We start from the raw sequence: 137472 nt of genomic DNA on the forward strand, positions 1-137472 counted from the left end.
CCAAGATGACGATTTGGAGACTGGAGGGCGGACCAATTGCTGACCAGTTGCTGGGTGGTTCCAACCAGCACCCTGACCCCTACCTTGGCCTCCCGTGGGAGAGGCTGTGAATAATTAGAAAGAAGAGAAAAATAGAGGTAGAGCTGCCCCAGGCGTGGGAAGACAGAAGCGTAGGCGTGGAGAAAGTGGCACAGACCAGAGAGAGCCCTGGAGATAAATCTGAAGCCCAGAAGAAGGCTGTGTTGGAAAGCTGGCCAACAGCGGTGGTCTAGGGAGCGGCGGGAGGGCAGGCTGGTGGGGGGCGGGCAGTGTGTCGTCAGGAGCTGGGCGGCCCTGCGGCGGCCGCAGCTGCCTAGCCCGGGACTCCAGCCCCGCTCGGGCTCCTTCGCCCCAGCTCCTCCGACGACGGTGAGCTCTCCCGGGGCAAGGTGGAAGCCCCGCCAGCCCCGCCAGCCCCGCCCCACTCGCACACTATCGCACCAGGGCAGAAGGGCCGCGGAAGGGGCCGCCCCACCGGCTGGGTGAGGGCTGCCGCGTCCGGAGGAGGGAGGAAGCGCTGACAGCTGGAACCCGCTGCTGGAAGCGTTCGCGCTGGGACGCGGGGAGCTGCCGAGGGGCTGGCTGCTGCAAGACCCGGGTAAGCCGCGTTTCCCGAGACCTTACCCCACCCACCCCCATCCCGCTCGGTCACTAGGACAGCTGGGGAGGCTCAACTCCTGGGGACCTCGGAAGAAAGGTCCCTTTTGGGAACCCACAGTGCCACACGGGTGAAGGAGGGTTCCTCTGTGGCCTCCCTTCCTTTCCACACCTGTCGCGGGGAAGTTTCTCTGAAAAGACCGGGTGGGAATCCTTCTCAGCTTTAAACTCGATCACTAAACCTGATCAGCGAGGAAGAAAAGCAAATGTTATTGGTCATCTCCGCACACCCTCAGAAAATACAAGCCCACATCCCCCAGCCACGCCAACGTCGTAACTTCCTCCTGCACTCGGAGCTACGACACCCTCCGCACAGGATCATAACGTGCCACCCCTTCATCCAGGCAACACAATTATCCCTGATGTTTGTGGCGATTTAATGAGTTCTGATGCTTCAACAGCGAAAAAAATTCCCCCTGACTAGTTAGTAGCATGGATGGGGAAGAGAGAATGGACTCTCAACCCTGGGCTCAAAAGGAGGCACCATCCCTGATATGGTGAAGTCCAGCTCATCAGGCCTGGCTCTAAAATTGAGAGTGCCTGAGCTGTGAGGTTTCTTGCTGGGACATCCTGAATGTCCTAGAGACAGCTGGTTCTTGAATAATGGTGAACTTGGAAGTGAGCAATGAGGCGAAAAGGAAACTTGAAATGTTGGTGCCAGTCGTGGAAACCTTAGCTATTTGATAACTGCAGTTCTAGTATTCGATGTTTAAACTCAGATCTAGAGAATGAGAGGCACCAAGACTTGGTGGATTATACTATGGACAGAAGTCTTGACTGCAATCCTGAGTCTGTCTTACTGTCTTTCTGAGCCCAGGATGTTGTAAGATTCTTTCCCTCCCTCCAAGTCAATTTCTTCCGGTCTCACCCTAGGTTGGTAGAGGTGAGTCGGGAAACCAGGGGAAGGAAGAGACGGGTGAGTCACAAATAGCTGGGGTAGGGCCATGGACCCCACCCTTCCAGCCCTTCATTTGTCTGGACTAGCCCAGGTTATAGCCTCAGGGTCGGATTGGAGCTGAAAGAACTTGTTTCCGGCCTTTAAGGGCCCAGGATCCTGCAGTTTGCTCCCCTTCAGGTCCAGGAGCGTTCATACTCTGGGTGACAGAAGTCAGGGCAACTGAATAGATCCCCAGGAGCCCCCATGTCCAGGGTCCCAACCCACAGATGTCCCTGACTCTATAGTTTCTGGCCACCTGCTCATTGCTCACAGGCAAATTCATGATCTTGATGCTACTGCATGTCTGTACCTGACATAAGTATTTTTACTTTGGGGTGGAAGGAACATAACTGGGCTTTACTACTTGTGGAAGTCACTAGAATTTGTGAGTTCTTGGCTTAAAAGTATCATTTTTTCCTAATACCCAAATGTGTTTCTTTTCTTTGTTCCACGTTTTTTTGGGGAGTGGAGGACAAGGTCTCAACAAAATTGCCCGTGTTATCCTTGAACTCACTCTGTAGCCCAGGCAGGCCTTTCATCCTCCTGTCTCCTGAGTAGCTGGAATTGCCTATACCACCACAACAAACCAGACATAAAATTATTTTCTGTGCATTACTTTATATAATATTGGCTGATGTTTACTGAGTTCTTACTCTGTATCATGCAGTTTGCTATGTACACTTTCTAATATAAACTTACTTAAAAACCACTCTGTGACTGATTAGGTACCTCTTTACTCTGTTCCACTCTCCCTGCCGTTTTTATTTTATTGATAAATTGAGATAGTGTGTATAGCTCAGTAGAAGGATTACCTGACATGCTTGAGATCTTAAGGCCTTGGGTTCGATCCCAGCTTTAAAAAATTAACTTGGTTCAGTGAGTAAAATGACTCATCCAAGAGCTAGCGTTCTAACTTGTACCTAATTCAAAAGTCCATTCTCGAGCAGGTGTGGTGGCAGATGCCTGTAATCCCAGCACTTAGGAGGCTGTGACAAGAGCTATATAGTGAGACCCTGGCTCAAACACAAACAATAAAAGGAAACACATTCTCAGTTTCCATTATTTCCTCTCCAGGTGTAAGACCTGGGGAGCCAAGGAAGGGATTGGAAAGAAGTGTCTTGGCCTCGTCTCCTTCTCACTGTCCCCTGTTTCTTCTCCCTCAGATTCCATCTCCCATAGTCCATCCTCAGCAGTAATCAGAGATGCTGATTAAGCTATTCGAGCTCCATTGATCATAAGACTCATATATCCATTAGCTCTGTTGGCAGCCGAGGATGGATTATTACAGCCATTGGTGAGAGCCAGCAAGGCAAAGTCCTTTCCTTGGGTGTCACTGTCCCAGCAGACCCTTTTCAAGTGTCCTCAGAGAGTCCTTGGAACATGGATGTTGTGCTGCGTATGTCATGGGGCAAAGGTTTCAGAGGACATCTGATGCCATCAGAAAGGAAACGGCTGGGCTGTTCTTGTAGCCCCAGCTGCCTCCCTGTACCCAGGCCCATGTTCCCTAGATCAGAGTGTTTTGGAGTCAAAGCCATCTGGCCTTGAAATTCTGATCTGTTTCCATCCACTTCCCAAATGCTGGGACTACAGGCATGTATCATCGTGCTTGGGTTGTGTGGTGTTGGGGATTGAATTCGTGCATGCTAAGCCGGTACTCTACCAACTGAGCTACACCTCCAGCAAGGCCAGAGTGTTTGATGGAATACCTCAATGGGTGCCTTTTAGCATCAGTCACAAATTTGATAGTTATGTATTTAGTACCTACTATCTACCTTCCAAATTATCTCATACTTCCCCGACTGCCAAGTGGACACTCGGTGGCATTCCCTTTATCCAAACTTGGATTAATAGTCCCCAAAAAATGACTACTCAGGTCTACACAACCATTTGTACAACCAATATTGAAAGACTGAGTCCACGCCGAGTCCCGTTCTAGGTACTGAGAATAGAGTAGGAAAGAAGACTGACAAGTTTCCGCTTCTGTGAAACCAACGTTTTGGTAGAATATGAACACTTAAAGAAGGGGTTAAATTTTTCTGCTTGTAATTTGAAGGGGAGCCACACTTGCGATAGAACAAATGAAAATAAATAATAAAGAGGCTGAGGCAGGAGGTTTGCATGACTTTCAGGCCAGCATGGGCTAGTGAGATCCTGTCTCAAAAACAAAAACAAACTGGATGGAATATCCAGGAGTTTTTGTGGACAAGCTGGTGTTTTAGGTGAGATGGCTCTGCCAGGAATAGGGAAAAGTATCCTAATCAGGCAGGACTGCAGGATGTCATGGTGATAATCAGGTAAAAACTTGGCATGCGATGGAGTCAGAAAGCAGTATGTGGCAGGGAGAGTGGAACAGAGTAAAGGCAGAAAGGCCTTCCTGTGTCCTCTGCTTATCAGTTGTCTTGGGCTGTTCCAGCCTGTGACTTCCTTGAGCTTCAGCTGTATCTTCCTTCTCCTCTCTTCTTCTTCCTTTTTTTCTTCTTTTTTTTATAAAGTTTTTAGTGTACGTGTGTGTGTGTGTCTGTGTGTCTGTGTGTCTGTGTGTATGTGTCTGTGTGTGCCAATGTGGCATAAGTGTGCAGGTCAGAAAACAACTTTATGGAGATTTTTCATTCTTCTTTTGCCTTTGTATGGGTTATGGGAATGCAGCTCAGCTCTCCAGGATTGTTCAGGCAAGCTCCTTTAGCTCCTGGACCTTCTTAACAGCCCCTCTTTGGCTTTTCAGGGTTTTTGTTTTTATGTTTTGAGACAGAGCATAATTGGACTTTTTTGTAGGGACAATCAATTCCCCAATAATGACATGGAGACTTATTATTAATTATGAAAGCTCAGCTGATAGCTTAGGCTTGTTTCTAACTAGCTCTTATAACTTAAATAAACCCATTTCTATTAATTTACATGCTGCTGTATGACTCGTGGCTTTTACTTGTCCACCTGCATGTCTTGCTCCTCTCCACCTGGCTGTCAACTCCACTTTCTTCTTCCAGAAGTCTTTCTGCCCTGAAAATCCTGCCTAGCTATTGGCTGTTTAACATTTTATTAAACCAATCACAGTGACTTGTTCTTTATACAGTGTAAAGGAATACTCCACAACATTTCCCCCCTTTTTGTCTAAATAAAAAGGAAAGGTTTTAACTTTAACATAATAGAAATATAAACAATAAGAATAATTATCAGTTCGAGGCCATCCTGGTCTGCAGAGTGAGATCCAGGACTGGCACCAAAACTACGCAGAAAAACCGTGTCTCAAAAACCAAAAAAAAAAAAAAAAGAATAATTAATCAAGTAAGAATTATATTCACAATGTCCAGTCCATTTGTATTTGACATATTTGGAGAAAATACTCCATTATTTATTCTATCTTGATGAGTCCAAAGCTCTATACCTAATTTACCTCCTATCATAAATAAGGAAAACTGCAACCATAACTATCTAGTCTTCAACTCCATCAAAGACCCCTGAAGGATGTAATATTGCCTGAGTGAACAGGAAGTGCAGAGCAAAGCAGTTTCCAAAACTATAGAAATGACAGAAACAGCTGGCTGCCTGGACAGTCATCCAAGGTTCCTTTGCAACATTGGGGCACCCATCTTTGAACTACAGGCCTAGAATGTCTGACAGACCTTTCTATGAAGCAGGAATTTTGAAGGACTGACCTACTTTGTCTTGACAAAGTTGGCAGTCACTTTCTCTTGTGTCCTGCTTGTCTAATTTGGACAGCATACTGTCAGCAGTTGAGGCAGGGGCAGTTTCTTTGTCCAGTGGCTAGTTTTTGCCATAAAGAAGCAAACTCTATATGGAGTTTCTTCAATGCACATCATCCCTTTTTGAAGTAAAATGGTGATACCAAAAGCAGATGTGTCTCATTGTCATGAAAAGCCTTACAATTATTAAAGCATTTTAAATGCCATATTCTGTAGATTTCTGAAGTGTTTGAAGACCACCTGTCTATCTAAAATATATCTATTTGACCTTGAAAATATACTTAACATGACTACAAATTTGATTGTTATAGGTGACTAACTACTAACCTGAATTTATTATCCTAAATAGTTAGTAATAATAAATTTCAAGGACTAGAAATTTATATTACATTGTTAAATGAGCTGCGTATGTACAATACCTTAAATAAGAGTAGAAATATATATACAGTATGTTCCAACAAAATAACTTTAAATTTATATCAATACACAAAAATACCTTAAACAAGAGTAGAAAATATATATATATATATATGGTATAGCAAAAATAATATCAATATACAAAATTCCATGCCAATGTAAAATATTTGAGACAAATGGTTGTTCAAAAGTAGACTCAACAACCCATCCTTCTATCCCATCATTTCTATACTATATTTCCCTTTTTTCTCTTCAGAAAGAGATCCTTGAATCTAATCTCCTCTGTTCATTCTTTTCTGACCAGACCAGTAACAACTTCTACCCAACCCCCCTAAATGATGACAAATATCTATAACCCATTGAATAACCAAAAAACCACCAACCCCATCTTCTTGGGAATGTGGGCATTGTATTCTCTAGACTGCTTCCTGTTATCTGGGGGCACTGGCATTTTTTTAGGGGACTCTGATTGGGGTAATGTTCAAATCCTAGGAGAGCTAGCTGTGTCTAGTCTCAGTGTGATGGGAAAATGTAGGGATTATCTGAAGTCTGGCTGGAGCGGTCTGTGAGGCTGGACCACCTGGGTCACCCGTTTTCATTGGTGTTTGGTCCTCTTGCTCTGAAAACACACACATTTTCAAAAGTAGCGTACATATCTGTATTAACACAAGTATGGACTGTGTATTGTATACAAGCCAGCCAAAGATGATTTTTTGTTTTATTGTCTGAGCAGGTAAAATGTATGTCACCTGTCTTGTAGTTATTTTGGATTTCTTTATGTCTGTAGCCAGGATTTTCAGGGGGTCTCCCCCCCATCAGTTCTGATCTCTATCAACCTTGAACGAACCCACAGCTTTTTGTTTCCTGTGTAAACAAAAGCATAACCTCTTTCCCAACGTAACATATTTTTTGGCTTCTACTTCTATTTTGAAGTTAAGACTTTTTTTAAATATATAGGTTGGTTTAATTTAGTAGTTTTTATAATCCAACGTCTCTCAGCAGCTGTTGTTTGCTCATCAGCAATCAAAAATTTAGTCAGTTCAGCATCATACAGGTTCTAGACTCCCTGTGTATAGACCATCTCTACATGGCTTATTCTTCTTATAATATTTTATTTTCTCTTTAAAGACTTTGTCTTATTATTTATAAACTTTTTTATATGACTATTTATACTTGTTTTCTTTTTTAAGCCTATGCACATTTTTAAACACCTTGTAAATTGTTTAGAGTTTTTTTTCCATCTGAACCTGTTTTACTGTGTATCTGTAACCTTTTCTGTCTGCATGAGCAAAATCATTATTTTTTTTTTTACATTTTATAAAACCTTTATTGACAGATAATTCACATAGTATACAATTTGCCTGTTTGCACAATTTGATAGACTTTAGTCCAGCATCCTCACAGGCCCATGACACCAGCACCACTTTCTATTTTAGAATATCTCTGTCTTCAATTTCATACACACATATAATGTATGATGATTACATTCCACCTTTTTTTTTGTTTGTTTTGTTTTGTTTTTTTGTTTTGTTTTTCGAGACAGGGTTTCTCTGTGTAGCTTTGCGCCTTTCCTGGATCTCGCTCTGTAGACCAGGCTGGCCTCAAACTCACAAAGATCCACCTAGCTCTGCCTCCCAAGTGCTGGGATTAAAGGTGTGTGCCACCACCACCCGGCCCACCTTATTTTTTTATTTTATTTTATTTTATTTTATTTTATTTTTGGTTTTTCGAGACAGGATTTCTTTGTGTAGCTTTGCGCCTTTTCCTGGAACTCACTTGGTAGCCCAGGCTGGCCTCGAACTCACAGAGATCCACCTGGCTCTGCCTCCCGAGTGCTGGGATTAAAGGCGTGTGCCGGGGCTGGAGAGATGGCTCAGAGGTTAAGAGCACTGCTTGTTCTTCCAGAGGTCCTGAGTTCAATTCCCAGCAACCACATGGTGGCTCACAACCATCTGCAATGAGATCTGGTGCCCTCTTCTGGCCTGCAGGGATGTGTGCAGACAGAACATTGTATACATAATAAATAAATAAATCTTTAAAAAAAAAAAAATAAAAAAAATAAAAAAAAAAAAATAAAGGCGTGTGCCACCACCACCCGGCCCACCTTATTTTTTTAAATGAACATAATATTTGCAATTGTAACCATTTTTAAGTTCACAATTCAGTGGCATGAATTACATTCAAGATATTAATTACACTCATGATATTCATTATTTACTCTCATGATCTTAATTACATTTGTGGTGTTCATTGGTTACATTCACAGTATTCATTTAATAACTATATTTATGATATTCATTAATTACATTAATTGTATTGATTTATTACATTCATGATATTATGTCCTGACACTACTGTCTGTCTGTGGGGCTTTTCCTTCACACAAAACAGAAACTCTGTACTTAGGAAATCATTGCTCTATATTCCTTTCTTCTCCATTTTGGGATAATATTTAACCTTTCCGTCTCTATGAATTTGTATATTCTATATATTTCATGTAATACAATTCTATAGTATTTGTCCTTTTTTTAAATGAAAAACATTTTACATACAACTGCAGGAGAAATAATATACACATAGCTTGAACATAAAAACAGGTTATAATTCAAGAGTCCAGGGTTATTTGAAACTGGAAAATATTTTCTCTGTAGAAAATAGTAAAAATGATAACATTTCCCAATAAGCCCTTTTAAGCCAAATGATTGATAGCTGAATTATACATACAAATATTGATTAGATTCTGATATACAGAAGAAATCTATCTTCATCTGTTCAGAGAGCTATGTTTTACTTAAGTTGTATAAGTGAGATTCCTATTCATCTTCCCCTTCGCTGTTTGATTTACAGCAGACATTTTTCTATAGGCTAATCCATAATCTAAAAAGATTTTAGCCTCCTCTCCTGAAAGTACAGCCAGCATTTTCTTTCATCAGCTTGATATGGTACAAATTCTTATCCTAATAGTGAAATGTTTCACTAAAGCTTGCCCAGTGATTGGGCGAAACCAAAACTTATTATAGCCACAGTCATCCTGGGGTCCCCCCTGCTAGATAGCCTCCCTGGATCTGTGGGTTGCAGTCTGATTGTCCTTTGCTTTACATGTAGTATCCACTTATGAGTGAGTACATACCATGTTTGTCCTTCTGAGTCTGGGTTACCTCACTCAGGATGATATTTTCTAGTTCCATCCATTTGCCTGCAAATTTCATGATGTCATTATTTTTTTCTGCTGAGTAGTACTCCATTTTGTATATATACCACATTTTCTTAATTCATTCTTTGGTTGACGGGCATCTAGGTTGTTTCCAGGTTCTGGCTATTACGAATAGTGCTGCTATGAACATAGTTGAGCATGTGTCCTTGTGGTATGATTGAGCATTCCTTGGGTATATACCCAAGAGTGGTATGGCTGGGTCTTGAGGTAGATCCATTCCCAGTTTTCTGAGATACCACCATCCTGATTTCCACAGTGGTTGTACAAGTTGAGCAAAAATCTTTTTTTTTTTTTTGGTTTTTCGAGACAGGGTTTCTCTGTGTAGCTTTGCGCCTTTCCTGGGACTCACTTGGTAGCCCAGGCTGGCCTCGAACTCACAGAGATCCGCCTGCCTCTGCCTCGCGAGTGCTGGGATTAAAGGCGTGCGCCACCACCGCCCGGCTGAGCAAAAATCTTAAACAGCTGTGCAGCTTAGTTCATGGCACTGGCAGCTAAAGCCCACAGGCAGTAGCCAAGAGATGCATCTCTGCTTCGGCCGCATGAGAGACCGCAGGACTAGGAAGCCATGTTTGGCTCCATTTTTTGTGTGTTTAAAATCATTTTTTTAAGCTTTCTCGGGCCTTATATGGAAATACTGGAAATACGTGCCCCACGTTGGGCACCATTTGTAATCGGACCTTTTCGTCAGGACTGTTGACTCCCCGACACTGACACAGAGACTCATTAATTATGAAAGCTCAGCCGATAGCTTAGGCAAGTTTCTAACTAGTTCTTTTTTTTTTTTTTTTTTTTTTAATTTTTCGAGACAGGGTTTCTCTGTGTAGTTTTGGTGCCTGTCCTGGAACTCACTCTGTAGATCAGGCTGGCCTCAAACTCACAGAAATCCTCCTGCCTCTGCCTCCCGAGTGCTGAGATTAAAGGTGTGTGCCACCACCATCTGGCTCTAACTAGCTCTTATAACTTAAATAAACCCTTTTCTATTAATTTACATGCTGCCATGTGACTCACTATGTACCTCTGGCTAAAGGTATGTATCCTGGAACTCAATACTAGAGCAGTTTGTTCTCTTATTCAGAGATCCACCTGCCCCTGCCCCTGCTAGGATTAAAGGCATAGGTCACCAAGATTGATGGATATATATATATATTTTTTAATTTATGTGTATATATTTGATGTGTGTGCAGTGCCTCCAGAGGCCAGAAAAGGGGCATCAAGTTCCTTAAAGGTGGAATTAATAGGCTATTGTAGGCCAACAGTTGTGTGTGTACTGGGAATCAAATCGGGTTCTCCCAAAGTGCAGCAAGTAGGTTTTTGTTATTGTCATTTGTTGGTTTGTTGGTTTGTTTTGAGACGGTCTCAAAAAGCTCTGGCTGTCCAGGAATTCACTATAGACCAGGCTGGCCTTGAACTTACAGAGATCCTCCTGCCTCTGCTTCCAGAGTGCTTCAATTAAAGGTATATGCCACCATTCGAAGCTCAGTTGTAATTTTTGACATAAGGTCTCACTACATAGTCCAAGCTGTCTTCAAACTCACCACCCTCCTGCTTCTACCTCCCGGGTGCTTCGGGATTACAAGCATCCCCCACTACACCTGTCTGACACTGGGTTTTAAAATTTTTTTTGTTTGTTATTTATAGTCTGTTGTTTTGTTTGAGACGGGATCTTAATGTATCCTACATTGATCTTGAACGTGTAAAGTAACCATGAAATGGCCTTGAAATCCTTATCTTTCTGCCTGCTGCACCTTTTCAATGCTGGGGTTACGGTTGTGGGCCACCAAAACCTCCCCCCCCCCCCATGTAGCCCAGTCTTACCTTGAACTCTCAATGATCCTGCCTCATCTTCCTGAGTTCTTGGATTACAGGTGGTGAGACACCACACTGGTTGTTTTGTTTTGTTTTTTTAACTTTTAATTCTTTTTGTGTTATTTCTTTAAAAAAAATTTCATTTGAAATTTTAGCTGTGTTAATACAGTAGTAGTTGACACTTCTTGTAGGCTTCCTTTATGCCAGCCATTATTTGAGCTATTTTTAACATATTATTTTATTTAACTGTGAACCACAGATACCATTCTCTCTGTTTCACAAGTATAATTACTCCAAGCCACAGGCCCATCACAGCTAAGAGTGGAATCCAGTTAGATTTGAGTAGCTCTGACCCCTCAACATCCCTGTACTGTTTACTTCTGTAAAATGTATAATTACTGTTGTTGCTGTTATTGAACAATTAAGGCGGGTGTAGCTCAATTGTGGAACATTTGCCTCCGAGACCCAGGGCCCTGGATACAGTAGCTTATCAGGGCCAGTGGCTCGGGCAGGCCCATTGCAGAACCAGTTTGATGCAGCCTAGGCCACACAACCAGTTCTAGTTCAGCCAGGGCACCTGGTAGCGAGACACTAGCACAGGAACACAATAAAATCGTCAAGAAATGTCACCCTCTACTACTCAGTTCCTTAAGCGGGAATTAGGCAGGACCACGTGATCATCCCTGCTTGTATCCTGGGTCCTGTACCAAAAGGTGGGGTCCTGTAAAAACGCTGGTAACCCATCAGGGTGGACCACGTGATCATCCCTGCTTGTATCCTGGGTCCCATACGGGGTCCTGTAAACGCTGGTAACCCAGCGGGGTGGAAGATCTGGCGTCACAGCCCAGCCTGCAGCTCCACCGTCGGGCACCCAGGAAACTGGAGCCTTCCTCTCCAACCTCCTCCAGTCCCACGAGCCAGGTTCCCGCCAGTCCCTAGTAGAGCCCCATGGGACCTGAACAGGGCTAGGTAGGATCCCAGCCACCGCTAGTTCTGCTAGTTCTGAGTCTCGTGTCAGAAGCGCTAGAGGTCGTTGCGGTGGGGGGGCACCGGGTACGTGGCTGGAGGGAGAGAGAGCCAGATGGGGTGCTGCAACATGAGGGTTGCTGAGGTAAGAACCTTGGAAGGGTGGGAGGAGACGACAGAGGCCGCTGAGCCAGAAGTGGGTGGGGGTGTGGACTGAAAAAGGCCAGGCGCATTGGGAGTGTGTGTGTGTGTGTGTGTGTGTGTGTGTGTGTGTGTGTGTGTGTTGATAGTGGCCAGATTAATCAAGACAGAAATGAAAGAAAATGTCAGGGATGAGTCAGAGAAAGGAAGACAGAGAACAGGCCTTGTCGGGGAGAGCTAGAGACGGGCACAGGGAAAGGAAGCACTCTATGCAGGCAACTAGCTGGTCTCCATGAGAGCTCTGTTCTTTCCCCCAGGCTTACCCTCTGAAAAAGAAACCCCAGAAGCTGTATTACCGGGCTCTCTTTGTGCTACTCCTTGAAAAGAAAAAGAGGATGGCCAAAGAGAAGGGCCTCATCAGCCCAGAAGACTTTGCCCAGCTGCAAAAATACATGGAATGTGAGTCTTTGTCCTGGCCCTTCAGTTCTGGAGGCGTCCTTCTCAGCAGACTCCACCCCAGTGTCCAGCCACCTGGAGCTGATCCCCCTTCTCACACAGCCCATGCCTGATGCTTCAGCTCTCCACCCACATACCCTCTACCTGACTCGAAGGAGAAAACAAGGGCATTCCTGCGGAGGAGCTGAAATGTTCTTCCCTTCTTGCAATTTCTTCTCTCTTTCAAACCTTTTTTCCCCCTGTAGATGTCCAAGTGGGCTGTGGCGGAAGGCCAGGAGAACCAAGCTATGCTCTTATTCCTATCTTACTCTCTTCTCGCCCAGACTCCACCAAAAAGGTCAGCGATGTTCTGAAGCTCTTCGAGGACGGCGAGATGAGCAGATATCGCCAAGGAGACGTGAGTGGCGTGGGGCACCCTCTCCTTGACTACTTCTCATCTTTGTTTTTGTGTCTCCACTGAGATCCCCAACTCCCGGGAATTGTCGTGGGCCCACTTCCTTCTTTCCCACCTCTAAATACCCCCTTGTTGGTTGGTTACTGCCGCCATTGCTTTTAGAACAAGACCAGAGATCCTAGTAACTCAGGAGGTGGCCCAGGGAACCATATTTGTTCCCAGTGCCTCTCAGCACTGCGTTTGATGTCTGTCTCCAAGACGCCCCATCCCTTAGCCCTCAGGTTCTCTATCCTGCAGACTCCCCAGGGTAATACTCACTCTTATCACAGGCCATTGGATACATGGGATTTGAGCAGTTCCTGAAGATCTATCTGGAAGTGGATGAAATTCCCTATCACCTCTGCTGGTCTCTGTTTTGGTCATTTCACACTAGTAGTAGTGATCAATGCTTACAGGCGACGGAGGCTAACGGTATGATGGCGCAGACAGGGCTGGGCTGGGCCTATGGGAAGAAAGGTTAAAGCATTTTGAATTGGGAGATGGGAGTTGAAGCAGTCACTCACTGTGGGCAGGTCGAGAGAGCAAGAGCTAGGAGCTAGTGAAAAGGAAGAGAAAGGGGAGCCCTGACCTTGGGTCTGCCATGTTTTGTTTTGTAGCCAGTATGGTTTGTCTCAGTGATGTCTCCTGCTACTTCTCCCTCCTGGAGGGTGGCCGGCCAGAAGACAAGCTAGAATGTGAGTTTGCCATTCTGAGCAGGGAAAAAGAGTGGAAAGGTAGAGGGAGAAGGGAAGTATTCCCCAGACCCCCTTTCCTCATTCCTTTGGGGTTTCTAAAGGCCAACAAGGGTGCACCAGAGAACAGGCCTATTTCCTCTGTTCTCCTGGACTGCCTACACATGCTTACCACCCCATTCCACCCCTCCCGGTGACTCCAGTTCCCGCTTCTTACATCCCCACGTAGGTGGCCTCGGATGTTCATGGTGCATAGAAGTGTGTGCCGTCTCTATTCTGTTTACCAAGGCTGGCATGCATTGCGTTTTCCTCCCTTTTTGTTTTATTTGTATGTGACAGGGTCTCACAACGTGTAAGCCATCCTGGTCTCAAACTCTCTACCCTCCTGCCTCAGCCTCCTGAGTCCTGGAATGGCAGGTTACAACCTGGGCCTCCAGCTGTCCAGCTGCCCTTCTGCTCATCTGCTCTATCAGTCTTATTCTTTTGTTTGTTTGTTTTGTTTTTTCGAGATAAAGTTTCTCTGTTTAACAGTCCTGGAACTCGCTCTGTAGCCCAGGCTGGCCTCAAACTCACAGAGATCCGCCTGACTCTGCCTCCCGAGTGCTGGGATTAAAGGTGTGCACCACCATTGCCCAGCTATCAGTCCTATTCTTTTTTTAAAAAAAAATATTTATTTATTATGTACACAATGTTCCGCCTGCATGCAAGAAGAGGGCACCAGACCTCATTACAGATGGTTGTGAGCCACTTTGTGGGTGCCGGGAATTGAACTCAGGACCTCTGGAGGAGCAGCCAGTGCCGTGTCTCCAGCCCCTCTGTCCTATTCTTAACTTCAAGTTCCTTCCATATCTCTTTATTTCTCCTGTTTTCTGAATACTCAGGGGCTTTTGTCTTAGTTTGGTTTCTGTTGTGTTTTTTGGTTTTTTGGAGACCGGGTCTCACTATGTATCCCAGGCTGGCCTGGAACTCACTAGAGAGCTGCCTGCTTGTACCTTCCAAGTGCTGGGATTACAGGCCCTTCCATGCCTGGCCTTGGAATGAATTCTTTAGCTCTCTCTCACAAATTGACTGGGTTCCTCCAAAACTTCACAGTCACCTTCAAGCTGTACGACAGGGACAGAAACGGGATCCTGGACAGCTCGGTGAGTTGTGGGACCCATGTGCTGGGTAAGGGGATCTGTCCGTCTGCCTGTGCTTTTACACCTGGACTTTCCCAGGGTCTCCAGAAACAGAGAAAAGGTTGAGGGTGTAGCTCAGTGGCACAGTGCATGATCGCTTAGCATACACACGACCTTAGATTCATCTCCAACACTACCCTCTCCCCAGTAACAACAACAAAGAGGAGACAAAGAAAGAGGTGTCTAGATTCTTAGTCTGCTAGGGCTAACTATGAAAGTAGTTCCCAAGAGCTTGAACTCTAAAAAGACTGGAGATGTGAAGCATTCGAATATTTATTATTTACTTGTCAGAGAACAAGAGGTGAATTTGGAAGTGGAATCCAGGAGCCACCGGTTTCTAGAGATTTGAGTAGTGGTGATAGGAAGTTGCTAGCTCTGGCTTTTACCCTCTTTGCCCCAGGAAGTAGAAAAAATCATCCTTCAGATGATTCGCGTGGCTGAATATCTGGACTGGGATGTGTCTGAGCTGCAACCGGTAAGGTAGTTTGTTCCTTTCATTGTTACACTCTCTTCCCCATGGTCCTACATCTGCCTCATCCCATCTCTGATGGGCACCTAGTTCCCTCTGCCAGAATGACGGTGCTGGGTGTCCTAAGAGACAGCGGAGAGGTGTCTGGGGGCCCCTCAACAAAAGCCTTCTCCTGGTTTCCATCCAGATCCTTCAGGAGATGATGAAAGAGATTGACTACGATGGCAATGGCTCTGTCTCCCTGGCCGAGTGGGTCCAGGCTGGGGTCACCACGGTGCCGCTGCTTGTGCTTCTAGGGGTGGATATGGTGAGTAGAAAAGGTTTGCAAGGAGGGGTCAAGAGCTGTCTTGGGTTATGCTCACCAGAGAACCAGAGATTAGCTGTCTAAGAAGTTGGCCTCCTCTGTGACCTCCTAGACTATGAGGGATAATGGGGAGCATATGTGGAGACCCAAGAGATTCTCCAGACCAGTCTACTGCAACCTGTGCGAGCTGAACATTGGCCTCGGCAAACAGGGACTGAGCTGTAACTGTGAGTGATGATACTCGGGGAGTATGGGAAAAGGGAACCCCAGTAATTAGTGGGGACGTGATGTTATGAACTCAGAGAAACAAGGATTTGAATTTTAGGCTCTGACATTCAATCTATATGATCCTGCAAAAGCCACATAACTTTTATTTATTATTTATTTATTTATTTGGTTGTTTTGAGACAGGGTTTCTCTGTGTAGCCTTGGCTGTCCTGCAGCTCACTCTGTAGACCAGACTGGCTTCAAACTCACAGAGATCCACCTGTCTGCCTCCAAGTGCTGGGATTAAAGGCGTGTGCCACCAATGCCCAGCCGCAAAGTAACTTTTATTATTAATTATTATTATTTGTGTGCTGTGCTCTGATTCAAACCCAAGTCTATATGCCTTTTTCCTTTTTTAAAATAATCTTTATTCTGTTTTAAAAATTGCAGTAATAGCATTCCTCAGCTGTAGGGAGGAGGATCAGGAGTTTGGGGCTAGCCTCAGCTACAGAGGAAGCTTAAGGCCAGCCTAAAGTACACCCTGTCTCAAAACAAACGGGTTGGTGAGATCATCCAGTAGGTAAAGATACTGTTGCCAAACCTGTTGTCCTGAGTTCAATCCCTAGATCCTATAATGGAAGGAGAGAACTGACTAGAGAGTTGTCCTCTGAGCTCTACATGTACGTTGTGGCACATGCATACCCACACACATAAATAAATATAATTAACACGTTAAAGGGAGGCATTATTGTTTTGCAGTACATCAAAGACTCAATTATTTTATGGAGACAAGGTTTCACTCTGTAGCTTGGCTGGCCTGGACTCTCTGTGTCAGTTCCAGCCTAGCATGGGGACAATGTAGAGACAGAGAGGAGGCGGCATGTGCATTTTTAGGAGAGAGACAAGGCTTGCCCTTGCAGACTTTAATTCTCTACCACAACCTGGCAGCAAGGGTTGCATGTTTTGTTCCAGTAAGCGATCCTTCCTTACTCCCAAGAAAGGAGAAGAGGGAAAAGGCCACGGCTAAGGCTCTGGTCTTCTTCCCTCTTCCCAGTCTGTAAGTACACTGTTCATGACCACTGTGCCATGAAGGCCCTGCCTTGTGAAGTCAGCACCTATGCCAAGTCTCGGAAAGACATTGGTGTGAGTGACCCCGTGCCCGATTCATCCCCACACTGCCAACCCCATCCTGGCCCGGTCCCTAGCCTCTTTGCTCCCCTTCCCCCCACCCAAGACCCTCCCAGACAAGGGCCTGCCTTTCCCCCCCAAGGTCCAGTCACACGTGTGGGTTCGAGGAGGCTGTGATTCTGGGCGTTGTGACCGCTGCCAGAAAAAGATCCGAATCTACCACAGCCTGACAGGACTGCATTGTGTGTGGTGCCACCTGGAGGTCAGTTCAGGGGCTATCCCTCCAGGCTGAGACCCAGAGCACTCCTCCTCTCTTACTGCCATGGTTATTCTTGCTCCCGAGGGCTCGCTTTCCTGTCTGGACTTTCAAGCTGAGAACTGATAAAAGTCTCCCGCATGATTTGTTCTACTTTTGTGCTCCCAGATCCATGATGAATGTCTGCAGGCTGTGGGTCCTGAGTGCGACTGTGGACTGCTCCGTGATCATATACTGCCTCCATCTTCCATCTACCCCAGGGTCCTGGTAAGACCGTCAAGCCGCAGCTGGGAGCGACAGGAGCATATCCCCGCTTTCCCATGCACACACCTCTACAGAGAGAACACCTTTGGCTTGATGTGTGGTTTCGTTATTGTTTCTCACTATGTATGTGTGAGCCACCATACTCAGCCAGAGTGACATGTAGAACAGAGAGCCAAGACCGTTAGGATTCGAGTGAGACCCGCTCATTCGATGCCTGGATAACCCACCTTTCCGTTCCCTTCATTGTTCCCCCCCCCCCAGGCATCTGGACAAGATCGCAAACTGAAGACCACAGATGATACAACCCTCTGCAACATTAAGGCTCTTCAGGTACAGGGCTGAGGGTCTTGGGCCTAGAGGTCATGCCAGCGTTTGATCGGAGCCTTCTTGGGAGGGGCTGAAGTAGAAAGTAGGGGATACCTGCTCTCTAATAAAAGGTCCACCTTGGTAGAGGAGGAGAGGGGAGAGGAAACAGGAGGAGAGGGGAAGCATCTTGGGGAATGCCAGTCCCATGGCTCTGAAGGACCCACCTTTATCTTTGACAAAATCCTGCTTTCTTTATTTTCTTCCCCCGCAGATTGACCCTGTTCCCAACACCCACCCACTCCTAGTCTTTGTCAATCTGAAGAGTGGAGGGAAGCAGGGGCAGAGGTGAGGAGACAGGGAGAGGGAGAGTCCGTGTGGAGGGAGGGAGGAAGTGTGTATGGAGGGGTCCTCTGGGGTAGGACGTTCAGGCAGAGTTTGTGAAAATGGAGTACAGAGTATCATTCCTGTCACCCACGCCACATCCCCTTTCCTTTCACACAGGGTGCTTTGGAAGTTCCAGTACATGCTAAACCCTCGGCAGGTGTTCAACCTGAAGGATGGTCCAGAGCAAGGGTGAGTATAGGCGTATGGGAGGTGAGACGCTGTATCACAAAGTGTGAGGGCTCGTGTGTGTGTGTGTGTGTGTGTGTGTGTGTGTGTGTGTGTGTGTGGTATGTGTGTGTGGTATGTGTGTGAGGTATGTGTGTGTGGTATGTGTGTGAGGTATGTGTGTCGTGTGGTGTGTGTATGTGGTGTATGTGTGTATGTGTGTGTGAAGGATGTGTGGTGTGTGTGTGTGTGTGTGTGTGTGGTATGTGTGTGGTGTGGTGTGTGTGTGTGTATGTGGTGTATGTGGTGTATGTGTGTGTGAAGGATGTGTGTGTGTGTGTGTGTGTGTGGTGTGGTGTGTGTATGTGGTGTGTGTGTGTATGTGTGTGTGAAGGATGTGTGGTGTGTGTGTGTGTGTGTGTGTGTGTGTGTGTGTGTGTGTGTGAAGGATGAGTTGTAGGGGAGGGTGTTTGGGCAAATCAAAGCCAAGGAACGGTTTCAGGTATCACCCTTAAGGAAGTCATCTCTGAGCTCACTAATTAGGCTGGCCTGGTTGACCAGTGAGCCCAGAGGTCCTCTGACTCACTTCCCCAGCAACTCTGTAAGGACAACACTCACCACCATGTCTGGCAGTTTTTGTTGGTTCTGGGGATCAAATTCAGGTCCTGGAGCTTGCAAAGCCAATGCTTTACCAGCTGAGCCAGCCTCTCAGCCCTAAAGTCTTTGGACAAGGGGAAACTGTAACAGGCTTTCTTTTGGGCCACCGACCAGCTCCCAAACCATGACAGAGACTTGTTATTAGTTACGAGTGCTCGGCCTTATGTTTGTCCCGCTAGCTCTTATAACTTAAATTAACCTGTTTCTCTTCATCTACCTTTTGCCTCGGGGCTTTTTGTCTTTCTTTCCTTCTGTATATCTGACTGTCACTGCTTGCTCTGTGTGTGGCTGGCTGGCTCTGGGCATCTCTCTCTTTCTCCCTCATTCTCTGCTCTCTCTTCTCTCTTGTTGTTCGAGCCTCCTACTTATTCTCTCTGCCTGCTAGCCTGACCTATCCCTCTCCTGCCTAGCTTTTGGCTGTTCAGCTCTTTATTAGACCAGTCAGGTGCCTTAGGTACGCAAGGTGAAACAGCAACACATCTTTACATAATTAAGCAAATGCAGCATAAACAGATGTAACACACCTTTACATAAAGTGATATTCCACCACAGGAAACAGGGTCATAGGAATGAGAGACAAGATGTGACTTATCTGTCCAGGACCTGGGTAAATTCCAGTTATCCTTCTTCATTTTCTCTCCTTCCCTTTTATCTCAGGCTCACATTTTTCAAAGATGTTCCTCAATTCCGGGTATTGGTGTGTGGCGGAGATGGCACAGTAGGCTGGATTCTAGAGTCCATTGGTCAGTGCAGGGACAGGTTCCCTCTGGGCAGGGGATGGGGGAAGTGGTGTTCCAGGGCCAGCTCCCTCCATCCTTCTCTTCACCTGCCTCCTCAGACAAAGCCAACTTGCCCGTTGTGCCTCCGGTCGCTGTATTACCCTTGGGCACTGGGAACGATCTGGCTCGTTGCCTAAGATGGGGAAGAGGTAAGTGGTCAAGGGGAGTTTTGCTGGAGCATGGGGGAGCTTTAAAAGAAAGACACAGGGCTGGAGAAATGGCTCAGCGGTTAAAAGCACTGACTGTTCTTCCAAAGGATCTGGGCAAAGTTCCCAACACCCACACCACGGCTCACAACCTTTTGCAACTCCAGTCCTAGAAGATCTGACTGCGTCCTCTGTGGGTACTACATGCACGTGGTGCACAGTCTTACAGGCAGGCAAAACATCCTAAGGATCTGATATAAGGACAAAGTAGGAGAAGAAGAGGGCCACACACAGATGGGAACCAAAGTAGAGTGGCCACAAAGAAGCATGACACTGTGAACCAAAGAGAGTTGAGGGTGACAGTCCCCTTCCCTAATAACCCCAAGACCCACATCTCTTTCTTTTTTTTTGGTTTTTGGAAACAGGGTTTCTCTGTGCAACAATGCTCCTGGATGTCCTGGAACTCGCTCTGTAGACCAGGCTGGCCTTGAACTCACAGAGATCCACTTACCTCTGTCTCCCCAGTGCTGGGATTAAAGGCGTGGGCCACCACCACCTGGCTCTTTGTTGTATTTTTTTGTTGTTGTATTTTTTTCATTTTATTTATTTATTTTCCTATTATCAGCTTGATACAGTATAAATCCTTATCCTAATAGTGAAATGTTGCACTGAGGCTTACCCAGTAATTGAGTAAACCAAAACTTATTGTAAGCCACAGTCATCCTAGGGTTCCCCCTGCTGTGTAGCCTCCCTGGTTCTGTGGGTTGCAGTCTGATTATTCTTTGCTTTACATCTAGTATCCACTTATGAGTGAGTACATACCATGTTTGTCCTTCTGGGTTTGGGTTACCTCACCCATGATGATATTTTCTAGTTCCATCCATTTGCCTGCAATTTTTGTTGTTGTATTTTAAAAAAATTATTACTCTATGTGTTTCACCTACATGTATGCCTGTGCACCATGTGCATGCCTGGCACCCATGGGGGTCAGATATTTTCTAATTATATTCTCCAGTTCACCTCAGTCTGTCTGGCTTCCTGCTCGTTAGCCATCCACTCGTCCTTTGAAGCCATTGAAACATTTGAACATGTAAACCTTGAACACAGTCATTCCTCAAGGAAATTAAGAAAAAAAATTGAAAGCTTTCTGACTTTATTTTATAATGTAAGATTTTTTTTAGTTGTTTTATTATGTTTTGTTTATTTGGTTGTGTGTGTGTGTGTGTGTGTGTGTGTGTGTGTGTTGTGTATGTATGACTAGTTTTCATTTGACTTCTCCATTATTGTGTTAGGCACTTTGAAATTACATATTGAGTCTTCACTGTGTTCTGTCAGTGAGATGTAGCTTGAGTTTTCCTGCCTGGCCCACAGTCAGGACAAATCTCTCTCACCTGCCAGTCCCACAGCCGCTCAAACCCGACCAAGTAAACACAGAGACTTATATTGGTTACAAACTGTATGGCCGTGGCAGGCTTCTTGCTAACTGTTCTTACAGCTTAAATTAATCCATTTCTATTAATCTATACCTTGCCACATGGCTCGTGGCTTACCGGCATCTTCACATGCTGTTTCTCATCGTGGCGGCTGGCAGTGTCTCTCTGACTCAGCCTTCCACTTCCCAGCTTTATTCTCCTCCTTGTCCCACCTACACTTCCTGCCTAGCCAATGGCCAATCAGTGTTTTATTTATTGACTAATTAGCAACACATTTGCCATACAGAACATCCCACAGCAGTGAGACTCTCACAGGGTTCTCTTTAGTCAACCTGAATCACGACCACTAGAATATACAGAACTAATGTAAATTTACATAGACACTAAAAAATATCATAAGCTTTGAGGAATGGGAAGTAAAAGGAATATCACCACGGGAGCTCTGAAAAGGACGGTTTGCCTGAGGGAGACAGGGAAGGATAAGGTAGAAGCTTGGTAACTGATGGAGCAGAGAGAAAGTAGGTCGAGATAGGTTTGGATATTTTCCTGGTTTTGTGACTGAATTAGATGGGAATGCCTGTTACTGTGATGGGACTGTAGAAGGAAGGCTATTTCCAGAAATAGTGATTCAGTGTGGTGCATGTTAAGCTAGGGCATCAGTGGAGTAGCCAGATGAAGATGCCGTGGTGGGTAATTAGAAATATATGTCACAGTGGCTCACACCAATAATCTCAGAGGCTGAGGCAAAAGGATTGCCTTGAGTTCCAGGCCACCCTGAACTACATGGAGAGTTCCAGGTCAGCCTGGGCTAGAGTGAGGTCCTGTAACAACAAAAATGTTGCCAGTTTAGTGTGATTTCGGCACTTAGGAGACAGGAACAGAGATCTCTGTGAATTTGAAACCAGCCTGATCTATCAATTTAGCAAGTTCCAGACCAGCCAGGATTACATAGTAAGATCCCGTCGTGCACACACAGTGTGTGTTTGTGTGTGCACACTGCTGAGATTCCTCCTCAGGTAAAAGCATGGTGACTTGATTTCATTTCCCAGAAGGGCAGAAGGAGAGAACCAGGTACACAAAGTTGTCCTCTGATGTCCAGATGCACACCATGACACGTATGCATGCACATGCATACACACACACACATACGCATGCATGCACGCGCGCACACACACATACATGCACGCAAGTGCACATACAGGAGTACAATGTATTTTTTTTAAGTGGAAGAAAAAGAGAAATGTCAAGGATTTAGAAGAGAAGTCGAGGCTGAACATTCATTTTGGAGAGTCACTCCAGTTCCAGGTGACCCAGTGCCCTCTTCTGACCTCTGTAGGCACTAGGCACACATGTGGTATGCAGACACATATGCAGGCAAATCACCTATACACATAAAATAAAGATTAATAATAATAAAACAAAATAGCTAACTAAATTTAATGCCACAAATTTACCTTTTAATTTGTGTTAGTTTGGGGCCAGGAAGGATTAGCTATTGTATTTACTGCAAACGATTTACGCTTAACTTTGTCTGTGTAGTCTGAAGTACCAAGTTACTGGTCTGTTTTGGGGTGAGGAAGGGGTTGTTTTTGTGTTTCAATTTTGAGAAGGTCCCACTGTGTCGTATTGGCTTGATATGTCGACTAGGCTGGCCTCAAACTCTTAGAGATCCAACAGCCTCTACCTCCCAAATGTTTAGATTAAACACATGCACCACCATGCCCCGCCTCTGGTGGTTTTTGGCTCTGCAGTGATAAGAAATTTAACGAGTGCCAATTAGTATTTGGAAATTTTAAGCTGCCTCTTTGAAAGTCTACCTCCTCCCCAGTTCTGTTCACTCCTTGTCCACTACAACATTTTGGTTAAAAAATTGCCGAATTACCTTCTAAAACATGAGTGATCTACTTACACTAACAGCAAATGAGAGTGCCAGTTTATTAATAAACCCATTAATCGTTACTTTAATCCGATAAGCAACACAAAGCTAATGGTTTTAAATTTCTTCTGATTATAGTAGCATTGAACATCTTTAATAGGATATTATTGGTATTTCTTCTTCTGTGTTACTTTTTTGTTATGGGTTTCAATGCACTGATCTGTAAATTTGTTTTGGCTTTGATTTTTGTTTTGTTTTTGGATTAAACCTCGGACCGTGCACAATGCTAGGCAAGCACTACAACGGAGCTATGCCCCAGGCTTTTTAAGCATTTTTCTTTAATGCTGGGCAATGTAATCTGTTACAGGTGATTTTTTTTTCCAGTTTTGAATTGTTGTTTTTTGTAGTTTTTTGTTTTACAATGCTGGGGATGGAATGTAGTTCTTGCACATGGTAGACCCATGTTCTACTACCAAGGCATATCTTCGTCATTCTCCTTTTAAGCTTGTGTGTATTTAACCTAATTTTAAGTTATTGTAGGGCGGTGGTGGTGCACACCTTTATTCCAGCACTGGGGAGGCAGAGACAGTGAGATTTCTGAGTTCAAGGCCAGCCTGGTCTACAGTGCAAGTTCCAGGACAGCTAAGGCTACACAGAGAAACCCTGTCCCAAAATCCAAAAATAACAAACTTATTTTTATTTATTTGTTGGCATATTTTTATGGAGTTGTTGTTGTTGTTGTTGTTGTTTGCTAGAGACAGGGTTTCTCTGTGTAGCTTTGTGCCTTTCCTGGAACTCACTCCGTAGACCAGGCTGGCCCCGAACTCAGAGATCCGCTTGCCTCTGCCTCCCGAGTGCTGGGATTAAGGGTGTGCACCACCACTGCATAGCTATGTTTTTGTGTCTTGAGGCTGGCCTTGAACTCCTATGTAGTCTGGGATGGTCTTAAATTGTCAGTGGTCCTCCTTTGGCCTGCCACATGCTGGGATTGACATGAGCCACCACAACCTGCTGTCACTCATCTTTTCCAGCATTTTCCTGGTTTGTCCTTCACTATTCAGGGTGTATTTGGAGTAATGTCTGTCTATGCACACACACTGGGAACGTTAATTTTCCACAACAGGGTGGAAGAGATAGCGAGATGCTGACTTTACCATTGGCTCATGGAGCTTGGGCGTCTTGCCCTTTCACTGGCAGAAGCCTGGGGGCGAGGGTCCTCGGGAATCTGTGCAGATGGCCTCAGAGTAGGCTCTCTGAGGTTCGGGGACCCGTACAAGCCTGTCTTCTCCACCCCTAGGTTACGAAGGTGAGAATTTGGGGAAGATTCTCAAGGACATAGAGATAAGTAAGGTGGTGTATCTCGATCGATGGTTACTGGAAGTGATACCTCAAGGAAGTAATGAGAAGAGTGATCCAGTCCCCTCTCAAATCATCAATAACTACTTCTCCATTGGTGTGGTCAGTGGAGTAGGGTGGGGGAGAAGGGAGAAGTGTGGGCAAAGCTGGAGGAGATCAGAAAGGAAGAGACACAGGGAAATTGGGAGTTAGGTACATAGTGGTGTGGGTTGCGGGAGGCACTTGAGACATGCTCTACTCCAGAACGGGGAGGCATGCTCTACTCCAGAACGGGGAGGCATGCTCTACTCCAGAACGGGGAGGCAAAAAGAAGAGGGGAAGGGTGGGGCGGGAGAGGAAAGGGAAGAGAACTTAGTAGAGAAAGACCTCTGAACAGGGAGGAGTCTGGTGCCTAAAATATGCTTGTAACTCTCCAGGATGCTTCAATTGCTCACCAATTCCACCTCATGCGAGAGAAATATCCTGAGAGGTTCAACAGCAGGTGAGGGAAAAAAAAAAAAAAAAAGAGGGGAGAAGGGTGGCCTGGTGGTTATCTCCACCTAAGCCCGATGGCCTGAGTTTGATCCTTGGAACCCACATGGTAGAAAGGGGGAATCTAACTCATCGTCTGACATCAGTATGCATGAGTGACCACACCAAATGAATAAGATGTTAAAAAAAGAGACGGAATGGACACTCGGTGTCAAGACTGGATTTGTGTCGGGCGTGGTGGTGGTGGTGGTGGTGGGGTGGCGCACGCCTTTAATTCAGTACTTGGGAGGCAGAGACAGGAGGATCTCTGAGTTCCTGGGCAGCAAGGCCTACACAGAAGAATCCTGTCTCCAAAGACTGGATTTGTGACCAAATTTGACACCAAAGGCTGTTAGATGTAGGCAGAAGCACTCGAGCCAAAGCTACTGCCATCCCCCCTGGAGTTGGGAAGCTGGCCCCTTTTCTTGTCACTGTGTAACGGTCTCTTCTCTTCTGGGCTTTTTGTTGGGGCTGATGCAGAATGAAAAACAAGCTGTGGTACTTGGAATTTGCCACATCTGAATCCATCTTCTCAACATGCAAAAAGCTGGAAGAGTTTTTGACAGTTGAGGTGCGTATGATAACACCCACTGAACCCACAGCTCTTCAACTTTTTTCCCACTTTTTTGTTTTTTTTCCCCCCGAGACAGGGTTTCTCTGTGTAGCTTTGGAGCCTGTCTGGAGTTGTTCTGTAGACCAGGCTGGTCTCAAACTCAGAGAGACCCGCCTGTCTCTGCCTCCCGAGTGCTAGGATTAAAGGCGTGTACCACCACCACCCGGCTTCAACGGGGTATCACATTGTAGCCAAGGCTGGCCTGGAACTTGTAGCAATCCTCCTGCCTCAAAGCCCTAAGTGCTGAGATTACAAGATTTTCATTTTCTTGTATTCCAGTTTCATCCTACTCAGGAGCCCCTGGGAAAGTCACACATGTGTGGACCTATATTTATTTGATTACCCAGCTCTCCAACCCTGACTTGCCAAGTCCTTAAGATATACTAGTCCCTGGGCTGGTGAGATGGTTCAACAGGTAACCAACTGATGACCAGAGCTCAGTCCCCATGACCCACACAGTGTAAGGAAAGAACTAACTCCTGCAAATTGTCCTCTTTACTACAGAAGTGCACATATACGTCCCCCCATCCCCTCACATACAGACAAATAATAAATACATTTTTGATTTTTTTTTATACAGGGTCTCTTATGTAGATCTGACTGTCCTGGAGCTCAATACGTAGACTAGGCTGGCCTCAAACTCACAGAGATCCATCTGCCTGTCTCCCAATTTGCTGGGATTAAAGGTATGGGCCACCATCCTGGGCTAATAAATACATATCTTAGGTGGCACAAGTCTTTAATCTCAGGACTCAGGAGGCAGAGGCAGGTGGGTCTCTGATTTTTCAGGCCAACCTGTTTTACAGAGCGAGTCTAGAACAGCCAAGTGCTATGCAGAAAAAAAACTACTATCTCAAAAGACAATATATATATATATATATATATATATATATATATATATATATATATATGTATGTATGTTAGGTCTTTTTTTTGCTTTCTTCTGTTGCACACCTTAATCCCAGCAGGAGCAGCCATATTTCATGGCAGTGTTATAAGGTGAGAATCTACGCCCTCACCAGCTGTAGTTCTGTCCCCTCTCCCCTCAGATCTGTGGGAAGCCGCTGGATCTCAGTGAAGTATCCCTGGAAGGCATTGCAGTACTGAATATCACCAGCATGCACGGCGGCTCCAACCTCTGGGGTGATACCCGGAAACTTCATGGGGATACCAGTTCAATCAACCAGGCATTAGGGAACGTGGCCAAAATCATTACAGACCCCGATATCCTGAAAACCTGTGTGCCAGGTGAGACAAGTGTCCTCGGAGCTAAAGTGGTCGGAGCTGGGGGAAGGTGTGACGTCTTACAGGAGAACCTCTCCTTTCTACCTTGAACCCCCAGACATGAGTGACAAGCGGTTGGAAGTAGTAGGAATAGAGGGTGTCATTGAGATGGGCCAGATCTATACCAAGCTCAAGAATTGTGGACATCGCCTGGCCAAATGCTCCGAGATCACATTCCGGTAAGGAGGACTCCAGCCAGGGCTCCTGAGGGAAGGACAGTGGTGGTGTATGGGAATGGTGGGAATCACTTTCTTAGCTCTTCCTCCATGACAGAAGTTTCAAAGCCAACCTGAGAAAGCCAGAGTTTTAATGTTTTGGTTGGTAAGAAAAATCTCAAACCATCTTCCTTGACCTCCCACAGGACCACAAAAACCCTCCCCATGCAAGTTGATGGGGAACCCTGGATGCAGGCTCCTTGCACGGTGAGTATTGCCTATGCCTGCGGAAGCTGGACCCTTGGGCTCCATAGAACCTGTCTCCATTCCGCAGCTTCTTTACTTCTTCCTGGTGCCCTTGGTCCCCTGGGCACCATTCTTCCCAAACTCTGGCTCTTCAGTACCCCAGAACCCTAATGTCTCAGCCATAAGGCACCAGGACAAGCTTCCAAATATGTTTCCTTCCCTTTCAGATCAAGATCACCCATAAGAACCAGATGCCTATGCTTATGGGCCCAGCCTCCAGCTCCTACAATTTATTTGGCTTTTGGAGTTGAGGATACCCTCTGCCCTGCGCCCACCTCCCTGTTCCTGGAGATTTCCCTCTATGCTCTGTACATTGCTGCCACATGCTCCTGTCAGCCCAGAAGGATGTTTCTCTCCTTCACAGTATTTATTACCCTGCACCACCTCACTGTTCCCACAGACACATTCATACCAAAAACACATAACATTGAAAGTGCCTCATCTAATAAAGTGTCTTTTTCCATCACTGGGATATCTGCTAAATGAGTGATACATCTCTTTTTATTACCTTCACCCCTTTAGAGACAGATTGAAGAGCAAACAAAACAAACAAACAAACAAACAAAAAACCCTAGCGCAAGGTTCTGAGAATTTATTTCCGGTATTGGTCGTCTCCAAGGGAAGACCGCAGGAAATGCGGGCATTGCCGTCAACCCCAGGAAACGCATAGCATCGTGAGGGTACTCAGACCTGCTGCCCGCTGAGGAGCGGACTGTTTTCACTGATGTAGCGAGTGCGGAAGACTGGGGGCAGGCGCAGCCAGTGGGTGCTACCGTGTGGCATTTGGGAAGCAGGACAAACTGAGCCCTGCTTCCTAAGTCTGCGCCTGGTATGGAGAGAAGGGAAAGTGGTCAGCAGTGGCATCCTGCCTGTGCAAATCCTACAACCCAGGGCTATGGCTGTGACTGTAGCTCTTTCCACTCTTCCTTACCCTACCTAGTGCTCATCTATTCTTGTCTCTCTAGCCCCTGCCACCCATCCCCCCTTACCCCTATAAATGTCTCCACTTTGAGGCCCTTAGCACCTCTAGCTAGCTGGGGAGTCTCTATCTCCCCCCCCCACACACACACACCCCGCTTCTTGAGACAGGGTCTTACCATGTAGCTTTGGTTGTCCTGGAACTCCCTCTGTAGACCAGACTAGCCTCAAACTCACAGAGATCCACCTGCCTCTGCCTCCTAAATGCTGAAACTAAAGGCATGTGCCACCACGTCCTGCTGAATCTACCTTTCTCATTGGTGAATAACTTGCTTCACCCCAACTGCCCTGTTTTTTTTTTTTTTTTTACTTTTATTTACTTGGGGGGCGGAGGCAGCACGTACCACGGTACACACGTGGAGGCCAGAGGGAAATTTTGGGGAATTTGTTCTCTCCTGTCCTATGGGCACCGGGGATTGATTTCAGGTGGTCAGCCTTGTGGCAGGTGCCTCCCCACCAAGCCAAATCGCTGACCTCTGACCCACTCTTAATAGTAACCACAGCTTCACATCATCAGTTGTTTCACACCCCAAGAGGCTTGCCCACATAGCTTCTAATACCATTAATCCTCAGACATTTAAAGCTACTTCAAAGGTACCACAAGAAGACTGCAGGCCAGGCCTGTCTGACTTCCCCCGCCTGGGCTCTCCTGGACACCATGCTGTCACCCCTGAAGGAAGAGTGGGTGGTGGTGACAGTGGATGAGGACCAGGATGGCAGAGCTCTTACCTATAAATCAGAGATGCAAGGATCACAGCCACCAACACCAGTAAGACACCTACAACCAAGGGAGCCTGCCCAAGGCCGCCTTCTTGACCTGTAAGCAGAACCCCAGATGCTGCCTCAGTGTCTGTCCCCGCCCAGCTGTCCTCTGTCCACTCCCATTCTCCTAGTTCTTGTCTAAGTACCTACCAGGAACAACAATTTGGGTGCTGGCCACTGCCAGGCTGTTGGCGTCAGCCAAAGACACATTGAGGCAATAGGTCCCTGAGCCACCTTTCAGCACCTGGTGTAGGACCAGCTGGCAGTCTGGGCTTGGCGGCACAGGCTGGCATAGCCTCTGGGCAGGGGGCTGGCACCCTGGTGATGAAATGTCCATACAAGCTTCCTTGGGTAGCCTGAAAGAGTATGAGTTTCCATCAAGAGATCTTAGAAGGGTCAGAACAACAGAAAGAATGACAGTCATTCCAAAGAGTTCACAGGGCGACCAGCAGGACACTCACCCGCCCTGACAGGACACAGTCAGCTCAAACGCATCACCCTTGCCGGATGGTACGGCCTGCAGGATCTCAGCGTTTTCAATACCCTCTGCAAGGTTGCAACTTTTTAAGTTAGTATTCCTCTATCAAGACCATACACAAGAAAGCCCAAGGGATGCTCTTCCAATACTATCTCTGTATTCTCAAGTAATTTCTCCCATGGTATGCTACTCCTACTGCACAGCCCAGGCAGCTTATACCTCCCTTCCTCAGTCCTCAACATAGGCAAGACTCACGGACAATGTCCAGGGTGAGGGAAAAAGAACCATATCGATATAGAACACAATCCAAGGGAACTTGTCTCTTCACAAGCATTAAGGTGTCTGTGCCATCCAGAAGAGGGGTAATGGATCCTGGCAGGAAAAGATTTAAGGGGGCAAAGTCAAGAGATATTACTCTCTTGGAGACAGAGACCAAGCAGGCTTTGCCCCAAGTACAGCCAAGGCTACATGCTCCTAGAGTATGTAGGCTTTGAATCAGCAAAGATCTGGTAGGTCTTGTTTTATATATAAGGAAGCTATACTAGAAAGGAAAAAAAATGCTGTTTTTGTTTGTTTGTTTGTTTTGCCCACATAGTCAGGGAAAGAGAACACACACACATATACTCCAGGGCTAGAAAGATGTTTTAGTGGTTTAAAGTACTGGTTACTCTTGTAGACAAACACACACACACACACACACACACACACACACACACACACACACACACACACAACTCCAGGGCTGGAGAGATGCCTCAGTGGTTTAAAGTACTGGTTACTCTTGTAGAGAAACTGGGTTTGATTCCCAGAACCTACATAGTGGCTTACATCCATCTGTACCTCCACATCCAGGGGAAGGGACCTGATGCCCTTTCTGGTCTCCATGAGCACCAGGCACACAAGCGGTACATATAAATGCAGGCAAAACACTATACACATTAATTTTTTTTAATGAAGAAAAAAAGTCTCCAGATACTTATCACGTTCCCACACTGGCCTAGGTCTTGGACTAAACAGTTGGCCTGTGTCAACCCATTCAGCATCAGCTCTCATTTATTTTGCTTTGCAGTGGGAATCCAGGAGTGGAGAATGGAGAATCACTCTGTCAGAACCTGAAGCCTCTCTGCATTTATGCTTGAACAGGACACATGATAGAGCTTCGTGAATGACCATAGGCTGTCCCCTTGGCTTCCTAGCTGTTATCCTTGGAAGGGGGGAAAATCCAGCTCACTCTTCCCTTGTGACTGGGGGAAAAAAATCTCATTTCCTGACCGCTACATCTCCTTGCATGTGGTTGAGACAATCTGGAGGCTTTAGAGCTAGTGAGAATTCCGAGGCGGCCACAATGCTACAGAAAGGACTGGTGAGTGTCTGGATCTTGGGTTAAAAGACTTCAGAGCACAGAACTGACAGACAGCCCACCTCCAAGAACCTCGTTCCCATGTTCTTACCTGTAGAACTTTCTGTAGGCAGAAATGGGCTAGCATCTGGACCCTCAGGTTCAGGGGTGGGTGACTCTTCAGTGGTAGTTGCCACCAACTCTGTGGTCATTGCTTGTACAACTGTGGCGCCAGAGGGCCTTGTGGGTGTGGTACCTACACCCCCTACAGTTGACGTCTCTGCCACTGTGGTATTGAGGACCGCTGAGGTCAGGCGCTGCTCAGAGGTAGTAGTAGCTGCGCCCTCTGTGGTTGGCATTTGTACAGCTGTGGTCCCAGAGGGCTCTGTAGTTGGCATCTGGCCAGTTGTAGTACCCCCAACTTTTGCAGTGGTCCCTTGTCCAGATGTGGTTCCAGGTGTCTCCGCAGTTGGCATGTAGCCGTCTGTGGTACCTGGGACTGGGGAGGAGCCACAGGAAACAAGAGGGATGGCGGCCTGCAGTACCACCTGGGCAGTGACGGAGCCGGACTCCAGATATGTGTGAGTGACCTCAGCTGCCCGAGAGATCAGGGTCCCAGAGTTGTCTCCAAAGTCCCAGGTGTAGGAGAGGTCAGCCTCAACCAAATAGCCGCTGGGATCGTGAAGGTGAAGGGCAAAGATGAGAGGCTGGTTTCTCAGGAAGCGCTTGTTTCCTCCATCCAAGGCCTGCAGCTGGGACACGCTCACAGAGAAGGGGACCTGGTCTGGGGTTGGAGCCAGAAAAATTAGAGCCGAGCCTGAGTCACATCTTTTTCACAGGCACGTTCTCCACACACAAGCTGGCTAGCCAGGTCTCTGTCTCTGAGCCCCACGTTTCTCTGCCCAGGTCTTTGTGCCCCAACCCTTCAAAGGTTGGATATTAACTTCCTCTTTCTTGTCCAAGCCAGCCTCCTTACCTCATGCCCTCTGCCAGCCTGGCCTTGTTCCTCTCTATGCTCTTACCGGTAATGGTGAAAGCCGAACTGGAGTGTGCAAGGGGCACGTAGCTCTGGGACCCCCGTCGGTGGTACACAGTCACTTCCATGGTGTGTGTGCCCAGCCTCGCGTGGCCTGTTGCAATGCTCAGGCTGGACACTGGGCCCCCCAGCACTTGCCAGTATTCTCCTGAGTTTCCGAGACAAAAGCGGAGAAGGGGGGGGGGGGGAGGCAACTGGTTAAAGAGAACGGAGAGGTACAGTTTGAAAAAGTCTTCAGAGAAGGGAGGCTGAGGATTTCCTCCAGATGTTTGGAAGAGTGGGTTCCTTGGGTAGGATTATATTGGGAAGGGATGGCTAGGAGACCTCACCCCAGGTCTTCCAAACATAGACAAAGCTTCTTCTTGGAGGCTGAGGACCAGACGGGCAGGGCCCACCATCAGGGAAGATGCAGGCATTGTCAGGTTCCTGTGGATACACTGGCTGTCCTCCCCACACCTGGCTCCCTGGAAGGTAGATAGAGTCAACCTCAAGCTCCGGCATTCTTTTGTACGCACTCAAACTCCTAAAATAGTTCCTAGTGGAATAGTACTGTAGAAGTACTCCTTAGCTGGAACTACAATCTCCATACTGTAACCCACATGGGATCGTAGGTGGAGAGTGGGGATGTATGGAAACCACAACTTGAGATTCATATGCATATCGAACATAAATAAAAGACTGGCTAGCCATAGAATAAAATGTTTACAACGGCTCTCTTGAGATTAAGAGCAGCAGCAGCTAACATTAAATGTTTACTGTGGGTCTGTGCAACCCTGCAGAGCGCTTTATATAGATGAGCCTGTTTTCATCTGGATAATAATCTGTCAAGGTACCACACCCACTTTATAGGCAGGAAAACAAACTCACAGCACCTTACCCATCCAGGGTCACATCCAGTGATGGATTAACATGTAAGCCCATGCAGCTTCAGGAATCTGCTGTTCTCTAATTTGGAAACTATGATTTTATCTGCATTTTCTAATTTTAGTGCAATAAGTATATATTACATTTTATATATTTACAGTATATATTGACTGTATTAAATATAAACATAATTTTTTTAAAGAGTCTATGGGGGATAACGGTAAATGGAATAGCACTTGACAAGTATGTGTGAGGGCCTAGGTTTGAACCCAGTACTGTTAAAAAATAGAAGAGGAACCGAGTGGTGGTGGTACATGCCTTTAATCCCAGCACTTGGGAGGATCTCTGAGGCCTGGTGTACAGAGCGAGTTCAGGACAACCAGGACTACCACAGAGAAACCTACCTCGAAACAACAAAAAGAAGAGGAGGAGGAGGAGGAGGAGGAGGAGGAGGAGGAGGAGGAGGATGAAGGAGGTTTTCCCTGGGTTTACTGGAGATACCTGGGAATCTGAGCCCCCGGAATAAGGTTCAGGAGGTACTGAGAGAGGTACTAACCATTGATGATGGTGTTGTTGGCCCAGATAATCTGCCCATCTGGCAGTACCTTTTGACTTTCAGGGAAGTGTAGGGTAATGGAAAAGGAGGCATTTGCACCAACCAGCGTAGGTCCATCATTTCTGACCTTCAGAGACACCTGGCCACCTGGGAAGGAAAGCTGCATTAGCTGAGAGGCTGGCTTCTCCTCTCCAAATCTCTCTGCCAACCTGCTTCAGTTTAATCTAGTTCTTACTCTCTTCCTATCCAGTTCCCACCATGCCTATCCCCAGAATATTCAAATCCTACCTCTCCAGCAGTCAGGCCCCTGCACCTCTGTCCACTCGGGGTACAGCTGCCTGTTCCAGGCGTGAGTTCCAAGTTGCCGTGGGACACCAAGCCAGTCCTGGTTCCTGGATGCTGAAAGGAATGTGCCATAAGATCCTAGAATCTACCACTGAGCTGTATTCTCAACCCTCTTCTTACTTTTCTTTAAATGCTTTTATTAGAAATTTTTAGCTGCGGAACTTCTGCCCTCCGGGGTTCTCCCATTGTGCTATAAGCCTGTATTTAAGACCTCCTCCCTCCTTCAATAAATGGCATTCGGCATTAAAAAAAAAAAAAATGCGGTAGGGATGCTGAAATGTGGCTCTTCACAGTTGATGGATTCTGGTGGGGCGGGGAGGGCTGGTTTTCTTTAAGGGGCTGCCCACTGGGAGTTTGACCATGCTCCAGTGAGTATATGGGCAACACAAATTGGACTTGGTATTTTGTTTTTTTTCTTTTGTTTTGGGGGAGGCCACAAGGGTGGGGAGTGGACCTGGGAGAACTGGGAAGAAAATGTGATCAGGGTGCATGATGTGAAATTTCCAAATAATCAATAAAATATGTTATTAAAGAAAAAAATTTTTTAGCTGCATGTAGTGGTGCATACATTTAATTCCAGCACTCGGACGGGCAGAGGCAGGAGGATCTGTGAGTTTGAGGCCAGCCGGGCTTACAGAGTGAGTTCCAGGACAGTCAGGGCTACACAGAGAGACCCACTCTCAAAAAATTACAGAAACAAAAAAATTTTTTTTTTGGTTTTGTGGTTTTTTTTGTTTTTTTGTTTTTTTGTTTTTTTTTGTTTTTTTTTTTTGTTTTTTTTTTTGTTTTTTTTTTTTTTTTGAGACAGGGTTTCTCTGTGTAGCTCTGGCTGTCCTGAAACTTGCTCTGTAGACCAGGCTGGCCTCAAACTCACAGAGATCCTCCTGCCTCTGCCTCCCAAGTGCTGGGATTAAAGGCACACATCACATCCGAAATGCTTTTTTAAATTTTTATTTATTTATTTAAATTATTTATTTCTGTGTGTGTATGCTCACGTACACACATGTACACACATGCACACACACACTAGACCAAGGGGCATATGTGGAAGTTAGGTAAATTTAATTGAAGTTTGAAAAGCTTATAGTACTAAAGATTGAGCCCAGGGTTAAAAGCACATTGGGAAACACTTAATTTTTTGTTGTTCCTTTTTTAAATAAGGTATCGTGTAACCCAGGTTGACCTCAAATTCCCTATGAAGCCAGAATGGCCTTGATCCTTTTGCTGGCACTTCCAAATGCTGGCATTACAAGCCTGTACCACCACACCCAGATTATGCAGTACTGGGAAGGGACCTATCGCCTACTGCATGCTTTGCAAGCACTCAGCTGAGCTACAGCCCCCAGGACGGTACTTTCCCAGCCCCACCCCCAACACACACATATTTCTAGACAAGACTTTAGATTATAGAAGTCCAGGCTGGCCTTCACCTCATGATTACCCTGTCTCAGCCTCCTAAATGCTGGGAATACAGGTAAGGCACCATGAACCTCTTTATTTACTTAAATGTCTATGTGAGTGCCACAGTGCATGTATGGAGGGCAAAGCACAGTCCACAGGACTCAGTTCTCTCCCTCCACCGTGTGGGTCTACGGGACTGAACTTCGTCAGGCTTAGCAGCAAGCACCTACCTTAACTTGCTGAGCGTCTCACCAACCCTGCTTATCTTCTTCTGAGAGGGAAGGTTTCACTAGACAGCTCAGTCTGTCTTTAATAATTCTCGTACATCAGTTTCCCAAGTACTAAGATTACAAGTGTGTAGCACCAAGCCTGGCTTTCAAAGTGCACATCCATCTATCTACCTACCTACCTACCTATCCATCCATCCATCCATCCATCCATCCATCCATCCATCCATCCATCTATCTACCTACCTACCTACCTATCTACCTATCTATTTGTCTGTCTGTCTATCTATCTATCTATCTATCTATCTATCTATCTATCTATCTATCTATCTATCTAATCAGGTCCCCCGGAGCTAGTTACAGGCAGTTTTGAGCTACCTGATGTGGTTGTTAGAAACTGAACTTGGGTTCTCTGGAAGAGCAGCAAGAGCTCTTTACCAGCCCCTCAGAATACATTTTAATTGACTGAACACTCATTATATATTATGCATTATTATAAGCACACAGGACTTAAGAAGTAAATAAGGTGCTCGCTTCCGTAGCACATATACTAAAATTGGAACAATACAGAGAAGATTAGCATGGTCCCGAGCAAGGATGACATGCAAATTTGTGAAGCGTTCCATACTAAAAAAAAAAAAAAAAAAAAAAAAAAAAAAAAAAAAAAGTAAATAAGATAAGGCTTTGAAATAAAATAAAACACAAGAAATGAACATGCACACAGATTGTCACATACCACTGCTTAACATGTGCCATAAGAGACTACATCATCGTACAGCAAAATGACAGAAGAGCAGGTTAATTCCCCTCTAATGGAGTGTGGAAGACGTCAGTGAGGAACTGAGCTAGGGCTAGCCTGAGCAAACACGTGGAGGCCGATAGTCACGTGGCAAATTAGGGACTGCTAGCCTCTGGCTGACAGACACTGTGAGAAATGAGGCTGAGAAGATGAGTTAGAGCAGTGGTTCTCAACCTCCCTCACACTGAGACCCTTTAATACGCGCTTCATGTTGTGGTGACCCCAACCACAAAATTACTTCTGTTGCTGCTACTTCATAACTGTAATTCTGCTACTGTTATGAATCGCAATGTAAATATCTGTTTTCCGATGGTCTCAGGCGACCCCCGTGAAGGGGTCATTCAGCCCCCAAAGGGGTCAAGACCCACAGATTGAGAACTGCTGAGTTAGGGACTTCAGTTCCAGGCCGAGGTGTATGACCTTTCTTCTTTGTAGGTAGTTGGTTTTCAGTTAGTGGTGGTAGTTTTGTTTGAGACAAGTCTTCTGTGTAGCTTAGGCTAGCCTAGAATTTGCCATTCTCCTGCCTCTGCCTCCTGAGTGCAATCACAGATACTACACACCTGGTGCTTTTCTGTTCAGATTTGTTTTGTTTTGTTATTTTGAGACAGGGTTTCTCTGTGTAGCTTTGGAGCCCTTCCTGGAACTCACTCTGTAGCCCAGGCTGGCCTCGAACTCACAGAGAACCACCTGGTTCTGCCTCCAGAGTGCTGGGATTAAAGGCACACGACACCATCACCCTGCCTGTTCACATTTTGTTGTTGTTTGTTGTTTTTTGTTTTTCGAGACAGGGTTTCTCTGTGTAGCTTTGCGCCTTTCCTGGGACTCACTTGGTAGTCCAGGCTGGCCTCGAACTCTCAGAGATCCACCTGGCTCTGCCTCCCAAGTGCTGGGATTAAAGGCGTGCACCACCACTGCCCGGCTCACATTTTTTTTTAAAGAATATTCATTTTTTTTTTTTTGGTTTTTTTTCTGAGACAGGGTTTCTCTGTGTATTTTTGCACTTTCCTGAAACTCACTTGGTAGCCCAGGCTGGCCTCGAACTCACAGAGATCCGCCTGGCTCTGCCTCCCAAGTGCTGGGATTAGAGGCGTGCGCCACCACCGCCCGGCTAGAATATTCATTTTTGCTAGGCAGTGGTGGCACATGCCATCTTTAATCCAAGCACTCGGGAGTCAGAAGCAGGCAGATCTCTGTGAGTTCAAGGCTAGCCTGGTCTGCAGGGCGAGTTCTAGGACAGCCAAGGCTATACAGAGAAACCCTATCTCGAAACTCCAAATATATATATTATTGTTTTCTTATGTGATTGTTTTGCCTGCATATATGTCTGTGCACCAAGTGCATGCCTGGTGACCCCTGAGATCAGAAGAGAGCATCTGATGCCCTGGGTCTGGCGTTACAAACAGTTGTGAGCTGTCATAAGGATGCTGGGGATTGAACCTGAGTCCTCTACAAGAACAGCCATTGAGCTAACTCTTCAGCCCTTCAGAGTTTTTTGTTTTGTTTTTTCTTTTTCTTTTTTTCTTTTTCTTTTTCTTTTCTTTTCTTTTTTTTTTTTTAAGACAGGGTTTCTCTGTGTAACAGCTCTAGCTGTCCTGGAACTCACTTTGTAGACCAGGCTGGCCTTGAACTCACAGAGATCCACCTGCCTCTGCCTTCCAAGTGCTGGGATCAAAGGCGTGTGCCACCACTCTCTGGCTAGAAGTTTTTTTTTTTAACATGGTGGTATTTGTATTTTAAAAAGGCCACTGTGGCATCACGACATGGTGGTTCACAAAAGTAATCTCAGTCAGTACTCAGGAGTCTTTGGCAAAAGACTCACCATGAGGTTAAGCCAGCGTGAACTACATAATAAGTTCAAGACTAGCCTGGTCTACACAACTTTGTCTCAAAAGAAAAGAAGAAGAGGAGAAGGAGGAAGAGGAGGTGGAGAAAGAGAAGAAGGAGGAGGAGGAAGAGAAGGAGGAGGAGGAGAAGAAAAGAAGAAGAAGAAGAAGAAGAAGAAGAAGAAGAAGAAGAAGAAGAAGAAGAAGAAACTGGAAAAAAGGAGGGAGAAATGAGTAGACCCAGGTTGGTGATGGGGACAAAGCAGACATGATTATTATAATTAAATTGGGTATAGTGTCTCATGTCTGTAATCTTAACACTCAGAAGACAGAGGCAGGAAGATCACTGCAAAGTTGGAGGCCAGCCTGGTCTACATAGTAAGTGCCAGGACAACTGGGGTTACACTGGGAGACCAGAGCTAAACGTATATCTGACAAGAGAAGAACTGTAATGGGCTTGCTTCCACATCCCTTCACCCAAATCCAACAACTACCCACATTTTGATACATTTGCTTTATTTTCTTATTAGTTGCTGTTTTTGTCTATATATTCAGAAGAAAATCTCAGGCAAGTGAGATGGCTCATTGGGTAAAGATACTTTCTGCCTAGCCTGACAACCTGAGTTTGATTCCCTCAGACTCACGTGGTAGAAAAAAATAATAATTAAAGTTAGTGTTCAAAATGTAAGCACAGTATCTTAAGAGCTTCAGAGGTGTGGGTATAAACAGGACATTTCCAAAATACATCAAGGAACTTAGCAAAAGGTAAAAACAAAACAAAAACAAAACAAAAAAACCAAAAACTGGCAGCACATACCTGTCTGTGATTCTGGCACCCAGGAGGGAGAATCAAAAGGATCTACTACAAAGTGAGTTCAAGGCCAGTCTGGGATACAAGGAACCCAAGGGATGAAAAAACAAACAAACAAAAACCCTGGAAATGGCAGTACAAATGAAAAAGCCAGAGTAGGGAACTTTCTAGAAGTTTGTGAGACCAGGTCTCCAGAGAGAGAAAAGGGGGCTGTGATATGATGTAATATATATATGATATATGATATATACGCTATAGTATATATATTGTAGTATAGCAGAAACTGTCCTTATCCCGATTCTAATGTCCACGGGGAAGCCAGAGATGCTGCTGGGGTTTGGTCTGTGGTCATCTCAGAGAGTGTTGACCACTGAAGCAAGAGCAGTCATAAGACACACCATTCTCTTTTGACTGCCCACCCTCCCTCCTCAGCAGCACGGGACATTCCAGACCCTCTGGCCACCCTTAACTCCCTCCCCTTTGCTCCCATCACGAGGCCTCAATCCCCCAGAGTCCTTTCATGTGATGCTCAGCTGAGACCCTTCTGCTCGTCTCTCCCAGCCCTGGAATGTAAGGCCTGGGCTATAGTCACCCATACCCACCCCAAGTGCAGAAGGCGGCATCAGCTAGGTCTTATTGGACAGCACACTCTCTTTCTTTCCACCTTAAATCTCCTACCACAAGCACTGAAGATATTACGTAAAGGATCTCCCATTCATTTTACCTCCTTGGAGGCCCCGTTTCAGCTGCCTGTCTTAGGAGGCCTCAGAATTACTGCTGTGCCTTCTTGTCCCTTGAGTCATATGGGAATACTTCTACGCTCAGTCCTAAATTTCACATATAAAGCTGGGCACCATGGTTTATATCAGGAATCCCAGTACTTAGGAGGTAGAAGCATGGGGATCAGGAGTTCAAGGCTATCCTTGTCTTGAACAAATGAAGCAAACAAAACTATATCCTCACTAAATCAAATAGGACAAACCTGAAATATTTTGACATGTCTTGTTAGAAGGGGCAAACCCCGATCAGGTGTTCAACATGGCACTTGCCCCTGACCACACATGCACACACTCACCTTCTACGGCCCCCACAGCCAGCAGAGCACCCAGCAGGAACAGAGGGAGAGAGCGTCTTCTTGGTACACCCATCCTGTTCTTCCTTTCAGCAGCCAAAGGTGGCAGGGGGGTGGGAATGAACCCCTATATAGAAAGGAGTTCATTTGCATAGCCCTTCCTCCTATCGCTCTAGGGGAGGGGAAACCTGGAAAGCAGGAGAGGGCCAGAACTGATTTCAGTCCGTGGATGCTCCATTCTCATCCCACTGCTCAGTGACAGTTTCCGGCTTCACTAGGGTCGCATTCATCCTGACACACACGATCGTTCTGGAAACAGTTGACGGATGGGCAGCCACAATTCACATACTTCACAGTCACGATTCAGCAAGAGAGCGAAGCCATGAATTGAGTCAAACCACGCAGCTCCTTAAGACAGAAACAGCAACTTTATTCAAAAGCAGTCCGAAGGGGCTGGGAGTGTAGATCCCCAGCCATAAATCAACAAAACCAACCAACGAACCACGGACCACTAAAACAGTGAGACAGGATTAAGCTAGGCTGAGAAACGACTTTGCTATCTAGCCTAAGAATCCTTTACAATAAGAGCCCTAGCACACAGGAGGCAATGCCAGACGGACCTCTGCTAGTTCGAAGCCAACCTGATTTTTTTTTTTTTTTTTTTTTTTTGAAACGCATTCCAGCCGGCCGGGGCTGCATTATGAAAGATAGTCTCAAAAAAGGGGGTAGGAGTGCTGGAGAGACGGCTCAGCAGTTAAGAGCATATGCTGTTCTTGCAGAAGATCAGAGTTCGGCTCCAGCGCCCAAGCCTGTCGTGGCGGTTCACAACCTCCTCTAACTTCGGCTCCAGACAATCTGCGGCTGCGGTGAAAACCTAAACACAGACCCGCAAGCATGCACATAATTGAAAATTATATATATATATATATATATATATATATATATATATATATATATATATACATTTAAAGATGCCTAGGTTTCTGCTTTTTAAAGGAGGCTCTCTTGGCTAGGTAGGATTTAATCTCACTTAAGGGGTGGTGAAAATTGTGAGCGAAAGGTAAGGAAATCCGCAGACCAGGGACGACACCAGTTCCGGCCGGCGGAGCCCACACCAGGAACCCGGGGAAAGTTGCGGTGCAGCCCGCTCAGTTCGCCCGCCCAGGGCGGGGCATCGGCGGCGGGAGCGCTGGGGTCCGGCCCGCCCTCGTGACGTCGACCAATAGGAAGCGTGGAAGGCGGAGCCAGGGAAACGCGGGAAGGAGGGGCGGGGCCTCGGCGGGCCGTCTGGAGCCGTGGGGGAGGCGGCAACATTGTTTCAAGTTGGACAAATTGTCAAGGGCTGAGCTCGGCTTGCGTTCCATACCGAGCTGGGGCTGCCGTGCTCACCGGGGCCCCCCGGTCCTCCGCCCCGAGTGTTGGGCCCGTTTCCTTCAGGGTTCCCGGGCCCCGCTCCCGGGGGCCTGAGCCGCCTCACTAGCGCTCCATGGAGAACTTCCAAAAGGTGGAGAAGATCGGAGAGGGCACGTACGGGGTGGTGTACAAAGCCAAAAACAAGTTGACGGGGGAAGTGGTGGCGCTTAAGAAAATCCGGCTCGACACGTGAGTGGCCTCCGGAGCCGGAACTCCTTTCCCGGGACCTCCTGACTGTCCTCCCCCCCCCCCCCCCCCCCGCCAACCCCAGCCCCAACCCCCTACCCCAACAGGCGGGTAGCCGTCCGGGACCGGAAGGTAGCGGGGAGGGACTCCGAAGTGAAGGGTGTGTTGGCGGACGGTAGACGCTCAGGAGACGGTCCCGGGGCTAGAATCCAGAGAAAACTTTCCTCTCGTGCTCCACCCGGTGTGCTCCCCAATCTGCAAGCCGAGAGGCTTGGGAAGAGAAGGTGGGGGCTAAGGGCCGAGGTAGGGTCGGGGAGTGTTCATAGAGCTGGGTTATGTAGGAACAAGAGGATAATAGTTCCTCTCTGAATGGAGAGCTTCCCTCACTGCTCCAGCCCCATGCTTAGAACCCTCATCCTCTTTCAAAAGAGAATGGCAGTTGAGACTCACTGGCCCTCTGGGGAGGCTGGGAGCTATTTCACCCCCCTCCCCTTATTACCTTTCCTCTGCTTCACATTCACCTGGAGGCTCTACCTACCTTCCACTGGAAAAAGAGGAAATAATTGACCTTAAATATGTCTAAAAGCCACACCCTGACTACCCAGGAATTGACTCCTGACAGTACCTCCCTTTCTGACTTCCTAAGGGGTTTTGGGGGATGGTGTCTCTGTGAGAGAGCAATGTTTGTCACCATATTCTCACCTCTGTTTTCCCAACCTCTCCAAGTGAGACTGAAGGTGTACCCAGCACTGCCATCCGAGAGATCTCTCTGCTTAAGGAACTTAATCACCCTAATATTGTCAAGTAAGTGTAGTCTTGAGAGATGGTCACCGAGATGAATTCTGTTTGTTTAGCCTCACAATTTCTCTCCCTCAACTCCATTTCCTGGACCTTCTCTTGCAGGCTGCTGGATGTCATCCACACAGAAAATAAGCTTTATCTGGTTTTTGAGTTTCTGCACCAGGACCTCAAGAAGTTTATGGATGCCTCTGCCCTCACTGGCATCCCTCTTCCCCTCATCAAGGTAACCCTCTTCAATTCCAGCCCACATATTTTGGGGAAACTAGAGGCAGGTAATTCAGACTGGTAATGATTTATTTTTTTATTATTTTTTTTTTTTTTCAGACTTCAACACTTCCCACCCCGCCCCTATTTATTTATTTATGGGTGGTTTTTTTGTTTTTTGTTTTCCGAAACAGGGTTTCTCTGTGTTGTTTTGGTGCCTGTCCTGGATCTCGCTCTGTAGACCAGGCTGGCCTCAAACTCACAGAGATCCACCTGGCTCTGTCTCCAGAGTGGTGGGATTAAAGGCGTGTGCCACCACCGCCCGGCTCCACTCCCCTTTATTTGTGTTGCTTTTCCTGCTCATTATAGTCATTAACCATAGGATGAACAGAAGAATCAAAATTGAGCTCCTGTGAGCCAACCGAGGTAGATCAGATAACACTCAGATAATGGCGTTGAGGGCGATTGGTGGGTTCCTCCAAAAAAATTTCCCACCTGTGATGTGGGAGAATAACCAGAGCTGGAGCTAATGAGTGTATCCGCAGATGTATATTCAGCACACAGTTATTTAACACCTTAAAAAGTTGCAAGAGTTGAGTAATATCTGGTCTTTATCCTTGACAGGCTGAAAATCCAATGAAAGAAATAGCTATTAAAGGTGTGGTTATGTTGTAGCTATGAGTGTTAGCTCATGCTTGTAATCCTAACACTCAGGAGGCGGAGGCAAGAGGATGTCTGTAAGTACAAGGACAGCCTAGGCTACAAAGTTCCAGGCCAGGAAGACACTATCTTAAAAACAAACAGGGCTGACAAGATAGCTCAGCAGGTAAAGGTCCCTGTCTCCAAGTCTGATGACCTGATGACCTGAACTCCCCAGGTCCCACACAGTACAAGAAAACTAACTCCTGCAAGTTGCTGTCTGCTTTCCTCATATGCACTGTGGCATGCCCCCCCCAACAAATAAAAATGTAATCTAAAGAATGAAACAAAACCCCCCAAAGTATGTAGTGAGTTGTCATCTAACATAGTTAAGGCTTTATTTCATTTTGAGGGCAAAGAACAAGTTGTGTCTGTTCACTGTGGTGATTGAACAAACCTCCCTCTCTCCTGCATCAGAGCTATCTGTTCCAGCTGCTCCAGGGCCTAGCATTCTGCCATTCTCACCGAGTCCTACACCGAGACCTGAAGCCCCAGAATCTGCTTATCAACACAGAGGGGTCCATCAAGTTGGCAGACTTTGGACTAGCAAGAGCCTTTGGAGTCCCTGTTCGTACCTATACTCATGAGGTAGGTCCCTCTGTGATTTTCTTCTTTAAGAATCTTGGGAGATGTTCATAACAGTATTCACAAATTACCAAAATACCAGGGCAGGAGTTCCTTGGTAAATGGAATCTCTGAGCACCCAAGGGTCTTTTTTTTTCTTCTTGATTTTTCAAGACAGGGTTTCTCTGTTAACAGTCCTAGCTGTCCTGGAACTCGCTTTGTAAAGGGCCAGGCTGGCCTCAGGAGATCTGCCTTCCTCTGCCTCTGCCTCCCAAGTGCTGGGATTAAAGGTGTGCGCCACAACTGCCTGGCTAACCCAAGGGTCTTTACTTATTTATGTAAAGTGTATGAGTGTCTTGCTGGCATGTATGTCTGTACCAGCGTCCTGCCTGGTGCTCATAGAAGTCAGAAGAAAGTGTCTGATCCCCTGGAACTGTAGTTACAGATTGTTGTGAGCTGCCATATGGGTTTTGGGAATTTAACCTGGGTCCTCTGCAAAAACAAGCCCTCTTAACCACTGAGCCTCTCTCTAGCCCTTAACCAAAGGGTCTTAGGATATGCACTGAATTCATACTATAAGGTTACCTGGACTTAGATACTAAGCCAGGAAAGCTGGTTGGCATACTATTTAAATGTCTCAGATTTTTTTCCAGGAACATCCCAAATCTGGGGTTTCAGAATACATGACTGGGGATAGAGAGATGGTTCAATAGTTAAGAACATATGATGCTCTTGCAGGTGAACTGTGTTCAGTTCCCAGAGCCCATGTCAGGCAGTTTACAGTAATCACCCTTAACTCCAGCTCCTAAGTTTCAGACACTTCCTTCTGGCCTCGGAGGGCACTGCACAGTTGTGTAAACCTACACAGACAATGCGTGTATACACATTATTAAAGTAAAAAATAATAATAAAATCCCTTGTTAAAAGAGAGACTGGGAGGTAGAGCTGGGTTTTGCTGAACTGAGGTATGTGACCTTGTTGTCCTCTTGCTCCCCAGGTGGTGACCCTGTGGTACCGAGCACCTGAAATCCTTCTAGGCTGCAAGTACTACTCCACAGCTGTGGATATCTGGAGCCTGGGCTGCATCTTTGCTGAAATGGTATGGAGGCTTGCCAGGGTCTATCTAGCCCACTCTTGCCCACATCCAAGAGCAAAACTCATTTCTTGATCTGGCACCATGGCCCTTTATCACAGTGTTCTCTCAAGTATCACCACTATAGAGGTAGTTGCCCTGATACCAACTACAGTTTTAGAATATCCCTAAATAGATTTAGTTACCTAGTATATATCTCTTATCCCCCAAATGGAGCTAAATCCATTCTGTACCCATCAGCTGTTTGGTTTTATTTTTTTGTTTTTGTTGTTTCGTTTTGAGACGGTCTCACTGTGTAGCCCAGGCTGGCTTTGTGGTCTTCATCTTCTGCTTCAGCCCCACTCCCCCCACTACCATCTAGCCCGTGGGACTGAGTTGACAGGCATGAGCCACCCTCAGGCTCCACTGGTGCAGCTGTTTTGGCTTTAATCCTCAAATATTTGGAAGAATGAATTCCATTTAGTACAACAGGTGGCCCACAGGCCGCATGCTTCCAACAATAGCTACGAATGTGGCCTCAACACAGAATCAAATACTTACTTAAAACAGAGTGGGTTTTTATTTTGGTGGTGGTGGGGCATTTTTGTTAGGTTTTGTTTGTTTGTTTTTTGGCAGGGGCGGGGGCTTTTTGTTTTGTTGCTTTTTTGTTTTTGTTTTTTTTTGTTGTTGTTGTTGTTTTTTACATTGCAACCAAAGTTTTCCTCCTCCCAATTCCTCCTTTTTTTTTTTAAACTTGGTTTCATGGTATTTGAGCTTAACTTTTGTGGATGACAACATCATGTCACAGTGTCAAAAGTTTGGACAGGTCTGATTTTTGTCTTCTTCATTTAACCTATAGACCTGTTCTTGGAAATTTTAGTAAAGCTCAATGCGTTCAGCTGATCCACATCTATCATTTTTGTAGACTTGGTCATGCCTTGCCCCCTCAATCTCTGGCTTTTCAGATCGAAGGATCCTTGAAGCCTAGTTTCATTTGGGAGCTCTCATCCCATTGAATGCAACAGTGGAGAGACAGATCAGTAATATTTTTTTGATCTTTTATCTGGGTTGAAACTGGGGGCTTGGAGACCATTAGCCTAGATATAGATATACATATAGAATGTGAATTTATCCACCAGTACCTTACAATTGCCCATATTCCTCTCTCAATTCATCAAAAAATATTTGTTAAGCACCTAGTGTGTGCCCAGCACCATGCTAAGTGCTGTGGGGAGCACAGAAGAAATGGAAGACACAGTCTCTGCCCGCTGTGCTCCTATCTAGAAGTGGCGGCACCACAAGGAGGGGGGATGACCGCAGTGTCTACCCCATACCCCGTGAGTGGCTTGGGATCCCTTTGCTACTTGTCAGTGGCACCCCAGACATTCACCCCCTCCCAGCCCCACCCAGCCTTGGGGATCTACGAAGCCACGGTTGGGGGAAGGAAGGAGGGGCGAGGAGACAGATGAAGGGACTTCATTGTCTCAAGCTCTGTATGACCGACCCCATGAAAAGCCCTGGGGAGGGGAGTCATGGGGCCCTGCTGACCTTCCACTGCCTATGGGAACCTCCTCTGTACAAGGAGCAGTGTTGACTGACGTCAATGTGGGTCTTGGCCTTTCCTCTTTCCCCATTTCAGGTGACCCGACGGGCCCTGTTTCCTGGAGATTCTGAGATTGATCAACTCTTCCGGATCTTTCGGACTCTGGGGACCCCAGATGAGGTGGTTTGGCCAGGAGTTACTTCTATGCCTGATTATAAGCCGAGTTTCCCCAAGTGGGCTCGGCAAGATTTTAGTAAAGTTGTGCCTCCCCTGGACGAAGATGGACGGAGCTTGTTATCGGTAAGAGGCCGGAGTGGGTGCCTATATAACCCTCTCCCATTCCCCAGAGAAGAGAAGCTGAGCCCCTGGACTCCCTTAGGATTACCCTCATCTTTGATGCCTCTCCCAGGCTGGTTCAGATAGGGGAGGAGGGAAATGAGAACCGGGTAAACAACACCGGTTTCTGGGTTTTTGAGTACACCTGCTCTGCCTCTGGTCCACTGTTACATCACTGAAGTCAGAATATATTTCTCCCTCCAGCAAATGCTTCACTATGACCCCAACAAGAGGATTTCAGCCAAAGCGGCCCTAGCCCACCCTTTCTTCCAGGATGTGACTAAGCCAGTACCCCACCTCCGACTGTGATGTCCTTCCCAAAGCCCTCCTCACCCTTGGTCTGACTTGACTCTGGGCCTTTAGGACACACACAGGTCAGCCTGCTCTTCTCTGGCTGTCTTAGCACTCACTTTTTCTCTTGGCCAGCCAGTTCTGGGGATTCAGAGGTGCAGGGAAAGATGAGACGAAAGGAAAAAGTCCTGGTATTAGATGCACTTAACCCGGCTTCTACCACCTCTCCCTGTAGTCATTACCGAGGAGGATTGGTACTCAAAAGAAAACAAAACCGACCATTCTCTGCCCCGCCTCCATGTCAAGTTTTACCATCCCAGTCTTAGACTGTCATAATTATTGTGTCCCATGTTTAGGAAAACACACCCCGGAGTTCCTGCTGCCACTGTTTTGTAAAGGCCAACCGATAAGCAGAAATCTCAGTTGGGACATTTCAGAACCAAGCATCAGGGGTCTGTTTTAATGAGTTAGATTAAAAAAAAAAAATAGATCCAAACAGTTTATACCTTAGTTTTAGTGTTTGGCCTCACCTGACAATCAAGGAGGCCCACCTGGAGAAGCAGAAGAAATGCTTCCCTTCAGTGTTCTGTCTACCTTCTGCAGGGAACAAGAGTCAGGAGGGGGCGGGGATTGGTCTGTTCACCGTGGTCTCACAAGGCGAGGTGAAAGACACTGGAGTTTTTCTTTTAGCAATTTTATTGTTTTCTGGTGCTGACAGCTGAACCCAGGACCTGGCCCTCACTAAGCAAATGCACCACCAATGAGCCAGATTTCTAGCCCTTTTTGAGTTCCTCAGTTGTCAGAGGTCCCAGTGGCCATCTTCCTCTGTCACTCCGTAGGAGTGGAAGTGAGGCTTCAGAAGTCATTTTGAGAATGCTGGTACTTCTTAAAGGCTTTGACCTGGGTAGGTCACTGGGGGAAATTTTCTATAAGAGAGTGGACAATTATATTTATATTTCAAGTTATAGTAGTTTGGATATTTTAGTGTTTTGTTTTTCTCTTTTTTTGTTTTTTTCTTGTCAGTGTGGATGGATTTGTTACCATGTGCACTTTGGAATTTTGTAATTCAATTGTTCAAAGAAAATATTTCTTTTATGATTTTCTTCTCCCTCCACCCCTTGTCCCCCGGTTAATATTATTTGTAATTTAGTTTGTAATTCATTAAAAGAAATATTCTCGGTTGTAGAGCGAATCTCTTTCATATTTTATCATTTTATTTATTTACTGAAAGAATGGTGTGGGCGACAACCTGAATATGAGCCAGTGAGTAAGTGATCTCTTCCAGAGCCCTCTTCCTAAGTCCGCCTATGCGGGACGTCCCCCCACGCCTTTGCGGTGGGGTGGTTGTAAGGGCGAGCAAACTGGGTGTTGTCCCCACTCGCGGTAGGGAAATTAGCTCCTTTCCTACTTTTCCCTACCTACCAGCTAGCCCCTGCTTTTCCCGCTCACACGTGCACATGAATGGAGAACACTGTCTCAGTGTTCCTGTTAGCAGCAACTTGACTGAGCGGGCTTCAGGGGGAGTCACCCCAACACCCCATTTCCCAGGAAGGAAGCTTTTACCATTTGTGCGTGTGTGTGTTTGGGTTTTGAAATTATGTGTACATGTTTGAGTATGTGAGCGGGAGTGTCGGGTGTCCGCAGAGGCCAGGAGAGGGCCCCGGAGCTCCTCCAGGCAGCTTGAGCCCTGTCTCCAGCCTGGCCTGCCCGAGGCCCTAGTCTCCATCCTCACTACTACAGAAAATCCTCAGCAAAGTTGTCTAAATGTTTCATTCACATTTACCCACAATTCAGGAAATATCAATTATATGAAAATTTAGGAGGTTCAAGTGTCTTCAGACTACCCAAAAACTCCTGTTCCCTAATGCTCCACTAAAAAGACCTTATGCGGGGAGGTTCCTGGCTTCAGGTCCTTGGGAGGTCTCCAGCCTCACTTCTTAATTTGACCCGGAAGGCGGGGCACTGGGGTAAGCCCCGCTTGAGCTGGAGACGGCTGGGATTAAAGATGTGGGCCACCAACCCCAGCTTGTTTTCTTTTTCTTTTTCCTTCTCACACTGAGACCTTGTCTCAAGGAGCCCAGGTTAGCCTCACTAGGTGAGGAAGGATGACCTAGAACTCCTAATCCTGCCGTCACCTCCCAGTGCTGGGATTAGACAGGCATGCGACACCACGCCCGACCCAAAGCCTTTCTAGGGCTGCTTTCGCGCTCGCCTTGCCTGCCACTCAAGTTCGGAGACTTCCCAGTACTGGTTAGGATTTCCTTTTCACCCGCCTCCTTCACTCACCTGATTAGATGTTTACGAGTCAAGAGGCGGGGGAGGGGTGCCACGGGTGTCGAGGTTTTATTGGCCGACACAGGTGCCTGTCAGTGCTGCACCGCCCTCTTCCTCAGGCTCTCTCTCTCTAGTGGCTCCTCACTCCGTCAATCCTCAAGGCCTCGCGCCTAGGTATTGGCTTGCGACCTCGCCAATCAAATCTCTCACTGTAGTGATTGGTGAGAGCCCCCAAAGCCCGCCTTTCTCCCGAAGATTGGCGGCTGAGCGCGCATATGGCCCACCCTCCACGGGAGGCGGGTGATCTTGCGATTGGCTGGAGCCCTCGCCCCGGCCGGCAGGAGGAGGAGGAGGAGGAGCAGGGGGCAGGAGGTTTGGTTGAGCAGCAGCTGTTTGTCTGTTCCACACAGGCTTGGGCCCGACGGGGGAGACGGAGCCCCAGGTACCGAGCTGATGGAGCCCGCAAGGGCAGAGGCGGAGGAGGTCCGGAGAGGAGCGCAGCCTGGCCTGCAGCACGGGCGGGTCGGGCCTGAGCCGGGGCTGGAGAGGGCAGACGGGGCCGCCCCGGCAGGCCTAGTGGGGGCGCTGAGGAGGTGATCGGCAGGGCTGGCAGCCCAGCCTCCTGGTCTGGGAGGCGGCCGGGTTCTGGCTGCGGCCGCTCGGGGGGCCGGGCGCGGGCACCCGGAGCCGGTGAGGACCCGGGCCGGCCTTGCTGGCACCCGGAGCACCGCGGTGCGGAGGGAGGAGCTGGGGGGCCGGGGACCTGCCGGCGAGGGCGGGCAAGCCCGTTTGGCAGGAGGTGTGGAGGGGTCAGCGCGACGCCCAGCCCCGAGGGTAGCCGAGGCGGGGTCTCTGGGGACGGCCAGGGTCGGTCGGGGCGTCCGAGCTGGAGAGCGGCTGTTGGGAAGGGAACCGGGGGCGCTCCGGTGTGGCCGAGAGGGGTTTGGTCTCGGTGGAGGGAGAGCCTCTGTAAATGAAGAATGCATTACTGAGCTAGATCGAAGTAGAAGGAAGTAGAGGCAGGGCCTGGTATCGGTTATGGGAACTTCTGGAACGATGGTGAGGCATGGCTCTGCGTCTTGGAGTTCCTTACTCTTTTGTTCCTTGAGTGTTTAGATGGGGTGGTTTGAAGTTTTGGGGTACTCGAGGGGTAGGAATGAAGACAGAGGTAAAACCATGTTTTCCGTGGCTCCTGGTGGCTCCAGGTTCAGCCACCTCCAGCCCCCCAACAACAACAACTTTAGTTGGCCCTGGCCTCATAGCTGGTCTTGACTGCAGCTTGCTTTTTTGTTTGTTTGGTGGGTTTTTTTTTTTTTTTTCTATTGCATGTACTGAGAAAGAACTAAGAATTTGGGGGTGCTTTGCCCAGTCTTTCCCACTCCATAATGTGGTCTGGGTTGACTATTCTTAACTCTTCCGTAAAATTGGGGGACTCTGTCATCTGCATGGAAAGAGGTTTAGCGATCCCCAGCCACCGAAAAAATGGACCATGTTTGTTGAAACTTCTCTGAAGTTTCTGTGAAATGCTTGGGCATTTCCTAGACAGTTAATGGAGGTCTCCATGCCTGGAACTGTGAGGTGATATCCCTACGGGGATTTGGGGAAGAGTTGAGAAGTTCCCTCCCAGAAAGTTGGCATCGTTCCTTTTCCCTTGTCCACTTCTTCAGGAGGCACTTTTGTGTGATTGGCTAGTTAGGTCAAACCCTGAGGTATTTAGGAAAGAAGCATTATAGAGAACGGAGATGGCTTTAAAATGTATTACATTTGTCTGTGTGTGTGTGTGTGCGCGTGTGCCTACGCACCTGTATTACCTATGTGAGCCACAGTACATGTGTGGAGGTCGGAGGACAACTTGTGGGTGTTCAGTTCTCAGACTTAGCAGCCTAGATGATGGATTATGAATGGCAGACAAATGGTAGTCCCCTCCTCCCGTGTGTGTGTGTGTGTGTGTGTGTGTGTGTGTGTGTGTGTGTATCTATACATACATACATATATGTGAATATATATATATATATATATATATATATATATATATGAGAAGGGGGAGGTTTACTGGACCTGTCAGTTTAACATATTATCATCAGACCCTGTTGGTTTCTCCCTTAGGGGCCTACCTCCTCTTTTCTTTCTATACTAATGCTATTTATCACTGTATTTTTTAATGTATTTATATATAAAATACATTTTACATATTTATATTTAATATAAAATTATATTTAATTTTATGTGTATGTGTGTATGTGCCAGAGTGTATGTATGTGTATGTATATGTATGTATGTGCACCATATGGATGCAGGAGCCCTCAGAGGTCAGAAAAGGTATTGGATCCCCTGGAACTGGAGTTACAGACAATTGTGAGCTGCCATGTGAGTGCTGGGAACCTACAACACAGGTCCTCTGCAAGAGCAGTAAGTGCCCTTAACCACTGAGCCGTCTCTCCAGCTTGTATCACTACATTTCTTAATTACCAAAGTAATATATACATATTGTAAAATGTTTAAGCTATACAGAAATAAAATCCGAGTCTTTCCACACATAGCTTATTTCATTTAGGATGGTTAGAGGTATTAAATAGGACTAACCTTTCTGTTGAGGGATGTGCCAGCATTTTTTCCTGTTCTCGCTAAATTCTGTTGTCATTCTTTCCACAGTATTCTCCTCTTTATGATACTCTTTTATTTATTGTTTCTTTTGTCGTTCATTTTGTCTTCTGTCAAATTCAGAACAAGCATAGACCTGTCCCCGAGTTATCATTTGCCTTCTTTAGTACACACTCACACAGTTGTGCACTGGGTAGCCTACAAACTGCCCGAATACACGAACACAACTTTTTTTTTTGGTTTTTCGAGACAGGGTTTCTCTGTGTAGCTTTGCGTCTTTCCTGGGACTCACTTGGTAGCCCAGGCTGGCCTCAAACTCACAGAGATCCACCTGGCTCTGCCTCCCGAGTGCTGGGATTAAAGGCGTGTGCCACCACCGCCCGGCTGAACACAACTTTTTAATGGGCAGAAGGAAACATTAAAGAAAATCATTTTGTTTGGGACAGTTACTAACATGTCTACTAGAGTGAAGAATCTGAAACCCCCAAATTTTCACAGTATGTGACTGTTTCTTCCTCATCTCAGAGAGTGATGGTCTTGGAAGAGGGTCTTGTACCCGGCTTGTTATAGTGACCCAAGAAATTCCCATATGTCTCTGAATTTTAAATTGGGTTTCCTCCAAATTTAGAAGTATCGAGACTTTTCATACTACTACCTTATTAATTCCAGTTGACTCTTTTGACCCTCTGAAGCCCTCTAATGTGTTAATTGTACAGTGTCCAGCAAAAACCTCAGTCCAACACCTCCCCCCAACTTTTCTCACCTACACAGCCAGTCCTGGAGAAAACTGCTGGGTTGTGTGTCTGTGTATTCATCCTGTAATCTTTACTGTCTTTAAACCCTGATCATATCCTGACCTATTCTGTGTGTCCCTCTGTGGGATTGTCGTCGTCCCCCCCACCAGCTTCCCCTTAAAAACTTCTTTCAGGAAAGGATCTGAAAGCTGGGCATGGTGGTACTTGCCTTTGATTCCAGCATTCAAGAGGCTAAAGCAGGGTCCTGAGTTCAAGGCCAGGCTAAGCTACACAGCACCTACTGTCCCAAGCACTGTCACTACCCTTTTTTTAAAAAAAAAATGTGGGTTCTAGGATTATAGCCTAGTGGTAGAATGTGTGATTAACGTTTACCAGATCCTGGATACAGAGAATGAGAATAAAGGTGGTATCAGGAATCGCTCAAACTTAAGATGTAAATAATTCATAATGACTTAAAATAATTATTTTCCAAAGGCTTCTGCATATTTAGGGAGCTAAAGAGTGGACTCAGCAATGCAGAAATTCAGACACAGACCTCGAGTTAGAATGTGTGTGGAGATGAGGGCTTTTTCTCGTTGCCCTTGACATCCCCCATATCTTCTCTAACTTTGCTGTGGCACAGGGATTACTCCTTTGTGGTGTGCTTGTTTGTATGTGTTGTTATAAATTTGCCTTCTGAGAAGGAAGCGTAGACGGGTAGGAGAGGCATCAGACACCTACTTCCTAATGCTAGGCGTTTCGGGTGGGAGCGGATCAGTGGTATAGCTTGCCCAGCACGTGTGAAGCCAAGTGTAACTGACGTGTGAAACAGTGAACTAAAGTAAGGAAATGCAGTGGCCGTCTGGGAGGAAGGATGCTCTAGGGCCACACATCATAATCTCCTGCTTCCCAAGAGTATTTCAGGGAAGATTTAGTCATTTACTGAACAGTTACTGAAAAAGGAGCCACCCAGATGAGTAAAGTAGATTTCTGGGCTAGAATGTAGCTTTGGTTTAGGGGTTGTGGGTACCTGGCTGTATGGTGGTATGACTTTCGTTTCTAAACTTGTTTCTCAGGGATAGGGATAAACACAGGTATAATGACCCAAAGCTTTTTTAAAAACCTCAAGGAGCTTTGTTTTTAGGCCCTAGGAGTTGCCTTGGTGTTACAGAGTCACATTGGGTGTGATTAGGCCTTGTGAGACATAGTAACAAGTGACAGGAAAAGCAGTTAGCCCATGAGAATTACAACAGTATCTTGCTGGCAGGGTCCCTCTATCCAAGGGTAGTCACAAAGCGCCTAAGAAGAGGACTGTTTCTGAAGCCTGTCAAAAACTCCCTAAACTGAACTAAAATCTACCCAGTGGCACTGAAGGGGAGGAGTTGGTTGGGAAGGGTTACTTTGGCCTTAATTTCAAGAGCACTTAATGAACAACTACTACTGCTCTGAAGATTTATGATTACATAATTAAAAAAAAAATCCCACTTTTTGAGAAATTAATGGTTTAGCAGAGCAAATAGATATAACTCAGTGTAACAGAAGTACAGTATTGCTGGGCTCAGCAGGTAAAGGTGTTTGTCACTAAGCTTAATGAGGCATGTTTGAGTCCCAGAACCCACATTGTAGAAGGAGAAAAATAACTCCCAGAAGTTGTCCTCTGACCTCCACAAATTTACTGTGGCATTCAAGCACACACACATGTGTGCACACATGCACAACAAATGTTTAAAAGATTTTTAAAGAAATACAATTTTGATCTTCCATTTTAAAAAATATGTGTGAATATATACATACTTATGTGTATGTTGTATATATTATTACCATGTATATACATGTATTTGTGTATGTGTATATACAGTAAAGAATTAACACAGTAAAATACAGCATGCTGACCAAGCTCTCTACCACTGAGCTATATTTCCAGCTCTTGTTTTACTTTTTATTTTAATTTTTTTTTTTAACTTTTTACTTTGAGACATGGTCTCACTAGGTTGCCCACACTGGTTTTAAATTTACTGCCTAGGCAGGCCTAACTTTTTTAGAAATTCATTTATTTTTATTTTATGTGAATGGGTGTTTTACCTACATGTATATATGTATACTACAAGCCTACCTGGTACCTGGTACCTCTGGAGGTCAAAATAGGGTGTCCACTCCCTTACAACTGGAGTTATACTTGTAAGAACCCGGGTCCTCAGCAAGAAGTCTAGTGCTCAGCCATCTCTCTGGCCTCTCAGTCTTGGTCTTAATTAGCTTTTCTTTGGGACTGAAGAGCAATAATGAGTTTTGCTGTAGTAAGAAGATAATTATGCAGTTTCACAGGTGATGTTTATACTCAACCCTATAAGTTTGGGTTTTGCTAGGCAGACAAACAAAGGAATGGCATTCTAATCTTTCCCTGGTCAATAATAGGGTGTTAGCACTACCATGCTGATAGGTGATAAGCATGCTCTTTGCCTTTTGGAGGAGTACAGGGGGGACATGGAGGAGGCAGAGCTCTTGAGCCAGTGACTCACAGGGTAATACTAACCAGCAGAATTAAAGAGCTGAGCTAAGTAGTGTAAATCTCAGTTCAAGATTTTGGTGATTTGGGTCTAAACCAGGTTGGAAAAGAAATGAAGGTGTCTGTTGGCTTCTGTCCCATCTTCCTTTGGAAAAGCTCACCAGGTCCCACAGATTGCCAGTGTCCCTTTTGCCAACTATCCAGGCTGATACAAAGGAGTAGTGGTCATCCTGTGGGAACAGTGTGAGACGAGATCTTGGGAAAGCCTGCCTTCCTGACGTGTTTCAGTTCCAGAGCCAGTACTTCCTGAAGCTGAAACGAGGCAGAAGTTCTATCCAGTGTACACTCATATTTGTATTTGGTACCCTCTTGAAGCTAAGCATTTCCTGATCCCTTGAGAAGTACAGTGGAGGGGCTGGGGCTTTCGAAGACTTAATTTTGATCCCTAAAACTCATGTTAAAAAAAAAGAAAGAAAAACTGGCACACACTTGTGATCCCAGCACTGGAGAGGTATAGACATAGGCAGGTCCTGAGGCTCACTGGTCATCTGTCCAACCTATCCTAACTGGTAAGCCAGCGAGAGACCCTGTTTCAAAAAACCAGATGGACAGTGCAGGAGGAGGGTCTCAGGTTACCCTCTGGTCACCATGTGCATGCTTGTGTACAGGTTCAGTAGAGCTGGTGTGGGGGTGACTTTAATCCCAGCACTTGGGAGGCAGAGGCAGGCAGATCTGAATTTGAAGCCAGCCTGGTCTACAAAGTGATTTCCTTCCCTTTTTTTTTTTTTTTTTAAATCTTGGCATGATCAGACACCAGATGGCCTGGGAATTGAACCCAGGTCCTCTAGAACATCAATCAGTCACTGCTCTTAACCACTGAGCCACCTCTACAACTACAAAGTGATTTCCATGCCAGCCTGTCTTCAGCAACGACAGAAAGTACAGCAGAGCTGGGTGTAGTGGTTTACATCATAATCCCAGTATCTGGGCAGCTGAGACCAGAGCATCACCACAAGTATTGAGACTGTCTTGTCTCCAAAAATGTTTAAAACAAAATACAGTGAAGGAAGGCCAAGTCGAGCGGTACATGTCTGTAATCCCAGCACATAGAAGGCAAAAGCAGGTGGATTTTTTTGCTGTTGTTTTATTCTTTGAGACAGGGTCTCTCTGTGTAGCCCTAGCTGTCCTAGAACTCACTCTGTAGACTGGGCTGGCTTCAAACTCACAGAGATGTGTTCTGCCTGCCTCTGCCTCCTGAGTGCTGGGATTAATGGCCACTGCCCAGCTAACAGATGGATTTTGAGTTAAAGACCAACCTAGGGTACACAGCCACAACCAATCATTGTCTCTCAAATGAATAGATAGATAGATAGATAGATAGATAGATAGATAGATAGATAGATAGATAGATAGATAAAGGGGGATGGAAAGGAAGGAAAAAGTATAGTGGTATAAGGGGGGAGAAGTACTGTTTAGCTGGCTATACTTAAATTTCTTTAGAGATGGTTTCTTTTTATAACAGTTCTGGCTGCCCTGGAACTCACAGAGATCTGCCTGCTTCTGCCTTCTGAGTGTTAGGGTTGAAGATGTGAACCACCACTCCCCAGCCTAGCTGGCTATACTTATGCCTGACAGGTTGACTTCCTTTACGAGCCTCGATTTCCTTACTTCTAAAGTAGAGGCAGACTGTCTGAAGTATGGATTGGCTCTTATCTGGGTGACTGGCCTTACAGGGCTGTCATTCGGACTGAGCAGAGTCTGGTGGCCATGTACTGGGAACTCTTGTTTACTGAGAGATAATAGACCTCTAGACGTTTTACATAGACATAGTGTAATTACGCTAAGTTGAAACAAGTCCAAGGGGGCCTGAGGAATGCAGTCTTGCTCTAGTTGGGACTGGCAGGCTAAGAAACTTTTCCTGTTACATCATCGTGTCACTGCCCGGTGGCTGGCCTGTGGACAGACCCCGGTCCTCCCAAGTTGAGGGATGTTTCATCTGCCCTTGCTGTCTGTGGAGCTGCCTGTTCTTTTGGTCTTTCTGTGTAACCCTGGCTGGGCTAGAACTCAGGAGACCGGGTAGGCTGTCAATTTGTATTTTTTAATTTTTCAGACAAGATCTCACTATGTAGCCTTGGCTGGCCTGGAATTCACAAAGATCCACCTGTCTCTGACTCACCTGTGCTGGAATTAAAGATGGATGCCACCACACCCTGCCTGACTTTGAGTTTATGATCCTCTTGCCTCTGCCTCCTGCGCATTGGGATTACAGATAGACACTGCTGTACTCGGCTTTGTTGTTTGTTTGTTTTGTTTTTAGACAGATTCTCACCATTATGTAGCCCTGATTGGCCCTGAACTCTCAGCATCCTCCTGTCACTGTCCTGAGTGCTGGGGTCATCTGCTTGACCCAGTAGGCCCTCTCAGCTGCACTTCTGAGGAAGTTAAACTTGGCTGCTTCTGTTCTGCATGGAAAGTGGCCTCAGGTTTGAAGGTGGTGAAGGTGAGGGCACCTGCTGCTTTGCTGTGGGTGACTTTGTCTACCCTTGGACGTGTTTGTAGATCTTAGCAGGCAGCATGTGATACCCTTGACTGGAGAACAGCCCTCTCTCCAGGACCTTGTTCTAACTGTGAAGGAGGAAGGTGACACCCACCTCGCCAGCCACAGCCAATCAACCCTGGAGGTTGATGGGTGATTCCTTACAGCCAGATCACTGTTACTTCTTTTTTCTTTGCCTTTAAGTGGATCATTTGCCCATTGTCGACTCTTAGTCCCCCATACCCCCCCAAAAAACCCCACACACAACTGAGAATGATGTCACAGGCCTGTGATCTCTGAGCTCAGGAGTCAGGCAGCTTGGGCTGCATAATAAGATCCCCACTCAAAATAAATAGGGAGGAGATAGCTCAGCGGTTCTGAGCAGAGGACCCAGGTTCAGTCCAAACTCTCAGTCATCCATAACTCCAGTTCTGGAGGATCTGATGCCTATTTCTGGCTTCCAAAGGTACCAGGAATACATATGGTGTACATACATACATACGTACAGGCAAAACACTGAACACAAGATAAAAATAAATAAATTTAAAAAAAAAGCCAGACGTGGTGGTGCATACCTTCCAGCACTGGAGTGTGGGAGAGGCAGTTGCATACCAGTGTCCGTGGAGGCCAGGGACATTGGATCACCTGAAACTGGAGTTACCGGTAATTGTGAGCCACCCAGCGTGGGTGCTAAGAACTGAACTTGGATCCTCTTGAAGATGAGTACATGCTCTTAACTGCTGGGCCACCTCTGCAGCCCCGAAAGTTTGGTGGTTTTAGGTTTTAATTAAAAAATTTTAACCTTTATTTTTATTTTATGTGTGTGGGTAATCTGTCTGCATGTATGTCTTTGTACTCCATGTATACAGTGCCCTCAGAGGCCAGAGGAGGGTGTTGGGTTCCCTAGGACTAGAGTTACAGAGCCACAGTGTAGGTGCTGGGAATCAAACCTGGGTCCTCAGGAAGAGCAACCAGTGTTAACTGCTAAGTCGTCTCCAACACACGGTCTCACAATGTACTCTAGGCTAGCCTCGGTCTCATTCTCTTGCCTCAGACTCCCAAATCCTAGGATTACAGGCATGTGTGATCATGCTGAGCTTCTGATCTTTGAGACTAGTTATTGCATTTAAAAATGATGTTTTTATAATCATGATGAGATTAATGATGGTTTATAGATTGGGTTGCCCATCAGTTACAGATTGCTGAGGTCACATATTGAAGTGAGAGGTAGTCTTTTCTAAACCAATAGTTATTAATCTCTAATCACCCAAGGTTGCTTAGAGGCAAGAAAGTTTGGTGACCTGTGAGCTATTGCTTGACTTGAGTCTCTGGGATAACAAGGACTCTGTGACCCAAGTGTTCTCAGGACTCTGCTCACTCTCCTCGTGCGCCTGCTGTAAGAGGTCACTCTATCTTAGTGCCGTGCTTTCATAGTTTACAAAAGAGACATTGAGGCTTAATGTTCTTCCCCTTGGATCATATACTTTGAAATTGATAAAGTATGAGGGAATGACTAGAAACTTTCCGTGTGTGTGTGTGTGTGTGTGTGTGTGTGTGTGTGTGTGTGTATGTACATACAAGTGCATGTAGGTCACGGCAACTTGTGGGAGTTGGTTCTCTCCTGCCACATGGGTCACAGGGATCAAGCTTTCATTTGTCAGGCTTATGGGCAAGGGCCCACTGAGCCATCCCACCAGTACAATTTCATTTTTATTTATTACTGTGTGAGGGTGTGCATGTGTATGATGTGTGTGTGAGAGAGTGCCATGGCTCACAAATAGAGATCAGAGACAACTTTTGGGTCCATTCTCTCCTTCTACTGTGGGTTCCGAGGATTGGACTCAGGTCACGAGGCTTGTATGACAGCGCTTTTACCCACTGAGCCATATCTCTGGCTCTTGCCATCTGTTTTGAAATTTAGACGTACAGTTCCTTCTCTCTTCCTAGAAGGTATTGAATATGTACCACAGAAAGATGGTTTTAGAAAGAATTCATTCTCAGATACCTTTTTAAAAAAATATTTTTATTTTATCTTTTTGAGGCAGGATCACTTGTTGCCAAAGCAGGCCTCAAACTCAAATTCCTTATGTAGCTGACAGTGATCTTGAATCCTCTTGCCTTCACCTCCCAAATTCTGGGATTACAGCCATTTGCTACCTCACCCAACACAGATTTCTTAAATGTATGTAGAACTTCGGAAATTAATGCATATTTCATTCTTGGTTATCTTCACCGGTCTTCACCTCCCCAAACACACTTATTAGATAAACTGAGGTGCAGAAGCCTAGGTGAGAAACTAAAGTCACAGTGGCTTAAGTCACAGCAGAACAAACGGCTCGGCCTCACTCGTGACAACGGCCTGACATTACATGCTGTGCTGGGTTGGTTTTTACCTTAATGATTGCTCTATTACAGAAGCAAAGCTGAGGAATCTCCTGACCCCTGGGAGCCTCTGTATTCAGTTCTCATCTAAATGGCATCTAAAATTGCTTCAGTAGCAATGATAGCTATAGGCTGGCCAGAGAGAACTCCGTTCCACCCCTCAGATTTCAAGATCACTATTGGTGTACAGCCCACAGTTCGAGAGAGACTGCACAGTTGGTTAAGAAGCAAACTAATTCTGATTTGCAGTAATAGTTTTCAGATTTCTTGGGATAATTAATTGTGTGTGTCCATGTGTGTAGGTACGCACACACAATCACGTGGAAGCCAGATTAATCTGGAACTTGCTGTGTAGACTAGGCTGGCCTCAAACTCAAAGAGCCACCTGCCTCTGCCTCCCAGATGTGCAACACCACACCCAGCCAGAGTATGAGTCTCTAGAAGAGTGGGGGATAAGGAGGGCAGCAAGATGGCTTAGCAGGTAAAGACTCTTGTTAAAGCCAGGCAACCTGAGTTCAATCCCTGGAACCCATGTGGTAGAAGGAGAGAACAAACTCATGCAAATTGTCTTCTGACCGCCACACACACAAAATGAGTGATTTAAACGCTTTTGTTGTTGTTGTTGCTGTTGCTATTGTTTGGTTTTTCGAGACAGGGTTTCTCTGTGTAACAGCTCTGGCTGTCCTGGAACTCTTATTTGTAGCCCAGGCTGGCCTCTGCCTCCTGAGTGCTGGGATTAAAAGTGTATACCACCTCGCTGTCGATTTAGAAATCTTTTAATGATACTCTGTATCAGAATTACTAGGACTGGTGGTGTAGAGTAGTCTACACAGGGTCACAGTAATTTGTCATTCATCCTCTGCTAACTTCCTTTTTACCCTTCCCCCTTTATTTCTATGTATCTTTTTCATATCTTGGATGCTTTGCAGGAATATACTAATAATTAGTATATGTGTAAATGTTAAAAACATATATATATATATATATATATATATATATATATATATATATATAGGCATAGAGTCAAGAAAACAGAAAAAAATCAAGGTATGGTGGTCCACACCTGAATTCCCGTAGATGGAGGCCAGCCTGGGCTACATAATAAGCACCACACTAACTATATAGTGGGATCCTAGCTAAGAAAACTAAAGTGGGGATGTAGCTCAGCAGTAAAATACTTGTCTAGCTTGTGAAAGTCCCCAGAACCAACAAAAAAAGAAGAGGAAAAGAAAAAGACACCCATACCATACTGGGTGACTGGTGTACCTGTGGTTGGACAGGCGACTAAAGTCTGAATTTGCTGTGACTCAGAAAAAAATCTGAAGATGCTGGGCGGTGGTGGCGCACGCCTTTAATCCCAGCACTCGGGAGGCAGAGGCAGGCAGAACTCTGTGAGTTCGAGGCCAGCCTGGTCTACAGAGTGAGTTCCAGGAAAGGCGGAAAGCTACATAGAGAAACCCTGTCTTGAAAAACCAAAAAAAAAAGAAAAAAGAAATCTGAAGATATGGTGGGGAATTAAAACCTTTTCAGTTGCCGCATCAGCTCCCTTGCCTGTTACACTCTGGTAGCAGTCTTTATTGTAGACGCAGTTCGTTGTGTGTTTTGTGATCCTCCTGCCTCTGCCTCCCGAGTGCTGGGATTACAGATAGACATCACCACACTTGCCCAGAGCAGTTCTTGTTTTGCTGTCTACCACCCTACCACTGAATGTCAGCTGTCTAGGACCTCATCAGAAGTGTGAGTGATCTTTTGGTGTTGGATAATTGCCAGACCAAGCTCTAGGAACAAGGAAATGAAGAGATTCTGTTCTTATTCTGAAAAGAGACTTGGCACACCTGTGGTCACAACACTGCAAAGAAGAGCAGGGAGATCACAGTAATTTCAAGGGCAGCCTGGTCTACAGAACAGTGAGTTCCAGGCCAGCCAGTACTATGCAGTGAGATCCAAAACAAGCTGGGCATAGGGTGCATGTGGGCCTGCAATTGTAGCACTTAAGGGGAGGTGAAGGCAGAAGGATCAGGAGTTCAGGTCACCCAGAGCTGTCTAGAAACCCTGTTGAGTACAGTGGGTCATGCCTCTATTTATAGAATTTGAGAGGCTGAGGCAGGAAAATTGTTCCAAAGCCAACCTGGGCTATAGACCAAAGTTTTTAGACCATTTCATAAAACAAAACAAAAAAGCTGGGCCGTAGTGGTGCATATCTTTAATCCCAGCACTCAGTAGGCAGAGGCCAGCCTGGTCTACAAATAGAGTTCCAGGACAGCCAGAGCTGTTACACAGAGAAACCCTGTCTTGAAAAACAAAAATTGCTAAAGGGGAAAAAATGGCTGCAGACTCAGTGGTCCTGTGTCTAATTTTATCCACTTCTTCCCTACAGGACTGTTGGAGTCTGGAAGCCCCCCCCCTTCCCCTTTCCCCTTTGCCGCTTTGTGGCATCCCCTCCCTCCACCCTGTCCTACTGATAACCTGGCTATGACTAGCAGAAGTACAGCCAGGCCCAATGGGCAGCCCCAGGCCAGCAAAATATGCCAGTTCAAATTGGTCCTGCTGGGAGAGTCCGCAGTGGGGAAATCTAGCCTGGTGTTACGTTTTGTCAAAGGGCAGTTCCACGAGTACCAGGAAAGCACCATTGGAGGTGAGTGTCCTTAGTGGGGTGAAAGGAACATCCAGAACTTGATTGTGGAGTTGGCTGTCAGTACCATTTGTTATCCCAGAAATGGAAACCCTGCAGGGAGATCAGGTGTTCAGGACCATCCTTAACGATACAGAGTTTGAGGCCAGCCTGGCCTACATGAGGCCCTGTCACAATTAAAAAAAAAAAAAAAAAAAAAAATCAGGTCAAGCATGGTGGCGAACGCCTTTAATCCCAGCACTCAGGAGGCAGAAGTAAACAGATCTCTGTGTGTTTAAGGCCAGCCTGGACTATATAGTAAGTTCCAGGATAGTCAGGGCTATGTAGAGAGACCCTGCCTCAAAATAAATAAATAAATCAAAATAAATTACAAATAAAAGCTGGGCCTGGTAGCTAGTGCCTCTAATCATAGTTCTCAAGAGACCAACAGGGAGGTTGCTGCCAGGGGGTAAAGGCCTTTTCTCTTTTTTCCCAGTGTAGTCTTGACTATCCTGGAACTCTCTTTGTAGCCCAGGCTGGCCTTGAACTCACAGAGATGCACCTGCTCTGCCTCCCGAGTGCTGGGACTAAAGGTGTGCACCACCACTGCCCGACTCTTCCCTATCATCTTAATGCCAATGAAGTTCCATTGAGTGACATCATGAGAGATAAAATTAGATCAGGGTGACATGGGAACACTCTGGAAGCTAAGGTAGGGGACTGCTTCAATTTCCGGTTAGCCTGAGGCCACCTAACAAGACCTATGTCAGACACCCAGGGCTTCAGAGGTGACTGAGAAGTTAAAAGCACACATCTGAGCAAGCCTCCTCAGGTGGCTCACAACCTGTAACTCCAGCTCCCAGGGATCTGACGCCTGGTGGCCTCAGGCACTAGCACTACCCATACAATACATGTAGTTTATAAAAATAGATATTTTAGAAACATATATACATAATTTAAAATAAAACCTTTAAAAACAAAACACTTAGGCCTGTAATCTAAGCTCCTTGGTAGGCTAAGGCAGGAGGATCCAAGGTCAAAACTTGTATGTGTCACAGAGTGAGTTCCAGATCAGTCCTCATTACAAAGAAGACCCTGATTGAGAAGAAAAAGGACGAGGAACATAACATGCACAGCTTCATGTTCAGTCCCCAGTACTGTCCCACCAAAATTGTCAAATACATAATCGGATGGATCTCTTGATAAGCCCACACCCACCCTTAGTGTGCCCTTAAGCACTACCAGTCTTACTTAATAACCTAGCCAAGTCTGTATTAAAACCGTCTCTAAAAAATATCCTGGGAATGCTGGAGAGATGGCCCAGTGGTTAAGTGAGCTTGCTGTTCTTTCAGAGGTCCCGAATCCCCATCATCAGGTGGGCAGCTCCAGGGGATCCCACGCCTCTTCTAATTTATGTAGGCATCTGCATTCACATGCACATACCCATCATAGACACACAAATAAGTGGCAATTCTTTTAAAAAGAAATAAAAAGCCAGGCGGTGGTGGCACACGCCTTTAATCCCAGCACTCGGGAGGCAGAGACAGGCAGATCTTTGTGAGTTCGAGGCCAGCCTGGGCTACAGAGTGAGTTCCAGGAAAGGCGCAAAGCTACACAGAGAAACCCTGTCTCGAAAAACCAAAAAAAAAAAAAAAAAAGAAAAGAAATAAAAATTGCCATCTTATGGGGGTGGGGGGTGAGATATGGGCCAACAAGATGGCTTACAAGGTAAAGATGCTTGCTATGCTGGCCTGACGGCCGTAGTTCAGTCCCCAGAACCCATGGAAAGGAGAAGGGGAGAGCCAGCCCCACAGGATTGCACCTTGGAAGTGTGCTGTCCTAGCGCCTGTCCTCAAGCTTTAAAGTCTTGTGGATTTGTTTGTTTGTTTAAGACAGGGATCATGTAGCCCAGACTGGTGTAGCAGGAATGACCTTGTTTTCCTGATCCTCCTCCCTCTACCTCCCAAGCGCTAGAAAAACAGGTATGTCATGCCCTGAAAATATTCTCATTCTTTTTTTAGTTATTATTTTTATTACAGCATTTCTTTATGTAGCCCTGGCTCTCCTTAAACTCTGAGATCTTCCTGCCTCTGCCTCCCCGAGTGCTGGGCCACCGCCTAGCACTTCATTATCTCTTACCCCTTAAGAAGGTTAGAACAAGCCAGGCAGTGGTGGCTCATGCCTTTAATCCCAGCATTTGGGAGGCAGAGGCAGGCAGATCTCAGTGAGTTCAAGGCCAGCCTGGTCTATACAAAGTGAGTTCCAGGACAGCCAGGACTGTTACACAGAAAAACCCTGTCTCGAAAAACAAAAAAAAAAACAAACAAAAAAAAAAAGTTAGAACAAGCCCAGTGATGGTGATTTGTACCTTTAATCCCAGCACTAAGGAGGCAGAGGCAGGGGGATCTCTGTGAGGTTGAGACCAGCCTAGTCTACAGAATGAGTTCCTGGACAGCCAGGGCTGTTACACAGAGAAACCCTGTCTCAAAAAAGAAAACAAAGAAGGTTAGAACATGAATGACTGATGTGAGTGACAGGTGTACTCTCTATCCTTCACAGCTTATGGTACTCACTGTTCCTTGGCTAGAAAACTTTTGATGTATGTGTAACGTGCGTACGTGCAGTGCCTGTGGAGGACAGAAGAGGGTCGGGTCCCTTGGACTGGAGTCAGACAGCTGTGAGCCGTGTGGTTGCTGGGATTGAACCCCAGGTCCTGAGAGCAGCAGTGTTTTGACTGCTGAGCCTTTTGTTTGTATTTAATCCCAGCACTGAGAAGGCAGAGGCGGGCGGATCTCTGACTTCCAGGCCAGCCTTAATGAGTTCCAAGAGCCGGCACTATGTATTGAGACCCTTCTTAAATGAATAAACAGACAAATACAGGATCTCCCTTGCCCAGACTGGCCTCAAACTTGCTAAATAGACAAATATGACCTTAAACTCCTGACTGACCCTCCCGCCTTCACCCACCAGTGTTCAGAGGCCATCTTAATCTTGTTCCATTATTCACACAGAAGGAGATGCTAAGCCTGTAATTGACGGGCCTGGGTGGGGACGGGTCTTAGAATGAGAAGAGATCATTTGAAGGGGAGTAGGATCTTCCCCTCCATCCTCCCACTTACAGTATCTTCGTTTTCCTCTTCACAGCGGCCTTCCTCACCCAGTCTGTGTGTCTAGATGACACAACAGTCAAGTTTGAGATCTGGGACACAGCTGGGCAGGAGCGATACCACAGCCTGGCCCCCATGTACTACAGGGGTGCCCAGGCCGCAATCGTGGTTTATGATATTACTAATCAGGTAAGTGGGCATCTATAGGAATTAAATTAGGTGGGGAAGAGGAAACAGGTTCTACAATAGCAAAATAAAAGTACCAAGTATGCTTCCAAGCACTAGGCCAGAGGAAGTAAATTATGAGAGAGGGCACCTGGAGGAGGAGGATTGTGCGACTGGGTTTGAGGGGATGACTGCATCAGCACTCACTCCTGCCTGTTCTCTCCTTCATGTTTTCCTAGGAAACCTTTGCCCGGGCAAAGACCTGGGTGAAGGAGCTGCAGCGGCAGGCCAGCCCTAGCATTGTCATCGCCTTGGCGGGGAACAAAGCCGACCTCGCCAACAAGCGCATGGTGGAATACGAGGTAAGATGTCCAGAGCCCCTCCCTAACACTCTCACTCTAGAGGTAGGACCTCTTTTCTCCAAGCCCGTCTCCTGAAAACCTCATGTTAGTCACTCTTTGTCTCACATCCTAACTGTACACCAAATTCAATACATCAGCACTGTGACCATAATGGCAGCCAGGAGACTAAAGGAATTAGAAGAAAATTGCAGATCAGAGGGGTAAGGAAATAACACTTGTAGGGTACCAGGGTAAAAACAGGAAGGAAGGAACAGTTAAATTTGAGGTCACAAACTATTTTCATGCCATAACCCAGATTCCAGTCAGTTCACCCTTCTCCATAATTAAGATTTCTTGCACTGGGGAGGTAGTTCCAGTTGTACAGTACTTGTGTGGTTAAGCCTGAGGACTTGGGATTCCAGGACCCACATGGAAAAGGCATGGTAAGGTATCACATGTCTGCAATCTCAGTGCTGGGGATTGGAGACCCGAGTCTCTTGGGAGCTTGCTGGCCAGCTACTCTGGCTAAAACAGTGAGTTTCAAGTTCGGTGAGAGACATTATCTCCAAAAGTAATAAGGTGCTGGGCCGTGCTGACACACGCCTTTAATCCCAGCACTCAGGAGGCAGAGGCCAGCCTGGTCTATAGAAGTTCCAGGACAGCCAAGGCTGTTACACAGAAAAACCCTGTATTTAAAAAATAAATAATGGGGCTAGAGAGATGGCTCAGAGGTTAAGAGCACTGGCTGTTCTTCCAGAGGACCTGGGTTCAATTCCAATTCCCAGCAACCACATGGTGGCTCACAACCATCTGTAATGAGATCTGGTGCCCTCTTCTGGCCTGAAGGGACACATGAAAGCAGAATACTGTATGCATAATAAATAAATAAATCTTTAAAAATAAATAAATAGGGCCGGGCGGTAGTGGCGCACGCCTTTAATCCCAGCACTCAGGAGGCAGAGGCAGGCGGATCTCTGTGAGTTCGAGGCCAGCCTGGTCTACAAAGTGAGTTCCAGGAAAGGCGCAAAGCTACACAGAGAAACCCTGTCTCGAAAAAAAAAAAAACCAAAAAATAAATAAATAAATAAATAAATAGATAGATAGATAAATAGATAAATAAATAAAAACAATAAGGTGGGGACTAGTAAGAGGTCTACCAGGTAAAGTTGCAAGCCTGGAGACCTGAGTTCAATCCCTGGAATCTGCATAAAGGTGGAAGGAGAGAAACACCTCCATCATTGACTCTGACCTCTACCAGCACACCATGGCCTTCAGGCCTGTATGTACAGACACATGCACACGTACATACATACAAACAGTGAATTGCGGGCGGCGCACGCCTTTAATCCCAGCATTCGGAGGCAGAGGCAGGCAGATCTCTGTGAGTTCGTGGCCAGCCTGGTCTACAGAGCGAGATCCAGGACAGGTGCCAAAACTACACAGAGAGACCCTGTTTGAAAAACAAACAAACATACATACATACAAACAGTGAATTGAAAAACTAAGATGAAAAGCAATTGAGGAAGATATCCAAAGTTAACCTCTGGTCTATACATGCATGCATGTGCACACATCTGAACGTGGATACACAGATTTCTGACATCTCTTTGTTGAACTTAGTGAACATGGGTTTATTTTGAGGGACTAATTACCATATTACGGGTCTGTGACCAGCTGGTACAAAGGGGCATTAAGAGGAGAGAAGGTAAAATATTCCCTCCAGAGTGCCGCAGGAGAGTGAAAAAGCAATACTACTTTCATCCTTTTTAGGAGGCTCAGGCATATGCAGATGACAACAGCTTATTATTTATGGAGACTTCCGCGAAGACTGCTATGAACGTGAACGATCTCTTCCTGGCAATAGGTAAGGTCAGAGTGGTCTGAGGTCTTCCTGTCTCCTTGTCTGTATGTGTTTTTATAAATTACTATAGGGATGGGGTTGGAGATGTAGCGTGTGGTAGAGTAGTACTTCATAGGAGGTGGAAGGCCCAAGGTTTAGTACCCCAGCACTGCAAAGAAGCAAAACAAGAAACACTTAAACCTAAAGCTGGGCATGGTGATACATTCTTGTAATCCAGCACTTGAGAGGCCAAAATAGGAGGAGTGCCACAATCTGAAACTAACTGCACTAATAATCAGTACTAGGCCAGGGGTTCTCAATCTTCCTAATGCTGCGACCCTTTAATACAGTTCCTCATGTTGTGGTGACCCCAACCATAAAATTATTTTGTTCTGTAATTTTGCTAATGTTTGAATCATGATGTAAATATCTGATATGCGACCTACAGATTGAGAACCACTGTACTAGTGGCCATAGCTGGGCATGGTGGTGCACACCTTTAATCCCTGCGTTCAGGAGGCAGAGGCTAATCTCTGTGAGTTCCAGGCCAGCCTGGTCTATATAATTAATTCCAGGACAGCCAGAGAGACCCTATCTCGGGGGAAAAAAAAAAAGAAAAGCTGGGCAGTGGTGGCACACACCTTTAATTCCAGCACTGGGGAGGCAGAGGCAGGCAGATCTCTGTGAGTTCGAGGCCAGCCTGGACTACAGAGTGAGTTCCAGAGAAACCCTGTCTCGAAAAACCAAAAGCAAAAGGGGGGGAAAAGGCAAATCAAAACAAACTCTTCAAACTAGCATGCGTACAAGCTCAGGTGGGGCAGTGGCTGAAGCAGGAAGACTGAGGATGGGGTGAAGCAGGAAGACTGTGAGGATGGGGTGAAGCACACCTACAATCACAAAACTTGGGAAATGGAGGTGAGAGGATCAGGTCATCCTTGAAGGTTTAGCAAGTGTGAGACCTGTCTGGGCTACATGAGACCTTGCTTTAAAAAAAAAATGGGCTGGAGAGATGGCTCAGTGATTAAGAGTACATACTGCTTTTGCAGAGAACCCCCAATTGTTTCTAAGCACCCACATCAGGTAACTCAAAACCACTCCAGCTCCAGGGGGTACGACAGCTCTGACCTGAGGGCACCTGCGTTCATGTGCACATACCCACTCACACACACATACATATAATTTAAAATAGAATTAAAAAGAAACCAAAAAATAAAAGTGGTGTGGTACTGTACACCTTTAATCCTACCATCTGGGAGGCTGAGACCAGGAGATGAAGAGTTTGAAGCTAATCTGGACTACAGAGTAAGAGAACCCAAGGTCAGAGGTAGAGCAGTGAGTTCGATCTCCAGCTGTAGAAACAGTGTCGCGTCCTTTTGTAACCTCCCATCCTTTGGTGGCAGCTTAGCTCCTGTGTCCACTGAGGTTTGCAAATATTTGTGCCCTCTTCAGGTGGTTATTTTAGTCTTACTTTGCCCCCACTCAGCAGTCTTTTTGTTTGGGGTGGAAAGTGTACATGAGTCAAATCTGCAATGCTCTGTTCCATTCTCTTTATTTTAGCAAAGAAGTTGCCGAAGAGTGAACCCCAGAACCTGGGAGGTGCGGCAGGCCGGAGTCGGGGCGTGGACCTCCACGAGCAGTCCCAGCAGAACAAGAGCCAGTGTTGTAGCAACTGAGGGGGGCTAGCAGCAGACACGTGTGGAGTTAGCACGAGAGCTAAAACATAACCTCTCCATCCCCACCCTCAGCACACAGCCCCTATGGTAACAGCACACTGAGCCCTGGCTCCCAAGGGCTGCCTCCTGACAGCTCCGTCATGGCACTTTTTAACGCTTCAGCAACCAACACCAGGCAGCTGTTGCCACTACTATGCCCTACTCTGGGGTTTGGGGTCAGATCTCCCCAGGACCTTCCTTCCAAAACAAACTTTCTTCACTTCGTATTCTAGGTGCAAGACAGTGACCTCCTCATTGTTACTCCCCGCCCGCCCACACTGTTCTTCCCAGTGTTGCAGGGAAGACTTCTGTCTCCTGCCTCTTCCCCGTTCCACCTCTCATCACTCCCGGTTCTTGATCCTGTTTCCTCCTCTTCCCAAGATGATGAAAGGTAAACCCAGGGACTGAGAAGGGAGACAGTGTAATTTTAGTTACATTAAGGGCCCTGCAGGGACAGTAAGGCTCAGAGCAGGAGGGGGTAAGGAAACATTTCTTTTTTTGTTTTATTTATCTGGTAGGAGTTTCTTGTCTGTGAAACACTGCAGCACCCATGAGTTGGACTTGTGGAGGGTGATCCTGGGTAGGAGTGAGATGGGAGGCGAGCTCGCGGGCACCGTTGGGAGGTGTATTAGCTAACTGGATAAAGGTTGAGGTGCAGTGTTCATCTGCGGCTCTGGAACTCATCCCAAGGCTGTTTTCCCTCACCTGGCCTCTTGGGTAGTTCTCCCCACCCACTCACCCCCACTCCAGTGTGGGGATTGGACCTCAGAGTGCTCCAAAGAATCTTCACTGGTTGCCTGCACCTCTAGCTCTGCTGTGATCAAATTGGAGGAGGTACCAGTTTCTGATACCCATCCTCTGGTTTATACATAGGCATTTCCCCTACCCCGGGCTTGAGATGGCCTTCGCCCCAGACGCCATGCCCCTGCAGTTTGCACTTTAATTGATGGTAGTTCAGTCAGGATACATGTTTTATGGGGGTTTTGATTGATTTACCTATCCTTCAACCTTTTTAATTAAATGTAATCTACAATGTATGAGGTTTGGGAGGCACAATATATAGAAAACAGTATCAGCTACTGAAGCCCAGTGTCCACTGCTAGCCTCCTCTGATTCATGCGTCTATTCTTGGGTATAGGTTTGTCTGAGCAACTGGGGAGTGGCCTCAGAATAGCAAGGGCCATGGTAGTGGAGTGAAGAAGGGTCGGGCAAAGGGAGTGTTCTATCTTCCCAGGGTTCACATTCAACTTGCTATATCTTACCATGTCTTTTCTACTTCCCTGTAAATACTTACAGTCTTTATTCTCACTGTACAGTCTGGTCTGTCTCCTATTGCCCTTCTTTTCTCTTCGTTAGTATCTTGAGTTCCTCCTTCACTCCTCCCCCCTTACTGAATCCGTGTACCACTAGGCTCCTGCCACAGAGGCCACTTGTTCTTTGACAGGCGCAGCTAGACTTGAAGGTGCCTCACAGCTGCCTTGTGTCATCAGAGGGCTTGGGTCCTTCCTGAGTCTCCGGCCTCTACATCCTTTGTTAGGAGTTTTAGGGTGTCTGTGGGAAGCCGTCAAGGCAAGAGAGAACTCAGTTCTTTCGTGTGTTAGCCAGAATTTTGGGAAAATTTGCAGAAGAAAAACCACAGTAACCTAGAGTTAGAACCTTTCTGTCCTTTGGCTTACAGACTGCCTTTTGTTCCAGAGCAGCTGAGGAATCCATGAAGCCAGGATTCTCAAGGACTCAGCTTAGGTTCTTCCACTTAGGCCTCAGTTCTCTTCCTTTTCCAGGGGCAGCCTTAGTTCTCACGGCCCGGAAGCACACATTTCCAACTTTGTTTTCCGAGAACCTGTTAGTCCCCCAAAGCACCCAGGCGCATCCTGTTTACAAGTGGAGAATCTAGGGTGGCTTGTAGAAGTTTAATTCCTTCTCTGTAGTTTTTTCCATGGGACAAAAGTGAAGATGTTTCAGTGCCTAGGGGCCGGGAAACCATTTCCCTAGGCTTTTCTCTCCCTCCCTCTCTTAGGAACAGTATTGGCCTTAGCTCCTGGGCCTGGCTGCTGCCCCCTTCTCCTACCAGCTCTTCTGCCTTCATTGGAGCTCTGTTGGGCTTGAGGGTTTTGTTGTTCTCTCCTGCCCTCCTGTTATCTTTTTTCTTTTGATCAATTTTTAGGGGGAGGGGTCTTTTTTTGCCTTTATTTTTCCTAAGAAAGGGTTCGCCTTTCTTTCCCTCTCCTTCTAACATAACAATCGTGGTAACAGAATGCAACTGCTGATTTATCGATGTATTTAATGTAAGTAAAAAAGGAAAAAAAGAAAGTACATTGGACTGTTGTTTTGTTTTTACCATTTGTCTGCCTGAAACTAAAAGGAAGCTGGGCGTGGGGCGGTGGTGGTGGCACATGCCTTTAATCCCAGTGCTCAGGAGGCAGAGGGGACAGACCTCTGAGTTCAAAGCCAGCCTTGTCTGCAGAGCAAGTTCCAGGACAGCCGGGGCTACACAGAGAAACCCTGCCTCGGAAACAAACAACAATTGGGACAAGAGGGCCTAGTGAGATCTCATGGACCCTCCCCCCATCTTGGCACCTCGCCATTTTCTCTAACCTTTTCTTGGACACTCGAACCAATTTGGAAAGTAACCTTTTTTGTTTTGTGAACTGTTCTGCTCAAAGACATAGATAACTTACCCAATGTGACTTATCTTTTTGTGTGCAGTGGTGTGGTCTGTGGATCTCTTGAACCGTTGAGACTGAAAGAGGAACGGCATGTCTGAGCTGTTGGAAGAACTACGCAATATTTTTTTGCATTTTCCTAGGACTCATTTGTTTCTGAATTGGATCCATAACCTAAAGATTCAAAAGAAAAAGAGGGGGCTGAAGAGATGGCTCAGCAGTTAAGAGCACTAAATGCTCTTCCAGGGGACCTGGGTTCAATTCTCAGCACCCACAAGGCAGCTCACAGCTGTCTGTAACTCCAGTTTCGTGGCAAAATGTGGTGAACCAGCCCCCACCATTATTTACCCCAGGGACTCTTGAGGAATGAGGGATAGAGACTTAGTTAGAAATAGGGGGGAGAGAAACAGAAAACACAGGATAGACTCGGGTGGGCCTGGATCCTTACCCACCAGCCCAGAACGTTATTCCAAAGGTCTATTTATAACAATGCCAAGGGGTGGAGCAGAAGACCCCTTGCTGGTTGGACCCTTACAAACACCTGGTGCCCAGGCCTGTGGTCCAATCAACCTCCCCTGAAGTCCTGCTGGGTACAGCCACTAGGAAACACCAACACCCATTAAAAAAAGAAGATGATGATACTGGGAAGATGGCTCAGTGGTTTAAAGTACTTGTTGCTTTTGCAGAGGATCTGAGTTCAATAACCAGCGCCCACGGGGTGGCTCACAGCCATCCACAACTCCAGTTCCAGGGGATCTGACATCTGGCCTCCACAGGCACCAGGTACACACGTGGTGCACATGCACACTGCAGGAAAAATACACGAAATCTTAAAAGACGAGCTGGGTCTGGTGACGCGTGCCTGTTGTAAGATTGTGAGTTGGAAGGGAGCCTAATATTTGTTTGGCAAGACCATCTCTCCAAAAAGGAAGAAAAAATTATCAAGTGACTTCACCCCAACAACAACAACAAAAAAAAACCACAAATTTTCCTGGATCTGTTTTGGTTTCTTGTTTACTCTTTGTATCCCTAGCTGTCCTGGATCTCGCTCTGTAGACCAAGCTGGCCTCGAACTCAGAGATCTGCCTGCCTCTGCCTCCCAAGTGCTGGGATTAAAGGCGTGGGCCACCACTGCCCGGCTCTGGATCTGTTTCTTATTTCTGCTTGAAGTCCTTCCGTTTGTCATGGTCTAAAAGGAGCTGACACACAGAAAGCAAACGAAACATAAGAGACTGGGTATACAAGAATTTTAAGTTAGAATGTTCAGGGGACTGGTGTCAGCCAGCCCTTACTTGGCAGGCCATTTCTCCTAATTCACCAGCTATGGGCCTTGGTCAGGTTAGCGCTCTGCTTCAGTCTCTCCATCTGTGAAGAAGAGAGTGTGAAGTCTGAGCCGGGTGTGTGGTACACACCTATCATCCAGCACTGTCATCCAGCACTTGGGAGTTTGAGGCCCATCTGAGCTACAGGAGATGTTAGCTCGATAAAACTGGGTGGCGTCAGTAGACGGGGGAAGAAACCATGCCAAGTAGAATTTATTTGTTTGACAGGGTCTTCGTGTAGAGTTCAGGTTGGCCTCCGCCTCCCTTGTGCTGGCCACACCAGCTGAAACTTCAACAATCATTAGGATGATCTACACAAAGGCTGGAAACCTTCCCATTCCCAAAACTTTAGCGCCAATATCACCTTTTCACTCTCGCTTCCCCTCTCCTGAGTACGCTCCCTGCCCAGGGTCCTCCGCGATTCCTCGCAAAAATTCTGTTGGAGAACTAAGGGAAAAAATGATCTTCCGGCATGGCATGTTTTGCTTCAAATCGACACGACTGTAGCTCAACCCTCTGATCTCTAGAGGGCAGTCTAAGAATGTTTGTTCCCGAAGCACGGGCTAAGTGTCCCGTTTTCAGTCTCTAGTAACGGGTTAAGAGTAACAACGAATTTATTTTGTTAGTGTCCTTTACTTTGATATACGAGACTTTGGTTAAACCGCCATTTTTCTTGTTAAAGTGGATGTTTGTGTTTTGTTTGTTTGGTTTTTCAAGACAGGGTTTCGCTGTTAACAGCCTGGAACTCGCTCTGTAGACCGGGCTGGCCTGGCCTCGCACTCACAGAGATTCGCCTCTGGAGTGCTGGGATTAAAGGCGTGCGCCACCACGCCCGGCTTTTTTTTTTTTTTTTTTTTTTTCCTCCTCTCCCTCACTACGCAAAGTTTAGAAGATGGTTTTAAGGACTGGGCATGGTGGCGCACGCCTTTAAGAAGCAGGGGCAGACGGATCTATGAATTCTGACCCAGCCTGATCTACAAAATCAGTTCCAGGCCAGCCAGGACTACCTAGTGAGACCTTGTCTCAAATGAAAGATGGATTTTTAGTGTTGTTGGTTTTGCATTCAGAAATTCTCTCTGGGAGTCTTGGAGCCACTATTTTAAGGGCGTCGTTTCTGCCGTTATTCTTGGCCCTAAAACAGAAGCGGGGCTCAACAGTTGCAACCCTAAACAACTGCTGAGGCGCGGGACACACCCGCAGGACCCGGATGCCTCTGGGGGGAAAACTAGCCTTGGTCCCCATGCTCGCGGCCACCTTTGCAGCCCGGGTGCCCGGCATCAGCGAGGCCTGTCGGGGCCCCGCGGAGCTGCGGCCGGCTCGGGTCATCATCCGTGTGTGTCCACTGTCCCCGGGAGGGACAGGCAGGCCTGCACCCGGCGGGATCCGGCCACGCTCCGCCCCCGCCCCGGCTTCGCATCCGGCGACCCGTGACAGCTGCCAGTCCTCGTCAGGAGCAACGGCGGAGCGAGGGGCCAATGACTGCGGCGCGGGCGAGGGGCGTGAGGACGCCTGCTCGGGCTGTGCGCGTCGTGGCCAGGCCCCGCCCCGCCCCGCCCCGCCGCGCGCGGAGCTCTGGCCCCGCACCGGGCCGGGGAAATTGTTCCGCTGCGGACATCCAGCCGGGTAAGGGGACTGCGATCGGGAGGGACAGGAGGGAGAGAGCAACGGCAGAGCCAAGGCGGTCCGGGAAGCTCCAACCCTTAGGAGCAGCAAAAGGACCAGTACCTCCGTATACGATGTCTGGGCGCGCCAGGGGTCGCAGACTGCGTTTCTGTCCGGATTCTGGACAGACACACCCTCCCTGCCTAAAGTGTTCCGGAGAGTTAGGAGCTTGCACCTTAGAGTGGTATTTCGGTATTTAGCCGGCCACCCCCTCCAAAGCCCGGGACCAAGCTGGTAAAATCGGGTTGCTGGAATTAAGGTAGATGGCTGGGAGAGTGCGGGTCCCCGTGGCCCAGAGGTAAAGAGAAGCGGAACTGGCACCTATTCCCATCTTCCTCTCTTCCCTATCGCTAACAACCCACCCCTAGCATCTCAGCGACCAGCAGCCTCTTACTACTCCCCTCCGCTTTGACCCTCCGGGGTCAGAGAGGCACGGGGTTGTGAGGGAGATACTGTTGCAGGCCAGAGAGCAGAAACATTAACTTCCTCCTCAGCCCATCCCCTGACACGCTGGCCATTGACTTCTCTCTCCGTTCGCTGAGATCACTACAGGGTAGGGTGGGGACACTGAATTGGGGTTCAGTTCCCAGGTGGGGTATTTATTTTAGAGGGGTGGAGGGAGAGAACTGGAAAGGTCTGAGTGAATGTTATTACTTGTTTACTCTTGGTATCAGGGTAGAGATGAGGATACAGTTTCAGGGAGGCCTACTGTGTTGCCCGGGGAGCCTTTTAATGACCAGGCCTGGTTGTACATACCCAAGGCGGTTTGCTTCTAGAATTTGAACTCTACCCCATTAGGTTACCGCTACCCTCTTGTCTCGGTTTTCATCGGGGTCTCACTTTAGAGATAATTACAAACTGGGGCTGGGAGGATAGCTCAGTGGTAGAGCACTTGTCTAACCTTCTCAAGGCCTTGGGTTCAATACCCAGTATCTTTTTTTTTTTTTTTTTTTTAATTGGCAAACCTGCATGTGTCCTTTCGTTCCTTGGCCTGGGGCATTGTTCTCTCTGGAAGCCTGTGTACCTCCCTCATCCCCACTCCACCCCCATTCCCTTCCGCCTCTTCAGCACAGCCAACCTCTGAAGTGCTCCAAGTTTACTCCAAGAACCCATTTGGACCCTGCATTCTCAGTCCCCCCAAATGTCCCCTCGCAGGGGTTTTCTTGTTCTGAAACCCAGAATCTTCTCCCTGTAGGTCCGCCACAATGCTGCTTCGGCTGTACCGAACTGTGGTGGTGGGACTTCCACAGGCCCTCAGGTAGGTTATCCCGGGCCCCGTTACTTATCTCCTAGACTATCTCGTAATTACCGTATCTGGCAGATATTTATCTTATCTGGAAGATAAGATGGTACAGAAATGGCCCTGGAGGAAAGAGAAAGCTGTGTTTCACTGGTCCTACCCATCCGGAAGAAACTAAACTCCAACTGAAAGCTGGTGACTAATGAGGGAGAGGCAGCCACAGACCTCCGATGGTCCTTTCCACAGGACTTGTTGTGCTACTAAAGATCTCTTTCTTCCAGAGTCAAGACAACCCCCTCGAGGCTCTGCATCCCAGCATGCTCCACAAATGATTCATTTAAACCCCAGCACCCCAGCCTCACCTTTTCTGATGAAAACTCAAGAACTCAGGGGTGGAAAGTCATGGGGACCCTGCTGGGCCTTGGCGCAGTGCTGGCCTATCATGACCTTCGCTGCAAGGTAGGCAGGAAAGGGGCAGAGGGATCTCACGCGCTCTTCCCGGTGCCAGCTCTGTCTTCATGCACTACAGACATACTATCTGTTCCTTTAATTTCCCAGTCTAAGACTATGGATGGATGGTGTCAGAATGATCTAGAGTGATTTAATATGCTGTTCCTTTTGCTTTCTCCCTCCCCTACCTGTAGGCTGCTCAGGAGTCACCACGGATGTACACCAAAGAGGAAGTGAGGTCCCACAACAGCCCCGAAACTGGAGTCTGGGTAACTCTAGGCTCTGAGGTCTTTGATGTCACAGAATTTGTGGACCTACACCCAGGAGGACCATCAAAACTGATCCTGGCAGCAGGGGGTCCCCTAGAGCCCTTCTGGTCCCTGTATGCTTTCCACAACCAGCCCCATGTACGTGAGTTACTGGCCGAGTATAAGATTGGGGAACTGAACCCTGAGGATAACGTGTCACCCCCCGCCTTGGAGGCCTCTGACCCTTATGCTGATGATCCTGTCCGTCATCCAGCCCTGAGGATTAATAGCCAGCGCCCCTTTAACGCAGAGCCTCCTCCTGAACTGCTGACGGAAAACTACATCACGCCAAACCCTATTTTTTTCACCCGGAACCATCTGCCTGTACCTAATGTGGACCCAGACACCTATCGCTTGCACGTAGTAGGGGCGCCTGGAGGTCAGTCGCTGTCCCTGTCCTTGGATGATCTGTATAAGTTTCCTAAACATGAGATCACCGTCACTCTGCAGTGTGCTGGCAACCGTCGCTCTGAGATGAGTAAGGTTAAGGAAGTGAAAGGTCTGGAGTGGCGGACAGGAGCCATCAGCACCGCCCGCTGGGCTGGGGCACGACTCTGTGACGTGTTAGCCCAGGCTGGCCACCGAGTCCGTGAAACCGAGGCCCATGTCTGTTTTGAGGGACTTGACTCGGACCCCACGGGGACTGCCTATGGAGCATCTATCCCTCTGGCTCGGGCCCTGGATCCTGAAGCCGAGGTCCTCTTGGCGTATGAAATGAATGGTCAGCCCCTGCCTCGTGACCACGGTTTCCCCATACGGGTGGTGGTTCCCGGTGTGGTGGGTGCCCGCAACGTCAAGTGGCTGGCCAAAGTGAGCGTGGAGTCAGAGGAAAGTCACAGCCACTGGCAGAGGCGGGATTACAAAGGCTTCTCTCCGTCCGTGGACTGGAACACGGTAGACTTTGATCTGGCCCCATCAATCCAGGAACTACCAATCCAGTCGGCTATCACGCAGCCTCAAGATGGGGCGACTGTGGAGTCAGGAGAGGTGACGATCAAGGGCTACGCATGGAGCGGTGGTGGTAGGGCCGTGATTCGAGTGGATGTGTCCGTAGATGGCGGACTCACCTGGCAGGAAGCTGAGCTAGAGGGAGAGGAACAAGGTCCCAGGAAGGCATGGGCTTGGCGAATATGGCAGGTGAAAGCTCGGGTGCCAGCCGAGCAAAAGGAGTTGAACATCATTTGTAAAGCTGTGGATGACAGTTACAACGTGCAGCCGGACACCGTAGCCCCCATCTGGAACCTGCGAGGCGTACTCAGCAATGCCTGGCACCGTGTCCACGTTCGCGTGGTTCCATAAAAGCGTGGAACAGAGCCGTCTGTACCCAAAGAACCACCCAGACTTCCCAGCCCATCCTTGATCCTCGTTGCCATGGGAAAACATCCCCGTCCTCTTCTTGGGCCCTGACCCCGTATTCGCTGTGTCTTCTTAAACTGTACCCAGGCACACACGTTGCACATCTCCACACAGGAACATGGACTCTCCTGGCCTCTGCCTCTGCCAGGAGAGAGCGGTTGGAGAGTCTGGAGGTGAGAAAGCAGTTCTGAAGACATTGCTTTCTCCTCCTACCACACCTCCACTTCTAACACCTCCCCACCCGGGGCCTTACTTTTGCATCGCTCAGATGCTCCAGCCAAATGTGTGTAGACTGTGTAAGAACCATACATTACAGTTTTCTACTGCCTATGGGATGCAAGGGGGTTTCCCTCTCAGAGCTCGACTTTTAAAATATATATATACCAATAAAGTGTCTGTTTAAGGTTATGGCTGGGACCTCGTGTTCCTGGACAGTGAACATGTTGCAAGAGGGAGGCGTAAGGTAACCCACAGCTAGTGGGTGCAGCCGCTGGGAAATCGAGGAGTGGGTCTCCCTCCTCAGGTCGGCTACCATCTGCGGCGGCACACCGCCTAACTGATGGACCTGGAGATGCCTGCGAAGAGAGAAGTGATTGTTTTTAAATGGTACCCTCCACCCGTTTCCCCGATCCCTGCTCTCTCGGCAGAATTGACAAATACTGCGCAGAGGGTGAAAATCAATATTATCTTGGGGAGGGCATGGGGCAAACCTCGGCCCCAGGAGCAAGACCTGCCGGGGCACATGGGGCTCCCGTGGTGCAAATTAGATGCCGATGAAGAAACAGATTGGGCTTAACCTCTGCGCGACAGGGCCTTTTGGACTTACATCTTTCGGCGCTCGGCTATTCTCCCCTAGCTCCTCTCCTTTTTTTTTTTTTTTTTTTCCCTCCGCAGTCTCCCCGGCTTGGGGGCGCTCGGTGTTTGGCCCAGTCGCCTGTCGCCTGGTAGTGGGACCGGAAGTTATTCCGGAGTGGGGGGGGAGGAATGGCCGTGATGGGGGGGGCTCGGCGGGGGGGCCGGTCCCTCCTCAGGTGAAGCCCCTGATGATGGAGATGGAGCCGCCGCCGCGCAGCGCTGGGACCCCGGCTTCGGCCTGGCTGCCGCCGCAGTGACCCCATCCCCGCCGCGCTGGGCCAGCCGGGCCGGAGTCGGGGGACCTCCCCACCCCTCCGCCCGCCCGCCCGCCCGCCCGACCGACGCGGCCCTGCTCCCCCAGCCCCCAACAGCCCGCCCCGCGCCCGCCCGCGCCCGCCCGCGCGCGCGCGGAGACGCCTCAGGTGAGTGAGGGGCGTGGCCCGCGCGGGCCGGGGGCGGGGCTTGGCCTGCGGGGCGGGGCTTCAGCTTCTCGGACTTAGACGTGGGGGAGCCGCAGCCTGGGGGCGGGGAGGGCTGGCTGGCTGGGGTGGTGAGGGACCGGGAGCTGGTCTGCAGGACCTTGGCCCGAGACCTCAGGGTTGGGGATTTAGATAGGTCAAGAGAGGGCCAAGGACAGGCCCTGTGTGAGGAATGGCTGGGGTAGAGCAGAGGGGCAGAGCGACCAAACAAAGCCACCCAGGGCCAGGAAGAGCAAGGTGCTGGGGGGGAGGGGGGCTTCATTGAGAAGGTTGGGGGGAAAGACCCGGGCCTACCTAGGACTGACTCCGGGAGGCCGGCGAGGAGTGGGAGAAGCAACAGCATGGAGCGTGGTCCGTTCTTCTGTCAGTGAGAAGCATGTGTGGGGAACCTGAGGAGCAAGGCCAGGAAGACAGAGACCCACTGCCCAAGAGAGAAGCCGCAGAGGAAGCCCTGTGGTAAACCTCTGGACGGGAGCTACTTAAACTTGGGTAGCAGAGTGCTAAACATTAAAACCATCCTCCTCCGTGTACCTCCGCATACAGACTTCTCCGTTTGGTTGGTTGGTTTTTTACCCTTTATGGCTAGAGTTGCATTGTCTGGTTTAGTGGTTTGTTAGGTTGGTTGGTTGGTTGGTTGGTTGGTTGGTGAATTTGTGTGTGTGTGTGTGTGTGTGTGTGTGTGTGTGTGTGTGTGTGATGTGGTGTGTGTACACAGCACAGCGCCATGCCAGGGTCAGGACAACTTTGACGTCAGTTCGCTCTTCACATGGGTTCCGGGGATTGAGCTGATGTCTCCAGGTTTTCAAAGCAAGTGAACCGTGACTGGGTTTTTTGAGACAAAGTCTCATGCAAGCCAGCCTGAACTATGAAGCTCATGATAACCTTTAACCCTGAACTCGTGATTCTCCTGCCTTGGCCTTCTGAATACTAGAGCTGCAGTTGTGACTGATGGAGCTTTCCTTAAGTTTCTCTGTGGGTTTTCGTTTATTTGGTTGGTTGGTTGGTTGGTTGGTTGGGGTTTTGATTGGAGTTTTGGTTGGTTGGTTGGTTGGTTGGTTTATTTGAGGCAGGGTCTTCTTACTGTGTAGCCCTCATCGGCCTGAAACTCACTCTGTAGACAAGGCAGGCCTTCAACTCACAGAGATCCGTTCACCTGCCTCTGCCTCCTGATTTCAGGGATTAAAGGCATGTGCCACCATCCTCAGCTGTGGTTTTTAGGCCAGGATCTCCTGTTTCCCAGGCTGGCTTCAAATTTGCTGTAGCTGAGGATGACTTGGAACTTCTGAGCCTTGTGCCTCCATCTCCCAAGTGTTGGGATTACAGGCTTTCAGCATATAAATCTTTCTATGTCTTATTTAAATCATGCCTGGCCCTTTCTTGGAATAAGTGGACTGTTCAATGGAATGTGGACTTTTGGATATGAGCTGTTTCAGAAATAAGGAACCTCATTTGCTCATCCAAGGCTGACAGTCTACCAACTGCTCCCAGGAAGATTTGGTGTGTCACCAACTAGAATGTGTAAAGCTTTGCGCACCTTCTTTTACCACGTTCCTTTTTCTCATAAAGGAAGTTGTCAACTGTTGTGACTCTTACTTAGTGGCGGTAGGAACAGAGACATCACTCTACACTGTTGCCCACAGTTCCTTTAATCTTTGGGGGATTTAAACTCAGGTAAAACTTTTTTTTTTTTGGTTTCAAGACAATTTCCAAATGAGCCAGTATGAAGAGAATTGGTGACTGGCAAGGTGATGGCCTGGTGAGTGAAAGGTACCTATCACCAAGCTTTTTGTTTGTTTGGTTTTTGTTTTGTTGTTTGTTTGTTTGTTTGTTTGTTTTTGAAGACCGGGTTTCTCTGTGTACCTCGGCTGTCCTGGAACTCCTCTGTAGCCCAGGCTGGCCTGGAACTCAGAGATCTCCTGCCGCTGCCTCCCGAGTGCTGGGATTAAAGGCATGTGTCGCGGCTGCCACCGCCTCCACCAGCCCGACTCCTATCACCTAGCTTTGATGACCTAGCTTGAGTTTAATCCCCAGGACTCACAGGAAGGTAGAACCAACCCTGAAAGTTGTCCTTTCCAACTTTCCTCCAATACATGCCGTGACATGCACACACAGAGTGTTGGCCTTGCAAGCCTGGGGACCTGAGTTTGACTCTCCAGCATCCATGTAAAAGCCAAAAGCCACAACACACATCTGAAATCTCATTGTGGGGGGGGGGGGGGGGGAGAGGCACAAACCAGAGTCAGGTGGATTCATGGAGTTATTAGCTAGCCAGCCTAACCCATTAAGTGAGAGACCTTGTCTCAAAAAATAGGGTGGAAGTGGGAGAGATGGCTCAGTAGTTAAGAGCTGTTCTTCTAGAAACATAGATTCAATTCTTAGCACCCACATGGTGGCTTATAACAGGCTGTAACTCCAGTTCCAGGGGATCTGACACTCTCTTCAGGCCTTAGCAGATAGTAGGCATGCACTTGGTACACAGACATCCGTGCAGGCAAAGCACCCTGTCTTAGTCAGTCACTATTCTATTGCTGTGAAGAGACGCCATGACCAAGGCAACTGCTACAAGAGAAAAGCATTTAATTGGGGCCTTGATTAGAGTTTCAGAGGTTTAGTCTATTACCGTCATGGTAGGGAACATGGCCGAGGCATGCAGGCAGACACTGGAGCAGTAACTGAGAACTACATCCAGAACCATAGAAAGAGAGCCACTCTGGGTTTGGCATGGGCTTTTGAAATCTCAAGGCCGGCCCCCAGTGATACACTTCCTCTAACAAGTCCACACCTCCTAATCCTTCTAATCCTTTCAAACAATGCCACTCCCCAGTGACTAAGTGTACACATATATCAGCCTTTGGGGGCCATTCATATTCAAACCAGCACACACCCATACACATTAAAAAAATATTAAAAATTTGAAAAACAACAAAACATGGAGTCCAGCACCGTGGTGCACATCTTTAATTCCTAGCACTTTGGGAAACAGCGGCTGGCCGTCTCTGTGAGTTCAAAGCCAGCCAGGGCTCTAAGTGAGATCTTTTATGAAAAATAAAATAGCTGAAGAGATTTTTGCCTGCGTGTATGTGAACCATGTTCATGCCTGGTACCCTCAGGGGTTAAAAGAGGGCATAAGATTCCTTTGAACTGAAATGATAGTTATGAGCCATCCTGTAGGTGCTGGGAATCGAACCTGGATCCCCTTCAAGAACAATAAGTGCTCTTCCCTTCTGAGCCATCTCTCCAGTCATGTCCCCCACACCCAATTTTGATAAGTGAGCAGCTAGATAATAGTGTCTCAAAAAACAATAAAATAAAAAGGACTGGAGAGTTTACTCAGTGGTTAGTTACAGAGGACCCAGGTTTGATACCCTGAACCCGCATGGTGGCTCATAACCATGTGTGATTCCAGTAACGGGGGATCCAACAGGTGCACAAGTGATACACACACATGCGTGCAGGTAAAGCTTCATATGCATAAAATAAATAAATCTTTAAAATAAATATCTGGGTGTGGTGGTGCATGCCTTTGATCCCAACGTTCAGAAGGCAGGGGCAGCCGGATCTCTAAATTTGAGGCCAGCCTGGTCTCCAGAGTGAGTTCCAGGGCAGCCAGGACTACACAGAGAAACCCTGTCTTAGAAAACCAAAATAAATAAATAATAAAATAGTGGTCAAGGGAGACAACCAAGGTGAACTTTTTGGCGCCATGTGATCTTCTATATTGTGTGCCTGTACACACATGTGCACATAAACCCACAAGAAGAGTTTTAATTATTTTAAATTTTTTACTTAGATTTTCTGTTTTATGTGCACAAGTATTTTGTCTGTGTGTATGTATGTGTACCACGTGCATGCCTGGTGCCTGTGGGGATCCAAAGAGGGCATCAGATGCCCTGGAACTGGAGTGATGGATGGTTGTGAGCCACCATGTGGGTGCTAGGAATCGAACCCTGGTCCTCTGTAAGATTAACAAATGCTATTGATCCCTGAGCCCTCTCCACCAGGTGTGCCCGCTTGCCCCGCCCCTCTCCGGTACTTTGGATGGGGTCCTAATCTGATAAGTTAAGACAAGAGCCCCTAGGGTTCCTTAAGGGGCTTAGGACATGTCTTATTGTAAAGGTGGTTTCTGGCCAGAGTTTTAGAAAATTGTAATTTTGTAACTGGAAAAAGAGAAACCACCTTAAGAAAATGTTAATTGTGCTGAAATTTGTGATACTTGGCTGGCAAGAGTCTTCAACCAGACTCTGGGGTAGGGTTCCTTTCCTTCTTCACGTCTCCATAATCTTTCCTGTCTTTCCTGCCTCTTTGCCAGCCCTCGTATATCTAATAAGTTCTGTTGTCTGTCTTCCCTCATCTCTCAAAGCCTCAGCTCTGGGGCTTTTCATCCTCATGGCCAAACAGATGGCCACTGAGGCCTGGTTGTCTCCCTTTACTGACATTACTCACTTTGCCTGAGACATGTTAATTTTCTAAGGAAGCATGAAAAATAGGTTTCTGACTACTGGAAAAATTTCCATTTAAGTTAACTCAAATTCTGGGAACAGGGCCAGTTGAAATGTGGGAGTTGGGTGGTGGTGGCATAGGCGAATGCCTTTGATCCCAGCACTCGGGAGGCAGAGGCAGGCGGATTTCCAAGTTCAAGGACAGCCTGGTCTACAGAGTGAGTTCCAGGATAGCCAGAGCTGTTACACAGAGAAACCCTGTTCCAACCCTCCCCCCACTCCTCACCCCCACCCCCCCCAAAAAAAAGATCAAATGAGACAAAGTTTAAAAACAGTATCTTAGCCAGGGCAGTGGTGGCACACACCTTTAATCCCAGCACTCGGGAGGCAGAGCCAGGCAGATCTCTGTGAGTTTGAGGCCAGCCTGGTCTACAGATCGAGATCCAGGACAGGCACCAAAACTATGCAGAGAAACCCTATCATGAAAAAAAAAAAAAAGGAATAGTAAGAGGGATGAACCCCTCAGACAAAATTAGCCTTAGAAGACGCTGACTTTACCCTTGGTAAGCAGGTTTCTCTGGAGCTGCTGCAGTGGCCTTCAGGGTGATCGGAGCCGCCTTTGTGGGAGCACTGATTGAGCACAGAGAGTTCATGGGCATCTTCTGGGCAACCCCCTTCACCTCAGGAGGTTAAGAGTAATGCGTAGTCCAAGACATGACTTTTCTTCCAAGCTAGTCACTTTTAAAGCCAAAGATTATCTCTTTCAGGTATTTGAAATTATGTAGATGTCTTGACTGGGGTAGGGTGGCAAAAGATTGTGGGATACAGAGAATACTGTTTTTGGTGACAATGCTGGACAGGAGTCCCTGATACATGCTGGTTCAAAGAGCTCACTGTTGCTGAATTTTCCTTTTTTTTTTCCTTTTAGTTTGAAATCTGCCGCTTATACTTTGTTTTCAGCACGGGAGAAACTTATCCAACGTTTTACTGCCCCACCCATGTCCCACCCACATTCCACAAAAGAACTCTTTTCTCTCAAATTGACCTACACTCCCCGCCCCCCCCGCCCCCGCCCCCGCCCCCGGCCCCCCCCCCCCCCCCCCCCCCCCGCTTTACATACAATGTGTGGGTGCACACATGCTAGCCAAGGATGTTAAAGAAGGAGACGTTATTGTTGGTCAGGTGCTTCTAGCCTCATTTTTCTTGCAGGAGCAACAAGGACTGTGGGCCCCAGCGGGTGCAGACAATGCCGAGGCAGAGGTTGCAGGGGGGGGGGGGGACAGGGACGGGGGGGGGGGGGGGGGGGGGGGGACGGACGGGGGGGGGGAGGGGGGGGACGGGGACGGGGACTCCCTTCCTTCACTGGTCTCCTGATTCTGCTTGCTGGAGAAGGCTTTGAGTTCCAGGCTGTTGATTTGCCCCTTCTCCTCAGAAGCATCATAGACTTTGTCCCAGTAACAGAGAGATAGGGTCAAAGTCTGCCAAACAAAAACACCTAAGAACCTGTAAGGTTGTCGCGAAGCTGGCCCCTAGGTAAGGTGGACCTTGCAGGCAATAGTCAGCACACAGCCTTGTGCTGGACTAGTGCTGTTTTTACCATAAAAAGATCCAGTGAGCACCAGTTTGGTATTGTTCTCGAGCCCGTAATTTCTGAAAAGACACAGGACTAAGAGGATTATTCTTTATAAATCTTGTGTTTCCAGTTCAAGGATTTAAGTCTCTGTTCACAGACCTAAAAACTGTTCATGGGTTAAGTATGAGACTGAAGTTCCAATCCCAGGCACCCACATGGATGCCAGGAGTGGTGGCTCACTTGTAATCCCAGCACATGACAGAGACGGGGGAGGTCCAAGGCAAGTTGGCTCACTACATCAGCTAAATGAGGGAGTTCTGGGTTTGTCTGCGAGACCCTGGTGAAGAGAGAAAGACACCCAACATCAATCTCTGGGCTTCATGTGCACCCACAAGAATATGAACATGCATAGTGTCACTCATAGTAAGAAACAGAAAACAGGGTTCTCCAAGCTTTCCAGCTGGGGCAAGATTAAACCCCATGGCAGAAACTTCTGCTCATGTCCCGAGTTTATTTCTGCTACTTTTTGTTAACCAGGTAAGTGGCTTTTGGCTTGGGTTTCATCTCCAAAAGATTAGAGATCAACTTTCAACTCCATTCCAGCTCTAAGCTTTAGGAGCCTCTGTCCTAGGCCCAGTTCAGGAAGTAAAGAAGCTTACCAAAGTAGCTTACCACAAGCAAGAATCTGTGTTACCCAAGGAGCCTGGAAATGTCTTTTTGGCCCAAGTAACAGTGAGCTCTCTGGATCAGCATGTGTCAAGGAACTTCTGGCCACCAAAGACAGTGTTTTTCCACCTTCTCAGAGTTTACCACCCTGCTCCAGTCAAGACTCCTATGTAATTCCAGGCACCTATCTGAGGGATCTTTGACTTCAAAATTGACTATTTTGAAGCTCAAATTAAAAAATGCCAGTGTGGTGGTACACACCTATAATCCATCCAAATACGCAGGGCGCCGAGGCAGGAGAATCGCCGTGATTTTTAGGCTGTATAGTCCAGACTAGGTTGAACTCTGTATCAAAATTCTGTTGGGCAGGTGAGAAGGCTCAGGATGTAAAGGCTGTCAGACCTGTGGGCTTGAGTTCCACCCTAGAGCCCACATGGTGGAAGGAGAGAATCACATGCACAAAAGTAAAAATAAAAATGTAATTTAGGGCCTGCAGAGGTGGCTCTGGGGTTAACATCGCAGGTTGCTCCTCCGAAGGACCTGGGTTCAATTCCCAGCCCTGACATGGTGGCTCATCTCCTGTAACTCCAGTTCCAGGGGATCTGACACCCTCTCTGCCCTCCTCGGGCACCAGGCACACGCGTGGCGCACAGACAGACACACAGGCGAAACACCCGTACACGTAAAATAATAATTGAAAAATCTTACTGTAATTTAAAAAAAAAAAAAAAAGGATTCTGTCGGGGTGACCTTCAAGATGACTCGGCAAGAAGTGTTTGCCGCTAAGCGTGACGCCCTGAGTTCCACCCCTGGAGCCTACCTGGTAGAAGGGAGAAAACTGACCCTTACGTTGTTTTACAACTTCACCCCTGTCCGCACAGATGCCTACGCACAGACACACAAGACAAAACAAAACAAAAAAATTTTTGACAAAATAAAGATGAAAAGATTTAAAGATTTTTTTTTAAAGATGGCTCTGCTGTTCATAGCTCTTTTGGCTCATCTGGACAGCATAAGTCCAGGTCCCAGTATCCATGTCCGGGAGCCGACACCTGTCACTCCCCCTTGCATGGTGATAAAATGCCTCTGGTCTTAGGCACTCACATACATGTAAGGAGACACAGACACATATGCGTATTTTCTTCCCTGAATTTTGTGTACTGAGGTGCGGTACGTGCACATGAGTCCAGGTATCTGTGGAGGCCGGAGGAGAGTGTCAGAGTTCCTGGAGCTGAAATCACAGGTGGTTGGGATCTGATATGGGTGCTAGGAACTCAGGTCTCTGCTCAGCCATCCCTCCAGCCCCTCATCCATATCATTTAAAACAATGAACGATTTTTTCTTAAACTTTTTTTTATGTGTATGGGTGTTTCGCCTGCATGTGTCTGTGTAGTGCGTCCATTCAGTGCCTGAAAAATCCAGAAGAGGGCAGCAGATCCCCTGGAAGTAGAGTCACAGACCGTCAAGAGCTGCCCCATGGGTGCCGGGAATCAAACCAGGGTCCTGTGGAAGAACAATCAGTGCTCTTAACCACCGAGCCCTCTCTGCAGCCCCTAAAATAATAAAATGTTCTAAGAGACTTACTTGGGCTGGGGTGAGAGTTGAGTTGGTAAAATGCTTTTGCAAACGTGAGGACCTCAGCTCAAACCCCTAGAATCATGTTGGAAAAAAATAGATTAGGACAAATAAATAAGTAAATAGCCAGGTGTGTTGGCTCAATCCTAATCCCAGCACAAGAGGATCCCCACGCCGGGTGGTGGGGCGCACACCTTTAATCCCAGCACTCGGGAGGCAGAGGCGGGCGGATCTCTGTGAGTTCAAGGCCAGCCTGGTCTACAGAGTGAGTTCCAGCAAAGGCTCAAAGCTACACAGGAAAACCCTGTCTTGAGGAAAAAAAAAAAAAAAAGAGGATCTCCAAGGCTCATTGGTCAGCTACCCTAACTACTTGCCCAGTTCCAGACCAATGAGAGGCCCTGTTTCAAAAGCCAGGGTGCAGCTGGTGGGAGGGATCAACAGGTGAAGACCGGTGCTGTCAGCCAACCTCAGGACTCCAGGGGCCCCCCCGCATGGTAGAGGAAAAGGGCCCAGTCCCTCAAGTTGTCCTCTGACCTCTACCTGTGCCCGTACACACACACACACACACACACACACACACACACACACACACACACACTTACACAAATGGATAGGAATAACAGCCAAAGTTGTCCTCTGGCCTCTATATAGATATGTACGTGTGCACATGCCCAAACGTGCACACATGCACATTTGCCACACTCAAATAAAAATTAAAAAGGACTCTGTCTTGAAAAATAATGAATAAAAAAATAAGAATTAATAAAGCTCACACGGAGCTCCGTCCCTCTGCTTTCTCTGCACCTCTAAGCATATAGCTGAACAGCAGCAACCTTAAAGGGTCTTTCCATAAACACAGGGCTTGGGTCCTCAGGTGCATATCCACAAGACTCAGAAAGTGTCGTCCCTTGTGCCCTATACTCTATGATTCAAAGTAATTAGTTTGGCCTTTTCCCTTAGTTTCTTAAATCCTGAAATGAGATATGGATGGGGGGGGGGGTGTTTACAGTGGGGAGTTCCTTCCGGTAAACCTGAGCTTTCTCTCTCTTCTGCAGTCTTCATGGGGAGGACAGGGAAGCAGGAAGAACAAGAGAAAAGACGCAGCTGTCTAAAAGGGACAATGAGGTGACAGGTCCCCCTGCCCTGGTGCTGTGTTTCCACCCTTCTTATTTTAAAGACTGGCCATTCCTGGCATGCCCTGGGAATCTGTCCCCTCTGGGCCACTCCTAAAGCACTTGGATCCCGAAACTGAACTTCTTTACCTGGTTTATACATAAACATACAGTAAGAGCCTGTTGGAGCTGGTACTGTGCAGCCTGGGTCTGTTTCCTGGAAAGGGGTGTGCAGCCAGTGACAGACAATACATTTGTCTCTATTCCTGTTCCCTCTGCAGCCCCGTTCTGTAAAGCCCTTGTAGGGAGGCACACACTGGAGAGGATGATATTGTGGGTCTGGCCTACTCATGGCTCCTGAATTATTCACACTCAAGACTCTGGAAACTGTGTTTGAACTTGTTGAGAACTACTGGACTCCATCTCAGGTCCTAAGGGGAACCACAGAAATGTTCCCACTTCTCCCTGCTGCCGTTTGGAAGAAACAACCAAAAGTATAGCCTGGAGCCCTGCAGCTCTTCTGCCTTCATGCCCTCCCAGCACAGGCCCCCTGCCGCTTTTAACCCGTTAGACCACAGCAGTGTGTTTCATATCCCCGCATTTTGACATGTCATTCCTTTGAGCTGGATTCTCTGGCAGATTTGAACAGTTTTGCTTACTGAAGATAACCGTATTATTTCAGCCTATTAAAGCTAGTACATAGCAGGACATGGTGCCTGATGCTTGTAAAATACCGGCACATAGAGATCAGTTTGGGGCTGGAGAGATGGCTCAGTGGTTAAGGGCACTGGCTATTCCCCTAGTGAACTCAGGGGGTCCTGAGTTCAGTTCCCAGCAACCACAGATGGCTCCTAACCATCTGGGATCTGATGCCCTCTTCTGTCATGCAGGCACACATGCAAATAGAGCACTCATATGCATAAATTAATCTTTTTTTTTTTTTCTTTTTCAAGACAGAGTTTCTCTGTGTAGCTTTGAGCCTTTCCTGGAACTCACTCTGTAGCCCAGGCTGGCCTCCAACTCACAGAGATCCGCCCGCCTCTGCCTCCTGAGTGCTGGGATTAAAGGCATGCGCCACCACCGTCCGGCAAATAAATCTGTGAAAAAGAAAGAAGTTTGAGGCCAGCCTAGGCTCCATAGTGAATTCTGGGACAGTCTTGTCTATAGAGTGAGACCCCTATAAATAGATAGATAGATAGATAGATAGATAGATAGATAGATAGATAGAAAATATAGAACATGGTACACAAGGCTGTCATATCAGCATTTGGGAGATGAGGAGGATCAGGATCTCAAGATCATCTTCAGTCACATGGCAACCCAGAGGCCAACCTGCGGTATACCAAAACCTATCTCAAAAATGTAACACAAGCCGGGCGGTGGTGGCGCACGCCTTTAATCCCAGCACTTGGGAGGCAGAGCCAGGCGGATCTCTGTGAGTTCGAGGCCAGCCTGGGCTACCAAGTGAGTTCCAGGAAAGGCGCAAAGCTACACAGAGAAACCCTGTCTCGAAAAACCAAAAAAAAAAAAAAAAAATGTAACACAAGAACACTAAACAATAGCCAGGTGGACATGGCACACACCTTTAATCCCAACACTTGGGGAGGCAGGAAGATCTCTGAGGCCAGGCTGGTCTACAGAGTGAGTTCCAGGACAGCCAGGGCTACACAGAGAAACCCTGTCTCCAAAAACAAACAACACCAACAATAACATGTCAGTTCATTTATTACATGGAGAACATTTTGCTTTCTCATATGTTTTTCCTAAATAGTTAGAGCCGTTGAGTGTCTTGGGAGACACAGGAGTGGTAGAATGGACCTGCCCTTGGAAGTCAGGCCTGAACTGACCTCCCTGCCCTTGTTAAGGAGTGGACAGGGAGTTCTCTCTAGAAAGGATGCCACTTTCTGCCATCCCTGCTCGAAGGTAATAACCTGTGGGAGAGAGCCAGCGCAGTGGAGGACTTTGGTTATGCTGGCAAGTGACTGGAAACACGGGGAGAGGGCTGGTGAGATGCCCCAGAGGGTAGAGATGCTCACTGCCGAAGCTTTGACCCCTGAGACCCACATCGGGGAAAGAAACAACTCCTACAAGTTGCCCTCTGACCCTCATCTCCCTGTCTCTGTCTCTGTCTCTGTCTCTGTCTCTGTCTCTGTCTCTCTCTCTCTCTCTCTCTCTCTCTCTCTCTCACACACACACACACACACACACACACACACACACACTACACAAACACACAACACATGACATACACATAATAAAAATGGGGAGGGCCAGAGAAACTTGCCTGGTCTCTAGCATGGGGCTTGGGGGGTCCTCTCTTTCACTCCAGAAATCACTGATATTCGATCCCTCACAGAGGTGCTTCCTTCTTAGTGGGGAGGAGGGGAGAAATGCTGTTTCTAGTTGCTCTGCATTCAGCTCACTGAGCTGAATTTACAGTACACGATTTGTGCCCCTCTCCATCACTGTATGCCATTATGATTTTGCTTTTGTTTTGAATCAGGGTCTTGCTATGTAGCTCAGGCTGGCCCCTAGACTCATGGCAGTCCCCTTGTCCCAGCCTTTCAAGAGCTGGAATTTCAGGGGTATGGCACCATTAGTGTGTGTGTGTGTGTGTGTGTGTGTGTGTGTGTGTGTGTGTGTGTAGACAAGGTCTTGCTTTGAATGTCCTAGTAATCACTATATAGCTCAGGCTGACCTAGACTCATGACAGTACTCTTGCCTCAGTCCCTCCCAAGTGATGGGATTATAGGTGTGTACCACCAGATCCAATGTATTCATGTTGCTTTAAACCATTTTCCTTCTCATCTGAGATCTTTGAGCCAAGTTTATATTGGATTGCTAACTTCGTTCTCCTATACTACCTAGAGGGTGTCTCTAGCAGGCTCTGCCTAAGTTGACCCAGTTTCTCTAAGGAGACAGACCTGCTTGCCTGCTCAGGTAGGGGAGGAGGTGCTTTGAGGGGTGGAGAGTAGGAAAGTTGAGAGTCATGTGCTATGGAAAGATTTGGGCAAAGAGTAAAGTCCATCTACTGATTTGTTCCTAGCTTTCAGAAATCCAATACTGAGTGCCAGTGGGTCGGTGGTGGCGCACGCCGTTAATCCCAGCACTCAGGAAGCAGAGGCAGGCGGATCTTTGTTGAGTTTGAGGCCAGCCTGGTCTACAGAGCAAGTTCCAGGACAGCCAGGGCTACACAGACAAACCCTGTCTCAAAAAAACAAAACAACAACAACAAAAAAAGGAAATAAAAGAAAACCAATACTGAGCACATCAGACTATAGACTACTCTCACTTCCAGATTACCATCTTGGCTTTTGGATCAGCTGGAGGCAGATGAGTACTGATTTTGCCCAAGATGTGTCCCACAGCTCGTGCTTAGAGCCATTAAGAATGAGGAGAGCGGGGCTGGAGAGATGGCTCAGAGGTTAAGAGCACTGGTTGCTCTTCCAGAGGTCCTGAGTTCAATTCCCAGCAACCACATGGTGGCTCACAACCATCTGTAATGAGATCCTTGTGCTTAAAATTTATTCCTTTTATAAATACTGCTTTAAATAAATGGAAATAAAAAAAAAAAAAGAATGAGGAGAGCTCAGTTTACCGCTAGGACACAGCTTAGTCCAAGAGCGCTTGTTTAGTGAGTAGGAAGCCCCAGCTCGGTTCTCAGGATCGCATAAAGCTGGGTGTGGTGGCACATGCCTATAATCCCCGCATTTGGGAGATAAGTGCAGGAGGACCAGAGGTTCAAGATCATTCTCAACCACATAGCAAGCTCGAGGACAGCCTGAAGAGAGAAAAGAAGGGGACCAGGCGTGGTGGCTTGTACATGTAGAATATGTGTAATATGGGGAGGTGGAAACAGGTGGATCCCTCAGGCTGGCTGACCAGCCAGCCTAGTATGCTTGGCAAGTTCCAGGCCTGTGAGAGACTCTGTGTCAACAAGAGGTAAATGGCATCTGAGAAATGACACCTGAGACTGTCCCCTGGCCTCTATATGCACCAGCACACACATACATGCGGGCACATGTACACACACACACACACACACACACACACACACACACACACACACTCCCAAAAGGAAACACCCCTCAGATCTTTCTGGAAACTGGGCCGTTTCAAAAAGGATCCAAGAATGAGCCACTGTTCCTGAGAGAGTCCCTCAACTGGAGAACCAGCTCAGCTTGTTCTGCCTCTTAAGAAAGAAACCCCTCTCCCCTCTCCTACAAAGGTCACTCTAAATAAAGGTTGTTTTTTTTTTTAATTTTATCTATTTACTTACTTATTTTGCTTTGCTTTGTTTTATATTGTTTGAGACAAGGTCTCCTGGAGCCCAGAATGGCCTTAAACTCAACTTTGTATCTGAGAATGACCTTAAACTCCTGTCCTTCCTGCCTCCATCTCCTGAATGCTAGGATGATGGGTGAGCCGCTATGCCAGGAATCCAACTCCAGGCTTTGTGCATGCCAGGCAAGCACTCCGTCAGCTGAGCTCCAGCTCCAGCCCTAGCTTAGCTTTTGAAGGGAAGCAATACAGTGGAAAGAGGAAAGAAGGCTCCTCAGGGACAGGAGAGGTGCCTCGGTGGCCAGGAGCATGCACTGCTCTTGCACAGCACCTGCACTGGGTGGCTCAAAATGGTTTGTAACTCCAGCTCCAGGAGAATTCAATGCTTCTGGCCTCCAAGGGCACCTGTACTCACGTGCGTGCATATGCACACACACACACACACACACACACACACACACACATACACACTTTAAAAATAATAAAAATAAATCTTTAAAGGAAGAGCACACCTCAGAGAAGCAGGAGAGCTATGTTCTAATTCTGGTTCCAGCAGTGACAATCCTTGGGACATTGGCTTAACTGTTTTTGTTTGGCTTTTTGTTTTTTTCAAGACAGGGTGTAGGTTTGGTGCCTGTCCTGGAACTCACTCCGTAGCCCAGGCTGGCCTCGAACTCACAGAGATCCGCCTGCACTGGGATTAAAGGCATGCGCCACCACCGCCTGGCTGGCTTAACTGTTTTAAGCCTCAGTTTTTCCAAACAGAAAATGGGAAAATCCTCTCCCTTCTGAATGAGGGAGGAGAACATTCGAGGGAATGTTCAAATGCATTAACACTTTGAGCTTTGTAGTTGTTTTCGGGAAAAAGTCCCAAAGGCCGTTTAGGAGCTGATGATTTCTGAGCACAGCCTGGTCTCTTTTGTCTTGGGATCTCCGACCACCTGGAGATTTGTGGCTAGTTCCGAAGGGTGTGAGTTATCTGACCGTGTGCACCACGTGGGCTCTTCTGATTGTTGCCCCCAAGGGAAACTTTAAGCAACCGTTTATAATTGTGGCTTGTTGGAACGCGGTGTGCAGCTCGGTGGCGTAGAGCTGTGGCTTCTTCTAAAAGTCTGGTTCCAGAGCTCAGTCCATCCCAGGAGGTCAAGACAAGAGGAGTTGAAAATAATCTTAGAATTGTTCTCACACACCCAGGATCCCCAAGGTTAATTCTAGGAATCTCTGGTGAGATGAAAGGGAGGATCGCTCTGCCAGAGTGAGCACCAGACTGCACTTCAGACTTGCTACGAGCTTTGCTCCACGTAAGATTTGGGCAGGAAAACAGACATTCCTCCCCTGTGAGCCGTCCGCGTTCCCTTAAGATAGCTTTACAAATGAGCCACACTTTCATGTGCCTGCCTTTGAGAAAGGCTTCAAAGGGCCCAGGACTCCTGGTGGCATCTCAAGCAGTTTTCTAGCTTCATCCTTGTTTCTGCAGATCTGCCCCTGGGGCATTTATTTCTGTTAGGAGAGTGGCAAAAGCAATCGAGGGTGTATATACATCTCCACCACGTAGATTCTTTTTAAAGATGTGTTTATTTCATTTTATGTGTGTTAGTGCTTACCCGTGTGCAAGTGCACCGTGTGTGTGTGTGTGTGTGTGTGTGTGTGTGTTGCCCCTGGAGTCCCAAGGAGGGCATCCGGGTTTTCTTTTGAGATTTTATTTTTATTTTATGTGTGAGAGTGTTTGCCTGAGTATATGTCTGTGCACCATATGTGTGCAGTGCCCACAGAGGCTGTAAGAGAGCATTGGATCCATGGGACTGGAGTTACACAGTTTGGAAGAACAAACAGTGCTCTTAACCACAGAGCCATCTCTCCAGCCTTATTTCCTACAGAGTTTCTCTGTGCAGCCTTGGCTGTTCTGGAACTCCATCTGTAGACCAGGCTGGCCTTGAACTCACAGAGATCTGCCTGCCTCTGCCTCCTGAGTGCTGGGATTAAAGGCGGCGCCACCACCTCCCGGTGTTCCCTCTCTCTCTCTCTCTCTCTCTCTCTCTCTCTCTCTCTCTCTCTCTCTCTCTCTCTCTCTCTCTCTCTCTCTCAACACACGGTCTTGCTATGTAGCCCTGACTGGCCTATAACTAGATTTCATAGACCAAACTGGCCTTGAACTCACAAGAGATCCATTTGCCTCTGCCTCCCAAGTTCTGGGATCACAGATATAAACCATCATGCCTAGCTCTAAATACAGTTTTTTCTTGTCCTCCCCCCAGGATTCCATTGCAATAAATTATCACTTTAATTCTTTAATACTCTGCTGTTTAATGAATTTTAAAAATCTCTCTTGACAAGCGGTGGTGGCCCACACCTTTAATCCCAGCACTCAGGAGGCAAAGGCAGGCAGATCTCTGTGGGTTCAAGGCCAGCCTGGCCTACAGCTAGAGTTCTAGGACAGCCAGAGCTACACAGAGGGGGGGGGGGGGGGAACCAAGCCAAAACAAAAGGAAAACAAACAAACAAACAAAAAACTCTTTCCTTAATTATTTTTTGAGACAAGAGTTCATGTAGCCCAGGCTAGCCTCAAACTCACTATATAGCTGAGGCTAGTCTTTTTGTTTTATTTTGTTTTGTAAGACAGGGTTTCTCTGTGTAGTTTTGGTGCCTGTCCTGGATCTCGCTCCGTAGACCAGGCTGGCCTCGAACTCACAGATCTGCTTGGCTCCGCCTCCTGAGTGCTGGGACTAAAGGCGCTCACCACCACTGCCCGGCCTGAGGCTAGTCTTAAACCCCTGATCCTCCTGCTCCCACATCCTAAGTATTGACAGATGTTTACACTTTTTTTTTTTTAATAAACGTAGTGGGTCTGGAGAGATGGTTCATAGGTTAAGAGCAGTTACTGTGTTGCAAAGGACCCTGGTTCAGTTCCCAGAACCCACATGGTGGCTCTCAAACATCTGTAACTCCAGTTCCAGGTGATTCAATACTCTCTTCTGACCTCAGACACTGCACTTATGTGGTACAAATAAATACATACTGGCATAGCACTCATACACATAAAATAAAATTTAAACATATTTTTTAAAGTTAAAAAGAAGCCAGGAGGCAATGGCCCACCCCTCTAATCCCAGCACTCAGGAGGCAGAGGCAAGCGGATCTCTGTGAGTTTGAGGCCAGCCTGGTCTACATAGAAGGTTCCAAGACAGCCGGAACTGTATAGAGAAAGGCTGTCTCAAAAACAAAGAAAGAAAAGTTCAGGCATGATGGTGTAGAGGTGTTACAGCATTTGCCTAGCATGTGTGAGGCCATGGATTTGATCTTCAGCACACACACACACACACACACACACACACACACACACACACACAAGTTTATTGTATCTTCAACAGAGAAGCTATCACTGAGCCCTGAGATGGACTTCTCACCAATTCCACATTCCACTCTCCTGTGACCCTACCTTCTTTTTTTTTTTTTTTTTTTTTTTTTTGGTTTTTCGAGACAGGGTTTCTCTGTGTAGCTTTGCGCCTTTTCCTGGAACTCACTTGGTAGCCCAGGCTGGCCTCGAACTCACAGAGATCCGCCTGGCTCTGCCTCCCGAGTGCTGGGATTAAAGGCGTGCGCCACCACCGCCCGGCTGACCCTACCTTCTGCTACACATACCCAAAAAGAAAAATATACCTATAAATAACTGAGTATGGCTGTTAGTTTGGGCTAAGCTGGAACCCAAGATTGTGTAGCCTTCACTTCCGAGTGCTAGAATTACAGGCGCGTGGCAGCATCCATGGTTCAATTCAGCTTCTTTTCTCTCCGATCCTTTAACTGAAGTCGGGCAGTTTCTCTGCTTCTTGAGGACAGAAGTGTAACCTGTCTGCTACATCAGCTACAACTCGAAATCCAGAACCACTCTGGTAGAGGAGTGTGAGTGTGTCTATCTCAGAAGTTTGAGTCCTAAAGAACTGACAAGACAGGCAGGCACTCACACAGTGATTCCAGGTCAGCCAGGGATGTGTGACTCAGTAAACAAATAAATGAAAGGTAGATCGAAGGAAACCTCTGCATTTATACGTCAGGATACATTGTCTATTTCCCAGGACCAAAAAAAAAAAAAAAAAGTTTTTGTTCTGACCCTTTAAATTTCTTGTTTACTCTATAATGTAAAAGAAAACAAAAACACAAACAAACAAACAAAAAACCCTCCCCCCTCCCCAGCCATGGCTCCTAATAGCAGTCTCTTCTCTTTCAACAGGATCTCTCTAAGATGGACATAGAAGACTGCAATGGCCGCTCCTATATGTCTGGTATGCCTTCTGTATGTCCCATTCAGACGGGCGTGGGAGCAGACACTGTGGATGGAGGCAGAGAGCCTTCAGCCCTGGTACCCGACTTCTACTTGACTAAATGTCAGCCACAGCTGCCACTCAGTGCGGTAGTGCTTGGAGGTAGTATGCAATCCCTGTGGTCTTCCATTCCTGGTGGAGGTTCTTTCCAGGCTGTGCAGAGGGGAGGGAGTAAGAGTGGATGTTATGAAATGGATGACCCGAAGCAAGCAGATGGGAGGAGAATGTGGTTCTTTTTCACAGAGTTCTGTCCCACCCAAGTAGAGTGGACCGTCTTCAAAAACTTTAAAGTGGGCTGGAACAGTAGGGACTCTCACAAAGTGTAGAACACTTTTTTTTTTTTTTTTTTTTTTTTTTTTTTTTTTTTTTTGGTTTTTCGAGACAGGGTTTCTCTGTGTAGTTTTGGTGCCTGTCCTGGATTTCACTCTGTAGACCACAGATCCGCCTGGCTCTGCCTCCCGAGTGCTGGGATTAAAGGTGTGTGCCACCACTGCCCAGTGGATAGCTCACATTTTTAATACCAACATTTAGAAGGCACAGGCAGACAGACTTCTGTGAATCTGAAGCCAGCTTGGTCCGCGCAGTGGATTCCAGGCCAGCTACAGAGTAAGATCCTGTCTCAACCCCTGCTACTGCGAAAAGTAACGTGATAAGTAAATAAATAATTTAAAAAAGAAATCAAAAAATTTTAAAATAAGTAAAGGAATGACTCAATATTTTTAAAAGTGCTCCATGAGTAAACTCATGTTTGTGGATGGTCAGCACTTGGGAGTTTGAGACAGGTGGATCTCTGTAGGTTTGGAGCTAGCCTGGTTTACAGAGAGAGTTCTGAGATATCCCAGGCTAAATAGACAGACTCTGTCTCAAAAATAATAATAATAATAATTGAGCCGGGCAGTGGTAATGTACACCTTTAATCCCAGCACTGGGGAAGCAGAGGCAGGTGGATCTCTGTGAGTTTGAAGCCAGCCTGGTCTACAGAGAGAGTTCCAGGGTAGCCAGGGCTACACAGAGAAGCCCTGTCTCAAAACAAAACAAAACAAAATAATGATAATCATTGATACGGTCTAAATTCAGCCAGGAGGCCTATGGTTAACATCTTTTGAAGACAGGGACAGAGAACCCAATTCTCATTCTCCTCAGTCCCTTTCCACAAGCATAGCATGCTACAGACTGTTCACACCTGCTAAATATTCTTACAGGGGGAGAAGACATCATTCCCTATTGCGAGAGTGGATTTTAGAAGTATCAGAACAATCAGTTTTAATGAGTTAAAGAGAAACAAGGAGAAAGGAGGACTGAGGTGCAGCTGGGGGGCGGCGGGCGGTAGGCTGCTTGCCTAGCATGCATGCATGCAGCAGGCTGTGCGTTTGAGCTGCATAAACCAAGCACTCCGGTACACACCTGTAATCCCAGCATGGGAAATAAGGAGCTTTATCCAGCTAATTTTCTGAGTCAAGTCTGTTGTAGCCTGGGCTGGCCTTGCACTTGCCTTGTAGCCAAGGCTAGACTTAAACTCCTGGTGCCCCTCCCTGCACCTCCCAAGTGCTGAGATTACAGATGTGTGCTTCCAGTCTGGCTCAAAAGTTAGCCTTTTTATTATTACTATTATTATTAATTTATGTGTATGCATGTCTATCTACTGTGTATGTGGGTACCCCAGGAGGACAGAAGAAGGCATCTGATTCCCTGGGACTGGAGTTACAGAAGGTTGTGAGCCACCACATGGGTGCCGGGAACTGAACCTGGGTCCTCTGCAAGAACACCAAGTGTTCTTAATTCCTGAGCCATCTCTCTAGCCCCCTCAAAAGTTAGTCTTTAAGAATATGTATATATTAGCCGGGCGGTGGTGGCGCACGCCTTTAATCCCAGCACTCGGGAGGCAGAGCCAGGCGGATCTCTGTGAGTTCGAGGCCAGCCTGGACTACCAAGTGAGTCCCAGGAAAGGCGCAAAGCTACACAGAGAAACCCTGTCTCGAAAAACCAAAAAAAAAAAAAAAAAAAAAAAAAAAAAAAAGAATATGTATATATTACTATTAGAATGTCAGGATCAAAGAAACAGGTATAGTATCACACTGCTATAACTTAGCCTCCTAGTACTTAGGAGGCTAAAGTAAGATCATGAGTTCTAAACCATCCTAAATTATACAGCAAGATCCTAACTCAAGCTAAAAATAAAATTGCTGGTCCTTGCAAGGTGGAGCAGAAGCAGACAGATCTCTATAAGTTCAAGGCCAGCCTGGTCTACAGAGGCAGCTCTAGGCCAGCCAAGGAGGTATCACAATACACCTCAAAGCAACAACAAGAAAACACAGTACGGACTATGGTGGCCGTAATCTCAGCACCCAGGAGACGGAAGCAGGAGGGTTATGAACTCAGGGCTAGCTTGCACTGCATATTAAGAACCCATCTCAATCAAACAAGTCCAAGTGCCATCGTGGAAATGAGCTATGAGGTGCTTTATTAATTTTCTTTAAAGTGGAACCAATGAAGGGATTATTGACATGCTCTGATGGAGATATCGAAGTTGGTCAGGCACACCTGAGAATCACAGTCCTCGTCTGGGTGATACACAGAAAGATACTGACTGGAGGAATTAGGTTAGGCACAGGCATGCAATGCTTGCCGCATGCTGGACAGAATGACACACTTCAGGTGGGCCGATTCATGGAAAGAGGCCCTTCCAAGGAACCAGCCAATTCTCCCACCTCCGGTTCAGTCAAGTCTATTCACTATTGAGCAACGAGAACACGGAGGACCCAGTTAGCGGTGAGTGGTTACTGTCAGATGGATAAAATCCAATTCCTGCCGTAAGGTAGGCAGATGAGACGCTGTGAAGGAGGCTAGGAAATGTCCCATGGGCTCTTTTCGGTAGTCTCTCTGGAGAATGTTGAACACTAAGCAGAAAATTCCTGAGGCCATTTGCTTCACTGCGCTCTGAAGCCAAGCTTTACTTCCTTAAGGCGGGTTGACGATGCCTAGATGAGAAGTGGCCTCTGCACAGATGGTTTCTGAGTAAGAGAAGCCCACACCGCGCCTGTGTTTTGAGAACTCTAGATGTCAGCAGCTACTTTTCGAAAGACAAAGTCAGGGCAGGGCTGACATTAGGTCTAAAGAGTATCCCCTTCAGCTAGACCACGTAGTGGTGGCACAGGCCTTTAATCCCAGCACTCGGAGGCAGAGCCAGGAGGATCTCTGTGAGTTCAAGGCCAGCCTGGCCTACAGAGTGAGTTCCAGGAAAGGCACCAAAGCTACACAGAGAAACCCTGTCTCGAAAAACCGGAGGAAAAAGAAAAAAAAAAAAGTGCCCCCTCCAGGGCTAGACAGGGCCAAGATGGCCCAACTGAGGTCTCCCCCCCCCCACACACCCCAGGCTGATCCAGAAACAGAGGGTCAGCCCAGTGTCTAGCCTTTTACCCACCCTTTCTTGGGTCATCATAGATAGCTCCCTGCCTGAAGAGATGAGAGTAGATGGTCTTCCTTACTGGCCACCCTGAAAAGGTGGCATTCTCCTGTTCTTCCAAGGAGTTTTACCACCTCCCAGAACCCGCCGAAAGCCCCCTCCCCACTTCCATTTTAGAGATACAGATAATTCCCACGGGGAGAAGGGGAGGGAAGCAAGATTTACCACACAGATTCCCACCCGACCCCCACATACACCAAAAACAGAAACTGAGTTGCCCAAACCAGGCAAGCAGCTGAGGGGCCACTGCTTGTCCCGAGTGTCTTGGTGCTGTGAAACGTTTCTGAGAGAACCTGAGGAGGGAAGGATGCTCCGATTGGCAACCCAAAGTTTCACGGCCCCTCCCACCCCCAAATTCTTGGAATCAGAAAATCCAGTCTTGCGAAGTAGGTCAGCTCAGGAGTGAGCAGTTTCTCTGGAAGGGAGCAGGGGCCTCTTATCCTGATGGAGGACAGACTCATCCAGGACTCCAGCGGCGGGAGCCCCAGGGGCACAGGAGGGAGCCGACAGGGAGACCGAACCAGCGATCTGAGAGGGCTCAGGGTCACAGATCTCCCCTAGTCAGGCTGGACTGCGATGCTGAGATCCCTCTTCCCGCGGCGGGGAAAGGGGGTTGTGGGAGGAGGGGAAGATGGACAAGGGACTGAGTTTGCTGGGGGAGGAGCTTCCTGCCACTTTAGAGCCTGGAGGCTGCCCCTGTGTCCTGGGCCCCATGACCTCTGGGGCCTTGGCTTCTCTAGCTGGCAGAGGATTGGGCCTTCCCTGGGAGACCCCCCTTCCTTCTCTCCACAAGCCTGCTCCTCTCTCTCTCTCTCTCTCTCTCTCTCTCTCTCTCTCTCTCTCTCGCGCGCGCGCGCGCGCGTGTGTGTGTGTGTGTGTGTGTGTGTGTGTGTGTGTGTGCGTGTGTGTATGTGTGTGTGTATCTCTCTCTCTCTCTCTCTCTCTCTCTCTCACACACACACACACACACACACACACACACACACACACACACTTGCCTCCCTCTCAAGCATTTGTTGTGCGGTTCCTCTTTGTCTGCTGGGCAGGAGGGCAAACACATCTGCCTCCCCTCCCTGTGTGCCTCCCGCTCCCACCCCGCCACTGTCTTGGAAGAGGGATGCGGTAGCCTAGCATCCCCCCACCCACCCCCACCACCACACACACACTTGTACATTTTCTCCTGCCCCCTCCCCAAGCACATCCACACCTCTCTCTCTCCCCACTACACACACACACACACACACACACACACACACGCACACACACACACACACGCACACACGCGCGCGCGCACACACACACACACACACACACACACACACACACACACACCCTGGGCTGAGCGGTCCTGCCGGCTGCAGCCGCGGGCCCCTGCTCACCGTGCGGCTGCCCCTGCCTGCGAAATGACGGCGGTTCCCCTCACTTCCAGGAATCCACGCTTCCTGGAAGGTGAGTGGCTGGGCTCACCCCTGCCTGCCACCGAGACGCAGACATGCACACACCACCCGCACTCCCGCGCCGTTTCCAAGGCGGCGGCCGCGTTCGCACCCCAGGGTCTCACCGGCAAGGGAAGGATAATGTAAGTTCAGGCAGAAGGCGGCTAGCGGAGCGGGGGAGGGGGGTGATGGGGCTAGGGAGCCAATTCAGTAACAACTCCCAAGCCTGCGGAGAGGGAAAGGATGGGGGCTGTGTGTGTGCAGCGGGGGAGGGGGCGTTCCTCCTCGCACTTGGGGAGGATGGGAAAGGGTGTTTGGTGTTGCTAAGCGAAGACGACGGTGACTTGGACAGTGGGAGCTGGTGGTGACATCTTGATTAGGCCTTGGGGACAGAGGGAGAGCAGCCAGGGGAGGAATGCCGAGACAGGCCTGGGTGGGAATGGATAGTGGAAAGACCTGAGGTGAGGAAGAGGAGTTTTGACAGCAGATGCTTCATCCCGGAACAGAGGTGTGAGTGGCCTCAGCCTCCTGCCCACAATAGAGCCGGCGGCGGGCGGGCGATAGCTGTCTTTCTTCGCTCATGCACTCACTGGTCCCTGATAGCAGGCTAGCATCCTGCCACCTGGAGCCCATGGTCAAGAAGAGAAAGCAGCAGGATGAGGTCCCTGGCAGAGAAGTGCAGAGGCTTGCCGAGCTCCAGGTTATTCCCCAGAGGCAACCAACCACTCAAGGGATGCAGGAGAGGGCTGGTCTCCGTCAGTGTGGGAAAGGCTGGTACTGCCTCCCATCCCTTCCCTCCAGCTTTTCTGCCCTTTCTCCACCTCCTGGTTGCTCTGATGTGGACCTCAGGATTTAGCTTTACTCCCTGGGGATTCAGCCAATCCATGATGGCTTTGACCAAGAAAATGTATCTGATACCTGACAGCAGCCTTAATTCTTGGCTTTGACAGTCTGAGATTTCTTGGAAGTCCCAGGCATTTGAAATTCCCTCACTGGGGTTTCTGGGGCCGAGAGGGGAACTGATGAGTTCCCCAAATCTGACTTTTGTCCCTGTTAGCCTTGGGCTAGAAATCTAAATCCCTGGAGCCCCAAAAAAAGACCTTCTGGCCTTTGACACAGATTCCTCCTTAGATTTTAGTGCCATGAAAGTAGACTCCAGTCTGTTTTCCTCTTACCTTTATCCTAGGGATGACAGCATCGAGGAGCCTCTGGGATTACTGGTGCTCCTCGAGGCTCCCACTTTCTCTCCTGTTTCCAGCCCTTCATTGGGAGAGCCACAAAGAATGCTTTCCCCTCAGTGTTCCTAAGTATCCCTGTAAGAATATTGTCCCGCCAGATAGCTAGCCCTAGTCTCAGAGGCAGCCTCAGCTCCAGGAGGCTGGGGCCAAGTATGGATTTCCAAGAAGCTCCTCATCATTTTAGGATCAAGGCTTTAGCAGGTCCCTCCTTACCAACACTGAGTGATTTGGAGCAAGTCAGCACTAACCTTTGAGAAGGAGTAAGAAGCTGGGTGTGGCACATGCCTGTCACCCCGGTGCTTCCGAGGCTGAGGCAGGAGGACCATTGGGTTTACTTAGCCTTCTTCGGCCTGTCCAACCTTCTAGCCTCAGTAAACTCAGTTGAAAGGGCACGTGTTAAAACTGGACCTGAATCTACAAGTCTTCACGGTTCGGGGGCTGCTTGTGTCTTGAGGCAACTTTTTAAGAAAACCACGACTCACCTAAAGAGCCTCATTGGGGGGGAAATCGGATTCAAGCCAAAAGGCTTTTTCTATTGCTGGTGAACAGGGCTCCTCGCGCTTCCGTGGGATAGAATGGGGAAATGGGACGTTAGGAGAGGATGTGAACGGGGAAATGGTCCCAAAGTCCTGAGTGGTTGTTTTCTTCCCACTGACCAAAGCTGGAGAGGGATCCCTCAGGAGGGTGTGTTCCGGATTTCTTGCCTCAGGCCCAGGACTCCAACCATTTTATAATGGAATCTTTATTTTGTGAAAGTAAGTATGTGCATAGCTGGGGACTGGGTAAAGTATTAACCAAGGTGGACTCTAGGGATGAATTTTAGGGTCTCTCTCTCTCTCTTCTCTCTCTCTCTTCCATGTTTAGGCCTTATGTGCATATACCCATGCATGTTCATGTTAGCAGATAATATAGACGGATGTGATGTTTACCCCAGTAGGTATGTTCTCTTTACATGTATCTACGTATGTAATCTGTGTTTGTGTGTTTATCTACATGTGTTTTTATTTCACTCATATATTTATTTGTGCAGAAAATTGTGGGGAGGGGGAGATTTTTGAAGACACTCGTGTTTTTCATGTATGTTATCAGATTTTTTAAAAAAACATAATTTCAAAAGGCATTTTTAAAAAGTATTTGGTCAACAAGTTGAAATGGATGCATTTAGGATCATTGATATTTAGCTCTCGAGAGAACATCAAATAGTAACTATTCGATCGGACTTGGGTCAACGAGAAAGCTCTCTAGAGCCTTCAAAGTTTGGCTGAATTTAGAGAGCTTCATGAGCTCACCCCCACCGGGACAGTAACTGGCCAAGCAGTGGTCAAGGACTCAGCATTATCTCCTCTGTGGTCCTACCCCAGCTCAGCCACTGCCGGCTTAGACACGTGACATAAACTTCTTCTGTGTCTCCTAATCCAAAAAATTAAAGTAACATTGCAGCACCTACTTCATGAGGTGGTTGCAGAGCTTCAAGAAGGTGTGTACGAGTACACACTCACTAAGCATTAGCGGCTATCATTATTGTTAACGGATATTATCATCAGGTTCTGGACAGTTCCAGATGCCCTCCCTGCAGACTCCAAAGCTGGGACTACTGGGAGCTCCAGAGAGAGCAGTACGAAAGAATGCCTGTTCCACCTCTCGTCAGGTCCCTGTCCTCTCTTCTACCCTGGCCCGCCCAGCCCTGGCCCTGCTTCCTGCAGAGTTAGAGTGGGTGCCGCTCTTCCCCTCAGCCGTAGAGAAAGGTAGGGTAGGCCAGACTCAGCTCCTGAGTTCACGGAAGTCAAGGTCAGCACTGGGCACCAGGCCCCTGGGCTCACAAGGTAGGGTACTCACATTCAACTACCTTGTACATGGCTATAGGAAAAGTGCTTGGGACATTTAACTGAAGTCTTTTTTAAACAAGATTAGGCAGCAGAGTGTAGAGGCTCCAGGCCAAGCTTCACCTGCTGTCTGTTCTCTCCTCCAAGGTAGCGGGGACTCATCTCTGGAGAAGGAGTTCCTCGGGGCCCCAGTGGGGCCCTCGGTGAGCACCCCAAACAGCCAGCATTCCTCACCCAGCCGCTCACTTAGTGGTAAGTGTGACCCTAACCCACTCGCGGCACTAGGCAGCACCATCTTTGTTTGGCCCTCCATTTCCCCATCACCTCCTTCTGGTTTCCCGCTCAGAAACTCTGAAGTGGGAAGGAGCCAAACGCACACTGCTCTCCTAGCTTTTGAAAAGAGTAAATAGCTAATGCCAGACTGGGGTAGAATTAAAAGGTGTACGGGTGACATTAAGATAAAGGTCCCAGCAGGGCATGGTGGCACACGCCTTTAGTCCCAGCACTCGGGAGGCAGAGGCGGGTGGATCTGAGTTCAAGGCCAGCCTGGTCTACAAAGCCAGGGCTGCACAGAGAGACCCTGTTGTGTGTATGTGTGGAGGGGGGGGGGGGCCATAAAGGTTCCAAAGAAAAATTCTGGAGTTGGAGACAGAAGTGGTCATTGGGTGGGGAGAGGAAGAAAATGAACAGTAACAAGACTCACCACCTCCCATCCCACTTCGCCTGCCTGCAGGGCCCCCCCCCCATGCCCCTCCCCAGCTGGCCCTAGATCTGTGACATTCTCTAAATGGTTGAAATAGCCAGGAATGTAGGTCAGAGCTAGTGCCAGAGTTCCTCCCCCGTGTCCCCTCAGGTTCCCTGGAAGAGGCAAAGGGGGTTCAGTCCCTTAGGTCGTCCAGTCCCACTCTGCCTTTAGCCTCAGTCCCCTTCAGTCTCCCCAGGACCGTTTTCCCGCCACGTTACTTGCTGGCTTCCTGCCTGAGGCCAACTCAGACATCAGTCTATGTGTCTTTCTTCCTCTTTTCTTTTCTTTCTTTTTCGTTTTTCTTTTTTAGACAGGGTCTTGCTGTGTAGCCTTGGCTGACCTGGAACTCACTCTGTAGACCAGGCTGGCCTTAAACTTCCACAGATCCTTCTGGTTCTGCCTCCCGAGTGCTGGGATCAAAGGCGTGCGTCACCACTGCCCAACCAAACATCTTTCTTAATGAGAAGAGAGTGCAGGCAAAGGGTCCTCTAAGTCACCTCTTCTGCCAGTGAACAGAAGACATCCTGTGCATTCCTTTTTCTTCTTCTTCTTCTTCTTCTTCTTCTTCTTCTTCTTCTTCTTCTTCTTCTTCTTCTTCTAAACCCTATTTGCCTGGTGGGTGGTAGGTGGGAAAGACTGCTTTCAGTTCAGATGAGTTCTGGAACGACCCCGAAGATCATAAATAGGCTATTGCCCCTCCTGACACTTGTACACCTCAAGGTTTGCAGTCGCCCTGTTGGACTGTGGAAGTGTCGTCCTGCCCGGGAGTGGTTGCCCCTTTGCCTGTCTCTATTCTAAACACCAGTCCCCTGACCCCCAGCCAACTCCATCAAGGTGGAGATGTACAGCGATGAGGAGTCGAGCCGACTGCTGGGGCCAGACGAACGTCTCCTGGACAAAGATGACAGTGTCATCGTGGAGGACTCCTTGTCGGAGCCCTTGGGCTACTGCGATGGAAGTGGACCAGAGCCTCACTCCCCTGGCGGCATCCGGCTACCGAATGGCAAGCTCAAGTGTGACGTCTGCGGCATGGTCTGTATCGGCCCCAACGTGCTCATGGTACACAAGCGCAGCCACACGGGTGAGTAAGAGCTCTGGGCGAGGCTGGCGCTCCGAAGCAGAGGTGTGCTAGGACATCGGCGGGGAAGAGGCTGAGGAGACCCACTGCAGGCAGGGGTGACTCAGAAAGGGAAGGGTGGATTGGAGCACGTTTTCTCGATGACGAAAGAGAGGAAGGGGTATGAGCCCTTCGGAACATCTGTAACCTTCCCGACCCTTTTCTCCAGCTGTTGTGACAAGGAGAAGCTGCTACTCCTTTTCTCGGAGTGTAGAGAGAATGGGTCCTGGGGCCTCTAGAAGGATTCTTGAAACTTCAGTATAGATTAGTGGTGGGGATGTGTGCATGTGTAAGGTCTTGTGGTGGATCTCAACACCAAAAAATGTTTGCAGATGTCAGGGGGAGAGTTGCCTATAGTCATCCCAAGAGGGACAGAGTTCCTGGGTCTTCTCATCTCATAATTTAAAAGGAGGTGTGGGAGGGGGGACCTCTGCTTACCCTCCTCAGACTCTGAGCTGAAGCGTTTATCTAATTATTCTTTATCAATAAAAGATCGGGAGTCAGATATTAGGGTAAGAACCTGAATGATCAGAGAAGCTTCGTAGAAGCCACCAGTCACCTCCTACCAATATCTGACTCCAGATCTTTTATTGATAAAGAATAATTAGTTAAAGGCTTCACTGAGCTATTTTGGGTAGTAGTCTTTTGGCAGGTGTTCTAGGCACAGTACTGGTTGCAAGTCACACACCTCTAATCCACAGCTTCCCAGGGTAAGAGGGCCCCCAGGTGACCTCTATAAGAGTGCGCTCAGAGAACCTTCCCTTCACCCTCCAGCACCCTCATGCCAGTCTTCTGGAACCTGCTCTTTCACCTGCAGGGGAAAGACCCTTCCACTGCAATCAGTGTGGCGCCTCCTTCACACAGAAGGGGAATCTGTTGCGCCACATCAAGCTGCACTCCGGGGAGAAGCCCTTCAAATGTCCCTTCTGCAACTACGCCTGCCGCCGGCGTGACGCACTCACAGGCCACCTCCGCACACACTCAGGTCAGTGACTATCCAGAACCAGCAAAGAGGGTGGCACCCAGCCTGCTCAGAAAAGAGCTTCAGGACTTCTCTGCATTGGAGGAGGATGGTGTCTGTCACCGAGGAGTGGGAGCACTCACGGAGCACTCACAGAGCAGATAGAGCCCTCCCTGCCTTGCTGACTCAGGCAGCAAGGTCTGTGAGGAATTTGTGGGACTCTTTACTGGGGTATTTTACTGCCACATTCTGTGACATGAAGCAAAAGGAACATGGTTAACATTCCTGGCTTGTCCCTGATATTTGTTTTCTAAACGTTTTAATGATGCCAACACCATATGTGTCCCATCACCCGGGACTCTGAGCCCTGCGGGAGGGGGAGGGGGCTTCTTCCCTCTCTCATTTGCACTAGGAAACTACACCTGTCACCGTCTTTTGTCATCGTGTTTTGTTTTGTTTTGAGACAGGGTTTCTCCGTGTAGTTTTGGAGCCTGTCCTGGATCTCACTCTGTAGACCAGGCTGGCCTCGAACTCACAGAGATCCACCTGGCTCTGCCTCCCAAGTGCTGGGATTAAAAATATGCACTATTAGCCAGGCGGCGGCACACGCCTTTAGTCCTAGCACTCAGGAGGCAGATCTCTGTGAGTTCAAGGCCAGCTTGGTCTACAGAGTGAGTTCCAGGAGAGGCTCTAAAACAACACAGGGAAAACATGTCTCGAGGGGGGAGGGGTACATATGCACTACTATGCCCCCAAATTCTTGACAAGGTCGATTGACTAGATTTCGAATGTTGTTTAGGAGACTAAGGGGGAAAGCAGACACACGTGCAGGTCCCATCTCTGTGAGATGCTTTCTGTTACAGATCACACTGTAAGAGACAAGGTTAGAGGACAGTTCCTCTCCTGCTGTGTTAAACTGTTTCCCAGAGGGTCGTGGGTGGAGAGGGCCACTCATTTCATCCTTTAAGCACTTCGCTGACAGATGAAGGGCAATGTGGCAAAGGTTGATTTAGTCACAGCCAAGCGTAGACTACGCGGGGGGTGAATAACAGTCACTAATTCCCTAGCAATGCCTTCTCCTGCCTCCTTGCTCAGTAGCAATAAACACAAACATACAGTACCATGCTCCTCTTCAGGTTTTTGTTTTCCCTCTCCTCTCTCTCTCTCTCTCTCACACACACACACACACACACACACAACAAAATCCCCTCCCAAGAGTTGTGTTTAAACTAAGCTACCAGTCTTAGTTTTCCCATTTTTTTTTCCTTCAGAGCTTTATAACACATTCCTTTTAAAACAAAAAGTAAGAACCCAGTTGTTCTCTTCCTCTTGTTCTTCTTCATCTTCTGTTCCTTTGCTCTTTGTCTCTCTTTCTGTCAGCGCTGGGCTCTCTGGGGCTCTCTTGGTATCTCCGCACAGTGACAGAAAAAGACAATGATCAGTAAAACCAGACAAGGGCTAGAGGTTAAAAAAAAAATACAAGTAAAGGCCAACCACTGCGGCTCCTCCCGCAGGGGCAGATCTGAAGGCTCTCACTGCTCTGCGGCCTCAGCCCACCAATTTCCCTCCAGCCAGAGCAGGGTGCTTGCAGCCAAAAAGTCCCCTTGTCTGATAAACAGTATTGCACCCGCCTGCCACATGGAAAGGTTAAACCGCAGCCTGAGCCCCAGACCCCGAGATCCTGGGGTGGGGCCTGCTGTGCTTGCTTACCAGGGAGGATCCCCTACTAAGTCCCCTGGTCGTCACTTCCTTTCAGAAGCAGCTGGAGCACCTAGAATCCAGTGTGCAGCGGTGTGCCAGGGGGCCCCTCCCTTGGCGACACCGTCAACTCTTCCCCAAGTTTGGTTCACCTGTTCTTTGCTGTAGGTGGGGTTGGGGAAGGGATGGCAAGCCCCGCCCCCCACCCCCCAAAGTTAACAGCGTTCTTTCCTCTGCAGGCAGAAAGCAGCCGCTCCTGCGTGCGGCTCCGGGTACAGGGCGCAGTTGGTTACTCTCACGCTGCCTCTGCTCTCTCCCCGACAGTCTCCTCCCCGACCGTGGGCAAACCCTACAAATGCAACTACTGCGGCCGGAGCTACAAGCAGCAGAGCACCTTGGAGGAGCACAAGGAACGATGCCACAACTACCTACAGAGCCTCAGCACCGAAGCCCAGGCTCTGGCTGGGCAGCCAGGTGGGACAGTGGGTAGCGCCACAGGGGAGCTGAGGGCAGAGCCAGGAGTTCAGGCCAGGGTGATTCTAGCACTCCAGCGAACACAGGTTACACACTCAGTAAACCTTCCAAGCACCGGTTCCTAAGCATCCCCGCGAATGTCCAGCACAGCTCTGGGGCAGGTCTACAGGGAGATCCAAACAGGAAATCTGGACCCGTATCTTCAGTCTAATGGGAGAGAAAACACAAAGGACAGAGGATCAAGGGGTCGGTGTATGTAACTGTCCTCAAATGGTCTGAAGTGTAACTAGAATGAGCTTTAGGTAGGGTAAAGAGCCCACAGTGACCCACGCCTTTAATTCCAGCACTTAGAACGCAGAGGCAGGTGGATCTCTGTGAGTCCAAGGCCAACCAGGGCTGCACAGGGAGTTCCTGTTTAAAAACAAAAAAAACAAAACAAAACAAAAAGAGCCAGATGTGGTGGTGCACACCTTTAATCCCAGCACTGGGAAGGCAGAGGCAGGTGGATCTCTGTGAGTTTGAGGCCAGCCTGGTTTACAGAGCGAGATCCAGGACAGCCAGGACTGTTTCACAGAGAAATCCTATCTCAAAAACTAAAAATTTAAAAAAGAAAGAAAGTCAGCCCCGTTTCCCAGGTATAACCTTTCTTGACTACTGACTGGCCGGCTTTCTGCAGGCAAAGGCTGCTGGGCCACTGTCACTCATACTCAGCCGCTCCCACCTGCCCCCCCCCCACAGGTGATGAAATGCGAGACCTGGAGATGGTGCCTGACTCAATGCTGCACTCCTCCTCCGAGCGGCCAACATTCATTGATCGCTTGGCCAACAGCCTCACCAAACGCAAGCGTTCCACCCCCCAGAAGTTTGTAGGTAAGAAGAGTCCTGTTGGAGAGAAGACCGCAGCTTTACGCCATAGCTCCAATAACTCTCAGCTCTGATTGACATCAGACCAGAGGCTTGGGTCTGGTGATTTGATTTGGGGGGGGGGGGGGGGAAGCAGCCTAGCGGTCTCCATGGTGCTCAGAATGTCCCTGTGTGGATGGAGAGGGACGACATACTTCTAGAGACTTGGGGGATGTAGCTCAGTCTCTAAAACACTTGCCTTGCAAGTATGAGAACTGGAGTCTTTATCCCCAGAACCTACCCAAGAATGCCAGCTGGGCGTAGTGGCATGTGCTTGTAACCCTAGCCCTGGGAGGCAGAGACAGAAGGATGCCCTGGGGTCACTGGCCAGGCCGGCTAGCCTAATTGGTGAGCTCCAGGCCAATGACAGATCCTGTTTCAAAGGATGTGGATGGCACTCCTGAGGATGACACCCAAGGTTGTCCTCCGACCTCCGCATGTATGTACGCATACATGCACGTGCACCAGCACAGAGATGAGTATGCACACCGTGCACACACACAGAACATACATAAAAGACAGAGCAGAGAGTGGTCAGTATTGAGGACTCATCGGGGGTTTGAGCTTTTCCATCTTTTGAAACACAACAAGGATTAGTCTGTGCGGGCTGGTCTTAGAGTCAGTGAGAGGAAGTGAGCATGTGGTTCCCTGACCTGAAAATGGCATTATCTCACTGAGGATCTGAAACTTTATAGAGAATAATGAGGATGAAACGTCAAAGAGATGCCTTGCCCTAAGACTGCAGCTTTCCTTCAACCTGACCCTCTGGGGAGGAGTAAATGGGGTGTATTAAATGATGTTACCTGGGACTGTGGGTATAGCTCAATGGTAGATGTGCTTAGCATGTGTGAAGCCCAGGGTTGGGTCCCCAAAGCTAATTAATAATGATGATAATGATGCTGTTATATGTAGGCCCCTGGGCAATTCTGGGCATGACTTAGGGATTCTTCAAACCCCATCCCGACGAGATCTTACTCTCCACAGGAGAAAAGCAGATGCGTTTCAGCCTCTCCGACCTCCCCTATGATGTGAACCCCGGCGGTGGCTATGAAAAGGATGTGGAGTTGGTGGCGCACCACGGCCTGGAGCCTGGTTTTGGAGGTTCTCTAGCCTTTGTGGGTACAGAGCATCTGCGTCCCCTCCGCCTCCCCCCGACCAACTGCATCTCGGAACTCACACCTGTCATCAGCTCTGTGTACACCCAGATGCAGCCCCTCCCCAGCCGACTGGAGCTTCCGGGGTCCCGAGAAGCAGGTGAGGGACCTGAGGACCTGGGAGATGGAGGTCCCCTTCTCTATCGGGCCCGAGGCTCTCTGACTGACCCTGGGGCATCCCCCAGCAATGGTTGCCAGGATTCCACAGATACAGAGAGCAACCATGAAGATCGGATTGGCGGGGTGGTGTCCCTCCCTCAGGGTCCCCCACCTCAACCTCCTCCCACCATAGTGGTGGGCCGGCACAGTCCCGCCTATGCCAAAGAGGACCCCAAACCGCAGGAGGGGTTATTGCGGGGCACCCCAGGCCCCTCCAAGGAAGTGCTTCGGGTGGTGGGTGAGAGTGGCGAGCCCGTGAAGGCCTTTAAGTGTGAACACTGCCGCATCCTCTTCCTGGACCACGTCATGTTCACCATCCACATGGGCTGCCACGGCTTCAGAGACCCTTTCGAGTGTAACATCTGTGGTTATCACAGCCAGGACCGGTATGAGTTCTCTTCCCACATTGTCCGGGGGGAACATAAGGTGGGCTAGCGACCTCTTCCCCCGGGCCTGTCCTCAGCCCACCGCTCCACTGTCCCACCTACAGGTGTCTAGCCCAATTCCTGTTACACCCCAAGGAGTTCTGCATCCACCGACCACCTCACTTCACACTTGACTCAGACCCTCTTTGCCTGTTCCCTTCTCCCCTGGCTGATGTAAGCATTGTGACAGACGAGTCTTTTTGCTTATATTTCTCCTTCTGAACTCTTCTCTCCCGGCATTTTTGCTGTTTATTAATGACTTTTCCTCGACCTTTTTAAATGTACCGCGGTCTCTGGCCACTCCTTCACTCTCCTGCTTCTGGCTCCCGTCTGCTCTAAGCCTAGATTTTTTTTTTCCCCTTATGGATTCCCACCTCCTCCAATAGCCCCAGGGGTTGGAAGCTCCTCTTTGTACTTAGAGACAGGGAGCTTCTTGCTTTAATCCTGACCCTTATTATCTGACTCTTCACTTTCGATGTTGATACCTCCCAGTGGCCCCACCTTAGCTCTGTGGCATTATTATCTCCTCTCTGGGACCCTTCTACCTGGTACTTCATACCTCTGGTAACCCTCTCACTCCAGGCAGCTTGCACTATATTCTTAAATGAATGAAGAATTTCCTCACTGGAAGTAGGAGGGGCTGTAGAAACTCTCCCCAGGAACTGTGGACTGAGGGTCCTCTTGACCTCACCTGGGAATACGAGCTCCCTAAAGCCTCCATTCAGGGCCTCCCTCCAGGATGTGATATCGCTCTTCCCTCTCCCCGGCTCACCCCTCAACACCACTCTGGTCTCAACCTGCCACTCCCCTCAGTGGTGGCTTTTCTCTTCTTGCAGTGCCCCCATTTTATATTCTCAGGGGCTAAAGCCAGGCCTGCAACCCTGTCTGACGGACCGCGAGCTGCAGGTGCCTAGCTGAGAACCAGGGCACGGGAAAGGGGGTGGGTAGAAATCTCTCCTCCACCTTTCAAACTTTTTCACTCCAGTGACCTTCCTAGGCTCTCAGGGACTCCTTCTGTCCCCATTTTATGAGAAACTGGTGGGTTGCCGCCCAACAACCAGGGGTCTCTCAGCCCCATCAGTCACGCTGCCTTTTTCCTCCCCCTTCTAGCAGGATTCACCGTCTCATTCCCAGGCTCCTGGGCCCTGTTGTTATCAGTGGCAGGGAGAAAGGAATGTCTCTTTTCTCTCTGCTAATTTTCAGTATAACCAAAAATTGTCCCAGGACAAATGACATGTATGTGCCCACCGCCCTTGTTCCAGCAAGAATGGGATGGACGCAACTAACAGGGCGTCATCCTTCACTGCCCTTCCATGCTCGGCTCCGGACACAGGGCAGGAGGGGCACTCTTCTCTGGTGGTTGCAGGGACCCTGGCTATCTGGATAACCGAGGGTTCGTGAGACCATGCAGGAGAAGGCATAGCTCCACCGCACGTGGAGGTCTCTCTATAGAGCTCCCTGCCAAGGCCACAGCCATCCCACTCTCTGCTTCTTTGAGATTCAAACCAAAGGCTGTTTTTCTATGTTTAAAGAAAATAAGGAAAAAAAAAAAAGTAAAAACCAAACACAGCACCTCATAAGTTATAAGTCTCAGTCTTCTCTCCTCCTTCCCCTCCATCTTCCTTTCCACATGTCCTTTCTTCGTTGGCTCCTCCGCCTCTCTCTGCTTCTCTCTCTCCCTAGTAGGGATATTGAGGGGCACGAAGGGGTGGGCTGCATCAGATCCTGGGAATGGGGCTGTTAAGCCTTCTGGAGAGTCTGCTTTCCCTATCATGAGAAGGGCGGGGTTGAAAACACTGTCTTCTCTTCCCTCTCCTGCGTTACATGGCTTCCCAGAAGGGCCGGATTGGCAGGGAGGAGCTTTGCGGGGTGGTTCTTCCTCCTTGACAATGTAGCAATTAAGCAGGTGCTGCCAAAGGCGGAGAATGGGGATGAGCTCCAGAGGGAGTGGTCCCCCGAGAAGGGAAGGGTGGGTCCCCGCAGCAGAACCTTGGCACTAACTCCTGGGATGGCAGCAGAGCTGTGGTTGGTGTCTGCACTTCTCCTGAACTATTCTGGCCGTTGAGCCTCTTCGGGTTAGACCGGCTCCCACCTCTCCCGTGTCTGCCATGTTTTTGGGGATACCTCAGAAGGACTAGTTCCTCTGAGGCATCAGAGCCTCTCAGTGCTCCACTCCTCCCTCCCTTTAGTCAGCCTTAGCACCTGTAACCCCCCAGAAACCTGAAGGATTGTGCTCCGAGGCTCCCACAAGAGCAGAGATGGAAGGACAAGACCAGGTGCTAGGGAGGAGAGGGCATCCTGTCTCTCTCCCGCCCGTCACTGCACTTTAACCAGGGTCTTAGGTACAAAAATCCTACTTTTCAGAGCCTCCCAGCTCTGGAACCTCAAACATCCTCATGCTCTCTCCCAGCTCCTTTTGCATAAAAAAAAAAAAAGAAAAGAAAAAGAAGAAAAATCAACAACAACAAAACACCAAAACCCACACAGAGAAAAGAGGTGTTTTCTTTTTTTATTACTATTCAAAAATAACAATACAGAAAAGTTGGGGGAAGGGAGAGAATTTCTAAATAGACACTTTTCCAGACCTTTGTGTGTGTGTGTGTGTGTGTGTGTGTGTCAGTGTCCGGGCTGTGGAATTTTGTAATACTTCTGGCAGCTTCTTTCCTTGTGTAAATAATATATATATATATATATATATTTTTAACCAGAAATTATGGAGATCAAACATAAACACAGAAGCAAGTGCAATACCACCTCCCCCCTCCCCCAGGGTTCCTTGGTAGCCTGTTTCCTGTCCCCTTTGACCCTTGCCCTTTTACCTCTTCTCTCGTCCTCTGGTCCCTTGCCTACCCCCCCCCCACTTCCCTCTTTCTAAAGAGTTTTTCTCCTTTCTCAAAGGGAGTTAAACCAGCTTTTGAGACTTACTGCGAAGCATTTTGTATCTGTAATATACTGTAAGTAAATATTTGTGTAAGGAGAAATACTACTGTAAGTTTTGTACTGTACTGGCTGAAGGTCTGTTATAAATAAACACGAGTAATTTAACAGCGCTGTTTGTTCTTGGAGACTCCCTTTGTTTTCCTTCCGGGGAGAGAGGCAGACTTCTTACCACCGTTTCTCCCTTCACGATGTAGCCGAGTCTAACCTTGAGGGGGACCCAGACAAGACCACTGAAGTTGCTGGTCTAGCAGAGCAGATTGTTTTTGAGACAGGGTGTATGTAGCCTGGCCTGCCTGGAACTCACAGAGATCTGTCTACCTCTGCTTCCCAAATTCTGGGATTAAAAGTGTGGGCTACCAAGACTGGCCTGTATTATTATTATTTTTAGATTATAATTTGATTACAACATTTCTCCCTTCCCTGTCTTTCCTCCAAATCCTCCCCAGTTTCTTCCCAATTCAGGGTCTCCTTTTTTCCCCTTATCATTTTTGCACACATACACACACACACACACACACACACACACACACACACACACATATACATATATATTCCTAGCTAGAGCCTGGTCAGTCTGTATATTGCTACGTGTGTGTGTTTCAGTGCTGACCATTGGCACTGGACAACCAACTGGTGTGCTCTTCCCTGGGGAGCACCTCTCTTGCGCCTAGCTTTTGATGTGGTTCATAGGCATCACAGCTTGGTAGGCCTGTCTGATGACTTTCTCCTGCGGAAGCTTGAACGGTGTCTCCTGGTACCACGAAAGGTGGTCCTCTGGAAGGAAGCATCAGGTCAGTTTCAACTCAGGGGTCTCTGGGCCCTGTTTCTGAAGTGCATGCTGTCTTCAGAGGGGTAACCAAGGGCAATGGAAACAGGCTGTATGTTTGGGGGGTCCCTTGGACAGGAGTCTCTTGCCAACAGTTCAAAAGAGGTGTTCTCTTTTTGTTAGTGTTTGGTGTTGGGGATTTTGTTAGGTGATCTTGGAGGGAGCACCATCATCCCTGATGAGAAGATTCATTAAAAAAGAAAAATATATGTGTAAATTTATACAGGGAGTTGTAGCACAAATTGTTAGAAGGTCTTATTAATAAAAAAAAAAAAAAACCTGGAGCCAGGTATTGAAGTGAATGCTGGAAGATCAGAGAAGCAGAACAAGCCACAGCCACCTCACCTCGCCAATTCCTCAGCTGATCCTGTTTCCTCAGATTGGAAGCCTCTGTGTCCTCATCCGAATGAATCTCAGCTGAACTGCTGCTAAAAGCCTAAAAGCTTAGCCAGGCTCTAGTTCCTGGTCCTCACACCTTAAGTACCTTTCTGCTTCCTGCTATCACTTCCTGGGATTAAAGGTGTGAGTCACCATGCCTGGCTGTTTCCAGTGTGGCTTTGAACTCACAGACATCCAGATGGATCTCTGCCTCCAGAAGGCTAGGATTAAAGGTGTGAGTGCCACCATTTTCTGGCCTCTATGTCTGTCTAGAGGCTGTTCTGTTCTCTGACCCCAAATAAGTTTATTAAGGTGCACAATATATTTGGGGAACACAATACCACCACATTTCCCCCTTTTTGTCTAAAATAAAAAAGCTTACAACTAATACAAGAAAAACTTTATCCAATAAGTATATACAATATATACAATCAAGAATTACATTAACAATGTCCAGTCCATTAACATTTGACAAATTCAGACAAAAAATTGTTATTACTTATCCTTTTTAAAACAAGTAGTTCCAGCCGGGCAGTGGTGGCGCACACCTTTAACCCCAGCACTCGGGAGGCAGAGTCAGGCGGATCTCTGTGAGTTCGAGGCCAGCCTGGTCTCCAAAGCAAGTTCCAGGAAAGGCGCAAAGCTACACAGAGAAACCCTGTCTTGAAAAAAAAAAAAAACAAGTAGTTCCTTTTTAAAAAAGTAGATTCAATAGTTTCCCTTTTATCTTATCAGGGAGTTATGTGTATTATAGGGTTTGGGGTAGATAGTTAATAGTATGATTTCTATGGCTTTTTCAGAAATCCTTATTGTTATTTTTTTAGATTTATTTATTTATTTTATATCTATATATGAGTGCTCTATCTGCATGTACACCTTTATGCCAGGAGAGAGCATCAGATCCCACTATAGATGCTTGTAAACCACCATGTGGTTGCTGGGAACTGAACTCAGGACCTCTGGAGGAGCAGTCAGTGCTCTTAACCTCCGAGCCATCTCTCCAGGCCCCTTATTATTTTATCCACTTCCCTCTTCTGTATTTACCTCCCTCCCCCTTCCCATTTCCCCTCTCTAGTCTCCTTTACCTCCTCCCCCTTTTTTTCTGTATTTACCTCCCTCCTCCTCCCTCAAAAGACCCCCCCCTTCCATTTCCTTTGTACTCTGCTACCCCCCTCTCTACTGCCTCCCAGGCCCCCCGTACCCCGGCAGTGGCTCCGTTTTACTTTCCTGATTTCTGCAGTTGCTCTAGGATATGTACTCACACCTGAAGACTTGGAGCTAGGAACTTTCTATGTGGGTGAACTTTCCGGGTCTGGGCTATCTCATTCAATGTGGGCTTTTCTAGGATTAAATATGGTCTATCTCATTCAATAGGTCCATCCGTTTCCCTGCAAAGTTCATGATTTTGGTTTTCGTTTGTCTCTTTGATGGCTTGTTTGCTTTTTTTTAACAGCTGCATAGTATTCCATAGTGTGTATGTACCACGTTCTCATTATCCATTCATCAGTTGTAGGACGTTTAGGTTGCTTCCATTTCCTGGCAATGGACAAGGCTGAGCAAGTGTCTTCAGAGTAGGATATCGAGTCCTTCTGGCACATGCCAAGGAGTGCACAGCTGGGTCATGTGACAGACTTATTTTACCTTTTGAGACTTCTCCATCCTGATTTCCATAGTGGCTGCACCAGTTTGCAATCCCACCAGCAGTGAAGGAGCCCTTCCCATCCTCCCCAGCATTTCCTGTGCTTTGTTCCACTGATCTTTGCCATTCTGACTGGGGTAAAATAAAAATCTCAAGGTGGTTTTGATTTGCATTTCCCCAATTGCTAGGAATGATGTTTTTTTGTTTTGTTTTGTTTTGGTTTTGGTTTTTGGTTTGGTTTTGGTTTTTGGTTTTTCGAGACAGGGTTTCTCTGTGTAGCTTTGGAGCCTGTCCTGGATCTCACTCTGTAGCCCAAGCTGGCCTCGAACTCACAGAGATCCACCTGACTCTGCGTCCCGAGTGCTGGGATCAAAGGTGTGCGCCTCCACCACTGGCTCCCCACAGGCTTTTTACTTAGTTCTGGAGATTGAAATCCAGTGTTTAGGCTTGTAGGACTAACCCTGTTACCCTCTGAGCTACGTGAGTGATTACTCTGGGTTGCCTGTAATTCCGGCACTTGGGAGACTCAAGAAGACAAGAAATTCAAGGTCACACTTGGCTACAAAATGAGTTCAAGACCAGTCTGGACTAAATGACTATGTTTCAAAATAAAGTGAGAATAACTGTATGTATCTGATAGACTTGCTCGGTTAAATCGAATGGGTACATACAAGGTACTAACTACAGTGCCTCCTCTGTGCTGATAGGAATAGAAAGGGAATTCAAGCCAGGTGTGGTGTCATACATCTTTGATCTCAGCACTCCCAGCACTTTAATCCTAGAGGCAGAGGCAGGCAATCTGAGTTCGAATCCAGCCTGGTCTACAGAGCGAGTTCCGGGACAACCAGGACTACACATACGAAGCCCTGTCTCAAATAAATAAATAAATAAATAAATAGATAGATAGATAGATAATAAATAAATAAACATAAATAAATATAAATAAATAATAATAAATAAATAAATAAATAAATAATTTGTCTCATTTGAAGCTTTTTTTTTCTTTTTTTAATTTGTAATTTATGTACGTTGGTGTTTTGTCTGCATCGGTGTCTGTGTAAGGGTGTTGGATCTCCTGGAACAGGAGTTACAGATGTTGTGAGCTGTCATGTGGGTGCTGGGAACTGAACCCGGGTCACTCTGGAAGAGTAGCCAGTGCTCTTAACCATTGAGCCATCTCTCCAGCCCTCTTCTGAAGCTATTATTTGGTTTATTTGTTTGTTTTTTTGAGACAGGGTCTCACTGTGTAGCTATGATTATCCTGGAACTCACTCTGTAGCCCAGGCTGGCCTCGAACTCACAGAGACCCGCCTGCCTCGGCCTCCCGAGTGCTGGGATTAAAGGCGTGCGTCACCACCGCCCGGCTTGAACCTTTTATTTGGAAGGATTAATTTACAAAATGGTTTATTTCCTCCTGGGTCTTCTATTTTTTACTCCTCCGCCTAGAATCCAATTTCAAAGAAATGAAGTCATGGCGTCTCACGGTGGTGTAGCGCCGCCTTTAGTCTGTCCACTCCGGGCCAGAGTCCGCTCGGATTCATACTACAACTCCCACAATGCATCTCTTTAGGCCTCTGGGAACGGGGAGTGAGCGTCCTGAGACCGAATTCCGGATAATTTCCGCTCTGGAGACAACGTAAACCGGATGTTATAGTGCCTAGAATTACTTCCTGGTTCGTAAAACGTATAACATTTTAGTCTTCCGCCATCCGATTAAATAGTCCCGCTGGTACTTTGTTCTACAGATAATTTGTAGGGACTTATTCTAACCCTACGTTTCAGCGGAAACGCTAAATAATTAGGTAAATTTGAGTACAGTAGTTGCTAAGAGTAATTAGAATTACACATCTCTAATATTCTCCCCCCGCCCCCGGCGTGAGCGTAGGAATCTCGGACTATATAAGAGTGGCCGGCGAGGAGCCGGATCCTCTTTCGGGTCTTGGCTCCAAGATGGTGAGTATCGCCGCGTGGTGAGAGCGCGCGGCTGAGCCTTGGGTGAGAAGTAGGGTCTCGGGTTGCAGGGACTGGAGAGCCGGAGGCTCGGAGGAGGGAGTGGCCAGGTGTCCCCTCTAAGCCCGCGTTTGGAGTGCCCGGGACCTGCGCGGCTCGCCCTCCCGGGGCTGCGGGCGGTTACTGGCCGGAAAGGGCTGAAGCCGCGTGAGTCGCACCCCTGCTTGAGCAGCGTGTCTTTTCTCACGTTCAGACCAAGAAAAGAAGAAACAACGGTCGGGCCAAAAAGGGCCGCGGCCATGTGCAGCCGATCCGCTGCACGAACTGCGCCCGGTGCGTGCCCAAAGACAAGGCCATAAAGAAGTTCGTCATTCGGAACATCGTCGAGGCCGCCGCTGTCAGGGACATCTCCGAAGCTAGTGTCTTCGACGGTAAGTGGGCCGCGGCCCCGAGTGTGTAAGGACGAAGACGGAAAGGGTGTGCTTGGCTACCTTTGGTTCACATTCAGCTTTGGGCAGAGGGTTCCCTTCATGGCTTAAAGTTGAGGTTTGCGCTTGGGGTTTTTTTCTTTTTGGGGTGCAGATCGAGGCTCGTGCATGGTAGGCAAACGCTGCCTGCATCCCATCCCTGTGACTACCTGTTTGGGAGAGGGGAGTGCAATGAAGCTGTAAGAGATAGACATCTGATAAACGTAGTTCATTAAACTACTTATAAAACATGTTAAGACTGAGTTGTAAATAAGGCAGAGTGCAGGCAGTTCATGAGTTCTCATTTTTGGCTGTTTCTGGAACTCACTACGAAGACCAAGCTGGCCTCTGGAACTCACTTTGGAGACCAGGCTGGCCTCGAACTCACAGAGATCCGCCTGCCTCTGCCTCCCGAGTGCTGGGATTAAAGGCATGCACCACCACCGCCCGGCCTGTTTGTTTGTTTTTTAAATGAGAATGGTAGGCATTATACCTGCAAGCAGAGCTGAGCTCTTTCTCCCCAGCTTGAGCTATTCTCACTGTGTGACCCACTCTGACTTCAATATTCCTTAGCCTTTTGAATGGCACATCTCTTCCAAGAGACGGACTTTTATCTCAGTAGATGTAGGCTGTGATGTGCTTCCATGGTGGCAAGGTGGGTTTGGTTTGCAGGGGTATTGTTGGTTCATCTCAGGCTGCTGAGTGGTTGCTTTGGGTAGGGAAGATTTTGTGGAGGTGCCTTTATTTAGAGTTGATTCAAATAATTTTGACTAATAGAATAAGAGGGAGTAATGAGAAATGGACATCTGTCTGAACTGCTTCTCTGTTGGTCAGCCTATGTGCTTCCCAAGCTCTATGTCAAGCTGCATTACTGCGTGAGCTGTGCTATTCATAGCAAGGTAGTCAGGAATCGATCCCGTGAAGCCCGCAAGGACCGGACACCCCCACCACGATTTAGACCTGCTGTAAGTAAATCTTGCTTGTTTTTCCTTGAGACATGGGATCTTAACCAGAAAAGTATCCACTTCAGTTTTTAGTGTGCTATCATAGGTGTAACCTACATTTAAAACTGCTTTTTCAAGAGTTGGTAAGCTGTTTGCAATGGAAGAGTATGTATGGTGTCTATCCCGAATTTGTTTATAGCCTGAAACCATGGTTAGTGGTGATGGGAGGTTCGTGGTTGGGTTCTTTGGTTTTTGTGATGCCGGGGACCACATCTAGGTCTTCAGCTTGCTACTGGTAAGTGCTCTGCCATACGTGGTGGGTGGGTTTAGGTTTTTATTTTTCACACAGTTTGACTATGGCTTTAGCTAACCTAGGATTCTTCTGTCTCTGGGGTGCTGGAATTAAGTAGTCTACCTCACCAGGCTTAAATACCATTTTAATTTAGTTCATCTCTTTTTCAGGGTGCTGCACCACGACCTCCACCAAAGCCCATGTAAAGAGATGGCTTCATAAAGACAAAAGAAAAAACACCTTGGAAAAATAAAATGGGACTTAACTTTTTGAATGTGTCTGTGCCAGGTGTGAATTGTGTGTTATTTCATTTTCTGTGTGTGCTTCTGGAAACCGTAAGGCAGAACAAACCTGGTGTTTTAGGCTCTGTGTACCTTATTTTTTGAGGTAGTCTCTGCACTAGCCAGCTGGTGAGCTCCAGGATCCTGTTTATGCATGAACCAAGCTCAACCTTTTTATGTGGGTTCTGGAGGATAAACTGAGTCATCCAAGAGTATCATATTCCTATTGTAGAGAGGGTACTCACTGTGGCTTCCAGCCATGCAGACTATAATTTGGTCATAGAATGCCAGATTTTGTGCCAGTCTTTGTTTTGAGACATGATCAGATCTTTTGCTGGTTTTGAACTTAGGTCCCTCTGCCTCTGATTAATACAGATGTATGTCAACCATACCCAGCTAAGTTGGCCAGTTAAGTTTTTCCTGAAAGCTAAGCCAGTTGGTACCTTGGGCTAAAGAATGCTTTGTAAATACAGTCCCAAGGAAAGACAGTGTCAAGGACCTGGAGGTGATTGTTTGCAAAACCTTTCATCACATTGAAGGCAAAGCTGTTGACAGCTGATAGAAATCAAGCTAAGAATTCTAGGTTGGAGTCTGTCTGTGTTTGTGACATGGTTGCTCTCTAGGTTTATGGGTTTGAGGTAAGGTCTCCTAGCTAGCCTAGGCTGTCCTTGGTGGGTTTGGTGCTAGTTACAGTTGTGAGTCCCTGCACCTTCAAGATCTTTACCTCTTTCTCACTGGCTGGCAAGGGTCAGCTCCATCGTCAGGTGCAGGAACAAGTACCTTTATCCTCATTCTGGCCCAAATTAACTCAGTGCAGAGTGGTTTGTTTTTCTGTTGGTATCCTATGATTAAGGGCTTAGCATTAGTTAGTGGTGGCGCATACCTTTAATCCCAAAACTTGAGACAGAGGCAGGCGGATCTCAGGACAACCTGGTCTACAAAGCCAGTTCCAGGACTTCTACAGAAAAACCCTGTCTGGGGGGTGGGATTAGTGGAGCTAGAGAGATGGTGTTAAAGAGTACTTGTTGCTGGGGTTCAGTTCTAGTACCCACTCGGGTTCATGTCTATCCCTAAGCCTATTTCCAAGGCTTCCAGTACCTTTCTTTGACCTCCAAGATTACCAGTCACACCTGTGATGCATTTACTTAAGCTTAGTTAAAACATACAAACTCCGCCGCACACCTTTGAGGAGGTGGAGGCAGGTGGATCTTTGAGTTCAAGGAAGACCACCCTGGTCTACAGAGCTAGTTCTAGGACAGCCAGGACTACACAGAAAAACCCTGTCTCGGAAAAAACAAACACTGGCTATTCTTTCAGAGGACCTGGATTTGGTTCCTGGCACATACATGGCAACTCATAGCTATAACTGGTTCTGGGAGATCAAAGATCTTTAAAAAGATGGTTTGTGATTTTATTTTTACTTATTTTTTGCCTTGATAGTCTAAAACTCACACTTGTTATCTGAGCATTTGGGAGTTTAAGGTCAGCCTGGGCCACAGAGCAAGACTGACCCGAATCAGGCTCTGGAGTTATCCTATCCCATTCAGCCAAAGGCAATTGCAAGTTAATCCTTGACTTGCAGTACAACCAAGACATCAATTGCCACCTCTGGGAAGGTCACCTAGGATACAGGCATCCATTGCCTACTTCAAAAAGGAAATTCATCTTTGTGTGGATGTGGGTGCTGATTCCTTCAGAGGCCTTGGAACTCTAAGGAGCAGATGGCTGTGTGATAGCTTATGTGGGTGCTGGGAGTTGAACCAGGGTCATTTGTAAGCAGTCTCCAGCCCCACTTCAGATCAAAGCTAGCAGCCCACTGCTTAACCTGTTGACTGACGTACTAGTTAGTAGTGAAAACGGTACCTTTCCACTAGGTTTTGTATGTTGCTGTTGTAATGGACATTGTTAGTGGAAGAGCTTGCTGCAGTCTGGAATCTACCTAAATGTTTCTGAGGTGTCCATACTCAAAAGTGTCCAAAGCAGATGGGGCCTTTGGCTCTACCAACTGTAGGTTAGTGTTCAGCTGTGAGGTGGACATTATTAATGGAAAGTTGACCAGAGAGGTCCTGAACTGCCTTTGTACACACTAATGCTTGGATTTCCCCTTTTGTATATCCCAGAACTCATGTGGATAAGGAAGGTAGTCCTCATTACCTATTACTATGTAATTTTTTTTCCTTTGATTTTTCAAGACAGGATTTTACTGTGTAGCCCTCATAGTCCTGGAACTCACTCTGTAGACTAGGCTGGCCTCAAACTCACAGAGATGCCCCTGCTTCTGCCTCCCAGGTGCAGGATTAAAAGTGTGTGCCACCACCACTAGGCTTTTTAAATATTTTTGGTGTGGTTTGTTTTTCTGTGTAGCCCTGGCTGTCCTGGAACTCACTCTGTAGACCAGGCTGTCCTCAAACTCAGAGATCTGCCTGCCTCTGCCTCCTGAGTGCTGGGATTAAAGGCGTGCACCACCACCACAAGTTGTTTTTATTAAAACAGGCCAGAAGAGGGTGTTGGAATACCCTGGAACTGGAGTTACAGAGGGTGGTGAGCTGTCACATGTGTGGTTGCTGGGAACCAAACCCAGTCCTCTGAAGGAGCAGTCAATGTTCTTAACTGCTGAGCCACCTCTCCAGCCCTAACTTTTTGGTTTGGTTTGTCCTGGAACTTGCTTTGAAGACCAGGCTGGTCTCGAACTCACAGATCCTCCTGCTTCTGCCTCCCGAGTGCTGGGATTAAAGGTGTGCACCACCACTCATGGCTTGGTTTGGTTTTTCAAGACAGGGTTTCTCTGTGAACAATCCTGGCTGTTCTGGAATTTGCTTTGTACACCAGGCTGGCCTTGAACTCACAGAGATTCACCTGCCTCTGCCTCCTGAGTGCTGGGATTAAAGATGCACACCACTACTACCTGGCTTGTTTTTGTTTTCTGAGATAGGGCTACTGTGTGTAGCCCTGGCTATGTAGTGCTGGGGATTGAATTTGGGGCCTTTTGCATGCTGTATTAGTTAATTTTCTCCACCCTGACCAAATAGCCTGACAGAAACCATTTAAGGGAGGAAGGGCTTATTTGGATCCGTGGTTGCAGAAAGTGTAGTTCCATCATGGTCGGAAAGGTATGGCTGAAACGTAAGGTTTATTTCCATTGTAGTGGAATAGGAAGCAGGAGCTGGGCAGGGGCTGGGCATGGTCACACACACCTGTAATCCTAGCATTCTGGAGGTGGAAGCAGGAGAATCGGGAGATAAGACCGGGTCCACCAAAACCTGTTGCCTTTGTTTTTAAGCTAGCTGTAGGGTTGGGGTTACACCTCAGGTAGTAGAGCTGACCCAGTGTCTGTCTTCATCTTTTACTTCCGGGTTATTACCATCACTAAGGGAAGTCAGGCAGGACCTTCAGCAGGGCAGACACCTGGAGGCAGGAAGCAGAAGCTATGGAGGAGTGCTGTTTTACTGGTGTGCTCCCCAAGGCGTGCTCAGCCCCCTTGCTTATAGCCTCCAGGACCATCAGCTCAGGGGTCTTCCTAGACCAACCGTCAATTTTAAAAAATGCACCACAGGCCATTCTGGTGGGGGCATTTTCTCAGTGAGGTTCCCTCTTCCCAAATGACTAGCTTGTGTCAAGTTAACATAAAACTAACCAGTATACCTACTGTGCAGGAAGGCCTGGGTCCTATCCCCAGCATAGCACAATCCAGGTGTGGTGATGTACACCTCTAATTCCAACACTTGGGAGATAGGTACAGAAAGGTCGAGATTTCAAGGTCATCATCAGCTACATAATGAGTTCAAGACCAGCCTGAAATACATGAGACCCTGCTGTGGGATGTATGGCAAATGTGTTGCTAATTAATCAATAAAACACTGATTGGCCTTTGGCTAGGCAGGAAGTATAGGCGGGGCAAGGAGGAGAATAAAGCTGGGAAGTGGAAGGCTGAGTCAGAGAGACACTGCCAGCCGCCACGATGAGAAACAGCTTGTGAAGATGCCGGTAAGCCACGAGCCATGTGGCAAGGTATAGCTTAATGGAAATGGATTAATTTAAGCTGTAAGAACAGTTAGCAAGAAGCCTGCCACAGCCATACAGTTTGAAAGCAACATAAGTCTCTGTGTTTACTTGGTCGGGTCTGAGAGGCTGTGGGACTGGCAGGTGAAAGAGATTTGCCCTGACTGTAGGCCAGGCAGGAAAACTCCAGCTACAAGACCCTCTCACAATAACTAAAAAAAACAACAAAAAACTTTTTAACTGTTTGGAACCAAGAGTGGTTGTAACCTCCACTAGTAACCTGCTTCTGCTAATCAAGCCACTTCGTAAAGCTCCCAACTACCAAAGGCCTCTAAAATAGTGCCACACATGTGACCAGGCATTCAAGACCCATGCCTGTGAGGGTCGGTTCACATTAGAATGAGAGCATGTATCCACAACAGCTTACCTCCACGACTATTTTTAACACATTTTTTGGTTTTCTGTGCATGAGTGTTTTGCCTGCACGTGTTTTTGTGCACCACGTGTGCCCATTAATCTTAGAGATCAGAGGGAGTCAGATCTGGAACTGGAGTTACGGATAGTTGTGGACCACTATGTGGGTGCTGGGAGCTGAACTTCTTGCAAGGACAAGAAGTCTGAGTCATCTTTGCCCCTCGCCTTTAGATTTTTCTATTATATTTATTTTGTGTGGGTGTGTGTGGTCATCAGGCCTGATGGCATGCACCCTTATCTTGCTGCCTCCCAAAGTCTATTCTTGCAGTCACTATCAGGGATATGGATATATCCATTTAATGTATTATGGAGTGTGTGACCCCTGAGAAAAGACCACAGACTCAATGAAATTATAATTTAAAGATTTATTCATTAGCTGCTAGCAGGACGATAGCCTTGAAGCCCCATGTCAGACATGTCATGAAGAAGGGGTGTGGGAAAGAGTTTTTAAAGGGGAAAACCCCAAGGAGACCTTCAATATGTCTGTCAAGTAGTTAAAGCAACTCAAAACAATTTATGAGAATCTGCATAAGCAAGTTACAGAAGCCACGAAAGTCATTAATCATAACAAGTTATATAGTCACAGCTGTACATTTTTGGGTGGGGGTCACTGAGTCAGGGTTACTGGGAGCTTATCTTCCAGGGACTGAAATCAGAGACAAAGAGCTAATGGGTACCAAGATGGATGCCTGGTATAAAATGGAGTTTCCTTAGCCATCGCAGATGAGTTAAGCTAATGAGTTCTATCAAAGTAGACTCAACATAGGTGAGTGAACTGGAACTAAAATAAAATGTATTTGTTCAATAATTTTTTAATTTTATTTTATGTGTATGGGTGTTTTGCCTGCTCGTTAAGTCTGTGCACCACACACATGCAGTGCCCAAGGAGGCCAGACGAGGGCACCAGATCCCCGGATCTGGATTTACAGATGGTTTTTGAGACTCAGTGTGGTTACTAGGCATGGAACCTGGGAACTCTGGAAGAACAGCCAGTGCTCTTAGCTGCTGAGCTAGCTCTCCAGGCTTGTTCAATGAATTCATTTCCTATATATCTGAGACTTTCTTTTTTTGTTGTTGTTTCCCCCCCCCCCCCCCAGACAAGGTTTCTCTGTGTAGCTTTGTGCCTTTCCTGGATCTCGCTTTGTAGACCAGGCTGGCCTTGAACTCAGATTTTCTTTAGAGTCCAAGTCCTATGTTATATAAAGCCAATTGGTTAAGAATCTAAAAGATCCAAGTGTGGTGGCACACCCCTTTAATCCCAGTACTTAGAAGGCAAAGACAGGTGGATCTCTGAGTTTGAGGCCAGCCTGGTCCTCAGAGCAAGTTCTGGGACAGCCAAGGCTTCACAGAGAAATCATGTCTGGAAAAAAAGCAAAAACAACAACAAAAAAGATTTTATTCATGTTCATGAATGAGTGTATGTATGCCATGTGTGTGGAGGTCACTGAAGAGGGCAGAAGTGGGTATGAGGTCCCCTGGAATTGTGCTGGAAACCAAACTCGGGTCCTCTGGATAGCAGTACCCGCTCTTAACGGAGGAGCCATCTATCCAGCCCTTTGGTTGTGAAGCGTACATGGTCTCTCTATCCTAGGCTGGCCTCACTCACCAGGGTGACCTTGAATTTCTGATCCTCCTGCCCTGCCCCTGTTCAGTGGGACTACAGGCACATGTCACCACACCTGAGTACGTGGTGCTTGGGATGGACCTAGGGCCTCATGCTCGCCAAGCATGCACTCTACCAACTGAACCACATCTAACAACTCCGTCAGGGTAGCATCTCTCACCCCACCTCCCCCTGTCAGGTTTGTTCTTTGTGACTAGGTTTTATTCACTCTTAGACCAGTCTGGCCTGGAATTCAGAGATCCTCCTCCTCCTCTTCTTTCTGCCTTCCCAGTGCTGGGATCAAAGGTGTGTGCCACCATGCCCATTCACAGGGTAGCCACTGCTTCTAAAAAAAAAATATATTTATTTTTAGGTGTATGAGTGTTTTGCTTGTGTAGCTGGAGTTTTCCTGCCTGGCCCACAGTCAGGACAAATCTCTCTCACCTGTCAGTCCCACAGCCACTCAGACCCAACCAAGTAAACACAGAGACTTAAATTGGTTACAAACTGTATGGCTTAAATTAATCCATTTCTATAAATCTATACCTTGCCACATGGCTAGTGGCTTACTGGCATCTTCACATGCTGTTTCTCATCATGGCGGCTGGCAGTGTCTCTCTGACTCAGCCTTCCACTTCCCAGCTTTATTCTCCTTCTTGTCCTGCCTACACTTCCTGCCTAGCCAATGGCCAATCAGTGTTTTATTTATTGACTAATTAGCAACACATTTGCCATACAGAACATCCCACAGCATGCTTGCATGTATGTATGTGCACCATGTGCATGCCTGGTGATTGTGGAGGTCAGAAGAGGGCCTTGGATCTCTTGGAAATGGAATGACTGATGGTTGTTAGCCACCATGTAGGTGCATGGGAAATTGAACCCAGGTCCTATAAAAGAGCAACCAGTGCCCTAACCACTGAGCAATCTCCACAGCCATGGTGGCTTCTTTGTTGTTGTTGTTGTTTTTCGAGACAGGGTTTCTCCATGTAGTTTTGGTGCCTGTCCTGGATCTCGCTCTGTAGACCAGACTGGCCTCGAACTCACAGAGATCTGCCTGCCGCTGCCTCCCAAGTGCTGGGATTAAAGGCGTGCGCACCGCCGCCCGGCTCATGGTGGCTTCTTGATAGAACTAACTACTGATGATTTTGGGGTTTTTTTTTTGGGGGGGGGGTTGTTTTTGTTTTTTGGTTTTTCTGTGTACTACTGATGATGTTTAATCATAAACCTAAAAAATACAAAGGAAAGTTAGAAATAGTGGTGCACACCTGTAACCCCAGAATTTAGGAAGTGGAAATGTATAATCTAGAGTTCAAGGTCATCCTGAAGCCAGGCGCTGGTGGCACGTGCTTTAATCCCAGCACTTGTGAGGCAGAGGCAGGTGGATCTCTGTGAGTGTGAGGCCAGCCTGGGCTACAGAGTGAGTTTTAGGATGGCCAGGGCAGCACAGAGAAACCCTGTCTCAAAAAACCAAAACAAAAAAGATCATCCTGAGGTACATAGGGAGTTCCAAGCAAAGTTTATGAGACCCTGTCTCAAATACCACCACCACTCCCCCAAAAAGAGGGGGTGAGGTGTGGTAAAGGCAAACAAGCCATTTGGATGAATGGGAAAAGACCTTTCCAGCATTGGAAGTGATAGACAACGTATCTGAGGCAGGAGCATGCCTACCAAGCTGGTATGTCACAGAGATCGAGGCCGGCGGTGGCAGAATTGAACTGAGCTGGTAGAATAGTTCAGGTTTATGATCCTTTATCTTTGGGGCCTTGTTTGCTTTGTCGTGATTTTCAAGCCTACAGCAGTAATGTAGTGCATGTTTACTTAATATATAACATCCTAAAAGGGATTTGGAACAGCCACAAGGATCAGGCTCACTATTTCTGCTGCAAAATACAAGAAAATACATAGAAATAAAGTATATAAGCCAGATGCGGTGGTGCACTCCTGTGATCCCGGCACTTTGGACGAAAAGATGTGATGATTGCAACATGTTAGAAACCAGCCTAGTCGATATAGTGAGTTCCAGGCTAAGAGTTACATAGTGAGACCCTGCACATCCCTGAAGGTCCGCTGCATTGGGAAGCCGAGGCAGAAGGATTGGTGATTCTAGGTCAGCAAGGGCCACATGAAGAGACCCTATCTCAAAGCAGGTCTCTGTAACCCCACAGACCTGCAACCCCAACACTTGGTAAATGGAAGCAGGAGGATCAGGAGTTCCAGTCATCTCAGCTTCATAGGCTGAGGCCAATCTGGGCTACATGAGACCTTGTCTTAAAACAACAATAATAAAAAGCGGCAGTAATTCATTGAAGAGGTTATTTTTGCTGGGTTTTGTTTTTTTAATAGTGCTTTGGACAAAGCCTTGTACATACTAGGCAAGTGCCCTATCACTAAATTACATCTCCAAGCCTTTGGTTTTACAATCCAGTCTTACAGTGTAGCTCACTGGCTTTGAACTTGCTGTATAGCCTAGGGTGGCCTCCAATTGGCAATCATCCTGCCCTTATCTCACAAATGCTGGGATTACAGGGGTGCACCACCATGCCTAGGATTTGAAGCGTTCTGGGCCATAGAGCAGTATAAAAGGTGGTACATCAATAAAGTTTGGGAAGTACTTATCTAGCATTTCAGAAGGAGCTGTGGTACAATAAAAATAATAGCGCACATACCTTTAATCCCAGCACTCAGAGGCAGGCAGATCTCTGAGTTTGAGGACAGCCTGGTCTACAGAATGAGTTCCAGGACAACCAGGGCTACACAGAGAAACCCTGTCTCAAAATAAAAATAAACTCTTTTCATACAATATATTTTGATTCTATTCCTTCTCCTCCCCCCATATGTCTTCCTCTTCTTTTTGATATAGAGGCTCACTGTATATCTCTGGCTGGCCTGGAAATTGCTATATAGACCAGGCTAGCCTGGAACTCAAGATCCTCCTGCCTCTCCTCAATGCCTTCCAAGAGCTGGGATTAAAGGTGTATACCGCCAATACACCCAACCTTTTGTTTTGTTTTGTTTTTGTTTTGTTTTGAGATAGCATCACAAATAACTCAGGCTGGCTCAAACTCTCTACGTACCTGAGAATGACCTTGAACTCCTGATCCTCCTGTCTTTACCATCCAAGTATGGAATTGTAGGTATGCAACACCACGTCCAACTCTAAAGTTGATTTTTAAAGATGTGCCTCCTGGTTTTGCTAGCACTAGCATTCAGCCCTCAGGGTGGTGGATGGGGAGGAGGAAATAGGATCAGGAGTTCAGTCATTCTCCATTCTTGGATACACAGTATGTTCAAGACCAGCTTGTGCTAAAGGAGACCCTGTCTCAAAGCAAACAAAATCAACACTTAAGGCTGGAACATAGCTCAATGGCAGAGTACATGCTTATTGTGCAGGAGGCCCTGGGTTTGACCCTCAGCACCCTTATAGACAAAAACAAAACAAACCCCAACCATTTAGAGTTTTGAGGTTACCTCAGTAAAGCACATGCTTAGCCTGTGAGGTCCTGGGCTTAACCCTTAGCATTTCACTACCTGCCTCCCCAGAAGATTAATATTTTAACAGCTTTATCAAGTATCATCTACAGTGCAGGGATTGGTGCTGAACACCTGTGTGAGAGAGAAAGAGAGAGAGAGAGAGATTCAAAGTGTACAGGGGAGTGGGGACCGTGAGATGACTCACATGTTCCTCAGCACGCCAAACAAACTTGGGTGCAACCATACAATGGGATCCGACTGAGCAATTAAAGGAGCCCATGTTTAATATATGCAACATGCACCCCTTGATGCTGCGGGGAAAATTATACCCTGTAGGATTCCATTTACTCTAGAAAATGCAAAGTCCTCGATAACAGAAAGCTAGACTGTGGTGTCTAGGAACGGTAGGAGTGACAGCATGGGGTATTATTATTATTATTATTATTATTATTATTATTTGAGCATGGGGTATTATAAGAGCCAATTCTGGGGAGACCTACATGTTCATCTTGAGTATGGCGGGGGTTTCATGGGTATACACATAGGCCAACATTTTTTTTTTTTTTTTTTGCTGAGTACCTATAATCCCAACACTTAGAATGCTGAGGCAGGAGGGTTACTGAGAGTTTGAGGTCAGTCTGAGCTACATAAGGAGCTCCAGGCCAACTCCAGTTACAAAATATGGACCCTGTCGATATAAAGGGTACCTGTCCCCAAGAGTACCTGAGTACCATCCCTGGACTCACATGGTGGAAGGAGCAAGCCCAGCCACCTTCCCAGCCCCTGATTGTTTATTCTGTGTGTCATACACATGCAGGGAGGTCAGATGACAGCTTGCAGGAGTTAGTTCTCTCCTTCCACCACGTGGGTTCCTGAACTCGGACTGTCAGGCTTCGTGGCAAGGATCTTACCTACTGTGCCATCTTGCTGAACCTATTTTTATTTATTTATTTGTTTGTTTGTTTTTTCGAGACAGGGTTTCTCTGTGTAGCCCTGGCTGTCCTGGATCTCACTCTGTAGCCCAGGCTGGCCTTGAACTCAGAGAGATATGCCTGCCTCTGCCTCCCGAGTGCTGGGATTAAAGGCGTGCGCCACCACTGTCTGGCTATTTTTATTTTTGAAAGTGTCTGGTGTAGCCTCTGGTGGTTTTGAACTAAATATGTAGCTCAGGATGGCCTTGAACTTCTGATCTTCCTGGCTTCACTTTCTACTTTTTTTCCCCCCCCATGTGCATCGGTGTTTTGCTTGCATGTATATCTGTGTGAGGGTGTCATATCCTCTGGGACTGGATGGAGTTACAGACAGTTGTGAGCTGCCATGTGTTTGCTGGGAATCGAACTCAGGTCCTCTGAAGGAGCAGCCAGTGCTCTAAACCATTGAGCCATCTCTCCAGCCCTACTTTCTACTTCTGTGTTTAATCCATATTAAAATCTTTCCTTAATAAACTTCACATTTGGAGCTAGGGATAGAGCTCAGTTCTCAGATAGAGTGCTTGCCTTGTTTGCACAAAGTTCAGTCACACTGTGTAAAACCAGACATGGCCATCTCAGCTCTCAGAAGGTAGAGACAGGAGGATCGGAAATTCAAGGGTATTCTCTCCTACACGCTAATTCAAAGCCAGTCTTGGCTACACTACACTTTTAAAACAAAACAAAACACTCACACAGCTGGGCATGGTGGCACATGCCTTTGATCCCAACATGTGGGAGGCAGAGGCAGGCAGATTCTGTGAGTTCAAGTCCAGCCTGGTCTACATAACGAGTTCCAGGACAGCCAGAGCTACACAGAGAAACCATATCTCAAAAAACAAAATAACAACATACACACAACCCCCTCCCCAAATAAACCCTATAACATTGCTTCACCCTGAAACAAAACAAAAGTGACAGAAACCCTGTTATTCCTCTATTGAAATATCTTTACATCTTTGTCGAAAAGTAATACATTGGCTCGGGCAATGGCTCAGTTGGTAAAGTGCTCTCCTGGCAACCTGAGCATCTGAGTTCAAGCCCCAGAATCCATGTAAACATGCCAGCACAGTGACACACACTTGTAACCCAAGCAATGGAAAGATGGCTCCGAGGTTAAATGCACTCCTTAGCTGGAGTTCAGTTCCCAGCACCAACATCAGGCCAACATCTCTAACTCCATCCAGTTCCAGGGAATCCTACAACCTCTTCTGGCCTCCTTGAGCTCTACACAAGAGGCGCGCGCGCGCACACGCACACACACACACACACACACACACACACACACACACTCAAAATAAATAATAAAGTAGATAAATATATCTCAGAGGTTTAATTATTTTAAATTAGTTCTTTTTATATAATTTCTTTAACTTTATTTTATGTGCATTGGTGTGAAGGTGTCAGATCCCCTAGAACTGGAGTTACAGACAGTTGTGAGCTGCCACCTGGGTGCTGGGAATTGAACCTGGGTCCTCTGAAAGAAGAGCAGCCAGTGCTCTTAACCTCTGAGCCATCTCTCCAGCCCCTTAAATTAGTTCTTATTTATTGTGTGTGCCTGCATGTTGTATGTGGGACAGTGAGGCATACTGTGAAGGTCAGAGGATAGTTTTTGGGAGTCTGTTCTCTCCTTCCATCTTTTCATGAATTCCATTTTTGTTTGTTTGTTTGTTTGTTTGTTTTGAGACAGCGTTTCTCTGTGTAGCCCTGGCTGTTCTGGAACTCGCTCTATAGATCAGGCTAGCCTCAAACTCAGAGATCTGCCTGCTTCCACCTGGGATTAAAGGCTTGTGCAACCACCGCCCGGCAATTCTTTGATAGGAAGGTCTCCTGGGAACAATATTCTCAGAGCTCCTGCACATCTATAACAGTTTGTCTGTGCTCATTATGGTTGAAGGTTAATTCTGCTTTGGCTCATACACTCTTCCTTGAGTATTTAAAATATGTCAACTCTGTTTTCTTCTTACATCAAACATTGATGTCAAAAGTCTGGCAGGGCTTTGGTAGCACATGCCCAGAACCTGAACACAAGAAGCTGAAGCAAGGTTGGAGAGGTGGCTCATCGGTTCAGAGTACTTGCTGCTTTTGCAGAGGACCTGGGTTCGGTTATCAGCACCTACAAGGCACATACATTAACTCCAGTTCTACGGGATCTAATACCCTCTTCTAGCCTCTTTGGGCATACAAGTGTTGCACAGACAGGCAGACACATACACAGAAATATAAATGATAAATAACTAAATATTTGAGGCAGCAAGGTAGCTTAGTAGGTAAAGGCACTTGCCACCGAAACGTGATGACCTGATTTTGATTGATACACGGGTTCCACATAGTGGAAGAAGAAACCAACTCTTGCAAGTTGTCCTCTGACCTCCACACATATACTGTAGCACTCACACTCACACACCCACTCACCACTGGCCCCCCCTCCACACACACATACAAATAGATAAAGGTAATCTTGTTTGTTTGTTTGTAGATACAGGGTCTTTCTACATAGGCCTGGCTGTCCTTGAACTTGCTCTGTAGACCAGGCTGGCCTGAGACTCAGAAAGACCAACCTGCATCAGCCTCCTAAGTGCTGGGATTAAAGGCTTGAGTCACCACAACTAGCTAGAAAGGTAATCTTTTTTGTTTTGTTTTATTTTGTTTTGTTTGTTTTTGTTTTTCAAAACAGGGTTTCTCTGTGTAACAGCTCTAGCTGTCCTAGAACTCACTCTGTAGACCAGGCTGGCCTCAAACTCACAGAAATCTCCCTGCCTCTGCCTCCCGAGTACTGGGATTAAATGTTTAGAAAGGTAGTTAAAAAAAAAAAAAAAAAAAAACAAAACAAAAAACAGGGGCTGGAGAGATGGCTCAGCGGTTAAGAGCACTGTCTGTTCTTCCAGAGGTCCTGAGTTCAATTCCCAGCAACCACATGGTGGCTCACAACCATCTGTAATGAGATCTGGCGCCCTCTTCTGGCCTGCAGTCATAAATACATAATAAATAAATCTTTAAAAAAAAAAAAAAAAACAAGGCCAGGCTATGGTGGTGCACACCTTAATCCCAGTACTCGGGAGGCAGAGCCAGGTGGATTCCAGGACAGCCAGGGCTACACAGTGAAACCCTGTCTCGAAAAACCAAAACCAACCAACCAACCAAATAAATAAATAAATAAATAAATAAAAAAAAAGAAGAGCCAGGTGGTGGTGGTACACGCCTTTAATCCCAGCACTCAGGAGGCAGAGGCAGGCGGATCTCTGTGAGTTCGAGGCCAGCCTGGTCTACAAAGTGAGTTCCAGGAAAGGCACAAAGCTACACAGAGAAACCTTGTCTCGAAAAAAAACCAAAAAAAAAAAAACCAAAAAAAAAAAAAAAAAAAAAGGCGGGGGTGGGGGTGGGGGCTGAAACAATGTCTTTGTGATTTCAAGGCTACTCTGGGTTACAGCTAGACCAAAGTAACAGAACAAAACAACAGTTACCTCTTTTCCCTGCCAGCTCACAGCTGTCCTTCAATGACAATTGCTTACGTCCAGTATTTTCAGGTGTCTGTTTTGGGACATCCACGGTGAAATGACCCGTAGGCAGAGGGTGTTGACAGAGGAAGACAGATTCAGGACGGCAGAGTGTGGTTACTGAGGACTCACCAACACTGACGGGATTGTGTCAGGTGGCAGCTGGGACTTGGAGTAAGAGGGACGAGGCTTACAGGAGAAAAATG

The 137472-nt window shown here is 47.5% G+C and overlaps 6 protein-coding genes, 1 long non-coding RNA gene and 1 other non-coding gene across 11 annotated transcripts; 6 read left to right on the forward strand and 2 right to left on the reverse strand.

Moving 5' to 3' along the window:
• The first annotated feature begins 475 nt into the window (after positions 1-475).
• Positions 476-27718, forward strand: Dgka (diacylglycerol kinase alpha). Of its 2 annotated transcripts, none has more exons than XM_059245188.1 (24): positions 476-637; positions 12196-12337; positions 12658-12731; positions 13058-13199; positions 13385-13462; positions 14552-14601; positions 15038-15112; positions 15294-15413; positions 15523-15637; positions 16672-16760; positions 16888-17007; positions 17170-17268; positions 17527-17595; positions 17843-17916; positions 18073-18144; positions 19435-19520; positions 19616-19705; positions 24309-24469; positions 24784-24848; positions 25358-25448; positions 26540-26738; positions 26833-26953; positions 27136-27196; positions 27403-27718. In XM_059245188.1, exons 2-24 carry the CDS (start codon positions 12274-12276, stop codon positions 27484-27486), a joined length of 2199 nt encoding a protein of 732 aa, XP_059101171.1. In that variant the 5' UTR covers positions 476-637; positions 12196-12273; the 3' UTR covers positions 27487-27718. The 2 variants fall into 2 exon arrangements, with proteins under 2 accessions (XP_059101171.1, XP_059101170.1); XM_059245187.1 differs by lacking the exon at positions 476-637 and adding an exon at positions 11760-11882.
• A 201-nt stretch (positions 27719-27919) lies between these two features.
• Pmel (premelanosome protein) lies at positions 27920-39807 on the reverse strand. Its single transcript, XM_059245776.1, has 11 exons — positions 39730-39807; positions 33537-33647; positions 33249-33395; positions 32158-32292; positions 31815-31976; positions 30905-31576; positions 29709-29825; positions 29437-29521; positions 29126-29331; positions 28943-29030; positions 27920-28061 (listed from the first exon to the last, which is right to left on the reverse strand). Exons 1-11 carry the CDS (start codon positions 39800-39802, stop codon positions 27920-27922), a joined length of 1938 nt encoding a protein of 645 aa, XP_059101759.1. The 5' UTR covers positions 39803-39807.
• Positions 35748-35853, forward strand: LOC131895397 (U6 spliceosomal RNA). Its single transcript, XR_009375159.1, has one exon. It is a non-coding gene; the product is annotated as a U6 spliceosomal RNA (small nuclear RNA).
• A 1158-nt stretch (positions 39808-40965) lies between the features above and the next one.
• Cdk2 (cyclin dependent kinase 2) lies at positions 40966-47668 on the forward strand. Of its 3 annotated transcripts, none has more exons than XM_059245478.1 (8): positions 40966-41328; positions 42052-42129; positions 42229-42349; positions 43447-43617; positions 44591-44692; positions 45859-46002; positions 46305-46508; positions 46749-47668. In XM_059245478.1, the coding sequence occupies exons 1-8, from the start codon at positions 41213-41215 to the stop codon at positions 46851-46853; spliced, it is 1041 nt and encodes a 346-aa protein (XP_059101461.1). In that variant the 5' UTR covers positions 40966-41212; the 3' UTR covers positions 46854-47668. The 3 variants fall into 3 exon arrangements, with proteins under 3 accessions (XP_059101461.1, XP_059101462.1, XP_059101463.1); XM_059245480.1 differs by lacking the exon at positions 40966-41328 and adding an exon at positions 41516-41628; XM_059245479.1 differs by lacking the exon at positions 45859-46002.
• Positions 47669-49448: 1780 nt separating this feature from the next.
• Rab5b (RAB5B, member RAS oncogene family) lies at positions 49449-71954 on the forward strand. Its single transcript, XM_059245241.1, has 6 exons — positions 49449-49551; positions 62243-62500; positions 65621-65772; positions 65988-66110; positions 67860-67953; positions 69487-71954. Exons 2-6 carry the CDS (start codon positions 62338-62340, stop codon positions 69600-69602), a joined length of 648 nt encoding a protein of 215 aa, XP_059101224.1. The 5' UTR covers positions 49449-49551; positions 62243-62337; the 3' UTR covers positions 69603-71954.
• A 3975-nt stretch (positions 71955-75929) lies between these two features.
• LOC131894938 (uncharacterized) lies at positions 75930-79804 on the reverse strand. The gene is made up of 2 exons (XR_009375058.1): positions 79469-79804; positions 75930-79217 (listed from the first exon to the last, which is right to left on the reverse strand). It is a non-coding gene; the product is annotated as an uncharacterized LOC131894938 (long non-coding RNA).
• Positions 79805-107482: 27678 nt separating this feature from the next.
• Ikzf4 (IKAROS family zinc finger 4) lies at positions 107483-114852 on the forward strand. Its single transcript, XM_059245607.1, has 5 exons — positions 107483-107724; positions 108578-108745; positions 110744-110893; positions 111632-111763; positions 112781-114852. Exons 1-5 carry the CDS (start codon positions 107484-107486, stop codon positions 113542-113544), a joined length of 1455 nt encoding a protein of 484 aa, XP_059101590.1. The 5' UTR covers position 107483; the 3' UTR covers positions 113545-114852.
• A 6287-nt stretch (positions 114853-121139) lies between these two features.
• Positions 121140-123253, forward strand: Rps26 (ribosomal protein S26). Its single transcript, XM_059245391.1, has 4 exons — positions 121140-121270; positions 121521-121698; positions 122569-122699; positions 123141-123253. Exons 1-4 carry the CDS (start codon positions 121268-121270, stop codon positions 123174-123176), a joined length of 348 nt encoding a protein of 115 aa, XP_059101374.1. The 5' UTR covers positions 121140-121267; the 3' UTR covers positions 123177-123253.
• The last annotated feature ends 14219 nt before the right edge of the window (positions 123254-137472 follow it).

This window comes from Peromyscus eremicus, chromosome 18 (assembly GCF_949786415.1).
Source record: "Peromyscus eremicus chromosome 18, PerEre_H2_v1, whole genome shotgun sequence".
In the NCBI taxonomy this organism is placed as follows: domain Eukaryota; kingdom Metazoa; phylum Chordata; class Mammalia; order Rodentia; family Cricetidae; genus Peromyscus; species Peromyscus eremicus.

What these genes read in the sequence shown, in the direction of transcription:
- Pmel (XM_059245776.1), bottom strand. Translation starts at nt 39,802, where the DNA reads ATGGGTGTACCAAGAAGACGCTCTCTCCCTCTGTTCCTGCTGGGTGCT. An exon ending in CTATGTTTGGAAGACCTGGG is followed by an intron (nt 31,977 to 32,157) that starts GTGAGGTCTCCT and finishes TCGGAAACTCAG; the next exon opens with GAGAATACTGGCAAGTGCTG. An exon ending in TTCGGCTTTCACCATTACCG is followed by an intron (nt 31,577 to 31,814) that starts GTAAGAGCATAG and finishes CTCCAACCCCAG; the next exon opens with ACCAGGTCCCCTTCTCTGTG.
- Rps26 (XM_059245391.1), top strand. An exon ending in CGAAGCTAGTGTCTTCGACG is followed by an intron (nt 121,699 to 122,568) that starts GTAAGTGGGCCG and finishes TCTGTTGGTCAG; the next exon opens with CCTATGTGCTTCCCAAGCTC. An exon ending in CACCACGATTTAGACCTGCT is followed by an intron (nt 122,700 to 123,140) that starts GTAAGTAAATCT and finishes TCTCTTTTTCAG; the next exon opens with GGTGCTGCACCACGACCTCC.
- Cdk2 (XM_059245478.1), top strand. Translation starts at nt 41,213, where the DNA reads ATGGAGAACTTCCAAAAGGTGGAGAAGATCGGAGAGGGCACGTACGGG. An exon ending in AAGAAAATCCGGCTCGACAC is followed by an intron (nt 41,329 to 42,051) that starts GTGAGTGGCCTC and finishes AACCTCTCCAAG; the next exon opens with TGAGACTGAAGGTGTACCCA. An exon ending in ATGGACGGAGCTTGTTATCG is followed by an intron (nt 46,509 to 46,748) that starts GTAAGAGGCCGG and finishes TTCTCCCTCCAG; the next exon opens with CAAATGCTTCACTATGACCC.
- Ikzf4 (XM_059245607.1), top strand. Translation starts at nt 107,484, where the DNA reads ATGTACAGCGATGAGGAGTCGAGCCGACTGCTGGGGCCAGACGAACGT. An exon ending in ACACAAGCGCAGCCACACGG is followed by an intron (nt 107,725 to 108,577) that starts GTGAGTAAGAGC and finishes TTTCACCTGCAG; the next exon opens with GGGAAAGACCCTTCCACTGC. An exon ending in CCACCTCCGCACACACTCAG is followed by an intron (nt 108,746 to 110,743) that starts GTCAGTGACTAT and finishes TCTCCCCGACAG; the next exon opens with TCTCCTCCCCGACCGTGGGC.
- Dgka (XM_059245187.1), top strand. Translation starts at nt 11,853, where the DNA reads ATGGGGTGCTGCAACATGAGGGTTGCTGAG. An exon ending in CTGGATTCTAGAGTCCATTG is followed by an intron (nt 19,521 to 19,615) that starts GTCAGTGCAGGG and finishes CTGCCTCCTCAG; the next exon opens with ACAAAGCCAACTTGCCCGTT. An exon ending in CCTGAAAACCTGTGTGCCAG is followed by an intron (nt 26,739 to 26,832) that starts GTGAGACAAGTG and finishes TTGAACCCCCAG; the next exon opens with ACATGAGTGACAAGCGGTTG.
- Rab5b (XM_059245241.1), top strand. Translation starts at nt 62,338, where the DNA reads ATGACTAGCAGAAGTACAGCCAGGCCCAATGGGCAGCCCCAGGCCAGC. An exon ending in CCAGGAAAGCACCATTGGAG is followed by an intron (nt 62,501 to 65,620) that starts GTGAGTGTCCTT and finishes TCCTCTTCACAG; the next exon opens with CGGCCTTCCTCACCCAGTCT. An exon ending in CGATCTCTTCCTGGCAATAG is followed by an intron (nt 67,954 to 69,486) that starts GTAAGGTCAGAG and finishes TCTTTATTTTAG; the next exon opens with CAAAGAAGTTGCCGAAGAGT.